This window comes from Atractosteus spatula, chromosome 25 (assembly GCF_055471065.1).
Source record: "Atractosteus spatula isolate fAtrSpa1 chromosome 25, fAtrSpa1.hap1, whole genome shotgun sequence".
NCBI classification, from domain to species: domain Eukaryota; kingdom Metazoa; phylum Chordata; class Actinopteri; order Semionotiformes; family Lepisosteidae; genus Atractosteus; species Atractosteus spatula.
In genome coordinates this window covers 2,797,710-2,919,605 of record NC_142730.1, presented here as the reverse complement: position 1 = coordinate 2,919,605, position 121,896 = coordinate 2,797,710, and the positions used below count along the sequence as shown (strand labels likewise).

The window sequence follows — 121,896 nt, the reverse complement described above, 5'->3', positions numbered from 1 at the left end:
AAGAAGGTGCTCTGGTCAGATGAAACCAAAATCGAACTTTTTGACCACAATGCAAAACGATATGTTTGGCGTAAAAGCAACACAGCTCATCACCCTCAACACACCATCCCCACTGTCCAACATGGTGGTGGCAGCATCATGGTTTGGGCCTGCTTTTCTTCAGCAGGGACAGGGAAGATGGTTAAAATTGAGGGGAAGATGGATGCAGCCAAATACAGGACCATTCTGGATGAAAACCTGTTGGAGTCTGCAAAAGACCTGAGACTGGGACGGAGATTTATCTTCCAACAAGACAATGATCCCAAACATACAGCAAAATCTACAAAGGAAAGGTTCACAAATAAATGTATCCAGGTGTTTGAATGGCCAAGTCAAAGTCCAGACCTGAATCCAATCGAGAATCTGTGGAAAGAGCTGAAAACTGCTGTTCACAAACGCTCTCCATCCAACCTCACTGAGCTCGAGCTGTTTTGCAAGGAAGAATGGGCAAGAATTTCAGTCTCTCGATGTGCAAAACTGATAGAGACATACCCCAAGCGACTTGCAGCTGTAATCGCAGCAAAAGGTGGCTCTACAAAGTATTAACGCAAGGGGGCCGAATAATTTTGCACGCCCCACTTTTCATTTTTTTATTAGTTAAAAAAGTTTCAAAAATCCAATAGATTTCGTTCCACTTCACAATTGTGTCCCACTTGTTGGTGATTCTTCACATAAAATAAAAAAATTATATCTTTATGTTTGAAGCCTGAAATGTGGCAAAAGGTTGAAAAGTTCAAGGGGGCCGAATACTTTCGCAAGGCACTGTATTTTGTGAATAACCTGTGTTATTGCTTCTGTGTTGTTAATCAATCTGTGATTTGATTAATTTCCTTGGGTGAACTATGAAAACGACTGGTTCTTAATGAGCCTTTAATGGCTGCTCAGGCTAAAATTATAGAACAATATCTCATCATCCATCAGTTTCCAGTTCTAAACTCGTGACTGAATGCTGGCTTTGTATCACCAGGATCTGTCTAGTGTCTGCTCAGTGGAAAACCACACACAGGAACAGGGCTGGTTTTGGAAAGTCTGGGTGTACTAGCATTTTCTTTTTATCCAGAAAAGCAAAACTCCAGCTTTCCTGAGCAAAGAGTCTCTAATACCAATTTAAGAGACATGGTACAGACTGAGTAAATGCTGGGCCTTGCACAGACTGAAAAATAAATGGATTGTATTTTTATAATACCTGCAAAATAAGCAAAGATATACAGTAACTATTTGTTTTGCCTGTGACCACATGTGCTCTCTCAAAGTTTAAGGCTGGTTCATCTGAAGAGCAGAGGGATAGAATTATCGAAACTGAGGTAGGTTTTAATACAATTATGTTTTTAAAATACATTTCAGACTTTTGACCATGTTGTTAGAAGTAATGCATGAAGAGATTCTATATAAAAATCCAGCAGGCTTCATATTACTTTCATAAAACATTCAAGCTCCCTTAATTGTTAGGTATGTTTTAAAAATATGGTACAATTTACTTGAGGGACTCCACAACAGAGAGCAAACTGTGTTTGTCCCACTGAGATATTTTTAGCACGGTAAGGGAGTTTCCATTATAATTCTGAACAGCATGTTTGTCTTCTGTACAATGTCCTGGACTATGCAGATCTTGAAAGAGTTGATTTTATTGTGATCTCATGCATAAGATTTAAAAAACAGTTTGCATGGATCTCCATTAAAAGCTGAATATTAGATTTTGTAAGGAAAAGAAAACTCTGGACTTTAGGAACTGTTACTTTTTAACTTAGAAAAATGCCATAGAATCAGAAATACACTTTATGAGTTTGGAATAAGGCCTTTTTGTTTACATTAGAGTATGTTTTTATGATGTACTGAGGGGAAAATGGTTTGTATTCAGCATGAAAGTGACATTTGACAAGGGAACTGCACATTCTTGTGACCTTCAGACTGAGTTCTAAAACAGTGTGAATCAGTCCAGGCTGAGTGGGCTTTCCTTCTGAATCAAGGTCTGTCCAGACAATATATATGACAATGTATTGCAACCAGACACAGAAGACAGAGGGAAGGGCAGGAGCACTTTGTCAGAAGAGGATTACGTCAGCTACTCTGTAATTCACTTCCCGAACAACAAGACAACAAGGCAAGTTTAAAACATCCCTCATGTCATCATTGTTCTCATGACAATTAGTTATTACCTTCCAGCTTGCTCTCATTAGATCTCAGAAGCTAAGCAGGGCTGGCCGTGGTCACTACTGGGATAGGAGACTTATTAAGACATCTAGGTTGTTGGCACACCAGTAGGTGGCACTCTTTCCTGGACTAGAATTTCCAAACAAAATAAAGTTCCAGTGTTGTGACTGGTGAAACTACGTTGTGGTTGGTCCCATCATGAAGAGAAGCTGTTATACAGAGGTCCATAACACTTGATGATTAAAGATCCCTTGGCTTTCAGTAGAGGAGGGCTGGTATTCCCAGATTCCTAGATAACATCCATTCATGGCTTCTGCAGTCTGGCCTATTGAAAGTTAATGCATAATGCAATAGTGAATTAATTTCTCACTTCACAGCCTGATCTCGTGTTTAGTGAAACATAATACCATACATGACCCAAGTGGGTTCTGTGCTTCAGTACTGAATGGCCTCCTTCCTATACTGTATATAAAACACATTGGGTTCCTTTGGATTGAAAAGTGCTACAGTATACTGTAATGGCAAACAATTATTACTGAAACTGAGCTGTCTCAACTTTCCATTCAACATTGATTCCTACACCTTGCCTAGTTGGCACCCATGTGTCTGCAGTGTGTAATGTGTCACTTATCCAATCAACACTGGCTTTCCTGTCACCACTACTGAGTATTTCTGTCATAAGACATCAGATACAACAGATGGGCATGTTTGAACAGCATCACATTTTGTTTGTAATAAAATAGCTGGATTTTACTTTCAATCACAGCCTAACAGTATTGAATGTAAGGAAATCATTGTAAATGTTTACAGCACTGTGTTAAAAAATACGTAAAAATTGAAAAATGAAGTACTTTAAAAATTCAGACAAAAAAATAGATTTTAGACTCTCTGTTTCTCTCTCTCAATCGATATATGCCTTTATTATCTGTTGATTCAAGTTTCTCTGATTTGAACGTCTTTGGATATTCTATCAAGATGAAGCTAGACTGTAGTTGTCTATTGTTGCCCAATTGCAGATTCTAAATCTATGAACAAGTTACTGTAGCAGTAGACACAATATACTGTAACGCATACAGCCGACATTACAGGTTGTGCAAGCCAGTTGCCAGCACGGTGATGTGACTGCCCTTCCCTGTGAATAGCAGGGATCTCAGCTGCCAGGTTGAGGGGAGATCTCCCCTTAGCTCAGCTGGCTGCTTCCTTATTAAGTGACACCAGAGGCCTGAGTGCGAGCCCCACCGGTGGAGGGCGCATATCCACGTGAACCTGAAAGTGCTACATTGGTGTCAGGAGTGAGATGGGATAGCTCTTCACCAAGGATGGTGAATTAAGCGGGGGAGAGTGTAACGCATACGGCCGACATTACAAGTGAACCCGAAAGCGCTACAATACAGATACTAACCTCACTGTCATGGTGATCTCTATTCTGAATCTGTACTAATGCACTGCACAATCCTACCTCACACTGAAAGAATCATGCTAGTTTGGGCACAATATTTATTCCCAGGATTGTTTATGGTTACATAATTTACTTGAAATATCTCATTGCCTATTGTTCTTATATGCTCTGTCTTTAGAACCTGTGCTTAGATCCACAGAAATTCCACTTTGTGCTGCTATTTCACTGTGCTAAAACGTCTCACTATTCACACTTTTTGACTGGCGCTATCAGCAGCAGATACATTTGGATACAAATGGATACATTTACATTGACAGAACATTCAAAAGCAACAGTGTCCTATTATTTAGGAGAGCCAAGACATTATTTCTGGAACAAGTACAGTTATTACATATGTCGTAGTAGTTCAGGTGGGTAGCTGCGTCAGCATGCGTAGGCTGCAAAGGAGCAAGTAATAGGTTTATTCCATGCTGAAAAAAAGAAAAGAGAAAACACAATGTACACAAATTACATACGTCTTCCAATGTATTATGGACAAGTATCATAGATTTACTGAAACATGCACATGCTCAGATGTGATCCCCAGGTGCTGAAAGCTCTACTTTCTATCATGCCATGATAATCAATTAAAATGAAAAAATTCATTAAGAATAACCCAAAGGGCTGTTTCTGACGTTTCACTTGCAATTGTCTTATTAGGCTGAATGGTTCATGACAAACATTGACAATCATGTTTTGAAAACCCCACAGATGCATCTTTCATTGTTAGGAGATATTAAGAAATGTGGTGAGACTCTTACTACTGTATGTACAGTATTATTAATAGAATCACCCTCCAAAAACATATCTTCATGAGGAATGTGTTTTCAAAATCAAGGGACTCAATTTACATGACAGCTGACCCTTAGAGTCCACAATTGAGTCTGGAAACAAAGAGGCAGTGTTCTGTCCTGTGATCCCCTTAGCCATCTTCTAGAGGACTGAGGTCAGAGTATGTCTGTAGACATACTAGGGGTCGGTTCATTGTTGAGATCACTGTTTCGCAGTGAATCTGACCTTTGTATGTGGATCTGTTGTAGTTTTCTGCTGTGTGTAGTGAACCACATGACCACAGGGTGGCAACAATGCATCTTGTCTGTTTGATCAGGGAAGATTCCCCCATGTTAGATACAGCAGTCCTCACATCAACAATCTGATTGAATAATAAGGGATAGTACATTTTGTTTATCACATTATGGGAAACAAATTTCTGCACAGGGATCAGTTCAAAGAAGGGCAGTAAGTTTAATGACGTATTTAAAGGAATGTTGTACACAGACTGATTTAAAGGTACTGAACCTTCTTAATCTGAACCAGAACAAACGACCTCAGATCATGACAGAAGCATTGCATATCCTTAAAAGTATTAGAATAACTTTCCTGGAGGACTATGTCTGTCTCAGAATCATCAAAGTAAAAGGACCCCGGGATACAAATAGGAATAAAGAGAATGAACTAACACTCAGGACTGTGAATGCATTCAGCATTCAAGACTCTTATTCATAACCTTTGGTGACCTTAATGGAGTCACCGTACTAGAATCCATGGTAGAGTGTAAAGCAAGGGTCCCTGCAGAACTGTTGCCAATGATTGCCTGAAACTGAAGCAACCAAAAGTTCACCACAGCCTCCTCTGACTCCTAGACTTTTATGTCCTTAATGGAGTCGCCATACTGGAATCAATGGTAGGTACAGCAGTCAACGCTCTTTCCTGGATACGTCTTCATTATCAACACGTCCGCACTCACATTCTGGGCAAAGGGGCTCGGGGGATGCATTTCCTGTCATTTACCACACATGCTTCATTAATCTCGTTGCGATGTTGCAACCCACTTTATCTGTTCATGGTCAAGTCCTTCCTGTGGAGCTTTTTTTTTCCAAAACAAGGAAGTTCATTTAAACAGTCTTCACAGCTGAGTAGCTAAAGTTACATACACAACTAATTACCCCAGCTTCTCCATTGATCAGGCGCATGTTTGTATGCAAGGAGCTCTCCTCACCTGGTCCTGAGAGACCCACCAGACATCCAAAATGTGAGTTGCATACATAGATCTGTACTGGGGATATTTGTATTTTTGTTCTGTTTTATCGAGGAGAGTGCGAGGGTGCAACGATTAAAAATGTTTCAATTTATATTCTACACTGCTTCATTGACATGTGGGAAGTAGAAATGTATTTGCCATATGTCAGCAGCTTTTGCAGGTACCTTTAACTTACCAAGTCTTTGATCCCATCTATCAATGATACAGTATGTAGCATATTTGTAGGAGTGAAGATTAATTCTCAAGTAACCAGCGTATTCTATAAAATCAAAGAACTTCTATAATCTAACAATAATAAATAAAGCAGTTGTAGTTAATATATGAAATATAAAGGATACAATTTATTTATTTAATTAACGGTGAGGTTTGCACGTTTCTCTTAACAGTATAGTGCTGCAATAGTGGCATTAAAGACAATTTTGCTTTCAAATTGGCATATCTGTGTGTCTGTGGTGTATGTGAGAGTGTAGTGTGAGTGTAATTTGATTATTTTTTTATTGGCAGAGATCAGGAGGAATGAAGTGAAATTGCAGCTATGGGTGTTGAAGACTCCCTCTCCTTGTGGGGAATGACTCTGTTAATCCTGTCAGGTAAGACTGACTTTATGTTGTTCAACAGGCACTCACTAGAGAACATCACTGCATCGGATGGGTACCGTAAGGACTTACAGTATGGCAATGCTCAACCTAAAAAAAGCCTAACAACAAAATTTGTTATTTATTATTTACAGTGTATATAGACTTACATAGCCTTTTCTAAGTGTTTAAATAACACTGAAAATAAGCATTGTGAGTAAAGAAACAGCTGAAATTCAAGAACACAAATAAATGACTACATACATTTCACAATACAGAGTCTTTTTGTCTTGTGCCCATCTTGTGCCCATCTTGTGCCCATTGCTTGCTGGCATTGGATCCAGCTCCCCTGAAGTCCAGGTTGCCTTGAATTGATTCAGAGTTTGCCTGTTTTTCATTTGCAGATATTATCTTGGGGGCCAAATTTGGTTTAACCCATGCTTCACCGTTATCTGAGGAGCTGCTTCTGTTAAATGCAATGCAAGTAACAGGGCATTTGCCAGTCAAATGTTGTATATTTACTCAGTATATTTCTTTCTACTGAGCAAAGTTCTTTGAAGTTTTAAAAGTCGGTACTCTTCATTTTTTCAGTATTTTATTCATGTTAGGTTTTCATTGTGCTGAGTGGTGCTATAGTTTTTAATGGGACTGTAATGATGTCTGAAATTGTTATTGCAGGTGTCTATGGTAGTGATTGGGCTGTGTGGTATCCAAGAAGAACCATTTGCACTGTGAGAGGCTCCTCTGTGATCATTCATTGTTCATATAACTATCCTAAGGAATTTACTGAGCATTCTCAAAGTGTTCAACACAAAGTGACAACTGTGATGTGGTGTAAGACTTATAGGACCTGTAATGAGAACATATCTATTTATCACAGTGACAATAAGCCCTTCAGGCAAAAAATAGTGTATCTGGGAAATAAACAGAAGAACTGCACTTTAATGATAAACGATGTGGAAGAAATTGACAATGGAAGGTATAAATTCAGATTTCAAACCAATAATCCTGGAGGTCAATGGACTGGTAATCCTGGAGTGACTCTTACTGTATCTGGTAAGGTTGTGTTATTCTCTCAATTCAACACAAGTGTGGAATCATAAATTTGGTCACAATAAAAACCCAATACCAAATATAATCACATTAAAAAGCAATATGTAGTAATTATACTGTTAGTATGGTTAAAATGCATTGACATTTTACAATCTGTAATTCCCTCATTTATATTCAGTCATATAAATTTAAAACACATTCAACAAGAATACAACTACCTCATCAGTTTTTTAGGGAAGAGATGCTTTTGAAATTGGAAATCCTTTAATTTAATGATCCTAGTAAATGCTCATCGCTGTTTACAGTTTTTCACACAATTACAGTATTGCTTTGTATAAAAAAGTCCATATCTGTTTTCTGTTTTGTATTTCACCATTGATTCTGAAGTAGTTTAACCCTTTGTGGGTTTGAGGTTCCCTAGTTGTCTTGTCTATTAAAGACCTTTAAATCTGTCAGCACAGGATATTCCATGAAGCCTTGGTCTATACTGTATTCCAGAGCAGCAATATCCCTTTTGTGACCTTGTTACCAAAATTGTAACATTCTAAATAACATCTTCCTAGTATGGCTCCACTGTGCAATAGTTACAGTAAAAATACAGTAAAATGTGATATTTTAATGTAACTTCCCTTTATTTAAATGTTGTGCTTCTACAGTAGCTGTATAACGTGCTGTTTGCCTTTTTTACTGCTTTCCACATTTTCTGGAAGATGAAGATGTCAGCAAATGCAGTCAAGTCTTTCTCACAGATCGCTTCCTCATCTGCTGTATATCTATAGTTCATATTTGCATGAACGACTTTGCACTCGACTGCAGTAGATGTGAGAAACCAAATGTCACCTCAGTCTTGAATTTTGTTGGAGTCTTAAATTGTGTTTGCCATTTCTGCAGTGGTTGATAATCCTCCTGTTTTGATATACTATAATACGAAAACCTAAATAGTTGTCTAACAATGTGTAGATCATTGATATAGAGGAAGAAGTGCAGTGTATGTAATACAAATCCCTGGTACTCTTTAGCAAGATGCAAGATGACACTCCTCTGATCAGAGCACAAATTGAGCATTTACCCCTTATCTGTACTCTCTGGTTTCTATCCATTAACCAGTTATCAGTCCAGTGAGCAGTAACTGACTGCTACCTGAAATTTAAAGTATTCATGAAGAACAATATCAATGGCTTACTGGATTTTTAAATGTGTCATATTCAATCTTTTATTAAAAAGAATTGTGACGTGTTAATTAAGCAAGACCTACCTCTTCTAAACCCATCCACAAGCCTATCCACAACAACCCTATTGTCATGCAAATCATGCTTGCTTGGTTTGAATTATCATTCCCATAGCCTTACATTGAATAGAATTCATTCTTTTTTAAAATATACTGTATATATAATTACTTGGTTCGGGTTTGTTGGCCTTTTTACAAGTGCAACATTTACCATTTTCATATTACCGCCTGTTTACATGTGTTGAAATTAGAAGAGTTTTCTAAACAAGGAAGGAATAACAGAGAATAATCTCTTGTTTCCTGAATTCCAATTTGTGTCATTCGATCAGTCCCAGGCGATTTGTTTATCTTAAATGTTTCTGTTAACTCTAATTAGCTTATTAGTTGTACTTTATGTATACAAAAGACAGAACACATGCTCCTTTAGATTATTTTTTTTCCAAAAAGAGGAGTGTGATAATATTCTGCTGTTGTTAAAGTCAATGCTACTTTGCATGGAACAATATCATTGCATATACACTTCAACGCAATATACAGTATTAATAACATTGTTCCCAACTTAACTATTGTGTTTAAACGGACTACTTTTCTTGTATAAACGAGATGCTTTTCATGTATTAACGAGATACTTTTCTAGTATAAATGCAATAATTGTCTCGTATAAATTAGGTACTTTTTTTCGGATAAACAAAATACTATATGCTATAAATGAGTTCATGTTTTTCTCTGTCGCACGAATAAGCTTCCATATTTATCATAGTTTATGAAGCAAAACTTTTTTTACACTGATTTGTTGCAGCAACACCCTGGAAGGTTAAAGCAAATTCAACAAGAAAAAAAGACACCTTCAAAGAAGGAGACAGTGTGACTCTGATGTGTCACACAGGGAGCTGCTTTCCTACAATGACAGAGCTCACCTGGTTTAAGAACGGTCAGCCCATCTCAAACAGGCAAACAACAGCAAACACACTGCACTTTAATAGTGTTTCCTATGAAGACTATGGAAACTACTCCTGTGCTTCAAAAGCTAACACAAGTATATCATCTCCACAGTTCTCTCTTGATGTTAAATGTGAGTATAATCATTTAAAGCCAACATGGATGGCATATGTTAATAATGAAACAAGTAAAGGTTTATTCCATGTATTTCATGCTGGAACAGATGGAATTTTGTATTGCTTTTTTTCTCTTATCAGCATGGAATAAACCTTTACTTGTTCCTTTGCAGCCTACGCATGATGATGCAGCTAAAGAACCTACTGTCCTTGATATGTTGATAATGATATGTTGTTGCACGGAAAAAAAAATCTAAACTTGACTTAAAATAGATAAAAAGGAAAGAAATTATGAATATTTAAGTTATCAGTGATTTCAGTGGTGACAAACCCAAATGATATTACATAGATATTAGAGAACTAAATGACTGATTTTTCTTTCAGATTCTCCAAAGAGCACCTCTGTATCAGTCAGTCCCTCTGGTCAAATACTGGAAGGCAGTTCTGTCACTCTGACCTGCAGGAGCAATGCAAACCCACCAGTGAAAAATTACATCTGGTTCAAGATGAGGAGCGCTGGTGTCCAGGAAACAGGACAAGGGCAGAATTTAACCCTTGCTGAGGTTAGCTCTGGAGACAGTGGACATTACTTCTGTGGAGCACAAAACAAGCATGGTGCTGAAAATTCTACAGCTGTAGTTCTTGCTGTTGCAGGTACAATATCTGTCATATTTATCAAGATAATGAAGTAAACCTTCTTAGAACTGCGAAAAGAAGATGGTTTGATGCAATCTTAACAGCTTTCTACAGACGATTAAAATCAAAACCTGGTTAAAACCTAACAGTAATCATCCTGAAGCTTAAGCTGGCTTAAGAAAAAATAGTTTTATTTTGCACTCAGTAAAAATGCATAAATGGAAGTAATTGTTTATGATTAAAATGCAATGATATGTTTATTACTTACATGTATTTTCATGTCTGTGTTTTATAGCCAAACAAAACCCAGCAGTGCTTCCAGTTGTGTTGGTAGTCATGTTACTGAGCATTTCTGCTCTTTTGAGTTACATATGTTTGAAAAGGTGAGTTTTCTTGGGGTTAACATCATTTTCATAAGGACGTAAGAAACGTCAGTTAAGAAGTCGGTTGGTAATTAGAAGCTGAACTCGCTTGCTTCCCAGTGCTTCCACCTGGATTTCATCTACCAGTTTCCAGAATCCCAGAGCACCTTGTGCAAACACGTGCTTTTCTGCTCTCTGTTTTGAAAGCATTTCCCTGTAGTTTAGATTGTGTCTTCTGGTTTGAGCCCAGTTCTCAAAAAGATTCTTTCCAGTGCCGTCCACTAAAGGGTTTGGTAAAGTGTTCTGAAGACAATAATGGAAAACTGTTTATAGATTGAATAAAAAATGGCTGAATTAAAATGTAATTCAGTTCATTACCAAGAAAGAAAATGACAATATGCCTCATGCTGACTAGAACAAATCTCTGTTTTAAACACCATTAGCATAGAAGAGGCAGAACAGTTAAAAGAAATAAAGCATGATTTTTTATAGACAAAACAGGTCTGTGGTTTCAATGCACCTTGACTGGATAATTGATGCACATTGTATTCTTGCTGTTCTGTTTGCAGGTAATATAGGTGAGCACTGACTTTAAAGAATTTGAAGTGGTCTCCACAGACCAGCAATCAATTCCTAATGTATCATTTAATGGTGGCTATGTATGACAACACAAGTATGATAATGTGCCAGTGGGGTTCAAGGTTTAATTGATTTTAAGATAATTTTGTTTAGGTGTGTATTCTATTCTTTCCAGCCAAATTCCTTTAATGCCAGCTACTGCCCGTCAACTCCTGTTACACCAAGAGCAATCTGACAGGCTTGCATGGGTGGGAGTAGACAGAGACATTGCCCACATTGTAAAATAATTTGTTCTAATCTTTCCTTCTTTGTACATTCGTCAAAGAAAAAGGGTTGATCCTTCTGAAGAGGAGAGCAACAGGAACACAGACACTGAGGTAAAGTGTTGGATGCATATTCTTTAACATGATAACAATATTTTTACATTTTTTAATGGATTTTTTACTGTAAGAAGAAATAATACATCAGCACCTGTACTAATTGCAGGGGTACTCAAAAAACAAGACATTACAATCCATTGCAGTGTGTGATTGATGTGCAAATTGATGTCCTTGATTGGTTATTTTTATTAAAGTCTAATGATTAAATCCATCTGTATTACCGATTCAATGACAGAATCAGCGGGTACTAATGAAAAGTTCCTTGGTAAATTCAGTCTATCAAAGTCTCTACTGTGTAGTTCAATAGTAAGATCAACAACAGAGGGGTGAATGGATTAGAGTTTTTGTGAGCCTGACAGTAAGAATGAAGCTGACCAAACCCTTCCTCCCTCTCCTCACTTTTGTAAGTAATGAGCTAGGGAGCTGCTACAAGGGTCGGATGTGGTAGAAGGAGGGATGAGGGTGGAGATTTCACAAAAGGAAGTCAAGAAGACAGGATCTATATCAAGCGGAGGGCAGCAGTAGTCAAGATTAGGATCTAACTTTCGTTCTGAACGTCGGTTAGAAATACCACACAGTGAAAGAAATGCCTAAATGCAAGAAATCACATTGCTTTAAGAGTCTATCAAAGGCAGCAAAAGTGGTATTAAATCACTGAGAGTTTTTAAATCCTAGAACAAAACCAAGAATCAAAGAACTGATGGTTTAACCTCTATGGTGTATGTAATAAATGAACTCTATAAGTAAGCGTATAAAATCACAGATTTCTATGGGAATATGACAGGATAAATTAGTTCCATACTAATGTTGTAGAGTCACAGCTCCGAAAAATAGATGAGCAGGGGCTCCAAACCCTTCTGTTTGTGCTTGAATCAAGGAAACTAAAGACCACACATACGGCAATATGGTAACATCGCACAACCCAAAGAGAACACAGGAGCAGAGTGTGAATGAAGAGGATGATGTCAATTACTCAACAGTCCACTTTCTGTCGAAGACAACACCCAGGCAAGTGTTCGAATATTTCACTGGTGCTCAGGCTGCCAGTATGTTTATCTTAGGGAGAACAATTACAAATAAAAAATCTGTCCGTCTGTCATCTGTAATGAAAAACCTAACAGTTAACCTGAAGTTTATGGCTTGGTTCAATTAAGTACAATATAACATTTTTCTAGACTATATCATATTGTAAAATTAAATGATTCAAATAGATTATTTTATTTAGAAAAAAAATGAAACTGTCCTTCAGCATATAGGATTTGTAAATCAAAATATACTGAGCAACCCACTTCAACAAAGTGTTGGGGGATTATTCAAACAAGCCTGAAAAAGCAAAAACATAGTGAAGGTGATGTTCCAGGGTGTTTTCTCAATTTGCTTATTTATTCAGAAACGAACTCCCTTTCGAAGAGACGGAAGATGCCTCAGTTCTGTACAGTATAGTGCGGACGTGAAGGAGACACTCAGGAGAAACCGTTTACAGCGACTTCCTACGGAGACTGAAAGCTACGTCACGCCCACTCGGTCACATGACCCATCTGCTGGCTCGACGGGTTGATTCGCCATCCTGAGGCCCAGGTGGGGTAGACGATGTTCCACAACACCAACTAAACTGAGGAGATACTTGTTATAATAGGATTCAGCTTCATTCAGTCTCCTTTTCCTGGAGCTTAACCGTTTCGCCTTCCAACAAAAAGGCATACAACTGTTGTGAACCTTGTAGCTGAAGGAGGAGGATGGGAATTTATAAGGATGCAAAGAAAAAGGAGAGTTAAAACCGGGATACCCACAATAAGGTGGAAACATTCACAACTGTAGCGGTCTGCATAAATTAACTTAAATTTTCAGTTATTTTTCTACTTAAAGGCTTCTTTAGATTAATGTGCTGCAGAACTTTTTTTTTACACTAATGTCATAAATTAGGAATAAAAATGTCTCAGTTAAAAACGTATATGAAAACGTAGTTTGAAAAGTTAAAGCAATCCACCCATTTCTGTACAAAACATAACAGGAATATGAGATTTCTCCAAATGATTTCCCCTTATTTAGGGTTAAGTGTTCAACTTGAGGGACAATGTTTCATTTGTTTTAAACATTTTTAGTGCATTGTTTAGCTGCTCTATTGTTGCATTTTTGATGGATGTAATAGATGGATTTTTCCCATCGTTCAAATGATTTTTAAATAAAACTCAGTTGGTAAATACCCAGTAGATACTCGCATCAGTTTGGATTAATTTTATTTATCACTTTAAAATGTCAAGGGAAAGTAAGATGGTGTTCATGGATAAAGATGATTGGCTGAGAAAAGACATTTTGCCCCATATGGATGTATGAGTCTACATAGCAAATACCACTGTAAAAGTGAAACTGGAAGACACCTCAGCAAATGTTTTTTGCAGCACCGAGGAATCCGATATAACCTCGACATAGGGATGCCACAGGCATACTTGAGCTGTGCTTTGTCTCCCTCGTGTGGCCAGATGGGTAACTACACAGCAGGACGTCTGCAGTTTCTTCCATTAGCTAGCCCTTAGTGAAACCAGTTACAGTTGGTTCAGCCTGACAACTCTATTTACTTCTAATACAGCTGCCTGTGGATCATAGGGCTGCATGTCAGGGAATCACAGGGCACAGGATTATTAAAACATGAGGAACGTCCTGTAGTTGTATAATCTAGTAGTAATAAAGTATAAACAAACTTCTATTTTTATACCAGGCTTGTCAAACTTACATAGACATAGGTCTCTTAAGATCTCCAGCTTCTTAAGAAAAAAGGAAATGTTCTCACTTGTCCAAGTATGCAAATAATAAGTTCTTTTTGCTAATTAAGAGCTCAGCTGGGAGGAAATCTATAAACCTTCTGTCCCTAATGGTGTTGTGCACCTCATGTCTAGAAAATGGACAATAAATGAATCATGCAAATTCACCCTAGCAATTTAACAAAATCTCTTTCACCGCGCCCAGAAGCTCTTGTACGAAGGAAGATTCTAAACTATTACTGTGCTTAAATGGTCATTTGTATTATGGTATGAGAGGGTGTTCAAACAGGGTGGAGAATCTTGCCTAGACTGCATTGCACTGGACTTGCCTGGATCGGCCCGCTGTCCTCAGTCATTTCATTAAACAGAAACAGAGTGTTACAGTTCCGGCCTCCAGTCACCAGAGGGCCCCCTCGCGCTCTCTGCGTTTTCCATCCACTCTGGGGAGACGTGGGTTAAACAGACCTCGTTAAACCATAACCACGCCTCCCAACATCTCTATTTAAACTCACCTGTCGGCTTCTGTCTTTGCTTAGTATTGAGTTGAACTTCATGAGAAGCATTTTAGAGCTTTTGCAAGTTTTTCTGGACTTCGGTTTTTGGATCTTGTATTCGGCTTGGTCTTGTGCGTAAACTCACACACACACACATACATAAAATAGCACTGAGCTCTTAGGTAATTTGTATCGTACCGCCTTGTAGCCGTTTTCTGATGCTTGCTAGCACTAGCAGCGCTGTCTGTGTCGGGTTCAGCAGCAGAGCTAGTTTCGGTGGCCAGTAGGTTTACCATATATCCTGAAAATAGAGACCATATCCTCTATTTTGATCCTTATATCTCCGTCCGAGGAAAGTTTTCAAATATCCATAAATGTCTGGGATTTAGACCACTTTATTTTCACCATGAAAAATAGTTAAAAGATTTAAAGATAGTAGATGAGGAGGTTAGAAAGAGAGCAAGAGAATTTATTAACTTCCCTAGTTCGCTTTGCAACCTACTGAACGTTGTAGTTCAATTTTGGTCCTGTACATGTATGATTATGTCATGAAAGAGCAAAATCGGGCGCCAATATCAACATCTTTACTCAGTCTTTGCAGTGCAGAAGCATTCCCTCGAAAGGCTCCCTATTTTGTTTCTCGTTTTCCTGCCCTCAAACACAATGCCAAAGCAAAAGTGTAAATAAGTTATAAATCTGCTTTAAAAAAACAGAATAATTGACTGTTCAATATGCATTCTAGATTAAATTAAAAAATGGAACTGTGAAATGACAAAAACTGTAATACATTCCAATGGCATATTTGGGAATTAAATTTTAATACATTTTTTTATACATCCATATAAAAATGAAGTAATTAAGCATTTAATGTGCTTTACAAATTAAATACAAAATCCTAGAGTTTTAATCTTGTGTTCATATCCTATTATACAGTTCGGAACATGTCATTTTATTGATTTTTAACTGATATCACCTTCTATATAAAGAGCAATATTTCTTTCTTTTTCTTTGTTTTCTCAATCTATCTCTGTTGGGGTTTTATTAGAGGACAGTGTAGTGGCATGCAGGTTAGCATCACTGCCTTGTAGCGCTGAGGTCCTTGGTTGAATTCTAGACCTGGGGTGCCATCTACCAGGAGCTTGTACTGTATGTTCTCACTTGTAGTGTGGGTTTCCTCTGGGTGCTCTGGTTTCCTCCCACAGTCCAAAGACTAGAAGGTTAAGGTGGCCAGAAAATGGATGCATGAATGTTCCTTCATCTCTTTAAAGTGCTGTAGAGAACTGAGGAGTCAATGGTCTCTTGACTGGTTGGCCATGAAAAAGGAAAAACAGGTTTTAGAAGGTAAGTAACAAGAGTCGGGGTCATTTATTTTTGTTCATCATTCAGACCTACTGAGAATTCTCCAAGTTTATCCTGCAGAACCTCGGTTTTATGTCAACTTTTTACAATGTAGTGTCCCCATGACTTTACTGGGGCATTAGGACCCACACAGATTGCAGGGTGAGCACCCTCTGCTGGCCCCATTAAACTGTTCCACCAGCAACCTTAGTTTTTCCCAGGAGGTCTCCCATCCAGGTACTGACCAGGCTCACAGCTGCTGAGCTCCAGTGGACTACTAGTTGTGAGCTGCAGGGTAATATGGATTATGATGCATTTCTGTTTCACAATGGGAGCTCTGCAGACTGGCAGGTTAGGTCTGTAGTGCACAGCGGTAATTTAAGCAAGTAAGAAATTTTGGGGGGGGAGGAATGGGAGGAAGAAGCAGCGACAGTGCTTGAGCTGTTTTTCGACAGATGGCTGAAACTGAGTTTGGGGGGAAAAATCCTTCCTGTTTCACTGCATGAGCACATGAATGATGTGGGGGAAAAATAAATAAAACTTGCCATGATGCTGTCTTGCGTGGAAAGGAAACTGCTGAATAACAGACTTCATCTTCTTCAGATGGAGTTCCCTGCATGTGCTCTGACTCCGGGATGTTAAGTTGTAGTACTTCATCATAAATGTTGTTTGGAACCTCCTTTGCAAAGAAGGAAACATTAGCCATTTCTGACCTCTCTATCTCTGAAGTCTGTGATTGTGCTGCAGTCTTACTGGAATCCAGGCTTCTTTATGTTTGTACAGTGATTTTACCAGTTTTTTATACAACTATAAATGTGATTCCACCAAAAGGTTGTTACAGAAGTACTGTACAGACCTGTACGTTTCCAGCATGTGGTTATGGAAATACTAATATAGTATGTAACATAGTTCTACCTTGATATAAGAAGGTGAAGTTCTATATTTCAGTTTGCAAGCATTCTACAATGCTTTAACAGAGCATGCTAAACATGAGTTTGACAGAGTCATCTCATCTGATTAACAAATTGATTTATATTTATTAATTATGCCCCATAACCCACGACCAGCAGTTCATCTGAGAAAAGTGTTCAAGATTTTTATTAGTCTACAGGGGATTCTATCAATGCATTGCAAACATCTGCTTCACAAATACTGTTTCCATTGTAGACCTTGTCTATGTAACCAAAGTAACACTCCGAATAAAAATCAATTACTATAAATTGGCGGAAATTAAATTGCAATGTTTAAGGTGACAAATGTTGAAGCCTTTGTTGGATTAGGCAAGGAACAGTACTGTTATTCACAAATCAACAACTGCTGTCTTTTATATCATTTTGCACCTAAACCACTAGTTTGCATTATATACTGTACCTAAACACTTACCCTAGCCTTCATGTTTCTGCTATTCTCCCCTTTAAGTTGACCAGCCTTCTTCCTTTAGAGAACAAAAAGGAGGAAAGGTAAAAACCCAGTTATGTCCACCTGTGACTGTTTTATTGGCTATCAGGCTATTTTTATTGCATAGTTTTATATTGCTTGTGTACTGCATCTGTGTCAGATAGTGGCAGTTTATGTCATTTGCTAACATAGGAGGTGTTTTTTGAGGGCTTACAGTATGTGTTGGTCCACCACCTCTTACAGTCTTGTCTTGACTATTTCAGTTCCTTATATGTCTGAAAATAGACTCCAGCCACTGCCATGTTATTGACTTGCACCCTCAATGTCCATATCACCCTTGCGCTAGGGTCGTTGCATAGGCTTCCAGTGAATTTTTTAACTGATTTTATGATGGAAGCAAGTACATATTGAAACCCTCCATGAGTCAGGTATCTCTTACCTTCAGCAGCTACTCATTCATTTAGTATCTAATCTCAGATTGGAGATCTGGGAGATCAAAGGATCCAGTTTCCCACCGTCACTTCGCTAGATTCAGAGCTTTCAGCTGCTAATTGTTAAAAGGAGTTGCTAAACTGCAGAAATTTTAAACCCGAGATAAATTGAACTCACTCACCTTTTGATACAAATATAAATCACTAGAGTGGCTATGCCGACTAGTAGCACAAGTCCCAATATAGCTGCAATCATTAATGTATTGAATTCAGCTGTGAAGCAAAGGAAAATGGGGTTATATCATTTTACAAAGGCTGTGAATTAGACACAAATATGTATCTCGATATACAAAACTCCTACACAACATAACTGATATATTTTATTGCCACTTACAATTTTTTTTATTGAAATAAAAGGTTTTCTAATCTTATACTGTAAAAACAACATATTGCATCAATACATGAGGCCATTAAATGCACATTGAAATATATTGGACAAGAAATCTTTCACAAGATCCTGATTGTGTAATCCTCTTTAGTTTCATTATGAATTCACACTTTTTTAAATAAAAACAAAAGAGGAGCACAAAAATGTAAAGATGATGTTTTTACTGCATATACAGCAGTACATTTTAACGGTGAGGAAGGTTCTTGTGAGACTTTTCTTAAATGAGATACCTACCATCTGCCCTCATTTCTTTTGATCTGAAGTGGTCAATGAAAGCTCAGAGCCCTGTCTTATGCACTAAACTCATTTTTCACTTTAAAAGACATTTCAACACAAATGCCACCTCACTCATGTCTGACTTGCTTTTTTTGCAATTTTGACAGCAATCAAACAGAAACTGGAAATGCATTTGAAATCATACTCACATCTAACATCCAAAGCGAACATTAGAGATTCTGTTTTGGCATTGCCTTTCAAAGCACAGGAGTAGGTGCCAGCGTGTTCCAAGGACACAGGATTAAAGCGAAGTGTGTTTTCTGTGGCCTGTGTGCCTGAGAGGGGCTGTCCGTTCTTAAACCAGGTAAACTCGGTCTGTGTTAGTGAGCATCCCTCTGGAACACAGCTCAAGGACAAGTTATCTCCTTCTCTGACTTCCTCCAACTTTCCTGTTGGGCTCATCTGAATCTTTAATTCTGCAGGAAGGTAAAAGCCGCAGTTGGTGTTATTTCCCAAAAGGTTTCTCAGAAACTGAATACCGTATATCAACAAAAAATGATTTCTACATGTGTGGAGACAATAGTGTAATATTTGGATGAAATCAAAATATTTAACACTGGAATTGTGTTTTCCCCATCATGTACAAAGGCTGTGCAGACATTATTAACCACTTTGCACATCAAACTCACCCAAAATACTTAAACATGTGCCCAGTATATGCATGAAAATCAACATAGGGACTTTTTAATGTCAGAACCATTAAAACCATTAAAAGACTTGGAATTTTTATATTTTACAACTTTCCAAATGTTATAGGTGAAATTAAAGGAGTTTTTTTTCTTGCTTTGATTTCAAGTGCGACATTTCTACAGTAACTGCATTATGCAGGTTTGAGTTGCTATTTTTTGTGAGTAGTCTCTTACACTGCAAATAGGAGATGTCTCCTGAACAGTAAAATAATTAGGCACTCTTACCAGTAACTGAAAGTGTCACTCCTGGTTGACCAACCCAGCGTCCTTGATGGTAATTTGTTTCAAATCGGAATCTATATGTCTCCTGGTCTGATATTCCTATATCTGTTATCTTTAAAGTGCAGTTATCCATTTTATTACCTAGGTACATAATTCTTTGACTAAACTTCAACCTGTTATTTGGTGTTTGAGAGCGATAAACATAATGTTTTGTTTCAGAATCTGCAATACAGTCAGTATCATTAACACACCACATCACAGTGTTCACTTTCAGTCTATCCTTAGAAGGATAATTATATGAACAGGGAATAACCACAGTACTGCCTCGGACAGCACAGATAGAGGTCTGTGGATACCATACAGACCAATCGCCATAGAGACCACCTGCAAAAAGACAATTTCAGCCATCAGTACTGACTCTTGAGAAGTAAGTCAAGCAGTGAAAATTATTGGGTAAAATATTATCAAACATGGACGTGCACATGTACAGTAAAACTCACATAAACTAAAAATGTTTTAGATATTGATTGATATTGTATTTTACACAGCTGAGTGTTACTAACAAAAAATGTTTTTTGTGTCTAGTTAAATAAGTAAAATCACATTAAGTATCACAAAGAACTGGGACAATTAAAAGCAAGCTTTAAAATGTGCAGTCACAGTACAAGGTATTTAATGAGTAAATATAATGACTTAATTCTAATACCAATTATTAAATAATATCTTGATGGATAATGGTTTCCCAAAATATTGGAAAAATGCATAGATTGGTTTTAACTAAAAAACGTGTTTTTATAAGCTATTCCACATGAGTTGAAACACTTGTTGATATGATCCGCCAGGGAATTTGAACATATATTTCCTGATGTTCTTTAAGCAATATTTTTAAGTTGGAAACTACAAACCCTGATTTTTAAAACTCCCATCAGTCTCTTTTGGCTAAAGACCAACAATGTTCAGTGAAGCAAGAGGTGGTCACATGGTAGATTTGTATTTATATTTTGAGATTCATTTATTAAAGTCCTTAAATTAGCCAGTTAAGGTTGTGCTCTCTACTGGGGAACTGGTGGACATGCAATTTACTGCAAACTAAAGTCAACTCAGTCTTACCAGGCAGGATTAACAGAGCTGCTGCCCACAAGCAGAGAGAATCTGGAACTCTCATGGCTGCAGTTTCTCTGCTGTCCTCCTAATCTCCGTCAGCAATGAGAAGCCAGACCTCTGTTGCACAGCAGATCACTGCAGACAAAAGGGGAGGAAAGTCCCTGCTCACGGCTGTTCATCACAAAGATGAACTGCCAGAACATCATATGTTCACTACATTTCACATTCAAAAGGTTATGTAGACAAGGAATGCCACACAAATGAAACAACAGAGGTGTCAAGTGGGTTTTTGAACTTACTTTACTCAGTCAACTGAAGACAGAGCTCCCAAAGGCCGCGGTCTCAGTTTCAGGCTGTACTTCTTGTTCACCTATGACTGTACAGTCACTTACAGCAGCAAGCGCAGTATTAAGTTTGCAGATGGCACCACAGTTATCGGGCTGATCTTACAAGATGGCGCATTAACAACAGTCTGGCCCTGAATGTCAACAGGACAAAAGAATTACAGGTGACCCAGAGGGTGTCATGACTCAATCAGCATCAATGGCACAGTGGTGGAAACTGTCACCTGCTTCGGTCTTCGGTCTCGGTCTGCAGATCTTCAGTGACTTGGCTTGGACTCACAACACTGTAGCCAGCCTGAGAAAGGCACAACAGCCTGCACTTCCTGCGAGTGCTTAAAGAAATTAATATGGGGAAGCAGTTCCTCATGACCGTACCTTACTTTCTTACTTACGTTAATTACCTTACTTATGATACTAACTCACTTAAGATACAATGCCCCACTACATTGACAATATCAATCAGTTACATATTCAAAAGAAAACAAAGGATGCACAACAGTGGTTACACCTTCTGTATTTTTCATAAAAAATCAATGTGAAATGTATTCACTTGTGCGGTCAGTCCAAATAGTGTAAAACCTTTTTCAGAATCACATAAAATATGAATGTACTCACCAAATGTTACCACAATCCAAATGTGCAGAAAAACAAGGTGGCCAGATAATTATGCCAGCGTGTCTAAGGTCCAGTGAAATACTGTGAGTAAAGTACACACAGGCACAGCCCTCTGCAATTCTTAATACCCGGTGCTAAAACGATTGCAAGATATTCCTTTTTAAAGATCATATAACTTCTTGTTTTGAAACACTCCTTTCCAAAGGAAGTAGTTAGAAAGGCGTAATCAGAAAAAGTGTGAAGTGAACCTGACACAAAATCTGACATTGCAGGCAACAGGAAATTACTGTTCAACACTGTTAGAATCCTCATGACAGGATGGCTATGACTCTGGAGTGGAGTGTGCAGGCGTCTGCTGAACAGAGACACTAGCATGACAGCTCCACCACGATTCCAGAAAAGCGCACAAGATCAAACCAAAGGTAAAGAAAAGAAAAGTAACAAATAAACACAGATCCTGAAGTTTTGTTGATTTATGAAACTATGCACCAAAAACAGTGTTTAGCCATTTTTAAAAATGAATTTATAAAAAAACAAATTGTTCAGCCTAGTTTATCAGTATAAATATGCACGTGTGCAATGCTTAGTTGTGATGGAGCCAGCTGAGGCCTGGCCTAATTGGTTAACTAGTAGCCTGTGAAATGAATGTGACTGGCGCATTGGATAATTGAACATGCCACAGGATCAAGGATCAGTCCAGCGCAACCCATAAGTAGCTGAGGCAGAGAGAGAGTTCATGTATTACAGGAGTAGATGTTTTATTCCTGATTTTCAACACCAGCAGCCACCATGCAGTCATAATTTCCAGATATAGATTAAGAGCATTAATGGACGACACTTGCAAGTATCTTGTTATGGATGCATTTAGCTAAGGAATGATGGATCCAGTGTGACTTCAGCATTTTTCCCCACTGAGAGCTGGTGTGTAGTGAGCAGAATGGTGCACTATGGCTGCCGTCACATCATCCAGGTGGGGCTGTACACTGGTGGTGGAGGGGAGTCCCCATTGCCTATAAACTGCTTTGAGTGGAGTGTCCAGAAAAATGCTATATAAGTGTAAGTTGCCATTATTATGGTTATTATTACATCTAGAGCAACTTTCATTGTTCTTTAATACAACTGGGTGTTCAAAGAGATGTAACCGTTTGTTTGAACTACTCTGGTCAGCACAACAACAGATGTGTTCCCATCTGGGATTTGAACGCATAACTGTAAATTCCATCTATGAGATTTGAGCCCCTAACCACTGCTCTTGCCAAAACAAGGGATCAGGGGGAGTCTGGATGATAAATCTGTAGGCACTCCACTCAGTTTTGGCTTTGTAACCTTGGACCATGTTAGATCGAGATTGATCTTGATCCCAAATATCTACATGTATAATAGAATCAGAGATCTTCACTGCCTTTTCTAACATATCAGCTTACATGCAGCTGGCAAGCAGCGTGAAACAGGCTTCTTAAGCCAGTTTCTTTTTTTCGTTATTATAAATGAGGAGTCAACAACTTAGTGTATATCCCTGTTAGTGAGCTCAGCTTACCGAAAACATCTCTGTTCTGATCCGCCCAGGAAGTCAACCCAGACAGTGCTATATCAGTCATGTGCTGTTAGTTTCTTACAATGTACTTCCTTCTCGCTTAAAAACAGTTTAGAAAGGAATACTAAAGGTGAAACCATACAGTGGAATTTACATATGTCAACGTTTCCATATTGTACAACGGGAACTGTTGACTAGTCACAGATGTTACAACATGTGCTCATTTGAGTAGACGGTGTTTTGCAGACTTCCCTAAAAACAAATTAGTTTTTTCCAACAGAAAAGGAAAAAATGTCTCTGTCTTCTTTACAAAATCAGCGAAAGTCACTGTTCTACAATAATAAGTTCTACAGGACCTCATCTGTGGTGTGTGAGTGCAGTGGTGATCGGGGGACAAAGCTTTCCTTTTAATGCTCTTTATAAAGTTTATCACCTTTATAATGCACTAGTACAAAATGTGATGCACTTACCTTTATTAAAAATGAAATCCTTAGGAAAAAAAAAAGTTTTTGTTAGTGGCATGACTGTGTGAGTTTCTTCCTGCAGAACATATTGAAATATGACTTTTGCTGATTTTCCACATAATACCTATGAAGAAAAAACGGTTTTGTACAGGCTCGCTAGTGACAACAGTACAAGCCCCTGCAGTGTTTCTTGTGTTAAGCCTGGGTTCTCAAAGGCTTTAACCCATTTTTTATATGCAAAACTTTAATGTAATTTGTTACAATAATATATATGCTATACCATTTAAAACTTTAATTCCTAACATTCCTAACACTGACAAACTACAAAGAATGGCTCGAACAGATTTAATTAAATTCTGTCCAGTAATTTGAGGATCACTGTCCTCGATTGGCAAAATTCTTCAAAACAGGCCAAAAGGTTAGCAAAATGACGGTTCTAGTCATCGCAAATTGTCTCCACTTGCGACGTTTGCCCCACATTTTTCTGATTTATGTTGCTTGCTCCCAAGGCCACCAGGGGGCCCCCTAAATGTACAACACAACAGACGTTTTTTTTAACCTGCACATACAAATATGAGTCAAAAACGTCCTTCAGTGGCTCTTTCTGTTGCTGCTGTGCTGGACTGGGCTGTTAAGGTTTGTGAGTTATAAATGATCATGTTAGTTGTGAAAGTAAGTGTAGTGGATTATTTCACTGTCAGTGGAGTAGATGATTCTCATCTTCGATGTAAAATGACAATGTCGGCGTGCCTTCAGTTGCTGCTACACTGAATGCGCTTCGTTTCATTTCGGAAAGTGGTGAATGTTGAGATTTATTTTATTATTACGCCCCCCTCTTCTTCTAGTGTGAATGAACAAGAAACGAGCCGATACTGGAAAGGATAGCACTCTCGGTAAGATAAGTTTGTTTGTTGTTTTTTTTACTGAAAGAAGAGAAAGGGGAACTTTCCGCATTTTTATAGAGAGCAAGGCAGGAAGGGGAGAGCCTTGAGGGGGGGAAAGACAAAAAGGGCAGAGAAACGGACAAGGAACATGAAATATCACATCATAGCACCTGTGTAAAAGCAAGATGTCATGTAAATATCCAAAAAAAAAATGCCGTGCTTTCGCCAAATCCTCAAAATAGACTTCTTTGCAACAGTGCAACGTGCTCAAAAAGCTTGATAGTGTTTCTAAAGAGAAATCAGTGACTTATCTCTGAACCATTCACGGGACTGGGGGAGAAGAGTGTTGATTTGTTAAAGGCTCAGTACTCAGTTTACCTGTTTATTTAGTTCACTTTCACTGCAGCAGTTGAAACATCTGCCCTTAAGGACCAGGTCTGGGAAATCCTGCTGAACAGGTTACCTTTAGGTATTTGACACATAAACTAATTTTATTAAAATAGAAAAATGAAAACCCGTCCCAAATTTTCAGTGCACACAACACATTTCCAGGGTCGTCTGTACCACAGTTTGAGAACCACGGCGTTAGCCAAATAAGGAAGCACTAATGATAAAGTTAGAATTAATTAGCACGCAACCTAACAAGCTAGGTGGGCAAAATAACCTCACCTTGGTAAGGACTAATGAACTTTGTTATTAGGGAGGAAATGACAGCAGTCTCTTTGAAAGCTCCATTGATGTGACTCTGGGAGCTGGGAGGCAGAGGAGCTGAGAAAATTCTTACATCCGATGAGGAAGTTGCTCATTTTGTATTCTAAAGCTAGTTCATTAAAATAGCTAGTTACATTCAGAAAGCTAAAATGTACAGCAGCAGAGACAAAACTCTCCACCCACAAAAATTGCATCAGTGTGGCCACTTGACCACCTCAGTACACACCTTCATGATGACTGGGCTATTTCAGCAGGACCCTGTGGCTGTGGGTGGTCTCGCTATGACCTTCTATGCATTTGAACCATCCTGATTTGTTGGGTTTTTTTTACTTTTGGTGTAGTACTTCAAAGGCAAAGGGTACAGCAAAATGAAATGAAATTCAGAAAAGCAAAATATCCCTAGTAGCAGTGGGTATTATGGAAGATCTACTAGAAATGTCATTTCACCATTGAGGAAGGATGTCTCTCGAAACGATGAGAAAAATACGGAAGTTGTTCTGTAGCTTTTTTGAAAGACAGCTTAACTCCAGGCAATGGAGAGAATTGCGGCCAGTAGTATTGCCTTCAAATCTAGAAACTTAGACTTTTAAATGTAAAAATCTAAAAGTGACTACTGGGCTGGAGCCTCTATAACTACAGAATGCACGTTTTCAGCAGCTTACATAGTTTACAAGTAAAGTTACATTTCTCAGGTTAGGTTAGGGGATGAGGCACATACTGTATTTAGTCATTTTCCAGCTTCTCTGACTTTGGTTTTCTTGCTAACGTTTTGATACCCAAAAACACTTACTACTACAGTATTACTATATTCGTTTTCACAAGTCTTTAATTTGTACCACATTTTGCAGTTTAACCCTTTGACTTCTGTACCTTCCTGAAATCCTTCATTGCTCCCTAGAAGAACAGACAAAACAGCAGTGTTTTTTTTAAATTTTATTTTATGTAATCAAAAAACATTTCTTGATGTTTGTACGTTATATGTGTTTAATAGATTAGTAATGGACAGATCCAGCACTTTGGCTTTCATTGCACCCCAAGTAATTTCCTAATTGAACTAAATATTTGGATAAGGAGTCCAATCACCTGCATTTTTGTAGGTTTTGATCATTTGCTAATGAAATTATATGACAGTAAAGCCTGCAGGAATCCTGCCCTCAGAGACAGGAGCTTATCTAATTCTGCCACAAACACAGAGAGGAATTAATTGCTGTGATCAATAACACAACACTGCAGACCTCTAAGGGGGTGATACAATTCTTTCCAATCAGGGGAAAAAAATCCAACTCATGAAGGTCATTTTTCATATGCAGACACGCACAACAAAATGTAAGTCATACTGCAAAGAGATTGATAAACATTCTTCATTAGGCATCTATACGACTTGTTTCAACATTCCTTCTTTCCAGAAGGAGGCATGTGGGTGTTGTCAGCTCTCAGTAGAAGAGCTTGATGAAAGCAAGAGGCACCAGCAGAAGAAATACACTCTGCCCTGTGCGCATGGCGTTGTTGCACAGGTTTCCAGAACAGCACGTGGTAATGAATCTCTGGCCTAATACCTGTGACAGATCTGCTATAGTTGCCGTACAGAAGTTGCTACTGGCACATCCCTTGACAGTCTGGTTACTAGAATCTGAAAAAACCAAAATCAAATTAATCCTTCAGCCTGTAGGTAGAGAAATAGAATAATTGGGTTCCATTCTTTTTCAAGGAAACATCACGTTCTTATAATTATAATACAATTCAAATCAACTGTTTCAATAAAAACTGGCACTGCTCCTTTCTTCTTGTCTATAAGATTACATGCTGTATATAGGTTATCATTAAATTACAAAAGCCACAAAATGCAAGTGATTCCTTTGAAGGTAGCTATTCTTAATTCTTTTATCATCATCTCTTATGTCTGTGTAGTGACTTCTGAAAGCTTCCTTGTTGGAATATTGTAATGCTTTCGTATGGGTTTTGCTTCACTGTGAAGACAAGTTTCCCCTCTGCCATTTTCATGTTCCACTCTGTGTCATTTGACTATGCAGAAAGCCATATTTCTAATTACACTTGAGAATGTCTCAGCAGGGCAAGCAAACAATAAACATATCCGTGGCTGGACGTGTAAATGCTGAACAGCCCTAACTTACCAGAAGCCGTGAAACAGCGATTTTCAACCCCTTGACAAGTCAGAGTCTTATTGCAGACAGTTCCGTCACAGTAATAACACTTCAGACCACTGGGGGTAGCGTCTGTATAAGCAGCTGTAAAACACAACAAACATGTCAGAAAGCACTACAAGTGGCCTAAATTAATAATGATGCCTTATTTTAATTCTAGTGTTTCTAGAGAGGGACCCTGTGATTGTAGTACCCTTTGCTCTTTTTCCAAACACATGTGGTACTTGTTTATACAGCAGCAGTCTCACCCCACTGCTTTAAACTCCAAACTGCTACTGAGGACTGCTTGTGTGTAGGAGGAGATCAAGACTTTTATCTGATGAAATGTGAAGTTGTTCTGCCTTGGTTTAAATTGTTTTACTTCTGGTTACAGATCACATACCTAGCTTTGTCTTATGTTACGGCTTTGCATGATCTCTAACTTGAACTTACCATACGTTCAAGAAAGCATTTGCTACCTTTTGAATCATCCCTATGCGGGATTTTGAACCTGAATTTCCAGAAATGGAAAAATTAGAGAATGGAGTTTGCATTGCTGTGTTGAAATCCTTAATGTTTTGCATTTTCCAACTCTTTAAATGTTTGTTTTTACTTATTTATGCTGTAAAAAATATGGGAAACATACCTTTTTGGCTTCATTGATACATAGAAATACATGGAGCATTTAACTTGAACTGTTGTGACCCGATTTTTGGAGATTCAATGATCAATAGGGATATGAAACTATTAAATGACATGCTTGTTATCTTCCCACACAAAATAAGCAGTACAAAACTTGATACTTGCTGATCGTAAAATACGCTAGTGTAGATTATGAGCAAATTTCTGATGCTCCTAACATATTTAGTCATTCAGGAATGTTTAAAACATATGGCTTGGTTTGATTAGTTGGATGTATTCTTTTATTACCAGGAGCAGTAGTGTTGGTGTTGCAGTTGTCTGTGGCACAGCAGCTTAAATTTTCGGTCACTCTTACTGATCCAAGATTAATAGACAAAGCACCTCCTGTGCAGATGTTAGATGTTGTGCAGTTTTTCACCGATGTAAAATATCCTGAAACAAATGATTCAATATGGGGAAAAACAATGAGAATTTACCTGTTTTTAAGGAACTGAAAGAAACAGTAATCACTTTGTATGAATCTCTAGAAACATATTGTGTATATATATATTATGTATATAGGTTTAAAGACCGTGTTGCATAAGCATATGTAATGAACAGCTCTAAGCTTTAAAAAGACAGTTTTCTTTTAGATTGAATTATTTATTCAATTTATTATTATTTATTCAATTATTTATTCAAAGTTATTTCTGAATCCTAAATGCTCCTCCTCAGCTCTGTTTCCCAATTCATTTTGCAGGGTTATCTTTTAGGGACTGTTACAAAAACCACATTCTAAATTGAAAATGAATTCAAAATGAATATTGAATATCCATATGATAATTTGGCTACTGTCCTCAATACAAAAACCTGCTTTTTGCAACGTCTTGAAATATCATTTTCTTTATAGTCTTCTAATGTAATCCTAGCATTTCCATAACATTACCAGTTAAAGCCTAATTAGTCTAGTCTAGTTCTATTACATGTACAGTAAGCTTATAGAAACTGCAACTACTTGAGAGGCAGAGAATCGCATACACCTGTATATGGATTCAGAGTTATTTGAACTAGCAACAGCAGTAATGAACACACTCTGGGTATATAAAATGTATGGTCTGTATAAATTTTCAGAATTATAATTATAAAGATTCTCAAATTACAGGCAGTAGTCGTTTGACAAAATGTGTGTGCCCTTGAACTGATCAGTGGTTAGCAGAAATCAGAGTACATTCAGTATAAGGGATACATGCTCCAATCAGGACAATGAAACTAGTGGAAGGCCACAGAGATCCAAATTAGTACAACTGCTCTCCTAATTCATATCAAATCAATACAGTAAAGGTTTCACTCATGTTGAAGGGTTAAAAACAAGAAAACATTTCAGTTACGATATCTCAATATGAGTCCACAGTGCAGAAACACTGCATTTTGTACTCTTTTTTACTTTTCACTGTGGAATTGACCCTTGCTTGTCCTTATACTGTACATATCATCTTTATACTCCATATTCAAACTCAAACAATGAACATATTTCTCTTACCTCCAAATGATATGTTCCCTGTAAAGCACTGTGTGAATGCAGAAGGACATGTGACCTGTGTACAAGCGTCTGTCCCTGCACATGCACTACAGCTGAGACTGGTGGCTACAGAACAAGTGAAGAAAACAATTAGACACTTTAAATCGATATTAAACATCCAGTGCAATGGTCTGTGCTATGAAACAGTGGGAATAGCCACACAGCACTGACAGCTTGGTTTAGTGCATTCAGTTCCAAACATAGTATATTTGCTTCCTCACAAAAAACATCTACTTGAGGCATACTCTTAAACTTGTTTTCAGATCTTAAAACATTAAATTGTATTTATTGTTGGCATCATTCTCGTGTCAATTTCGGAATTTCGGAATTTCTATCTTTTGGGTGTGTTCCCTGGAATGTAACCTGTTCTGTTGAAGCCAAAGGAAAATAGCTTCCGTGTTTTGTCTGACACATGTGAAGAGCTGTTCTGACTGCGATAAGGGACCGAGCTCTTAAAAAACAAGTTCAGCTCTGCATTCTGAAGGTGTTGAAACAGGATGCCTAATCGAGTGTATTTTTGTAATCAGGGACTTGTATCAGAATAGGGTACAAAAAGTCTCAGACTTTCTATTAGAAATGAGATGAATGAAAATCAAATTGCATCAATGATTAATAGTCTATATGGGAAACAAATAAGACCAGAACTGGGAACTACTGATTTAGAATGTTGTATCTTCACATGAAGCAAAGAATGACACGGAGGCGGGTGTGCAACAATGAACTATATTAAAGTTAAGTTTGTACATAACATCAGACTACCGATCCGACATTTTTCTCTCACGCTAGCTCTCTTCAACTGTTCCCCAGCTCCTCAGTCCTTCCCGGATTTCTCCTTTGCTTTCTGGCTACAAAACTATAACAGCTGGGTGACTCGTACAACTTCGGAAAATGGGGTAGAGCCATCTCATGGACTATTACTTGTAATTCCAAATCATACATTTATTTATATATATATATCACTTTACTACATAGAATACCTTAATGCTGTTATTTGCAGTTGCGATTTCTGTATTTTGTTCAAAATGCGATCTTACTTTTGCTCCATTTTGTAGAATTAACTTGAATCAATGTTAGATTTTAAGCGTTTTCTATGAAATGGTCGGAATGAAAAACAAATTAACGATTTAATTCTAGAAAGACTTAGAAGATAAAGGTATGAATGTCGGGGAAAATACAGACGAAAGCTTGTCCTACCCAGGGGAAAGAGCGCACAGGTCAGAGCGAGAATCGCCAGCATCTTCATCTTGTCCCGGCAGGTGTGGTCAAATGAAGTTCCCTAGCGCCAACGACATTATTTATAGACTGTACGTGCCAAAAAAATGCTGTCCCACCGGGAACGTCAGGGAGTTTAACGTCATTTCTGAAGAATGGAAATTTGTTGAAAAATGCGTGACCCACATTCCCCACATAACACAAAAATCGGAAGAGTCGTCGTAATGTGTATATATGATGCGTTTTCTCATATGTTAGAAGTGGTGCGTTATATATATATATATTAAAGTGCTCTGGTACTTTTTCTACATTTGAGCGTTTATCGTAGTTACAATTTGTGTATTTAAGTTTCAATAATTAATAAATAATTATATAATTATATATATTTTTTAAATTGTTAAAGTCTAAAAAAGCGTACACAATTCTCATTACAATTTTAAGTTCTACATAGAAATCGTTTTGCCACATGGGTCGGTAGTACGTGTCTGCAAATGTAGTCCTTCGTTCGCCTTCTACAAAACCTGCTAGCTCACCCTCACCCCAACATTCCTAATTCCTGAACAAGAAACGATTTTAACGTCATTAACTTGTTAATCATACCTTAATGAGTGTAATTTATTTAATGCACTCTTGTTTTAAAATTCTCGAGGTTTATCTGGCCTTATTTCCCACTGTGATTTGTATGTTTAGGTTGTGACACTTTATCCTTGCCAAATACCGGTGTTAATTACGAGAAAACGATATGGGTACATGGTTTTGTAGTCTCAGTGCTGTAACCACGTTTTAGATCATTCATTTGAAAGTATTATTTGGTTTCTGAATATTTTGTCTATTCAATATAAACTGACTTCAAACATTTAATTTTTTTTTACTGAAAAAGTGAAGTGGCATCCTTAGTTGTCAGTTTAAAACAGGTACATATTGTCTGTATACAAATCCAAATACCTGACGTTTACCTTTGCATATACAATGTGAAAAAGTAAATTATGCTACCCATTTACTCATTACGAAATTAAATGTCATGTGTTGAAAATAGCATATTGCTCTATGATAGTGTGATATAAACTGCTTTTCAAAAAGTGTCTAAAATATATTTTATATTCCATTTCTTAAATTATTATTATGTCTGTCTTCTACATCTCAATATGCGCACCAGTTATCAGTTTTAGAAATACAACAGAGTGGAAGTTTTTCCTCAAATTAAAAAAAAAACTCATTATAATCCACTGACATTTTAATAAATAAATCCAAAAGATCACTGTTCAGACCTCATCACACCTGGGACCACACACTCAAGCACAACTCAATTAAGCCAGTTATATAGTTGAACATGGGTCCAAACACACGCTGGCACCCGGCGAAAATAATCATAATCATTTGTGTCTTTCAACCTAAACAAAAAAAATCTGTTTTCCCATGTTTTCACTGGCATCCTGCCCAGCAGGTTTAAAACCGGTGATGTCGCGATGCTAGATAACAACACGAATGCTTTAAAGTGTTTGACTTGAGTAAAATGCAGTAACACCCCAGAAACCACTTGAAACCTTGTCAGATACCCCGTTTTTCAAGTGAAAACATGCAACAAGGCAGTCACTTTATATACAGTTTACATACGAGATGACACATTTACAGTAGCTTCGTTTTTTGAACATGGGGCACCCTTCATACAGAAGAATCAGAGTTAATGAAGGCGACAAGATCCATACAAAGCCAGCAAATAATCAATGAGAAAGTTCAGGATCTGATCGTGCTGTGATCTTTCCCGTCGTCTGCCTACAGTCTGCTCCTGCAGTGTTACAACACCGTGTTCGTGACACTTCAACTGTCATATGAAACATCTAAACCACTCACTTTTTAGAACATCTTCCCCATAATTAAGAAAAGGCCTCTTTCACCAAACGTGAGATTTCAGCTTCCTTGTTTTGTTAGGGTTGGTGTGTTTTTTTTTTCTTTTGGGTCTGTTTCCTTTTTCATGTTCTCCCAGTCTTCCTAGCACAAACACTGTGGCAGGTGATGCCCATCAATTACCACGCAGCCCGGGGTGACACATCACATTATAAAGGGCTGCTGAACAGGCGAAACCAGTCCTGAACTGAGAGGAAGGACAGAGGACAAAGGAAGAAGGGACAGTACACTGTGACATCTGGCTATCTGCACGCAGACAGCCCCCACATGTTTGTCTGCTTACCCCCAGCATTCATCTGGGCTTCGTTCAAGTCCTGGAGGTCTGCTCATATACAGTGTATATACACCTCAACCAGTGGAGACCAGGTGTTCAAGTTAATAAGAAGAATAAATCATCATAATAATTGCGAGGAGAGCAGAGTGATAAAGCCAGTTCAGAGAGGGGGATTATTAGGAGGCCATGACTGATAAAGCCCAGGGGGAAATTTGGCCAGGACACCAGGGTAACATCCCTACTCTTTGCTCTGGGATTTTTAGTGACAACAGAGAGTCAGGACCTCGGTTTCACGTCCCATCCAAAGAAGGGCACCTTTTTACAGTATAGAGTCCCCGGCATTAGGACCCACATAGACAACTGGGTGAGCGCCCCACTAACACCTCTTCTAGTAGCAATGTTAGTTATTTTCTCCCATCCAGGTACTGACCAGGCTCACACTTGCTGAGCTCCAGTTGGCTGCCAGCTGTAAGTTGCAGTATAATATGGCTGATGGCTAAAGTTCTCTCATCTTCACCTGGCCTGCATTTGTTAAATACAGCAGCGTAGGGGGAGTGTAAGAGGTCAAATTGTTTGGTACTATTGTTTGGTGCTGCACAGATGCACAGACTCTCTTTTCTGTCTGTAGTGAGGGAAGGGTGTCAGAAAGAGCTGATTCACAAGAGTGTCGCTGTTTTCATTCATTGTCACACGGCCCATAGATACACAGTTAGTGAGTGACAGGACTGTGTGGCCCTGTGGATTGCTCCTTGGGATCAGGGACCTCAATGTTTATTTTGTTGTGTTTGTGTGTTCTATTTTTGGAAGTATCTTATACTGTTGGCTACAGGAACAAAAACTGCAGTGTTGGTTTTAGATGCTGGTGCTGGTGGTTTTGCAGGATCCAAGAAGGGAGAAAGGTTCTAGCTCTGATTAAGGGTTCTGGAGTAGTCGGCCACAGGACCTGCTAGTGGTCACTACTGTTGTCGACACAGAAGTCCCACGCGATAACCTGTAACCAAAGCTCCTGCAAATGGGCTGTGTCTGCCTTGCCCTCACGTTTGATCTCTGCTTGTGACATGACTGTGCAGTGAATCTGTTTTTGAGTAAGAAAATGCAGCATTGCCTAATAGTGTAATAGCATTGCCTAATAGTGTAAAAAGTGTGAAACTCCCCACTCATGCAACTACGTTTTTTTTCCCAGAGGAGTGCTGTCATAAATGTCAGCCTTGACAGCTCATTGTTTTCACAGAATAATAAGACCAGTGTCGTATCCAGTACATGTACAACTCAATAAACCCCGAAAATCTGCGTCCCCTCCTATATACATTGATTTGGATGCTACACAAGTGGTAAGACTGTTTTCTTTCATTGGAAAAAAAGCTCTTAGGATTGTGTAGTTGTTTTTTGTACTGTATGTCTTCTGTTGGAATGCATGAGATTCTATGAGTTTGCTATGGGAGTGTGAGATTAACCCCTGTGCGTGAATCACAAGCTTGATGCGTGAGACTTTAGCTCCCTGCATTACATTTATATTAAATCATGTTGGAGAGAACATTTGGAGTATAGGAACGTCTTAAACAACAACAGAATGCATGTTCTGCTATCCAGCTACCTGAAAACCGTCACACCCAGAGTCAACTAACAGGTGTGTCTGCATTCCTGACAAGGTGAAATATTGCACATGTAATTACAGTATTTGCTTTACTTTCCATTTTTATCAAATCATGTCCAGGATGGGTTCAGGGTATCGATGCAGTGTATAAAAAATGTATGCCTGATGTGGAGGTTTATAGACCTCCATTTCAAAACAGGACTATAAAGGCACTAGTGTTGTGGAGATAAAAACACTCCTTCACTAAATCTTGTTTTTCATGTATTTCTTCCTGTAGTGCATAGGCAACTGCTTCTAGCATTATCTTTCTTTGTAATAATGCTAGTTCTTGAAATGCCGGTAACCCTGCTTAGGAGTATTTGCCTCACATGTACGTGTACAGACATCTGAAATATTAAGGTGTTCCACCTGTTCCCTGCATGATGTTTTTTTCTAAAAGCAAAAGACAAATCTGCAGTACTTATACGAAAATTAACAGCTGGTTTGCAGTCTGTCTACATAGTTTAACTTTGCAACAGGCTAAAGTGTGATTGGAGTAGTTTTCTAAAGCAGAGTAAAATATTTAATCTGTTTGGTCTTCATTAATTCTTTTATCTCATGTTTCTTTAGATTTTTTTGTGTTTTATAGACTAGTGATGGGCAGCTCCATTGCTTTGGTTTTCATTCCGCCCCTTTCTTCCACAGAAATGAACAAAATATTTAAATAAGGGATTTGTAGTGTTATCTAACGCAGCGTATTTAATGAAAATCATACAGATGTAGAAGCAGTACAAGCAAACATATGCAACAAATATTGGATTGGAGTCCAATCACCTGCATTTTTGTAGGTCTTAATTAGTTGCTAATAAAATAAAAATAACAGTAAAGCCGTAATCAACAACACAATATGCAGACATTTAAGGCGTACCACAATTCTTTGCAATCAAGGAAAAATAAGTTCAAGTTCATGAAGCTCTTCGTTCTTTATGTGATATACACACAATGAAATACGGTACAATGAACATACGGTACAAACTCAACAGAGGGCTGTGAGCGCCCTCTACTGGCCCCTCTAATACCTCTTCCAGCAGCTGCATTAGCTTCAGTGGGTTGGCAGATGTGAGTTACAGTGTGATATAGCTGCCGGCAAAAAAAAAAAATCTGTTTATGTAGAATCCAGTTAGATATAGTTATTTTATGTTAAGACTACCAACAGCACAACTGAAATTCATATCCAGCAGTGACAAGCTCTTATTTACCTCACTAGAAAGAGTGTGCAATATGCTTTGACAGCTAGAAATAGGAGTTTACTTTCTGTGTTTTGGGATTTAAATGGGTTACTGTGGCCTGTTGTATTCTGTGCTGTATGTGTTCTTGTCTTAATTGCAGAGGTCTGAGTCACAGCAGGTTAATTTCCGGTCACCCTCAATGATCCAATATTTGCAGACAAGGGAGCTGGGCAGAGGTCAGGTATCATGCAAGCCCGGGCAGTTATTTGATTATTCACACTCCCCGAAAACAATTGATCACCAGTGTACAGCATCCACCTGGGTGATGCAACAGCAGCCATATAGCCCCCAGACCACTCACCACACACCAGCTCTCAGGGGTGGAGAACAGAGTGATGAAGCCTATTCATAGATGGGGACTATTAGGTGGCCATGATTCACAGATCTATCTGGAAGGAGGGAGAAAACCAGGAAGGAAACAAACTGCTATGAATGCTGACAGGAGCGTTAGGCAGCAATCTGGTGTACCAGATAGTTCTTGTGGTCTTGTTCCTATTTTGGATAAATAAGCTGTTAGCTCGTATTAATATCCGAGATAGCATCTACATATGTAAGCATATATCCTCTGTTATTGTAATTTTTGTTTTATTCAGCTTCGCAGGTTAAAACATTTTTTAGTGACATAGAATTCTCTGTTTTAGTTTGTAGATAGGTTTAGGTTTATGTTCATAAACCTTTCTTTGTTTTCTGGTTGGCTACAGGATAACGTGACTGCACTTTCTGCTCTCGGCAGAAATAAAATGTTGGTCCATCGGTCTGCAATGACCTGAAAGCGAGCGTTCTCTGTAGTAAGACCTTATGATCTTGAATTTTATTTGATCTCATTCAAGAAATGTTCCTTGACATGTTCCTATTTGTTTTGTGTTTTATAGTTTTTTCCAGTACTTAGGTTTTCATTCCACCTCAAGTAATTACTTTATTGAACGAAATATTCAGATGAGTAAAATCTCCTGTTTTTGTCAATCTTAATCAGTTGTGCATTAAATAAAAATAACAGTAAAGCCTGCAGAAATCTGGCCCCCAGGGACTGGAGTTCTATACAATACAAATACAAACACAGAGTGGAATTACCTGCTGTGATCAACAACACAACATTGCAGACCTTTAAGGAGGTAATAAAAGTCTTTCCAATCAAGAAAAAACTAAGTTCAGATTCATGAAGGTTGTCATTCTTTACTTCATTTACAATCACACACAACAAAATATAAGGCATAAAAAGACAGTTATCACTCCTTTTCAATGTTACTTTTTTCCACAAGAGGACAGACAGCTGTTGTCAGCTCTCAGTTGAAGAGCTTGATGAAAGCAAGAGGCACCAGCAGGAGAAATACACTCTGCCTTGTGCGCTTGGCGTTGTTGCACAGGTTTCCGGAGCAGCATGTCATATTGGAACTGATTACCAGGCCCATTATGTTTGGTGGATTTGTTGTAAATGCCTTACAAAAAATGTCACTGGCACATCCCTTCTGTATCTGGGTCTGACCATTAAAAGTACCTAAAAAACAAAAGGCAGAGGAATCATTCAATCATCCGTCTACTGTATACATATTCCAGTACAGGGTTGGAGTGGACCCAGAGCCAATTCCAGCATCAATGGGCGCAATGCGAGGTACACCCTGGATGGGACACCAGTCCGTTGTAGGGCAGAGACACAAACACCCTCGCACATGTACACAAGAGCCAATTGTTCAAGAAGCCAATTAATCTACACGTATGTTATAGGACTGTGCAAGGAAGCCCACACAAACAGGGGAAGAACCTCACGACACATCACTTTTGTTGTATCAATGGTTGTATCAAAAATCAAAAACAGTTTCAACAAAAACTAACACTGCTCCTTTGTCCTTATTTATCAGATTAATTTGATAAGATACCATTAAATTATAACAGCCACAAAATGCAAGTGAATCTCCATCAGGTTAGTTATTCTTATATGTGTGTAGTGACTTCTGACAGCTTCTTTGTTGGAATATTGTAGTGTTTTTTGTTTGGGTTTTGTTTCACTGTGCAGACAAGTTTCCTCTCTGCCATGTTACACTCTGTGCCATTTGCATATGCAGAAAGCTCTAATCCTAATCCTGTTTATAAGAAAGTCTCAGCAGGGCAAGCAAAAAACAAACATGTCTGTGGCTGGAAATGTAAATGCTAATGAACAGCCCTAACTTACCAAACGCTGTGTAACAGTGATTTTGATCCCCTTGACAATTCACAGTGTTATTGCAGACAGTTCCTTGGCAGACATAACACTTCAGACCATTGTCGGTAGTGTTTGTGCAAGCAGCTGTAAAAGGCATCATGTCAGAGATTATGCACTACGGCACTACCAATTTCCTCCATACAGTAAACACCAATGCTACATTTTAACTACAATTCAAATTTTCCAATAATTAATAAATTTTGCTAATATATTTTTCTTTTCATGCTGTGATTACATGTGTGAATACATTTTGGTACTTGCTTATACTGCAGCAGTCTCTACCCTGTTTGATTGTCCAGTTAAGGTTACATTTTACACTACCTAGTTTTATTGTCTTGCATTACAAATTTACTGTAGTTCTAGTTTGGAGTCCATTTCAACACTTTTAAGAAAGCATTTGCTAAGTTTTTAAACAGACCAATAAGGCATTTTGAAACAATTTCAAACACAGGTAAAAGGACTGATTTGGGGGAAATGAAAAAGCAAGAATGGATTGTGCACTGTTGTGCTACAGTTCTTAATGGAACAAGTAATAGGTTTATTCCATGCTGAAAAAAAGAAGAAAGAGAACACAACGTTTCGGCCGTGGAGCCTTCTTCAGGTGACACCTGAAGAAGGCTCCACAGCCGAAACGTCACCTGAAGAAGGCTCCACGGCCGAAACGTTGTGTTCTCTTTCTTCTTTTTTTCAGCATGAAATAAACCTATTACTTGTTCCTTTACAGCCTACGCATGCTGACGCAGCTACCCACCTCAACTACTACAGTTCTTAATGTTTTGCATTTTCATACTATGTTTAAATGAGTGTTTTTAATTATTTATGCAGGAAATGCTAATATTCTCCTGAAAATATAGCCATTTTGTTTTAAGCTAAGAGTTTATACTACGGGAGCTACTGTATATTTTGAAACATGAAAGTAGCCTTTGAGCTTTTCTTACAGCTCTTAAAGCATTAAATTGTATTCATAACTGGCACATCCTTTAACTGTGCCAGTTTCTGAATTTCAGAATTTCCCTCATTCAGCTGTGTTCCCTGGAATGTAATTGGTTCTGGTACAGTAAAGTTTGGAAAGAAAACAGCTCATTGTGGCTTTGTCTCTTATAAGTCATTTCCTTTTGTTCCTGCTCATTATAAATTGATTACCTACTATATTAAGAGCTGTTTAGACTGAAATAAAATTTGAACAGTATGCCAAAAATAGAGGGTATTTTTTAAACCAAGGCCTGAGAGCACAGCCAGTTAAACGATAGTATCAATTAACAACCATATCAATAAAAGTCATCAATAAGTATAGGAATTAAGTTTTATCAATTAAAGACTAACCGTGCCTCTGGAAAAGGCCAGGTTAATCCAGAGGTCTCCCAGGAGCAGGGTTGGGAACAATTAATTTAGATTATTTCAATATGGTTAATGTATTTGCAGTTGTATTTTCCTGTATCATGTTCAAAATTAGATCATAATTAGCTCTGTACTGTATTGTATATGTCTGTACTCATAACCCATAGAAGTGTTTGAATTTAACTGTGTTCTAAACTTAGGTGTAAGTTTCAAAAATCGTTATTTGTAGCCTTCTGTATCCAAGAAGAAATGCAGTTGTAAACATTTTTTAATTTAAAAGAATTCAAATTTCGACAAGCATGATTAAAGTGTTTGGCAGGAATAAAAATAGAGTACTGTTTTAATTATACAAAGGTTTGTAAAATACTTGTAAGATTTTTGTTATTTAAGAAAAATACAGACAAAAGCTTGTCCTACCCAGGGGAAAGAGCGCACAGGTCAGAGCGAGAATCGCCAGCATCTTCATCTTGTCCCAGCAGGTGTGGTCAAATGAAGTTCTCTAGCGCCAACGACATTATTTATAGGCTGTACGTGCGAAAAAAAAATCTGACCCACCAGGAACTTCAGAGATTTTCATGTTTGAAAATTTTCGAGAGCAGGGGTGACTCTTATCCCACACAAAAAACAAAGGAGTTTGCATGATATATACATATGATGTATTTCCTTATATGTAAAAATTGGTGCATTATCTACATTATAAAGTCCTGATACTGTTCCTACATTGGAGCGTTTCTCGACGTTATACTGTGTTGTGAAATAAGTGAATACATTTTTTTGAAAATGGTTAATAGTTTTTGTTTTGTGAACAGTATCGGTATTAGAGAAGTGGTTCAAAATCTACATTAGCAGAGCATAATTCAAATTAAAAATCCAAGTTATGTAAATATAAACCAATTTCTCTGTCGAATTTGTCTGTCACATCGGATCAGTAGGGCCAGTGCAGTCATTTGAGAGTCTGCAACACTTAGTTGTATGAGGCTTGACTAGCATTCATCCCTTTAATAAATTAATGCCTTTTTACATCTTTTTTTCTTTTGCAAGATGTCGTCTGGATGTAAGGACTTTTAGAATACATGAAAAGATATCTTGATGCATGCCAGCATTGCATGAGCATAGGAAAAGGGCATACAATAGGTTACCTTGTTCTTTCTTATACAATACATTTACTCTCACAAGAGATATCTGTATACCAGAATGTGCATTTTTCACAATTTCTCACTCTTCCCACTGTACAGTGTACTCAGTGTTTGTGTCAAAACAGGGATAGCGATTTCCATATCCCAGACATGCAGGCTCAGAGCTCACGTTACTTTCCCTTCTGTCATAATTTAGAGAAAGGTCGGGACTATCCCATGTGGACTTGACACAGGTTCATCACAGTGATTAAGCAAAGTAGCTGACTGAGGTGCTCTAGTAACAGGTACACAACAGCAGGGTCTGCAGTGGAGACTTGAACCCCAAGCCCACCTGTTCTGACTCAAGAGCCTCAATACTACACTACAGTGTGCCCAGATTTACAAGACCTCTGTAGTTACATATAAGGCATTTTCAACATTCAAGTTTCTTAAAATATAATAATGTATTAAAATATAATACATTAACGATATGCTGTAAGCTTTTAAATGTAGTGTCAGCCATTGTAAATTGGGTCCACATATATTACAAAGGCTTATTTTTTCATTAACTTTTGCCATGATGTGAGACCTGTAGCAGTATCACAGAGTGGTGAAGTGCTGTAGGGGTTTAACAAATTCAAATGAAAAGCATACTTTAATTAACCTGTGTCAGTAGGGTTGCTGAAAAGCCACTTTTAATCACAGTTTAGCAGCTGCCAGAAAAACAATAGGAAAAAAATGTTTTTATTGTTACAGGACAGATGCATACAGTGATTGAATATTAGCTTCACATTTAGTGCTGTTGTTTTACAACTCTTGGTTCCTCTATGCGTTCGTCTTAATGTGCTTTCTGTGTGGAGTTTGCGTGTTTCCCCTGAGTCAGCCTGGGTTTTGTTCCATTTTCCATAGGCATGGAGGCTTGCTTATCCAGTGTCTAGTGGTCTCTGTCTGCATGTCTGGGTCCTATGATGGACTTGTGTCCTGCCCAGCCTGTGGTCTAACTTTGCCTAGTTGACTGTCAGGACAGCTCCTGAGTTGCCGTGACCCTGACCGAGACTTAGCGTCTTTCTCATAACCATTGGCTGTTTTTAGCTGTTGGCGGATGTAGATTTGCCAAGCTGTGCATCTTGTTACACAAGCCCAAAAAAGAGCACAAGCTATCTGTTATTTCACATATAAGACATTTACATCTCATAGATGTCTTAATACCAGAATTTGCATTTTTTTTGTTTTCAATGTTTGAGGAGGAGCTGAAGACATGTAAAACATGCAAAATCATACTGTCAAAACAGGGATAGCGATTTCCATATCCCAGACATGCAGGCTCAGAGCTCACGTTACTTTCCCTTCTGTTATAATTTAGAAAAAGGTCGGGACTATCCCATGTGGACTTGACACAGGTTCATCACAGTGATTAAGCAAAGTAGCTGACTGAGGTGCTCTAGTAACAGGTACACAACAGCAGGGTCTGCAGTGGAGACTTGAACCCCAAGCCCACCTGTTCTGACTCTAGAGCCTCACTCTAATTATCACAGTTTATCACAATTTAAAAACAAGGGTTTAGAACGCTGAAGAAGATGCAAGGAGCAGACACAGAACTGCCTAATTAAAAAAGCCTATCTATAGAAGAAGACCTTCCGATAACCTAGTGAATAGAAATCCATAGCTTGGGGCATAACGAGAGAATGCCCTGTCACCCATAGAATGTAGTAGTAGTAATAATAATTATTATTAATAATTGCTTACACTTATATAGCCTCTCAAAGCTCTTTACTGGTAATGGGGACTCCCCTCCACCACCACCAGAGTGTAGCCCCACCGGGATGATGCGACTGCAGCCATAGTGCGCCAGAACGCTCACCACACACCAGCTCTCAGTGGGGAGGAGAACAGAGTGATGGAGCCAGTTCAGAGAGGGGGATTATTACGAGGCCATGATTGGTAAGGGCCAATGGGAAATTTGGCCAGGACGCCTGGGTTACACCCCTACTCTTTTCGAGAAATGCCCTTGGTTTTTTAATGACCACAGAGAGTCGGGACCTCGGTTTTACATCTCATCTGAAGGACGGTGGACTAGCTTGGGGGACAAACCAGAGACAGTTCTTTGGTCCTCAATCCAATTCCATCAAAATGCTCTTTCTGTGAGGAGTTTCATATTTTACCTGTGTCAGCTTGGGTTTTCTTCCATTTTCCTGTAGCAATGGGACAGGCTGGCTTATTTGTGGTCTAAGTGGTCTCATTCTGCATCTGCCTGAGCCTTATGGTGGACTTGTGTGCTGCCCAGTCTGTGGTCAGAACTTTGCCTAGTTGAGTATTGGGAAAGGTCCTTAGTTGCTGCTACCATGACCAAGAAGTTGCATCTTTCTGATAATTGATGGATGTTCTTACATGTTGTTTGAGAGTTGTCAAGCCTTGAATATCCTAGTTTACAGTTTGGTGCAAATAATAATTTGTAAATTGATCAATTGAGCTATATTCTGCAGAAACATTCCTGCGTGAGGGTGCAATCAAGTTCTAAAAACATTTGCACATTAATTTTTAGTTATCCACAAGATAATAAGAACACGAGATCACAGTACAGTTTTACATTCAAGAAGGATGTGATCCTGTGCTCTGAACAGCAGGGGGTTTGTCATAAAAAGGGAAACAGAAAAGTTTTAGGGAAAGAAAGCATGGTGTTAATCCACACATTTGCATTTCATCTTGCAAACTCCTCTCCACTTTCCTTTACATATTTAAAACCAAAAGAACGTTTTCCATCTCAACCATTTCTATTCAGAACAGTTCTTATAGACATGTCAACTTTTACCCGCTCAAATTTAAATACTTGTATGTATATGAACATATTTATCTTATGCAGTATGTGTGTTACATGAGGTAGCATATGTAATCCGCTATCTGTTAAATACTGGATTTTGGCTCGTTTAGTAAACAGCATTCCTAATTCCTGAACAAGAAAATCTTGTTAAAGGGTGTTACCTTTTAATTTATGTGTTAATTAAATCTTAAATAAACGAAAATTGAACAGTTAAATTAACGTTAGTATAATTTATATACTCCGGCGTATTGTTTTCTTTAATCTTGTTCCCCACTGTAAATCTATAAATTGAGCACATTTAAGTACAGTATTTCTAATAACAATAGCTCTCAGCCAGTAACAAATATGAAAAGACCCTCGTAAATGTCACAGTATTGATCACAGAAGAGTGTCTTGTTCCATTGTCTACTTTTACTGAATTACACGTGTCTGTGTCTAAAAGTGCGGCGAATATTAATTTCAGTTCGAACATAAATATAAACTAGAATATCCGGACTCTGCAACCGTCGAAACTAACGCTCGAAACTAACGTCTACGATCAAGCATTTTGTTGCCAAAAAGCGCTACTTCTTGATCAGGGTCGCGGGAACTCAGGACTTGTCTTGATAAGCTGCTAAGTGCGCAAAGTTGGACTCCCGGTGCACGAATGTCTCCAGACACACGCAGACCACTTAGACGCCAGTTACGCCAGTCTCCGTGTCTTCGGTCGAACAAAACCCAAGCTAACAAGGAAAACATCAAACATCGTGACGCCGGCATTCAATCCCTGTGTGCAACTGCCCCCTATCAACAAAAACAAGATTTTTCGTATTGTTTTATTAGCAAACGAGAAACTACGATTAAAAGTGTCCAGACGGCAACCCTAATAATACAGATGAATTAAAATATACTTTTCACTTCATTATTTTTTTAAATCACTCCACGACTTCGTGATTTTGCTACAGTCTCCATTGCTCACTTTTATTCAGTGACATCTTTCTGTCTACGACTGCAGTGAGTCCTGTCGTTATTTCAATTTGCTCAAAATTTCTGTAGAGGAAAAATATGCAATTGCTTCTTAGAAGTGGAATTCCAATGTGAACTATAACTGCGACATCCTGTGTGTCAATGTAATATGCATGTATTAATTAAAAAATTAAGCGATATGCATTTATATACTGCGTGATGGGCTACAGGTCTCTGTCCTGTGTAAAAGTCTCGCTGCTTGTGGAGAATAGAAAGTTGATTCCTGAACTTTGACAACCAATCAGTTTCCCTCTTGTTTGCGTCACTGGGTCACGTGACCATGAATTCAGCACCATGACTGCGGACAGCGACCACGTAGCAGACAGCGCGACTTAAGTGAATTGTGTAGAAACGTACAGTATAGTGAAGAAGGTGCTCTTCTTCAGGCTCACACCTGAAGAAGGCCTTCGCTGCCGAAACATTGTGTTTTCTCTCTTCTCTTTTCAGCATGGAATAAACCTATTACTTGTTCCATGGCAAACTGCGCATGCTGACGCAGCTACCCACCTAAACTACTTCAACTTACAGTATGGCACTACTTTAGCGTGCCCATTCTGTTGTGACTTCTGACGCCTTGTTGGAAAAAATACGCGAATCTTTCACGACAGAATTATTATTAATTATAATTATAATAAAATGTTTCAAATACAGCAGGGATGGGTGTTACAGAGGTGTGCATGCAATCAAAATGTGAAGATCTTGAAGATCAACTTCGAGAGGAAATTTGACATCCTGGTTCACATTTACTAGATTTGTTATCAGACACCTAGTCTCTTAACATCTGATGTATTGCTTTTGAAAGTTCTCAGAGAGAACATTTAGAAAAGCTGTTCCCCATTTATATAACTGGGTGGACTCAAGCAACTGAGGGAAAGGCATCTTGATTAAGATACAACATCAAACTCACAGCCCAGCAGTTGAGCCCACAGACTTACCCACATTCTACACTACCCTTAGTGTTGTGAAGGATCTTTTATTTTAACAGAAGCGGGTCCCCCTCTTTCTCCTGCAGAGTATTTGTGCCCCAGTTACAGGGTTGAGTCCTGATTCCTTATCCAGAAGAAGGCAGGGCTCTGAGCCTCACAGTATTTGCAAATACCTGTACATAACAGGTGAGCAGTGTGAGTTTGTCTTTAAAGTTTGCGGTTTGTGTCACAAAACAAAGATAATGGGAAGTACAAGTATTTATGGGTTTTTTTTATTTTTCACATTTTTAAGGTTTACAAAAGTAGTTATTAGTTAGCTTTGTTCCTGGAACATTTATATGGTGTTGGCCAGCTTCTGCGTCTACAAAAAGAGAACAGAAACAGGAAGGTATTCAATTCAATCAAATTCAATTAGATGTAGTTTAATTTAAAGTGTATGCTAGTTTAGACCTTGGATAGTCATATACCAGACATTGCTGTCCAATCTTTTTAAGTAGAAATATATAACAGATACTTGTTCTAGAAGGAACTGTCTAGACTCTGCAGGGAGCTGAAAGCGTCTCTGAGTATTTCACCTTTTTCAGACAGTTTGTGTTATAGAGACAATAATATTTCACAATACAATTATATCTTTGCAGTGCTGCTGAACACAACACAAAAATAACAAGAATAACAAACTCAAACATACGTGCATCCTTTAACTCATCACTATTAGGAGAGACATCCCCACACAAGCACTCACTGCTGCTATAAGGCCTGACAAAGATAGAGAAAGAGGGTTAAAACATTGTTTGCACAACAATAAAAATTGGCTACCTCTTTTTAAAGCTGCAATTAAGGTACAGAACTATGCAGTATCCAATTCAAATAAATAAATGTGTGGTGAGGTTAATCAGATATACATGTGAAAGGGTCCTTTTAAAAATGCCACCAGTCCAGCAAAAACTAATGAAACAGATAGCTTTCTCAACATCTTCTGAAACTCATCTTGTAGCTTAAAGGTTCATTAGAATATTGTTGGGAATCAAGTCCGCTGAGAGTTCCTGAGAAGCTAAACAGGTTGGAAAACATTGAAATTGTATTCAGTTGAAACTGTAGACATATTGTATGGTACACATACATTTATGACACTTATAGTATTTCACTTCCACAAACTTACCAAGGCATAAATTTTGGCAATTTATGGTATAATAGAGAAATAAAACATATGGTAGAATTCCTTTGATTGGTGTTTTTTGTTTTTTTTGCTAGAGGTGTCACAGTTTTGCCATGGTATGAAGGAACCTTCGCATAGAGATAATCATTTGCAAAGGCTGCATGTTAATTTTTGATGTTCTCAACGATCATTAATGTTTCTGGATTGACTTGATCCAAGATCGGATGCTTCTCCTCATCCAATAAATGGAAACCAGAGAGGATACTTACTGTAGGTGGGTCTGCTGGCAGAATTCACAGGCTTTTCGGAGGCTGGGTTTAAAACAGAAACGTTAACTCAAAAAACAATAAAATGAAAGTATTTGATAGGCGCACTAGACTGTACCAACTGATACAAAAAACTGAATCACGTTGGGTCTTCATGTCTTCATGTTATTCATGCCTATACCTTGCAACTGAGGGTGATTGTTAAAAGCAGTATGAGCTTCACACACACTTGGACAATTAAGAGTTACTCTTGTGAGGATTAAGGTTATCCGAAAACCTGGATAACCAGATTAGTGTCTTCACTAAAAGACACTACTATATTTGCAAAAAAAAAAGGACAAGGGGTTTATTTTCACAAAAATAAACCAAGCAGTTCAGGAAAAAAATCATCTCACAGGAAATCCTCCTAGCTCCAGGAAGCAACTGAACTTTCCTCACCCCTTAAACAGCTCACCCTCTCCCAGAAGGCCATTCTCCCTTAAAGGAGCCTGTCGCATTAACACAACATGCTCAAACAAAACGTCAACATATACTAATACAGACTAGAAATCTGTTTAATCCTCTCGATTCACAATTCAAAATATTAATGAAACTTTAAAGCAATGAAACTGACAAAGTAAAATACGAATTGGATCAGTTATATATGACCTACGAGTAACCTTTCCCCCCCTCCAAGGTCAGCAGCCATTTTACCCCTGCTGTTGTGGCACTGAAAACTCTGTTCATTGGCAGCCATCTTAGATTCTTCAGTCAGACTTCGAGACTGCCTCACATGTATCCCATACACACACTCAGAACAAGAAGATAGAGACAGGCTACTCCGCTGCAGTTAGAAAGACCCTACCTAGAGTGTTGTCACCCAAATGATATATTAAAAGAACACAATAAAAGAGCATACATGCACAAGACGCTCACCTCCAGCAGTGACAGGAGGAGCTGTAGCTGAAGTACCTATGTAAAAATACAAACAGGATGTTAGGATGCATTTCAAAGCATGAATGGACAACAGATCCGATCGGATTATTCCCAACCCTTGATGGCACCAACAAATTCAACCCAGTCATGTTTTTGAAGATGATACCCTGACTTTCTTCAAGAAACAGCTGCTTGAGATCCACCAATTAATTCGTTTCCCTCTGCCAAATGAGATACATGTTCTTATATTCTAGAAATGCAAATGGAGTTCACCCTTTACAGTGCATTGCCAGACAGCAGTGGCCTGGATAATTACTGTATATAACCTGATCCATGCTGAGTATATGCGAGCTGTTCTCATTGCAACTGTATTTGTGAACATGAAGAACAATCCCCTTCACAGTAATGCTGTACAAGAGTATTCTTTTAAGAAAATATTATGATATTTTTTCCTTTATATAGCAACCTTCATCCCAAAGGATCCCAAAGTGATATGATCAAAGAAGAAGACTCAATCTGTCCACTGCCAAAGTGCAGTGCCCACGAGGGTAGGGTACAACCACCCTACTACACAGCAGATGAGGTGGAGAAGCAGGGAATTGCTTCACTAATTGAATCAAGGAGCAAGGTTAGCTTTAGCCCAAGTGCTGGAGTTAACACTGTTGCTCCTGAGAGCATCTGGCATTCTTTAAAGACCAAGCAGTCAGGATCTTGAATTGATGATTAATGTGTCTTCAGAAGGATGGAACTTCCTACTGTACATCATAGAGTCTCCTGTCACCATGCTGGGACGCTGATGTGAAACTATTCCAGAGGGAATAGTTGTCACACCCTGTACTCTAGAGGACGCTCCACTTCTGTCCTGTTCCTAGTTCCCTGTGATTATTCATGTCTTTTCACTGTGTCTTGTTGTGTAGCCTATTTACTTCCTGTGTCTACTCTGCTCCTGGCTGAGCATTGAGTGTACGGATGTCCTGAGACCCGCCTAGCACCAGGTCGCCCACGTCCATGGCCTGAGGGAATAGGTTTCTATATCGACTATACCACCTGAGCCTGGGCTATCCTCCGTGTTGCCCCTTTTACTGCTACGCACTGGGGCTCTACTGCTCATTCCACGGCATGCCCTTTCCGACATCCGTGATAATAGTGCCATCTACTGGCCCACCAGCAATTATTATATCATCAACCTGATTTTACTTCCTCATCGAAGCCAGGACACACCTAGTTTCTGAGATCTCTCAAGATTAGGCTACAAATTAACTGAGTCTGAGTTATACTTAAGTGAGTAACTAGCACTGAATCGTCTTCTCAAATCACTTTTAAAATGCACCTGCAATAATACAAAGAATACTAGACGTTTTGTTTTAGTGCATACATATTTTGTTTTAACTATGTCCCAAAACTGAACAGGTCCATACGAATTCACGAACACATTTACGAAGGATGGTGATTTAATTTAATTCTGATTTGCCTCTCAAATAACCAAAAAAACTCAGCCAAAATAAAAAGGCAGTTCAAAAAACATCTGCAAAAATCGATTCAAGCACAAGTCTTCTAGAATTATGTGAAAACGTACAGGTGTTTTAATTTAGAGAGATGTCCCTTGTTTTTTTAACATAAGAATACAATGTGATGTAATACAATACAATGTTAACATAAGAATACAATGTTACGACAAAAAAAATGTTAGGAAAAAAATCCAAGTTTGCTGCTGTAAGTACGGCTGAAAAGCCACAAGGTGGCGCTCTTTCCTCTGGAACAACACCTTTCTAATTCCAATATACCCCTGCGTGGTGACAGGTGGTACGGTCCTTTGAAAAGGTGATTGCTTTTGACTGTTTGAGCATTAAAGTTACCTTTGCCTTGCAATGATGATAACCCGGTTTTCCTAGTTAAATTCCATTTCATGCTGCTTCTGGCTGGTCAACCTACAAACCCCCTTAATTTAACTGGTGAAGTAATGTCTCACTTCCCCAACTGACCTGCTGTGTGAAGAGGGCTGTTTTTGCAAAATGGCTGCTGTGAGTCACCCAGATGGGTCCCTGTGGTGAATCTACTTTGCTTTGCAGAGTAAAGTGCTTTAAGATCCCTTGGGGATGAAAAGTGACACGCAAATACAGTAATAAGAAAATGATGCAATGCGGTACTATGACTTAAGCTTTATTTCATGATTAATTTAGCTGCTGTTGCTTCTTTAATACAATAAACTAACAGAATGGGGAGCCATTTCATAAAAATGTTAGTGACCTTAGTTTCATGTTGTTCTCAATATGGAATCAATCCTTTTTTTTTCCCACTTTGCAGATAACTGACTCTCTTTGAATCCAGTTCCTATCGATTGACCTCTTCCTGATTATTTTCAGAAATTCAGTTCCAGCTTGGAAGCTCCAGCAGGGTAAGACAACGATCCAGAAACCAAAGAAACCAGACAAAGTCCAGTACATCACTGCCAGGTACAGTACATGCTGTGACATCCCTGATAATTACCTTTTGCAATTCCAGTTCGGTCCTGGCATTCTGAAATAAAAAAAAAGATGTAAACACACTGTAAAGTAGGCAAATGTTTAAAGACCCTCTCAAAATCTAATTTTCTTTATGCAAAATATTTTTACTGCAGAATATAGCTTTCTTTCTGTTATTTTTGGCTGATTATTACAACTCCATTGTCTTCTGAAGGGTTATGGTTAGAGTTTTGGCTTTCCACTGGGGGTGGTCATCATATCGTCTTTCCTGAACTGAGAGCTCAGATGTCACAAGCCATACTGGCCTTGGATGATGGTGCTGGTCTCGCTAGTGATGGCCAACTGCCTCCCATACTGAACGGGAGGTGGGTTATCTGGGGGTTGCATCCGAGGAAACAGTCAGCGGATAATTACCTTGGATATCCAGTCTCTTGCTGTCTTTTCCATATTCACTTTCCAGAGCAATTTCCATCTGGTTATAGTCCATTGTAGCTTGTGCGATGGTGAACTGCAAAAAAGTGTTGGTTTGGCACAGGAAGGTGCCAGATCGCTCACACACAAACCTGGAATCCTTAGTGATTGAGCAAGGTGGTATCTGACTGGGATGAGCTTGACAAAGTGCTTTGAAGGGGTAGTTCTTGTCATCAACCAGAGTCACTGGCACTGTCAGTTTCCCTGGAATGGTGAAGTTCACTACTGCAGCCTTCCCTACACAAACTGTAACTGAAAAATAATAGACAAAGATCAATTTTGCATTCAATGAGTCTAGACTTTGAAGTCGTGAACTGTAAGACTGCATGTACCGCATTTACACTTTTTCAGCTTGCTGGCAGTTAAAAAAACCATGCTAACGCCGAGTACAACACGAAGTGGTGACTAAAATTTCCTAGCGAGTTATGCCTTTGGCCTTTCTTCATGAAATTCGGGTTCCGGGCTTCATTTATTATACAGGGGTTAATCTGGAATCCCCATGACAGGAAGTCTGGAGGACTCTGCCTTTCAGCCTCACAATCTGCAAGCTTCTGAACAGCCGTGTCTGACTCGAGGGAAGACCGCTGTTGCTTCTACTCTGTCTAATGTTCGCAGTCCGTAAAATGAAGCTGGGTTTCTTAAAGCATTTAACATATAAAATTAGTCCAAATCGATTTCCATTATAGCTTTGCAAGGGGGAAATAAGGGTCATTTACGTTTCTTCTGGTTAAACTCACCATTTCTTTCATACTGTACCATTAACGGACAAAAAAAAAAGTATACTGTCACTAAAGGTGTTAGGCGGCGTGCAAAACTTGCAATGAAATGTTTCTAAAGCTTTATTTCAAATATTGGCGAGTAGAAGATGATGGCTAATAATAATAATAATAATAATAATAATAATAATTCACTCATCGTAATGAAAATAAGAGTTAAAAGCCTACTCACCAGTCTCTGATTTTTTCACCAGTAGCAGAATTAACACTACCCGATGTGCTGAAAAACAAAAATCGAGAAATAACCACAAACAATCGTTTAACCTAACACTTCTTTTAGTTTTCATATTTAAAATAGAGCTGTAATATCTTTCCATTGATTACATGTTTTGAATAAAGGCATTACACCCAATTAAAACAATATTTTTAAACAAAATGTATTTCAGAATGTTAGCTTAATCCAACAATTATATTTTCTATTTATAGACGTGGGTATCACACCTTTTCTGTAAATTCCGATGATGATTTTGTTACACCCAAAGAACGGGCAGCCATAAAGATATTCGTAACTACAGAGGAAGTTACAGTATATGTACTATTGGGGCTAAGGTTGTTCTTGATTTTTCATGGGTTTCCGAACGATAACTTGTTAATAGTAACAATTAGTAGTACACTACGTGTGTAGTTGTTCATAGTGATCTCAAAGAAGATTAAGAACAGAAATAACCAACGAAAACTATTTGGTTTTTTCTCAATTTGCGGGTCATTATTATGTTAATTAAAACGAGTGTTTGTGTATTAGTTAGATCACAAGAACGTCAAAATCTGCAGACCGATTTTTATTTAAAAGTCTTAAAAAAAGGAATTAAAAAGTTAAAGGAATTCCATGACGATTTTATCTTCCCCTATGAAGAAAGATAGAGCAAGCAATAAACATTCGAACATAAAAATATTTTTATTTTTGGTCGATTAAAACAACGAATTTATACTGTTAAGAACGAGTCTTTGCGCTGTTCGAATAATAAACCTGGTTATGGAATCTAAAACTGCAACTGCAACGTGCAGGCCTGCGACAAAAAATGGCTGTGCTCTCATTGTTGAGACAATCATGAATCTAAAAGAAGAACTTACCGTAAGAAATCGACATTTTCCTCATAACTCTTTAAGCCAAATGACACAATTAAAAAAAAAAAAGTTTCACCTTAAAGCTACCGATGCTGCTAAAAAAAAAAACAACTGGTGAGAGAGGTTTTTTTTTCAGAACTCCGCCAGGAGGGGCTGGGCAGTAGTAGGGAACTTTTTACTAGCGAATGGCAAAAGTGAAGTAACTGTTGCCACTTCACTCTATGCTTTGTAGCCTCATTCTCAACCTTGAAAATGTTTTTTTTTAATGATTTCACAGGAACGCGTGACACTGCTGCCTCTGCATTTTGGTCTCGTTTTTGTGATTGAACGTGAGCTCTCCTCCCCCCTCCCCCCCCAACTAATGGAGTTGACCCCCCCCCAAATTCCGCCCAAAAACCTCATCTCTAAGCCGCTTATGGCGGTTCAGGCTGGTCTACCCACATTCCCACGTGTGAAGGCGATTGGTGTGTGTGTATATGTTCGGTGCATCATACAGTCCATCATATACATTATACAGCAAATACTGTTTGAAGCTCACTGTGTCCTACACGGATATAGCTCCGGTACTGATGTGCGTGGTCGAGTGCGCGCATTTGTAATTCAGCTATTATTTTATCCTCGAAGACATCTGGTCTTCGCATTCCGTAAGAGACACGCGGCTTTAAAGTCCTGTCAGTTAAGAACTGGAGCTGAGTAAAAACGCATTGAGTGTAACGTACGATAGCTTGACGGGACGTGACAAGCTGGTGGGACTGACAAAAGAGGTTCTCTTTCCTCCAGCGCATCCTGTCAGGTCGTATACCGGCTGTCTCAAAGACGCAGCACTTCACGTTTACCAGGAAGTACGATGTTATTGGTCCATCGCATCTCCGGGAGTATGTTCATAGGCTGGTTGATATTAACTGATCTTTTTTAAAACAATGGGCTCATCGGCGCCAGCTTGCAAAAAAATCTATGCGTTCGATCGTTTTGGAATAAATGAAACAGGTGCACCCCGTCCAGCATGACCCGCTGCAGAAGCTACCAGCGTGTCTTCCGCCGAGCTCGATAGCTGTATTTTGAGGTGACTGTGTGTATTTGTGTGACCTGGGATTCAATGTCGGGTTTTTTCCCCCCTCACTCTGACTTTGAATACAGTTGCTGAGTGGCAAATGGAAATCTTTGGAAAGCAGATTTGACAAGGTAAGAGATGTTATACAGTACGGCCATTACATACTAATAATATTGTAATGCACTGTAATACGTAAACAGTATATACTTTGCGGGCGCATGAAATCGCAGTTCACTAAATCTGAATGGGACTCGTTTAATTATGAGTCTTACGGTCTTTCAATATTAGTCTATCATCTCGAAAATAAAGAATACGACTTGGTTTCAGGTCGAGGCTTTAGAACTTAGTCATTGATATGTGATCGACTACATCAGTAACGTTTAGAGACATCAGATGCGATCCGGAGAGTGTTATATAAATCTTCACCGTGACCTGTCTTCTCTGTTAACGGCTAAGGGGCGACCAGTCGTATTCAGTATTAGGAGACACGTTATTTTCAAGAAGAAGAAAATAAAACAGTACAATAACGCACATTTCTTGCACAACCTAACGTTGAAATCTGACAGCTTCCCTATCCAGTAGAAACGAAACTTAACTGTAGCTGACAAACCTACTGCGACTGTATTTATGCAGGCAGATGACTTGAGTCAATTCAGCTGCTGTGGCTACAGTGCTGCTCAAGTCTGGGCATGCCTCGGTAGTGAATAACTGACGCAGAAAATATCAAGATTATAGCCCTCAGATTACAGACTTGTTATTTAGTTTCCAATTGTTAAGGTCTTTAATTTTCTTTTTAGTGAACGATGTTTAACTATAGTTAACGAAAAAGGCCTATAAACGCACGGACACTTTATAAAAACAAAATGTGCATGTATTAAAGAACTTAAAGAAAACCCCCAACGAATAATCCCCGCTTCTGAAATTAGGGCCGTTCAGAAGGGAGGATTTTTGAAAAGGGAAGGACAGTACAGGGAGGAGAAAACAGGAGTTCTCGAATTCATCCAGTTAATTCGAGTTGTTACATCGGATTTATTGATTCGGCTGTTTTTCGAAAAGTGGTACTTCGAAATCACCCAGAGACGTGTCTCTTTTTTTCCCTCAGAACCAACAGACACAAATGGTAACTTTGTGGAAGAATATGTAAAAAAAGAACAAGATGTATTACTTTACACGAAGGTGTGCGGGAGTATGGAACTAACTTACCTAGAAATGGAGTTTAGGCTGATGGTCTGGCTGCTTTCAAGAAATGGCTGGATGTTTACGTTTAACATTTCAGTTCAGCATAAGAGCATATTTTTGACTCTTTGTGTTGTCGCTAAAGGACCTGTCTTGCGGAAACGGTGCGTTACATGGGGACATCTAATCTGGAATGCGGTAATTAAGCTGTTGTGAGATGAACACATTGCTCATAGTCCGGAAGGTCAAATAAATACATTTAAACAAGAATGGGGCCCGATCCAGACGTATCTCAGTGGCACTAAGACAGAAATTTGTAAATATTCGGAGTTGTCTAAGACGGAGTGAAAGGAAATTAAAATATTTAGTCAGTAAAGGAAGGAAAAGAGATGTATAAAGGAAATAAAAAGCTGGGGGAAAATGTATTAAAAATAAAGATGTCCTCTAATGTTAGGGGATGATGGAGGAGAAAAAAATAACTGGTTGGATTAGATTGTGAGATCAATCAGGAACGAATGTTCAAATGACACAGGTGGGCTGAATACCTTCTTTGTCCGTCCTAATGTTGCCATTTCTTTCTGTTATTTCACATTTGCTTTTTCTGATATACACAACATTTGTGCACTAGGGGGTTTTCTGTAGAGACTGTGCTAGCTCTCCTGCGTGTTAGGGTTATTTTTCTGAAGGTACTCCGGTTTTCGGCTATTGATAACCCACCTCGTTAGTAAGCACAGTTCGAGGGCTTGTGACGCGTGTCCGCCGTACACTCAGGTTCGAATGCGGATGATGAAACAGCACAGCAGAGGTAATAGTGTTGATTACACAGGCCCATACATTAACTAAACACCAGAGTCTGGGCCTTAAAATTGTGTTTTAAAAATGGCAGAATAAAAGACAACAAAGCAGACAGATGACACTGCCCCCCCCCCCCCCCCCCCCCATAATAGACACACATTTCTCGAAAAATATAGGTAAAATTTCAAAGTGCTTTTTGTTTTCTACTGCAAAGTCAGTCTATTGATGTGTAGGCCGTAAATAGACACAGAAAGTTCAAATCCGAAAGTGCGGTTGTTTTACTAATATTATTATTGTCTAGCTATTTCGTAAGTACTGGTATTGTTTGTACAGAACTTTGATGAGTTAAAGGTCTCAAATGTTACTGGTCTTCTACGGCTTGTTTAATACGAAAGGCAGTGGAAAATCTGATGATCAGTGCTCGGAATCGCCGCTACAGCGTGTAATGTCTATTCAGTTAATATTATTAACATAATGTGGTGCATAACCATCGACACATTAAAACTACAAACGACGCGTTGGAGGTTGTTATTGTTCTGTATTAATCATTCACTCCAGCATATTGTGTACGCTGATAATATCCTTCAATAGTGTCCTATTGGTTACGAATGCTTTCACAATAACGCATTAATGACAATGCAAATGCATATTGTACAATACATACGTTACGCAGGTAAAACTTTTTTTTAACATGAAAAAAAAATACATTTGCACATGAATTCGTTTTCTATATCCTAACTCTAACTCCTAAATAATTATTGGCGTCCTTCGCATCATTTACTTCACCTACAATTGAATGAGTGCCGAAAACTGTAAGTAAAATGTGGACTAGTACGGTTGGGCAGATATAAGATGTTATAAATGCCTTCCCCATGCTGCTCAGAATAAAAGAGCAGAAAAGGTATCCTGGTCCTTTCGTGGCGAGAGAGAAGGTTCCATTGCTTTTGCACAGAACTCCTCATGCCCGACCCCCGTACCCACAGAAATCCAACATTAGGGAAAATGAGGCTCTGAGTACAGAGAGGACCTAGTTTCTGCTTTGTCTCCCATGTGAGGGTGGGTAAGCCCGACCTACCGTAGTCATGATTGGTCTTTTCAAGACCTGCCTCCCATAACGTGTAACGGTCGAATTTCAGCACAAAAACTCTTCCTTCTGGACATCTAACACGTTGAAAAACCCACACAAAAAATATAAGACACAAAATCTAATACATTAGAACGTATTTAAGTGTTTTTTTTTAAATCAGGCAATGATACATTTCATGAATCTATGTAGAAGTGTCTTAAAATGATTTTTTTAAGTTAACAAGTTATTTTTAAGTTATTTCTTCTTCTCCAGATTAGATAATTAACTTAAAAGCAGGTGGGAACCATCTGAAATAAAATCCTTTAACTAAAAAGATTTTTAAAAAAAGTAAAATACACTGGAAAAAAATGCAGATGTTTAGTCGAATTTACGAAATGTTCTTAAAACTTATTTATTTTAAATAAATCCCAAAATAGTTAATAATTTAACGTTTAGAAGATTCAAGGCTTGAAGACGTACTGTAGACTGATTCATCATAAATATCGTAAAACGAAAGTGCTATTAACGTACTGTAAGCCTGTCAGCAATAAGGGATTTAGGTTGACTAAGTCTCAACGCGAATTGTGAGTGAAAATAGCATTATATGGGAAGGTGTATTTACAAAGTGTAATGGAAATACTGTACTTGATTTGCCCCTTGTCTTAAGCAACATTTGAAGTAAAAATGTTGCATTTCAAATTTATTTTTTTCTCCTGTAAGCTGTATTTATCCATTTAAGTAATATTTATATATTTACTTCCACAAGCGTTACCTAAAACAAAACAATTTCGATTATTTGAAAGCATTCATTGTTGCAAGTGTAAATACTTGAAAACGTGGGAATTTAATTACCAATGAAATAGCATAAATCACTAAGGATTAAAATATAAAATCTCTCTCATACATGTAAATGTAAGTATATCTAGCCTATTAAAGGCAAATGTCCCTGAACTCAAAGCGGGTGGGATAACCTTATACGTTAAATTAGTCAACAAGTATATTTACTGTCATCATCTGAATAGGCAACATTCAGAAGTAAGGTGAGTGAAACAAACTTTAAAAAGAACAATAATGAACTTAACAAAGTTAAACTATTTTAGAAAACCGTGGGGTATAAATTCAAGATATTATTGAGTATTTAATTTTAAGTATTTCAGTACTTAAAATTTAGCACTTGTTTATTACTACTACTTTATTAATTTGTAACACGTTTTTATTTTTACTCATCTAAAATATAGCATTTGCAAATACTACGTTTTGTGAAATATCATTGCATTATTTTTTAAAATATTTACTTTGCCACAAATTGAGAACCCGTCGTGTTTATATTCTGCAACGATTTAAATAGCTCAATGCTCGGAAAGTGTTGATATTCACAAATTAAAGGTCAAGCGTTACTGTATTTCTTCAAGGTTTTGTTGTCATACTACGGTTTTTAATATTTGCTGCGTAATACCGTTTCCAGTGAAAAATGCGGGGATGTTATTTCGTGTACATATTGCTTTGATCACCACTGTGATGTATTCTCTGTATCTGTATTTTCAGAGACAGAAACGGGAGTCGAGACAGAAATGAGTGTAAACACATCCGATATATACCGGAGTTTCTCAATTTAACTCCTTCGAACCTTGACAACCTTATTTTAATTCTATTACGGTAATACTATCAAATAACAGCGTTAATGCATCTACTGTCAGGAGATTGTTTTTACTTCAATATGGAGACCGCAGATGAATTACGCTTTCTTCCAAAATGAAACTGCGTAAGAGAATACTGCCCTAATTACACAATAACGTCTAAAATCATGCAGGTGCTCCCCTAAGTACCTCTTATTGACTTAAACGTCATATTGTGTTTTCTCTGTGTTTGTGTGGCTTTTGTCCGTGTGACACTGTTTAACCTTTTAACTCGTCCTCAAGGACGAGTTGTGAATATCTTATACAGTATAAGTGTACTGTATATCTGTGAACAGATCTTTCTTAGAATGTATTAATAATTAATAATAAGTTAATATTCCTTACACTTATACAGCGCTTTTCTGGACACTCCACTCAAAGTGCTTTACAGGTCATGGGGATCCCCTCAACCACCACCAGAGTGTACCCCCACCTCGATGATGCGCCAGTCCGCTCCCCACACACCAGCTCTCAGTGGGGAGGAGAACAGAGTGATGAAGCCAGTTCAGAGATGGGGGTTATTAGGAGGCCATGGCTGGTAAAGGCCAGGGGGAAATGTGGCCAGGACATTGGGGTAACACCCCTATACTGTACTTTTCAAGAAATGCCCTGGGATTTTTAATGACCACTGAGAGTTAGGCCCTCCATTTTTACGTCTCATCCAGCAACCTTAGTCTCCCATCCAGGGCTCCACCTTTTGAGCTCCAGTGGGCTGCCAGCTGTGAGTTACAGGGTGCTATAGTACAATGAGCGTCCTTATTGAAAACATCTGTGGAGATGTCAGCCAACTTATTATGCTGGGAAGGGACTTTTCTTCCATTGAATTTCTTAGCAGGCCTGCTACAACATGTTCAGAATTGGCAGGTCAGTAAGGCTGTTTCCCTTTAGTGCAGTCATTAGAAATTGTCATGCATTCATAAAGAGTCATCTGTTCATTATTATCACAGCAGCAGTTTATTAAAATTTGAATAACAGTGCAAATTGTGCTTGCAATTACATTTAAAAAGCTGTAGACATTAATATGCCTATTAAGCAGTACAAAAGACAACTTATCTCCTATATATAAATTAATTGCAACTGCAAACAATTAGCTGCCTTAAGGGAGGTAGGTACAGTTGGTGAATACTTAAAACCATCACATTTAATTTGTTTTCTTTTTAATTTGTTTTTTTCTTTTCTTTTTACTTTTCACATTAACTCATTACATAAGCTGTTATGTTGTTTATAGCTGACTCACTGAAATCTTTCTGCAATCATTGGTGTGAAATTCTAGGTAGAAAAAAAACTAAACCTAAACACAAACCAAGCCAGAAGAGATGAGTGTGATCCTCTCTAGTCATTTTCAGCACCTTCTTATGTCCATGCTGTTTAAACTCCATAATCCCAGCTAACGCTAATTCTGTTTTTGGGTGGGGCCGACAGTATTTCCACTGAAAGAGGACATAAGTCTTTCTTTAATACACTCTGGAATACTATTTGTCCTAACGTATTGTGTATCATTGCAAGCTTGGCTCTGATTCTTGTTCCTAGTGGCACCAAGCTGCAGCCTGAATGTACTGTAAATTACGAGCTGCGCCAGACAAGAAATTCGATTAATTTGACATCTGATGCCCAATAGAGCAGTCAGGAACATAAAGTGGAGCTGGCAAGGTTAGCAGAATGTCTTCTAAAAATTTAGGTGCTGTTGGGACATATTTTTAGGGTTAAAATTTGGTAGAATTTTTTATCAGTACAGTGATAACAATTTCTCATTACATCAAATTTCTTGTCAACAAATTAAGGTTTAAGCATTATGAATGGATTTTTGCAAATGTATAAAAATCTCAACAAAGTGAAAAAATATTGAAAAGGGATTCAATAAAACAAATAAACCGGTATGTAAGTAATGTTGTTTACCATATATTAATTTTTGCAGTAGTTTGGTTAAAAATAGGAAATGTTAGATGTCTTATTCCGTGTTAATGCTAAGTCTCTAAGAAGCATGTACATAAGCTTGACTTTTTTTCCTCAGATACGGTGGGGTTTTTTGTATCTCTGTCAGGCTGGCTCCGATTCAATAGTGCTACTCCTGGAGTCACACTACAATGAAGTGATATTACTTTTGCAGCAAAATGAAACAATTGTGTAGGTATCCATGATTATTCTCTCTAGAGCCTTAGCGAGCAATAAAACTGGAATTTAGTGTACGATAGGAACTACTAGAAAATTGTTACTTACTGAAATTCCCCACATTTACCTTGATCCCACTCTAAATTTCACACTATGTAATGATTGTTTCTGGAGTCTGCTTCAGAAACACAACAGCTTCTGACAAGCTTATAGTGTAAATATTCAAAGGAATGTGTTTCTTTCTATTTTTAAATCAAATTTAGACATACTTTCTAATATGTAATAATCACAGTGATTTGCAGCTTTTCATTGTCTTACTACCATGAAAAAGCTCAGCTTATTCATTACAGTAATTATATATATTTTGCATGTCTATAAAAGCACTTGCATAAAAATAATAAAGTATGTTACTGCATACTATACAATGCATAGATCAAGGTCACCTAGCATGAAGGAATCTAATCATCATGTTAATTTCTAAATAAAGCAGCCATTGCTGTAATAAGACACTGATGATTAGGTCCCACGCTGGTGATGATAGCAGCAGATAATACCTGTGAAGAAATCAGAGGGAGTCTGCTTAGGTTACAGCATGTCATGTATTTCTTGGAAAGTAAAAAGACAAAGCTTCAATTTGCTGTCATATAAGCCACTGATATGTCCATAGTTCATAGAACATAAGAAAGGTTTGGTTAAAAATATCAAATGTTAGATGTCTTATTCCATGTTAATGCTATGGTGCTATGCAGGAACGGATTTGCTCTGCCCTATTAAACTGGTCATGGCCAGAAACGTTTTTTTTCGTTTTCTCACGCATATGAAGAGAAAACGTGGTTGCAGGGAGATGTGCGTTGTTCCTGATCTAAGATACGAGAAGCTGACCCTGATCTCAGCTAGGTACGTTCTTTGTTCCAGTCTCTATTAAGTAAGCTTACTTAATAAGTTACCTTACAAATTACCCTGATAGATAAAATATATATATATAAACAGCTGTTAATGACTTGGGATCTTCAAAAGGCTAGTAGCATTTTGGCTCTGCATTTGACAAGCCAAAATGGTGCCATGTTTGTATGAATAAGCTGGAAAAACCTGTTGATGTCACTTGTGTACAAGCTGGTGCTTGCAATGACTACTCCCAGTGAAAAGTAGAAATGTTTCATTTCTGGGCATGATCTGCGTCCTTCAGCTGCAAAGCATACGATGATTCAGCTTCATACAGAAGCCACATAACAACTCTTTCCCAGTCAGACGACAAGCAATGCAAGTTCATTTTCAAACACTTCCAGCTGGGAGACACCTTCTTTTGGAGGAAACTCTCTCTGTAAGGAGATGCGTTTTGCAATGATTCTGAAGTTCTGGTGAGAGCTGGATTACAACAGTCTTTGAGTAGGGAAACCCACCGATTCATCCTACCCACACCAGTCCCCGGCTGCTCTCTCCAAAACAGCGGTGTCCAGTGGATAGTAGCACAAAACACCTCCAGCATCTTCACCACAAGAGTTTCCCCTGACGTGATCCTCAGCCATAACCCTCATCCTAATATGACTCATTACAACCTGATTTGGGGTCAGGTGGAGAGTCTTTATAAACCTACCTGGTCTGAAAAATATTATCATACTTGTTCCGGCCATGAAATACACCACAAAGCAAATAATTAAAATACTCCCAGATTCCCAGTTTTATGCAATCACATGCATGAAATAGTAGTCTATCCTTTACTGTGTTATAGATCCAAATCGGTACTCATGGCCATGTGTGCTGTACCATCTAGTAGACGTTAAGTACTGACAGTGGTCAGCAGCAGAACTGCTGCTGTCAATGTAGTAATAGTGTATTTGGAAAAGCATCCAAGTCCAATCTAGATATTTTTATTCGAATGCATCAGGGAGTTCCATACCATCAATATGACAGTTCTTTTCATATTACTGCTGACCATTTATACATACATACATGCATTTACCATTTATATGATCCAGCACTTTACTGCTATGATGAACCCCACACCCAGCAGACCACCAATCACAATCGCAGCTGAGGGACCTCGGGTCGCCAAGCCATTATGAGTAGGAGGAACTTGATCAGCTAAAAGATGAAAAGTTCACCGTTACACGACACAGTGAAGTGCAGCACAGCACAGTGGGCTACATTGCAGTTAAGAGCAAAACAGCAGAGTGCAAAGCAATTGGGAACAAAGAAAACAAGCAGAGTAAGTAATATAGTATTGAACAGTTCAGTACTGTACAGTACAAACTGGTCTGACCAAGCACATCTGTGATGCTCACACACTGGGTTGACTAAACAGAAGTATTGCCAATTGTGGATCACTGCTTTGAGAAATCAGCCACAGCTGCTTAATGCACAGGCAGCTGCTTGACTTTAGATGGTTCAACCCGCCATCTAAATAAGCCCTCCTAGCCAAACATTTGTGCAATTACTAATGTACTGACAAATATACTCCGCTTCAAAACAGACCTACCGCCTCATAGCCTGATCTCGTCAGGGGTGGGCAAGGCTGCATCTGGCCAGTACTGGGATGGGAGACCTCTGGGGAAAACCTGGACTCTGAAGTCAGAGGGGCTGGGCTGAACCGGGAAATGGCACTCTAGTCTAAGGAGCAAAAATTCCAAACCAGTGCCCCAGTAGGGTGATTGAGAACACTGTACCTTTGGAAAAGCTGTTCTTTAGATGAGACATTAAGACAAGGACCTTAAAATTGTTCTTGTGCTTTCACTGCATTATTTGTAAGTATACTGGCATCAAGTGCAGCATTGTGTTTAAATTTCACTTTGGAATGTACAGAAATCCCCCTCTAAATATAATTAGCGCAGCGGTTTCTCAGTCCACCACTAAATCTGCTGTGCAGTGAGGCTGCATGGCTCCCAGCTGTGAGGGGGATGAGAAGATTCCCTTCTGAGATGTAAAAGTACTTTGAAATCCCCTGGGGGTAAAGAGCACCAGTTAAATGTATTGAAAAGATTTTGTACAGTAAGCTGCAATTTCAGAAAGAGAAATGTTTCCACAGAAAGTGGTAAGCAGCACGAGACATAGAAAAAGCAAGACGAATAGAAAAAGTCCAACGTGAAAATGGATGTGTTCGACATAAAAAGTATGTATGCAAAAAGCACAGATAAGGCAGACTATACCTCTGAAAACCGTACTCACTCGTCATGAAAGTAGATGGCTCAGAAGACATACCTGGATACAAATACAAAAAGGCTCCTGGTTTGTTGCAAGGAAGAATGGGTTGTTGGAATGCAGTTCTAGAAATGTGGGAAATGTTTATGTCTTTTGAGAAACAAACTTTATCTAATGAAATAACAGCAGAGATGGGGCCTAGCCAGCTCATATATGTGTGTGTGTGTGTGTTAGGAAAGAAATCCAACAATCACATCCAGCTGTTGTATGAATGAAGAGATGGCATCCACCAGAAAAAAATGGCAGGGTAGCTTTTTCCAGAAAGCCACACATTTAATTATTTCATGCTGTCTTCATCCTGTCAATTGTGGTGACCAAAACTGAATACAGAAGTCTAAATAAGGTCATACTATTTCATTGTACAGTATTAACATGACACCCTCCTCGTTTAACTGTATGTCCTAACATTTTGCCTTTTTATGGCTTCACAATATTGTGTAGAGGAAGGGAATGTGTCAACATACACATATTAAAAACAAAAATCTTTCTTTTCTTTAAGTTTAGCTGGTATCCTGCCATCGATACAGAATCTCCTTAACCTTTCACTTAACTGTCTTTACTCCCTTGTATGTTTGAAAGTATCTGGAAATGCAAAGATGTACTTCTATTTTTAATCATCTGTGTGTATTGTACCTTAGAGCTCTCCCTGTTCTCAGAGTGAAATCCTTTACTAACTGGGTCACTTGGGGGCCTCAACAGTTACTTTTCATCACCAGCAGGTGGGGGTGTTTTCTATCACTTTAGGCTGTGCCCTTCAAATAAAATACATGGAAGATGATGATACAGCCAATTTCTTTTGTTTATGCCACGGATATTCGTTTACTCCTTCTGATACTTAAAAGCATGTTTAGAATTGAAATTGCAAACCACACAATTTAGTTGCACACTGTCTGCCTGCTCTTTCAGGGGACAGGATAAACACCAAAGCTTCTCTGTGCGATTCTGATGGCAAAACTCTTTAGGCAAGCAGGTGACTCATTCCCATAGCTCTAACAAAGGAGGGTTGATGTCTAGACCATAGTTTAAAGGCAGATTCTAATTTCTATTTCAAAGCAGGTAATACTGATGTGGGCTTACCGTTAGATTTCTGGACTTCACATTCTGCAATAGACAAATGGAAAGACAGGTTATTGTCTTATTAGAGAAATCAGTATTATTTCACAGCGGCATGCCACACTGTCACTTCAGTGCTGACATGATGGACCACAGCAAATTCGGTGACTGTTCTGTGAGATGACTAGGTCAAGAGCACTAAGAACAACTGGCTTTATGTACTGATGAGCAAATGATTCATAAACCCAATTCGGAAATGTTATTACAGTATAAAACAAGCTGACTTGCTTTTTTCGTTTGTGCATTGCGTGAGCCCAAATGCTCTTTCATGTTTCATTTTAATTCAGTCGGAGAAGTTTACCAGTGCCGACACGCCGGTTTCTATTCTGCTGTGCTTTGTTTTTCTTCCATAGTGAAGTGCTAGCTCTCGGGGCAAAACGACCACGTCGGCGTGAACCGTGCTTAATCATTAATCAGCAATGACGCTAGCCTCATTACTGACGCCTTATTGCGACCAGGTACTGTACTGTTCCACGTGTAAGCGAAGGACTCCACAGGTGCTGGCTGTCAGTGGAAGAAAGGGGAAAAGAGACGCAAAATAGATTAACTCACCCAGGACCTCCAGCTTCTTTATAACCATCCCATGTTCACTTTCCAGGGCCACGTTCATCTTGTCGTAGTCCGTCGTGGTCTTGGCGATGATAAAATGGATGGACGTGCCCGTTTGACAGAGAAAGGTGCCCTCCGTCTCGCACACAAAACCCAGATTCCCCTGCTCCGAGCAGGGTGGGATTTGCTCCGGCGGGGCGTGACACAGTTTCTGATTTGTGCGATCGTCCACGATGGTCACGGGCATACGTAGAGGGCCGGAAACGTTGTATTCAACAACATCCAATTGTCCGCGGCAAACTGAAAAAGCCCGCAAGAATAAAAGCCTCTGCATTCAAGGGTCTACGTATTCCTGAGCTGCACGCAGGATAATTTAGCTTTTCAGCCGCGAATTCTAAATGAGACAAGCAGAATTACAAAACGTACACTTCGTGACTTTAGTATCCGGACTACAGCACAATAGTAATAAAGCATTGATGAGCCAATACTTGCTAACATCGTCTATCACAATATGCCGGCGCGTATAGGTTATATCAGGCCTATATACCGTACCTAAAGTCACTGAATTGCAAAAAATCATTCCTAATTTCAATAACGATGATGCGTGAGATTTTAAGGCTGAGTCTCTCGCGAAAATTATGTATATTTTAAAAAATAGACTGTAATATTGCGAATCGGCTTACAGGTACTGTACACTGTAGCGCTAATAAATAAGATGTATGTTAAATATCTGTGTACAATTTACTTATATCTACTATTTTAGTAGGCTAAAACATCGTATATAACGTAGACTCCATTAAACAAACTAGTGCAAAACGTTCGTCAGAACAACATTTTCTAGTAAACCGTTAGAAGCGATGGCAGGTTTCTGTCCAGACCACAGAGACCTTCTTGTGGCTGAAACAATTTATATTTACAAAAAAAATATTGTTGATGGCGTCACTTTGTATATTATGATCGATGACACGTCTTTACAATTTCTACAATTCCGGCGTTTGTGCGATTTAAACCAGGCAACTCCGTCGGTAACGGAGTTTATTCAATTTCCCTGAACACGTCGTTAAGTCCGTTCTCACTTCATTGCTGACAGCTTTATAACAGGATGTATAACTGTCAGTACTCCTCCGTTTTATATACTGTACTGCAATTATGGTCGTTTTTGTTTCAAAAATAGAACGAACCTGGGCAGTTGTGTGTATTACACGGACGTAGTTGGCAAGCGTGTTCGTGCGCCCTAACTATTAAAATAATATCATCTTGTGGAGCCCTGTTGGTAAATATTTATGTCCATGGCTCTGTGAGTATTTGCAGGGAAATGCTGTTTTACATTGGAAATTTTGTCAGATATTTCCCGCAACATAATATTGGTTTAGTGGGGGGGAACGTTTTGTGTGAGCACTCCCAAACTTTCCCAATAGCAAAAAAATAAAAATAAAATGGTTCTCCAGTTACACACCCCTGCCAGTAAAGCTCACCTCGTATGGCAAACACCATTTAACACGAATAGGAAACAATCGATTCATACATTTGATCATTTATTTTAAATTCAACTAAATTTAATAAAAATGTTAAAGATTATTTTTATGGCTGGGATGATTTAAAAACAAAATCAGCATATTAGATCAATAAAACATCTGAATTTTATAGATAGAAGTATTATCTATCTATCTAATTTGTCTAGTTGTTTTTTTTTTTTACTTTCAACGGCCTGTGGTCACGCCAGAAATGTTCACCTTCCTGGATGTCTGAGCAGTCTGCAGCACATTGCTTAAGCCCTCCCTTTTCTATTTACTTACAGGTCTCACAGAAGAAATTAGAACACATCCTCTAGAACGCAAAGGTTTGCAATGATTTCCTTCTTTAGCATTCACATGGGCTAGACCCTATCGTTTAACAACAGCACTCGAAAGAAAATCTGCTCACGGCCTACAGTAGGTATTAAGGGTATTACTTAGTGCAAAGAGCGATATTCCATGGTGTAAACGTATAAAAACAATAACCAAAGAAGAGTAAAAATGTGGAAAGTGTGTCAATGCCCTATTGCTAGAGTGAGCCATTAACGTTTTTGATTTAGCTGTTGAAAATGAATGAAGTGTTTCCGATTTGTGATGCCAAGAGTCTGTTAAAACCTCATTCAAGTAAGAGAGGGTTCATCCTCATACACAGCAAGCCATAGGGTAGCTAAATGTAACGAGGTCTAGGCTAGGTCTGGAAGCACTACATTTTGTCTGCCGTTTCACAGAAGGCCCAGTGAAACAATAGTGCTAAACACTCCGTGAAGATGGGCCATCTTTCTTACTAGTGTGCTACTGTAGAACACCACCCTTTTTATCTGTACAGTTTTCTCGGTATGATTACCACAGGCCTGACGCCTGCGTCAGTCTGGGAGGCACGAAACGTATCGCCTCCCAGGCAGTGAATCATTTGAAAAGTTGGTTACTGTAAAAATGCTTTCCACAACTAAACTATATGGATAAAAATAAGGACAGGTTAAAAATACCATTTAGGCACAAGTAATCCCGTAAATACTATATATAAACCGTAATCTACGTTTTCCCAGCAAAGCACAAAGGTTTCTTTAGGAAGCAAAAAGACATTAATATTGTATGGCTTTATTACTTAATAGAAAGTGTTACCAGTGTTTATACAAGATGTTTTACTGTGTCTAGACAAATGTTGTCCAGACCAAATATTGTAATAAAGCAAATCAAGAATGAAGCGCATGCAGAATCTCACATTATATGTATTAATATTTAATTTTACATACATAGATGTTATAGACCCTAAAAATAATGCTGTTGGTAAGAAATTACCATCACATCAGTAGTAATAAAATGTCCGTAAAATATATTTTCAAGCTTTGATGAATATGCGAGCAAAAAACGTATTCAGTCTAATTATTGTTGGCTTAGTTGGCGAAATAAACAGAAGCGCTTCCAACTGCTGTCCAAAACACCTTGGTTGCAAAAAAAATAAAACGTACTGTATCTACCACTGCCTCAGCTAAACTACAGATATGAATGTTTTCAATCTGCCGCGTTTGTTGCTCAAATACAGCGCGTTTCACTACACGACACAGTCTTTTAGACATCGAAATTAGGCCTATATATGCATATGTGTCTATCATATGTGAATCTGTATCTAGCATTAGAAAGTTGTATTATGTTGAGAATGCTTTTATGTTCCTCACCAGTTATCGACACGTCAACGAATGAAAGGCGGACCGAGTCAGATTTCTGTCCACAAATTTCCATCTTCCAATATCCAACCACCTACAGTATGCCCTTCAAATGCGGTCACTTTAAAAGCCTTCTTCTCGACTGTATTGGATCCCTTGCGTTTCGGTGACATATGTATTCGCCCAATAATCGTCAGGGTTAGACAGATACAGATTTTATTGCAAGTTATCAGTCACACGGGGTAGACGGACCATACGGCCCTCTATAATTTTGAACATTTCTTAAGTTCTTGTGTACTTTTTTCTACAGTCACTAACGGTTTTCTACAATTTGTCGATCTTTAAGTTTAATTTGCTGTGCGCAATACTACTAATGTGAGTATTGCAAAGGAACAAGTGAAGGTTTATTCCATTTCAGGTGGAGCCTTCTTCATTTGTGCTAATATTACTAATAATATTTGTTGCTACCACTATCATATGTTCCGAATACTCCGTTGCCAGATCTGAGATTACACTGGGATCCGAGGTGGGATGCGGTAGCACATCGTTCACCCTATTCCGCCTCAAAACAAGCTATACGAAGCCACGATGGCACGGGTTGGACAAAATAAATGTATTTTTCTGTGTCTGTGGTTTTGTCATTGTTTAGGATTAAAAAACAAAAACAAACGTGGACCTACGTTGTTTCCGAGAATTTGTTGTTGTCGTTCCTGAAGCAATGAACATCATGGTCAGCAGCGAAGACAACAATGTCCCCCATACTACTGAGAAAAAAAAGAAAACAGAATTGTCAAACAATACCTACAGTATTCAATTAGGAACAGTTAAAATATCAGGATAAAGTATGGAGTGGGTGGGTAAAAACTTGGATTGCAGGACTAGTCTCATTTTCAGTAAATGGGGAAAAAGGCGCAGTTTATTAAAAACAAAACATATCACCTCACTCAAAATATTTAAAATCCCCACTCAGAAATCACTTTCAATCCACACATTCAGTTCAAGCGCTGTTTAAAAACGATCTCCACCACCGAACCGCTTTATTAATCACTGTTGCGCCTACTTCAAAACTCACTCGCTCATCGTTTACAATCCACATTTGTGTACATACAAATCTACATGGAAATAAAATGATATTATATTATTCACTTTGTACCTGATTTTACAAAATAAAAAAAAATCTCTGAGCCCACGAATTATTTTTTTCAACCTTTCATTTGGAGAGCAAATTTGATTTTCGTGCATTATATATACAATTCTGCTTCTAGAAAAACATTCTGGAATTAAGAGCATTGTGCAAGTGAAAAAAAGACACGACCTTATTTACTCTTTTTCAAGACCAATTTCTATCTCAAAATGTCCGCTCAGATGGCAATCTTAATGCCTTCGATGGGTTCGACATAAATTCCATTGTTGTGAAGGTGTTGTTCCCCTCAGTATTCATGTGTTAGCTCATTCGATTCATTTAAATCTTTTCTCGTAGCTAGAATGACGAGATTAATCATCTCCGCATTTTATAGTTCAAAGAACATGAGTATGAAAACATCAAAACACTTTTTCGAAAAAGCCCCTTACTGCATTTAATCAGCGCTACGCTTCCAACCGCGAAAAAAAACTTTGGCGCAATCGGGTACAAGTTGAATAATATATATAAAACAACATAGATATAAAGTGTTCTACTTTTTTCTGTTATTTATGCCCGTCATGAAAACTCCGATGCAACGACAAATAAAAGCATGACCTCGGTTGCTTTGAAGTCGAGAGTCGGAGTGGTTGCAAAGACCGTTTTATCTGATTAAACAGATGGTACAAGAAAGAATATACGTTAAAATGTACTATTTATATTACATTTCCCCCAGCCTTAAGAACATACGAGCTAAAATATAAAAAGTATACGACTTTTTTTTCTTTCCAAAAGAAAAAAATGTACAGGTCTTCTAATATTTTTCAATTAGAAAACGATACTGCGATACTGAAAAGAAAAAAAACACGTAAATGCGATTCTATTAGTTTCAGGGCGTTTATTTGCAGGTAAAAAATAGCTTTCCCACCATAACTAAAAACGCAATATGAAAGACAGGATATATGCTCTGTGTCCGGCACGCATGAACTATTATTTCATCATGTGGTGTGATACAACATATAAAACGAAACCTTACCTTTTGAAATAGTCATCTCAATATATTTTACTTGTAATATGCGTGGTTAAAAACGGGGCTGTCACTTTAGATATCTCCCACGAGAAGAAACGCTGCAGAAATACTGTCTCGCTGGTCTATGGGAGATCGACGTGCAACATTGAAAAGCATCGCGCTGATTGGCTGTTCCGATTGGAACCACGTGCATCATTTCTAAACAGTTAACTGCAGCAAGAGAGCTCATGCTCCATGATTTCAAAATGACAAATTATATAGCCGTTTTTATAGCTGTTTATAGACGATTCCATTTGAAATCATTGAAACTGTAATTGTCTGTCAAGAAGTGGTGCCTCAAAGTTGCCTTTATGAAGGGAATCTGGATGAAATAGTAAAGAGCATTGTGCGTTTATTTCTATGAATAGGTTGTCCTGCATGTAGTTGGTTATGTAGCATGTTTTAAATTATATTACCGTTTCCACGGTTACGCCTACGTTTGTGGTTTTCTTTCTCACTGGTGTGAGCTGGCTAAGGGGGGGGGGAAAGCTAGGCTGAGCTGGGTAGAAGACTTTGTTAAAAAAACGCCGCATTATTTTCTTGACTTGTGTAGTCTATCTGATTTCAGTGTTTTACTGTGAATCGCAGACATCTCTTGAAGAAGAAATAATGACTGTAATCGCTAAAATGTTGCACAACGTCACGAGGAGTAGAGTGATCATAAGAATCGTCGATTTGTTCTTGTTTAATTGATCTAATTTCTTTAAATTAGGGAAGATTTTTAAGTGAATGCCTTCCTGCTTTTTTGAAGTCGACAACAATGTATGCCTTTGTCTTGCACACCGATCGCATGGGTACTATAGAGCAAGAATTTCCTTTTCTGATCCTTTACTGACACTAGTCTCTCTCTTTCTCACTGTCTGATGTACCTGACGATGTGTAGCGTTTTGAAAACCACGCACCTTTGTCTAAGATTTTAGCATTTTCTTGCTTTTTTTTAAGCTTTCATTTTGTATTTAATGGCGAGGTAGGGCCGTTTGATCTGTGGCGGTTCCAGTTTTTCAGGAAACGTGCTAATACGCTGACAAGACGCGTTTAAAAATAAACAAACTCACTTGTAGAAGAGACGAGGTCGCCGATCCGGCGCACAGTGTGAGAGACCGCCTGAACATGTGGAGTTTTTTCAAATGTTCTTTTTTTTTTCTTTTGCTCTCTGGATACGAAACCGGATTTCAGAATGGCTCTCAGTCGGCAGAATCTTCATGGCAAATCCAAAAGGTAATCCAAAAAGAAAAAGAACACCCAAATATTAAAGAAGACATTCAAAAGCCTGCACTGTTCTTGTAAAATCCCTGAAATAGTGCATCTCAAACAGGGGTCCGCCTCTCGCTTAAGAGATGATTACCACAACAGGCAGAACAACATTAACGAGCTACTTGTTTTTGAAAAACTGCGAACCGACTAAAAAGGTCGGAAATTTACAGTAGGTCTTCTGTGGTAATAAGGAATCTTCAGGCATTGTGTTATTAGCTATATTAAGCTATATCAAGATGTCTCCGCTCGGTGAAAAAGCTACCAAAATGACTGCAGTTAGAGCAAAACACAGCAAGCTTCACACACAATGCAAATTGTCACGAGTAGGAAGAAGTGAATCATTCTCGTTTAGTTCTGACTTACAGTGGACGATTCCACTGTCTTATGATGTAGCAGCCGCTTTGTATGTGCTGTTATGTCTTTAATTGCTGTTTAGTGCCATAACCAAGCTAGCATGGAAAGTTTAACGGGAAATTTTAATTTAAGCACACCCCCTCACGGTTGTATTTGTATGTCTTTCTTCCTAGCCTGACCTATTAAATAAATACTGTACATCTGCAGCGTTAGACACTCATTCCAAGCTCTGATTAAAAACCTTATGAAACTGAATGAACACCAGAGATTTAAAGAAACGGGAGTTTGCTCAGATCAAGAGTCATATCAATCATTTTGTATTAGAAAGTAATACTGTACTTGTTAATTGAAACTGCATGCAACATCTCTGCCTGAATTATATATATATATAGCTTAGCTTATTCATGTGCAAATGTCCACCTTTTGATTTGGGCGTTAAAAATATGTTGATATGCTATTTATAATTCCACTTTAGTGCTGTTAAATATGTATTCATATTCTGCCATTGTCTACACCATAATTTAGTAATAAATGCAAACCAGAATGTAGACTGGAACATATTTTTTATTATTTGAAAGAGGAAGCGATCGAACGATATGAACAGGTTATTCCAGACTCACATAACCCTGTGTGTCCAAGTTCATTATTATTTATTTATTGTTTACAGATGGCACTTTTGTTGTTAGTAATATCAGCAGCCTGATTTTACTACAGCAAGTAGTAATAGGCCTTATCAATGACGATAATTTCATTTCGGTTTAAAAAATGTTGTTTTATAAAGAACGGAAAACAAAACCATCAGATTGACAAATTCTGAAACTAGACATTTGAAAACGTAATAGCCTGGGATATTGTTTAGGTCTGGGTGTCATTTGAAATGCAGCAGTTTACTGCATTAATTTACATGCCAAAGACGATGACGAAAACAACACCTATTATCTTTATCACCATCATCTTGCCTTACTTTTATTAAACTGTAAAGGATTCAATACATTTATCGTGAATTTCGACGACTCCACGAGACCAGCACTTAATAAAATTAATTAACCATACAGTACCTGATCATTGTTGAGGAATGGACAGAAATTTCAAATAAAAACCGTCCTACACATATATGCTAAATTCAGGGGAAAAAAATTAAAAACGCGATTAAGCTAATGTTAAGAAATCGTTGTTTTATAACAAAGAGGTTTTTCTTGTAAGCAAAACACTCTATTATTTTAATTTTCCTTAAACTAGGAGTGGGCTGACCCTCAACAATTTGCGCAGCTAAAAGAGATTTTCACATGTTCCTCATGTTACTCTCTCAATGTGTTTCATTGTATTAATTTTGTGTAACGGCCCTGTTTTTTTTTTATTTCGCAACAGTATTTTTTAAACAAAATCAATCTGTTTAAACCCGATACAATTAAGGACAAAAAAAAAACTTCCCAAAGCGTATAACGTCCATCTGTAATATATATTAAACACTACAGAGGTGGTGAAAGTAGATTGGCCCTACTAGAATATTCAAAATACTTAGGCTGTATTTTTTTTTTATTCACAACTGAGGACATTTGTCGTTTACTGTATTTTTTACTGTGACAATTTTTTAGTTGTAGCCTGTTTGTGCTTTTTTATCAAAATAAAATCTCCATCCTATTGTATATAGCAGCTGTGTTTTAAAACATAGTTTGAATTCTGGCTGATCTTAAAAATGTGTTGTTTTCTGACGAAACTGATTGAAAGCAGCTTTAGTGACTTGAGAATGTGTGTCACAAGAAAAGGAATTTGAAGTGCTTCAACAACATGGCTACTTTAGGAACTGGAATCCACAGTCATTTGCTACTTTGCATTTCCTGTGCTGAGAACTGTAGCAGAGGATATGAAAGATGTATTGTATGATATCTAATATACTGTGAACATATGGATCACTACTTTATCTAGTACTTGTGAAGCTGGGAAAGCAAGGTATACATTTTGTACTGGAAATGCATTCGTGTCTCAGACACTTGAAGGCCTACATGCATGGAGTATACACAAAGTAATGACATATTACACCCTGCCTAAAATATAATCAATAATCAAGGTGACTTACTTAGTGCTGCCCATGCATCAAGTATCATTATTATGTCAGAACCTTTTCCCCCCATATTTATTGTCAGTGCTTTTCGTGCTATTGCACTAAAACAACCATGAATATAAACATGAGAAATTGACTGAGGGAGTAGTGATGTAGGTCATACAGTTTTCATTCAGGCCTGTACACCATTCACTTGCCTGTGGTGTAGCATATGGTATATCATGTGGGTAGCTGTGTCAGCATGCGATGGCTGCAAAGGAACAAGTAACAGGTTTATTCCATGCTGAAAAGAGAGGAGAGTAAACACAACGTTTCGGCCGTGGAGCCTTCTTCAGGTATTCCATGCCTTTTCGGCCTGGAATAAACCTATTACTTGTTCCTTTGCATATAGTAAATGCCAGACACTTTGTACCAATAGTCTTGCACACATTATATGAAATCAGATTACCATAACCATTATAATATTATACCCCAATACCAAAAGAAAAAAAAATCAAAACTTCATTTCAGTACTAAACACATTCACTTTCCAACTTCACACAGTGCTCAAGAATTTTCACTTACAGAAACTGAGAACCATGAAGAAACCAGTAGTAATAGTCATACTACAAGTGAAATAATACCAACATTTATCTGTACTACCTCCAAACTCTAATTTAATCTTTGAAATGTACTGATAACACATACAAACTCACCCTTTTCCTGGCTGCTGGCTGTCTTTATGTCGTCTGCACTGAAATGTATGTGATGTAAGGTTTAATAAAAGATCAATTCTTGTTTTCTGTGGGTTTGTTATGGTGCCACAGAGCCAGATTACGACACAAATAATCATTTCATGGTATTAATCCCCGTAACTGATGACAAAAAAGGGTGTGGGAAACATATTAGTAAGCTATGTTTAAAAAGCACCTTCCACAGTGAATAACAATTGAAAACTGAATTTGTAGTCTTTCAAATTTATGGTTAGTGACTTTCACAGTGTTTCTTTTGAGTATAGTTCCTTTTCTCTAGTTTTACGTCACCACCTGCATGATGACCTCTCTGAGATATTTATCAGAACAAAATTAACTCCTGTTGATCTGAGCTTTTGAATGCTCGCCTTGAAAATGTGCTCTTGGAGACATCTGTAATTAAAGATGCAAGAGTATAATTAAAGTAGGGACTGCTTTCGGAATGATTCACTATTGCAACATGCCCATCTCCATTTAACCCCTGTGTGTGCGCATGCTGGCTGCTCTTATAGAAAATGAAATTGAATACATTATAGAAAACTACACTTTAAACTTAACAGTTGAGCTAAGGAAAGGATATGAATTGGCTGAGGGAAAGCAGAATCATGTGGTAGCAACAGGCATACCACTCTAGAAAGTAACAGAATCAGACTGGGAGAATAATGTAGCCACTAAATAATGCTTCATGTCAAGCCTTTTGTAATCCCATCAGGCAGTTAGACTTTACAGGGAGATCATATGATTATTTACCTACACCTTTAATTTAATAGACTAAGCAGGTAAAAATCTGGAAACATCTTGTGGGTTACTGTGAGGGTACTGTTTATATCCTGAGTGATCCAGGTTCCTTCTGTACTTTTACTAAAGCTTTGAAGTGTAACGTATAACCTTCCCTCCTCTCATTTCCTGTGTAGTCTGACGTTGACTGTAAAATAAAATGAAGAATCCTTTGCTGCATGATTAACTAATAGGACATTAATGATTAACTGATAGGACGATAGGACACATTATTAAATTACAGAGTAGTAAACAGAAAACATAAAAGAATGGTTCCACAGCTGAAACTGTTTTTTTTTTCACTTTCCAGCAAGGAATTAACTTCTCCCTAAATTACTAATTGTATAATAGAAAATATTCAAAACAACATGTATTTTAAAACACAGCAAATCCAGTGCTAAATTAGTCATAATTTAGATTTGCATTTATTAAATACTTATGACACAAATACATAATGACACAAAATTTGAAACACTTCACTGTGATAAAGAACACCTTTTATTTTTCAGAAGCAAACAACTTAGGTAAGTACAACACAATCAGGTGTTCAAAGAATATTGTAGTAAACACAATAACATAACATATTTTCTAGTAGTGTGTTGTTTGGGCCTATAGTGACGATAAGGACATATAATTGTGCTTTCTGTTCTACACATTTTTCTTTATTTTTGACTAAGAAATCTAGCCATCAGCATTGTGACCACTAGGCACTATAGACGTAAAATGCTCAGATTGGCGCGTATAGCGAATGCAAAGGTGAGTTTAATTATAGCACAGCTGACAGAACTTCGCGAAGTGGTAAAAGTCGGTTATCAATCTCGTTTGTTAGCAAAGCCATTACACAAGTTAATATAAACTCCCTGCACGCGTTTCTAATTTACTAAATGAATAACAACATGCGGCGATTGATGCACTAAGACTAAGGAAACCGAACGACTATTCGTTTTGTGCGGTAAGCGAAGAAATAAAAAAAATGTAATATTAATAATTCCTTACACTTATGTAGCGCTTTTCTGGACACTCCACTCAAAGTGCTTTGCAGGTAATGGGGACTCCTCTCCACCACCACCACCAGTGTGTAGCCCCACCGGGATAACGCAGAACCTTCGCTTTTAGGAGTAATTTGTTGTTGTTCTCGATTGTCTGATTATCCCCAAGTTCTGTTCGGATCTTCTTTTGAAACGCTTAATGGGATCAATCTGAGCTTGAGGACGGCAAAACAAAGTCCGCTAAGACTTCAAACGAACTCCTGAGACAGAAGGGATCAAGTCCATCAATTTGGTCTGTTTACTGGGTTATAAGAGTGTTTGAAAACTATAAATTTTGTAGACTTAAGTTAGGAGGTAGCAAATATGTCATTTGAATGTCTATATTAATAAAGAAGCTGTCGTTTTTTCCTGAAGGCTAAAAAAAAGTTCATAAAGAATTATTTACGGGGAAATTAATTAGTCCTTAAATAATTCTTTACAAGCTAATTAATACATGCACAGCACCTACCGAATACACCAAATGCGAATTAATACATATTAGATAAAATTAATTTTATTCCTTTTCAGGAATGGTTGGTAATATTTTTTTTTCTAGGCCTTCAGAAAATACAGGCCTCAATTTATAATAAATCTCTGGAGTTTGAGCTGAAAGTCCAGCTCTTCTTAATTCCCCTGAAGGTTATACAAACAGATAAGACACACAAAACATTTATAATGACATTCTGAATTGTACTGTATGTTAGAAATAGCTTAAGGAATTTCATTGAGATAGCACAAGTACAACAAAAGCTAAGTGTGTGTACATATAATTAATAGGAAAAAACAGGAATCAGACCGTAAGTGCTAAAGCGTATAAGTAAGTGTTTTAAGTTTGACTTAAGAGAGCTAGGAGTGTTGTTGCATCCTAGAGTTTTGGAAGAAGAATTTAAAAATCCAGCTTGTCTACCCTTTCGCTTTGCGAGAAGATTTTTTCCAGGATAGTTTTGAAGCCAGCTCCACCCTCTAATACTTTAAAACGGCAGTAGGTTGTAAGGGTGATCTTTGATTTAATTAAGACTAAAACCCACAGGAATAGGCGATAAAAATCACCTTTCGTGCTTCAGCTGGTGCAGCTTGTAACTAAAGAACTCCATGTATCTACCTTTGTTGAAAATGCGCACTCTTACCCGTATGAGAGATGCAATCCAAATTGTGTATTTGCACAATGAACAACAACGCGTACGTCGGCGCCGTAGCGGAACAGTTTGTACAAAAAGGAGTAAAAGAGTTACAGACTGGCAATGCTGCAAAAGGCAAACATTAAGAAATTTTGGAATCGGAATACAAGCATTTTATGCTTATAAAAACAGCCTCTGTCTGGAACTCGATTTAAAAATAGACACTCACCGGAAGCTGATACTAGAAAAAAAGTTTATCATGGAATTTTAGTTCAGGCCGCTGAACTGAAGATATTGCAACATGTTCAGGTAATTTCCTAAACCACCGTCTAGTTGAGACTGGATCTGTTGTGACAATGCCGAAGCGAAGAATACGTTTTTTTTTTCCTGCAACTGTCTGGGAAAATCAAGTACAAAAGAGCGACCATGAGAAATGTTGAAAAACAAAGTTTTTTATTTTCAGTTTCAATAGTATCAACAACTAGGAAAGAGAACAATAACAGCAGAATAAAACACATAAGATATGTAAAACAAACTATAGCGTTGAGTGTACACAATCGACTAAATTCACTTGGAAAAGCGAAGTAACGGTTCTAAGGAAAACGATACAACACTATGAAGCAGAAGATATACATTTAATAGGCAGAAGCTCGTAATTATTTTTTAGATTTGCTTATACATAACAAAGCACGAGCAGACGGGGTTAGAGGCAGCAGCTGTATCACCCTGCAGCTCTCAACTGGCTGCCCACTGAAGTTCAGCAGGGTTGAGGCTGGTCAGTTTGAGACCTCCTGGGAAGCTGTAGTTGCTGTTGGAAGTGGTGTTAGTGGGACCAGTGGGACCTGCAGTCTGTGTGGGTCCTAATGCCCCAGTATAATGGCGGGGACACTCTACTGTAGTGGGCACCATCTTTGGGATGAGATGTTAAACCAAGGTCCTGACTCTCAGCGGTCATTAATGATCGCCAGGCATTTCTCGAGAAGAGTAGGGAGTTATCCCGGTGTCCGGGCATAAGGAAGGGTACACCCTGGATGGGGGACCAGTCCATGGCAGGGCAGAAGCCAATTCACTTCCCAGGATGTTTCTGGACCAGAGCACCAGGAGAAAACCTACAGTACATGCTCCATAGCAGCCCTGGAATTACAAACAGTGCACCCACACAGTGAGGTAGCCATGCCACCACACTGCCTCGTGACATTGTAAAAAGCACTTTACAGACTCCCGGGCCTGAGCTCCCAGTGAGCAAGCCGAAGGCGACAGTGGCCAGGAAAAACTCCCTCACATTACAGTAGGAAGAAACCTTGCGAGGAACCAAGGTTCAAAAGGAGGAGCTTATCCTCCTCTTACTGGCACCGGGTTAATTAAAATGTACAGACATGAAAGTTGTCTATTTTACACGGTGTGAAAAGCAGACTGGTATTTATTTTACAGTCCTTACTAATATTAGAATTCAGTATAATTAATCATTTAACCAATTCAGGAACAGCATGGTGGAGGCCAGGCCTAGCTAGGCAAACCTGGAGCTACAGCTCATTCCAAAGATTGGCTTCCTGTTGTCTGAGTTACAGCATCCACTGCTGAAGAATCAGTCAGATTTCAGTTTAACATCTGATTCATCGCTTGCCTGCAGGAAGGAAGAATGGCATGAGTATTCATGATGTAAGGGAGTACGCGATAAATCAGATGAGCCATAAAGTTGGGTATGTGTTTCATAGTCAAGCTGTTTTTTTGTAATGCTATGCAAGTTTTAATTTACATTTCCATGCTAAAGTGCATTTTTCATTTTTCCTAGCCTTAGTCATGGATCTACACACTGCATTATTTTGAAACTAATTATAACAACAGAATGCAAGGGAACCCAATCAAATATTTTTCAGGCTTAGCAGATACAGTGACAAAAATATCTGCATGAACCTGATCTCATGGAAGTTCAGGCAAATGCGCACAAGCACTGAGAAAATTAACGTACTCAAGCTTTATGACTGAATGTCCGAGAGCACTTATTGTATAGCGAGCTAATAGAAGATTAACAAATCCTTTCAGTTCTTCTTATCCTTTCAACTATAAAAGAGCTGTGTGTATCTGTCAAGTGTAGTGTTAAGTTTTCTTTCAAGTCAAAATGTAATTTTATCTTAAATTTCTGCATACTAGGCTTTTGGAAACATGTTTTGTTTAAATTAATGTGAATAGGTGAAGACAGAAGATTAATTACCCATCCTGTGTGGCTTCCTCTTGTGAGGCACTATTGTGTGAATAACACAACACTGTGTTGCATCCATCTGACATTTTCTTCCTAGAAAGATCAAAAGAGAATGAGGTTAAGCACCCCAAAACACACTGCACAATTCTGTTCACCACCATCCACACTGGCTTGGCATGATTGTACTGTATTGTCCTGCATGTTAGCCATAATTTTCTAACTAATCAGTTTTCAACTTCCATTCTGGAATTACTGTACGATATGTTTTCTGTCACCGGGGAAGTTCTTTATTGCTTTCTGTCAACAGGAAATTCAATTTCTGTCTTCCAAACCACAATGTGGACTTACAGTACAGCTCTCTCACATGAAATAGACTACAGCTGACTGAGAAAATCCATATACCTTACCTGTTCTGAGTCAAAATAAAAAAAACTTGTTTCTCTGAACCGTCCTCTGAAATCACCTGTGATTTCTCCAGGTTAGACACTAGAGGGCAGTATCGAACGATTTATTCTAGCCTTAATTGTGTATTCACGTTCCTCACACTTCAGGTGATGCTGGATTTCTTGATTTGTTTCAGACTTGATGGGACATTCTCCACATTCCCCACACCCTGATCACGAATCTGAATCGACAGACCAGGATGGATGCTTGAGCTCGCTAATGGAAAACTTCGCTTTTCTGAATCCTATGTGTAAGTCCAGTCTTCTCATATGCCTCGGTATACTACATAATATACTGTAAATTCTTGGTCTGGCTTCTGAAATAGCAGAATCCCATACAACATCAACACAATCAGAAAACAGATTCAGTCACACTTACTTCTTACAGCCGTGTCTTAAAATCAGCCCCACAATCAAGAATCCAAGAAGGGCAAAAGCCACTGTAATGAAGACAGGTGTAGCTGCCCCTAGATGAGAACAAAAAGCAACAAGATTTCTAATTAATATATCTACTATCAATGAGAACGTTGTTAAAGCCAATACCATACTTTCTTCCAAGAAATGCATGCATATGAACCTGGGAATAATTAACTCCTTACGTTTCTTATGTTCTTAAGCAGTAAAAGCACAAATGTACCTTAGATTTACAGAATAAATCTCTCAAAAGTCCCCAAGTGAGAGTTATGAAAGAGATGACACATGAAGCTGTTATTTCACTAGGAACAGTTCTTATGAATGGGCTGCTCACAGCCAAATCAATATAACTCGCATCACACTTGTGAGTCATTGAGAGAATAAAAGTTTGCATGAGACAAAGTCAGCAATAGTGCGAAGGAAACCACATCGGTTACAATCTTTTGTTAAAGCAGTTAATTGTGGAACTTACAGTCAGTCTTAAGGGGAGATGGAGTAGAGGTAGGTGGCGCTGTGTGGAAAAGAAGAAAAACCAGTAATGGGATCTCACTTGATCTGCTGTTCATTGGCAATCAGAGTTTGCAGGCCACTCTAACAACCCCCCAACATAACCGCTGAGGTCTGTGTAGACTGTTTAATTATCTACAAAAGGAGTATTTTTTTTTAAACTGTGCCAAATTGAATTGTGATCTGCACTTTCAGCTCTGTAGACAGTACAGCTATGGAGCCACATATTAGGCAAGACACTATTTTCCAATATGGGTAAAATACAGGAAGATCTAGACTTGGCAGTACAAGATCTACAAACCAGGTTTTTTCTTAATTCAGGAAGATTTATCAGGCTAAACTGGAATTGCTGCACACTATTCCAGTAATTCTGAGTGGAATAGAGTGGAATAAAATATTTATTTTTCTCTCATCTCTGCTGCTTTAAACCACAAGAGAGTATCTCCTGTCTATAAATGGAACAGGTGAGGAAGCTGAAAAAAAAACACTTACTGGGTGTGGGATGCTTGTCATTGGAACAATCTAAAATGAAACAAACAAAAAAATTCTGAACACCAGCCACTACAGTATAACTCATTTTAAACTTCTCAGCTTCCTGCCTTTCTAAATAATAACAGCAACATCCTTATGCACCACAACAGATGCTGTTGGCAACACCAGCTCCTCCTAATGAAGTCAGACAACATGATTCTAAAAGTCTTTTTAAAACAAAATAAAACTCTGGACAAATGTTCAACCATCTGTGTGCCATGTAGTAGAGGGGCAGTTAGCACAGCTGGATCCGATTCTGACTTGTGGTGCCTGTCTATGAGAAGTTTGCTTGTCTCCCCACAGACTAGGGCTAGATTATATTACCCGTGTGCAATAGAATCTTAATTCAATTCAATTCAATGTATTTTTATATAACGCCTTTCACAACAAGGTTGCCCCAAGGCACTTAACAATGCAAGTGACCACGCATGTTGTGAACACAGAACAGAAGACCAGAAGACAACGGAGGAGAGGAACCAAAAAAGGAGAAAAAAAACCTCTAGGGGTCCAAGGTCAGCTGGCTGTCCAACCCCTTTGGGCATGCTAACATTATACAATTAAAAAAAGGAATAAATGAATAAGGGTATTAATCCATCCATCATGTCTTCTGTATGTCAGTGCAACATGCAGGTCTCTGTAGACCAGCACAATCCTCCTAAACGATAAGAGGTTAACTATATAACCGTTTTTTTGTGTCTTTTCAAAGAAAATAATTTAGTTGCCTATATCATAAGGTTCTCACAAGATTGTGCTTATTGAACTGGACCTTGAATTAAGACGTAATTAAAAGTTTATTACATTCAAATAAATTAAACAATAGTGTGGTGTATGATGATAATAACCATATACAGTATGCACTTGAGAGTACAATTGCTGAAAGCTAATTTGTTAGTTGAGTATATTTGCCAAGTTAATTATGCAAAATATTCTTCTTTAACAAAGTACAGTTCTCATACTTCTGTATTTAACTAGCTACAACTTTCACCTTTTTGCACAGATTTCACTACATTCAACTTACTTTTCAAGGACAGAGAGAGATGCATGGTTACAGGAGCTCCTTCTTCAGTCTCATACTCCAGGATGTATTTGATTGCAGTGGACTTTGATGCGATCCTGGTCAGGTAGAGAGTTTTGCCATCCTCGGACAAGCATGGTTCAAATTTTTCTAACACCTCTGGGCGACACGTATTGGGCTGATGTTGATTGTAGTAAAAGTAGATGTTGTTGGAAGTGCTGTTAATAAGCGCAACATGTCCTTTCAAATGACCAGTGAGGTTGAAATGTAGTTTCACAACATCTCCGGGGCAAGCCAGTACACCTGAGAAGAAAGACAGACATTGATATTCACCTAAGGGTTATGCAATTTCTCCATCCTATTTTCATCAGGACATCACTGTTAATTCAGTTACATAAAGAAACCTCTGAATACATTTCAACCAGCCATTAATATACACTGTATCACAAATCCGCAAATGCTCAGTCTGCCTCTAAATGCTGAAAGCCTTTGCAATATTCCTCCACTGATTTCTCTCTCTGGCTGTGCTCTTCCATCTTGGCCCTGAAAAACCTACTGATCTCACCTGGATTCCTTCTTCATTGGTCTCTTGTGTCCCAGCAAATGATCTGTTCTTGCTGTGTTTCCAGCCCAATGCTATTTTCCTGATGTTTTTCAATGTCCCAGGCTGAGCAGGCAAATGCATGGTTCCCACTTAGCCCATTTACCCCAGCCTATTTACTGCTTCTTCACACTCTCCCCTGTGCTCAGTTTTGGGGTCTTTTCTGGCTAGAGCTACTTCCATTTTCGATATGACTTACTACTTGGTTTTTGGCTTCCTAACCCCGGTTTGTTATCGGACTACGTCTCCTGGTTTTGGTACTTAGGTTATCGTTCTGGTTTAGACTCTCGGCTTCCTCACGGCTGACGGCTATGCTTCTGGTTTTGTACTTTTACCTGTGGCTTTCGGACCTCGTATGTTATATCAACGACGCCTCTGGAGATCACCCTGGTTTTCTGCATAGCGTCCTCTCTGCTATTCCGTAACAATCACTATCTCTGGCAGTTAACTATTTCCAAAGTTTATAAAAACTTCAGGTTCAGAATAATCGACATTATTAGTAAAGTATCATGATGCACAATAAATGGCTGAGTGGCAACTTACTTGGTTGGTACATATAACCAACTATAAATAACAAAAACTCCAGACAGACTCACCACAGCCAGCGGTTCTCAGCAATGATAAGAGAAATATGCATGTGATAAGACAACCTGAAACACAGAAAAAGTGTCTGATTAATAGTTTTAAAGACTACATAATTTCTCATTTCAGAACGTTTTGCAGGAATGGAGAGTCGCCAATCTGCAAAACTGTTATCACAGTTAATTCACATATATTTTATATAAATATATTCAGGTATCCCAATTTGATCATTAATAAGATCTATATTTCATACTAACTTGAAATTATAGTGGAATTGTAATGGATTACTCTGTAACTAAATGAGTTGCCCTAAAATTAACTGTGGAGTAAATATCAACATTCTGTGTGGCTGTTTGCATCAAACTCAGCAAGATGCACAAAGCCCAGCAACCAGCTAACATTGTTTGTGTATATGTCTCAGCAAGTGTCTAGTGGCTTCCCTCCAAGATCACAATTAACATCACCCTATCTCCTTAGCTGTATTCTCATATGAGCCTATTGCTGACATAATTCCCCCGGATGCCTGCCTGCAAACCTATTCTCACCAAGTATTCCCAGCATTTCCAAAGTATCTCATTCTTAGCTGCTGTTGTCCCCGCTGAACTTTCACTTCAGCGTTGACAACACTGTGTGAGGGAAATTCTGACTGCATTTACACCAAACGGTTGGATGGAACTCAGATTCCACAGTGGTTTGTCAGTTGCATTTGCATTCTGCCAGAACCCTCGCTGTGATTATGGTGGTGGTATGGTTGCTCACATGAACCGTGTTTTGGGAAAGAAAACCGTCTTCGGAAACTCATGCCGTCGATGACAGATGACAGGATTTTTAACATCAAGTTGTACGTACGGGCTTTTCCTGTCCGTGGCCTCCCTGGTCGTTTCAGGACCTTGCCTCTTGATTTTGAGGCACTTTCTTTCCAGCAGGTCTTCACGATCTTCAGAGAGATCGGCAGCAGGACAGAGACCAAGTATTGAGCCATTTTTTCCCCGAGTTGCGAAGCGTTTTCTGAGCGACCCCTCTTCCCTTTCTTCCTTCTCGCCTTCTCCGATTTTTCTTTCCCGCCGGATTTCTTTCCGGGACGATCAGGCTTGGCTTCCTTTGCAGCTTTCACCCTCGCTTCCACATCTCCTCCTGAGAGGCAACGCTTGGCCAGATCAGGATTTGGGAGCGGCTTCGGCTTATCGGGATCTGGAAATCTCTGATCATACTCTTCCTCTGCGCTTTCCTGCTTATCCGTGTCTGAAGCTAGGAGCTTCTGCTCCGGCCCTTGGGATTTCATAGTATCCTGCGATCCAGTGCGAACAGATCCCAAAGTCCCAAATGAACTGTTGGGACTCTTAGAGTCCTTCACTGCAGTGTCCTCCAGACCCGAGTCCTGAAATACTTGCATTCTTTCAGGAACAGTGTCTTGATCTGTCATTCCGGTGGTGTTCAAATCATTAACAATGAAGAAATCAGGGATGGCAGAGGACCTCTTTAAAATGCTGTCATGTTCCATGCCCAGATCTTGAGTCGGCATCTTCAACACCTCCAAGTTTCCAGCTCCTGTGCCCCCGGCCCCTGCTGGCATCTCAGCCCTGACTCCCATTTCCATCACTCCTCCATCTTCTCGAAAGGGCTCACAGGAAGAAGTGGCACCCGACGTTTGTTCATCATCACTTCCCCTGTAAAACAAAGGTCATTCTTTAGCTGTTTCAGAAGCCCAACTCTTCATTTCTAAGAAGGAGCAATAGAAACAGAGTAATGTGGCTTTTGACAACGAACCTAAAACAAATTTTATGTATGGGTGATGTATCTGAACATTTGTGACACGCGCAGTTGGTTTCCTGTGCTATAGGCACCAAACATTTAAAATCTCTCTAATCTCTTTCCTGCATGTGCAGAGAAACTCCCCCTCCAGTATATTTGATATCACTTCTCCATTTGAGCTTTCTGTGCTGCTTTCTGAGAGAGGTGCTTCATATCCTGTGGTCAGGAGGAAAACTTGTGCAAAGTAGAATGTTAGGCTGTTAAAATAACCAACTCCAACAAAAAGCACGACATTTAATCAATTTGGAAAAGTACTGCTTTACACTGTAACTTTTTTTAAAAAAAGCTTTCTGAGCTACTGCGATTATTACTAGGACTACCGTCTTGCAGCTGATTTGGACGAGAGGCGCGTCCCTTCCCCGTCAGCCGAGAGGTGGCCGCAGGGGGCGCAGTTTCCCTAAGGATGCCTCGCCCTAACTTTCTGCAGCGCTGCCTTGGGCCTCTGCCAGGGGGGGGATCTCGCTCGCGGTCAGCTAGTGTCCTGACGCGGGTTTGAACCTGTAACACTGTTTTTCCCCCCCACAGTAATCCTGAGGCCCCCGCGTTCCTTCTTTTATTAAACGTTTCCGACAACAATTCCTTTCCAAACCCATCCCGTGTGTTCCTCCACCTGCGTTTGCGCGTCTTTTACTACCCATTAAAAAAAAAAAACGAGCAGAAAAACATATTTTAATAAGATGCAGTTTTGTTTTAGCTATTCGGGGTCATCACAACGTCATTACGAAAACGAAAGGATGCAAACCGGCAATATGCGGGTTTTGAAAATAAGAGTTCACATTTTAAAAATCCCCCCTCATACAAAACTCTAACTCAGTTTTGACTGTCAAAACGTAATTTTATTTGGAGATCAAAAGATGGAGCGTGACGTTTTGAAATCCATCGTTCAAATGTATAGTTTTAAAAACCAGTTTTAAAAGTTCCGAAAAAGCAGCACTAGTTATATTCCATTGCTCACTTCCTGGCATTAACCTTTGAAGGCCATTTGAGATGCTAGTTGTATCCGAACGAGCAGACGTGTTAACGGAGACAGAGCTTGGAAGGTGTAGTTAATGCAATTGCTATCATGACAGCGTGCGCAGTATTTAAAATTACTTCTGTGATTGTTCGATTTTGACAAAATACACCCCGGTTTTTAAATATTTTTCCATTTTGGAAAGAACCACAAAAAAACTCATGTTCTGCGTGTGCTATCAGGCTAAGCGGTTGCGGTTTTCTGTAAACTGTTGCGGTTTTCTGTAAAAAAAATACTAGGCTATGGTGCTAGTATTACATGGATATCTGTGTCATGTTCTTCAGAGTGAGAATAATCAGCTGCAATATGGTCATGCCAGGAAACGTTAGGCATATGTACTTCATAATATATCAAAGTTAGCAGGTTCAGCTATCCAACACTGATAATGCATTTGGGTGAACAGCTGCTGTATCTATGCCTGCTTTGTTAATTAAACTTAGGAACTAGATAATATTTACATACCCTGCAATGTATAAATATAGTGGATTATGTCACTAACATATGTACTACAGCAGAACAGAGTATTACGTTAATAAGAATTCCTAAGAAATTCTAGGACTGTTACCCAACCAGTCCCTTACGTGCAATAGGTGCAGATTCTAAAAACCAGTGTTTAGCATTGCCTTTACAATCTCACACTCGGGGTGGACACATCGGCTTGCAGAAATGACGCATGTGAACCTACATCTCCAAATGTGTTTGAGAGAACACAGGGTACTCAGAGGCTCCGTTCAGCAATAACGCCTCCAGGACACTGTTAGGGGTTTTCCAAGAGAAACAATGAGGAGGGTGTGTGTGTTGTGGGGGGGGGGGTGGGTGTTTCCTCAAATCTTGCCAGTCACAAACCTGTTTTTTTTTCCTTTTTCTCTCAGCCCTGATTTCTCAGATGAGCTGTTTACGAGATTCGAACATCCATGACGCCTTCTTATCATCAGAGAAACTCTATTCGGGGCTGAGTGAAGTAAGAAAAGGTATGTTCCACTCCTACTCTTTTCGAGAAACGCCCTGGGATTTTTAATGACCACAGAGAGCCAGGACCTCGGTTTTACATCTCATCTGAAGGACGGCGCCTGTTCCCGTCACTATACTGGGGCATTAGAACCCACCCAGACCGCAGGGTGAGCGCTCCCTCTGGCCCCACTAACACCTCTACCAGCAGCAACCTTAGTTTTCCCAGGAGGTCTCCCATCCAGGTACTGACCAGGCTCACACCTGCTGAGCTCCAGTGGGCGACCGAGCTGTGAGTTGCAGGGTAATATGGCTGCTGGCTTAAGTGTAATAGTTATTATGATTAGTAGTAGTATTTTCATATCACCTTTAAAAATAACCTCTAAAAGTGCTTTACAGTAAGAGAAAATATTTAGCAAGGAGAAGAGGATGCAAAATTAGCACGATTAACAACAAGAGTTTAGAATGCAGAAAACGATGAAAGGGGGCAAATAGGACCGATTAAGTAAAACTAGCCTTCCTGATGCGACGTGTATTTACACAACAAATATTCACGCAACATTTGTTGTGTTACACTTACCAGTTGTGGCATTATAAATAAATTAGGGCATGGAAAAATAAGAATATTAATCCATTCCCGTTGCACTACAGAATGGTCTCTGCTATCTGTGTTGGCACGGAATTAAAAGCTCACCTTTTGGGGCTCGATTTATTCGTTTTTTCTAAATCGGAGTGTTCCTGGGTATCTGAAAAAGATAAATGTTTGACAATTAATTGAAATGATATTAGTTACGCGAAATGCATGAGATCATATGCAGACAATGAAATGCAGTACCAGCCTGTGTTTCGGGGGTTATCGACAGAACGTACTGTAAAGCTCTGTAAAAGGACGCATTCAAGACATTGTTTAAAAGCTTCCACCATAACAGTTTCTATACGCATTTCGAAAGAGGAAGTTGAGTCTTTGACAACAGACAGAAATAAGCACGTAAACGTATCGCACTGAAATAAGGACGACGATGGCAATAATTCCCAATGAAACCGCTTTAAAGTGACGGAAAGGAAGCGCGAGGGGTGGACATCTAAAAGCCAAGTGCGGAACAAAAAAAACAAAATTTACGTTTTAAAAGCATGTGCACACATACTAGATGCTCAAGTGTGAGGTACTATTTTTTTTAAACTTATGATTATACTGTATTATTAGACTTCCCTCTCCACCAGCGCAGTATATTGAAACATGCACGGAAAAGTCATAAATGTTACGGATTTTCCCCGCAAAACCTAAGAATGCAGCAAATTAAAAGCTCTCTCTTTACAATTCATTAGGTCTACATTTCCTATGCCCTTTTCGCAGTACGGCTAGTGTTGTGAATATTCCGGCCTGTTCTGATCTGGGAAAAAGCTCGATGTTTTCCTACGTTAAGATTGAAGTTTGCACGGCAGCCTGTGGTACTCGATTAAAATAAAACAGACGGCTGAATAATGAATAATCTGTGCCTAATGCTCTCAAAACAGATTAATCACACCACAGCTGATACATCACCCATGATTACGGTTTTCACTTTTTTCTAAGAATGAATATACTGTTGGCAACAATGGACGCGTGAAAATGTATCAGAATATTTCACGGGCGTAGGCTAGGTACTCTTGAGTCTACAGGACAGGGGAGTTTAACTACTACTATTATTCTAATTGAGCTTTAGCATTGGAGGGCGAGCTTTAAACAAATTGAACGTTCAATAAAAATACAAATGTTATATTAGAAGTAACATTAAAAACGCAGTAGACGTGCTGAAAACGCTACAGTACCTGTTGAATTTAAAATTTAAATTTAAACATATGACAGTACAATGTGTAATCTATGTTATCTGCTTTTCGTTCCTCTAAATATTGGTTTTGAGGCGATTTTATTAAGATTTGTGTTCTAATTGATGATTTCAAGATAAAATGGCCTCCTGTTAAATATGGCTTTTTCCATGTTGAGCGATTTACCAGCAGAAACACCACAAAACACTACGAGTGCTGATTCGGAAAAAATTCAAAGTCCGAAAACATTCTAGTTTTGTTTTTTTATAATTGTTGCAAGATGAATAGAGGTAAGGGAACGGCTTTGATTTAGAACGGTTTACTGTATGCGGTCTGTTAAAATTGAATGTTGTTTGATTTCTCCATTTATTTTAAAGTGGTTTTTAAGATGATAAAACCAGTACTTTCGAGAATTAAACCATACACGTTAATTACGTAATGCATAAAAATAAACCATAAATAATATATAATCTAAAATAGTACGCACTTTAGTTATACTGTATATTAAATACCACCGTTCCTAGCACGTACATATCACGCGTTGCAACACAAAGTTATTTGACTGGCTATAAAAGCTTATCAAAGCTAAAAAAAAAGTTAAAAAAAATTCAAAGGAATTAAAACTGTTTTACCTATTTTATACCTGTCTATTATCCAATGTAAGGTTTAACAGTGTTAACCTGTTTTCACATAAACTACATTGTCACCCACTCGCAATTAATCTTCACCAAACTCGGATCACATTTGACTTCACATGTCACGTTTGACTTCTTGCATGCAATATCTTTTGTTCTTTTTTAAATAAAAATCATTTCAAATTGTACAGTCGGTGAAGATATAATGTTTGAGCCTCTATGTCTGGGCCTATGTCATCTTCACACGTCCACCTCATATACAGTATGCGCCCTTGCAGTATCTTGCAGTATCTGCCCAATACTAACCACAAACTTTTCCAGCTTAAATTCATAACGGGTTCGCGGGATCTACAGTAAAGGCTAATATCTTTTTGGGAATCACAGACGATAAAAAGCCCATCAACATTTCCAATAATTCCCGCAGTGTTTTGCAAGCAGCAATTTTTGTAGCCAATTCGATAATCGCGCAGATTAATTTTACAGGCCTTCTGTCAGAAGTGCCCTTCTGTAATTTAATTAAAAACTATCAGACTTATTTTAATATTTGTAAGTATTAACAAATAGCCTACTAAACTTTGTCCATTGTCCATTTTTGGTACTGTGAAAAAAAACACGTACTTTCTGGTAGTTTTATTCAAGAACTCGCTAAACGTCCTCGATGATATGATATTTGATATTTATTTGGATTTCGTTTTGTATTTAGTTTATTTTTCTCACTGTTAGCAGGTTTGAAAAGGTAACGAAGAGCCCGATGCTGTATCACTCTCTGAAAAACAACTTCCTCTAACATCTACGGCATATCTGCAAAGTAACTATTCTAATAAAGGTCTTTGAGAGGAAAAGATGGGGAGGGACTTATTTATGGTTTCGACAAGTGAGAGCATTTTTTATCTTCGGAAGCAATTCCAATCGTTGTTTGCACACGATTTATCATGGTTTATCGTTTTCCGCATTGTACATAAACATATCCTTCAGGCTTGTACAAATGCCATTACACACGGGTTAGGGTTAGGTTTACACGGAAAACACGAGCCTGTGAGCCTAGCTTTTATTAATTCACCAAGCGGTCATAAATCTGTATGTGCACATATCACTAGTCAGCCTTTTCTTTCACATAAACGATCAGGCGTAATATACTGTGCTTAGGTAGGTTTATAATCCACCGCTAATATAACATAGTAAAGGTAATAATAATACTTTATGTGACGGTTGCTTTGCCCACATGAATTATTAATGTTTTCGTTAACGTATTGATGTTTCTGAGAAACACTTCTAATAAATACTTATTGCTTATCAGTACATCACTGAAACTAAGTTGTTATTAAACCGAACATGCATATCTGGACGTACATAAATTATGTATAATAAATAGTTTTAAAAAATACTTACCGTTGCTCGTTACGGCCATTTCAAACTCGATCGACAATTTTCAAGGTAGCAGCCGAATTTTTTTTTTCTTGATTTGTCTGCGAATTTACAGAGATCAGTTATTGGTCTCGATCTGTATGAGAGATGAGGAAGGGTTTAAACCGATCAAAAGTTAGAAAGTTCTTGCTGCTGTAGGTTTACAGAGGCGCACACCAGCCTACAGAAATATCTGCAACGCGAACACTGCGCCCAATTGGTTAACTCCGCTGTGGGCTCCTCCCAATGAGACGGAAGAGGTTGTTTCGCAATCAACTTTTCTCTCTCTCTAGATTTCTCAAGCACACGTACGAAAAGTCTGTGGTGTTCTAACCCCTGAGAGGAAGTGGAGTGTGTTTTTGAATTGGAGGTATTTGTATGATGCATTGATGTACTGTATACTTTGATTAAATTACGTGATAACGCGTTATAATCTTTCAGCGGGTCTTGCTTTAAAGAGGCGCCCTTTTATTAGATAATTGACTGTTTTTCCACGTTGGCATGATATCAGTAAGAACAAATACATTCACAGCAAATGCTGTGCAAACAACCTACACTGAGAGGGTTTTTTCTGCCTAAACAAAGGTTGTTTTTTTTAAGAAATGTGCGGTTTCATCTCTGTGGTTTTCCTCGTTTACATACAGTAAATTATTGTTGGTTGTTGGTCGTAAATTATTTCTGACTGAAGGCTGTAGGAAACTCTGCATGAAGGCTATATTAGAGATTCAACAACCGCCCGCTATTCTCGTCCAGCCTGCAGCTGAAACCGTTGATTTTGTCCTGCGTGTGTGTGTGATTTGGCATTCTCTTACTCATGTACAGGATCTCAGGAATCTCCCAGCCAAAAGTTAGAAAGCAGTTTGCAGACTTCAGAAAAGGCTCTCCAGATCTGTTCCTGGTGGGCCAGTGTGTCTACAGGTTTTCAGTCCAGCCGAGAACGTAATGACCCGAATTCGCTCATGAATGTCTTAACTGCACTAGTTGAACAGTTTCTCTCAGCTCTCCAGATGCTTCAAGGAGAACTGGAAGAACCTGTCCAGGAATTCCCTACTGCAAAGGGTTACATCACTGTAACAAGCTCACACTAAATAAATTCTGTGTCACGATCGTAATCCCTCCTCTTAAGGGCGCTCCGGCCCTTTGGTATTTTAGTTGATTTTCATGCACCTGCCCCGTTTGTCCGTCTTTATTTATTTTATTTTTTACAAAATATACATTTCCATACTACATCTCAAAAAAAGGAAACATTCTCACAAATAATAAACATAGCATGCAATAAAAAAAAACCTTTCGAGCGGCGGTGATTGTCCGCTATCAATCTGTGCAAGTGGATGACGGGGCCAGATTTGCGCAATTAAAGAGTGCTGCTTGGAATCTATCGCTGAAAAAAGTCATCCCTTAGGGAAAAATCCTGTAAGTGATGATTATTTCCGTTATTTGTTAAGTATTACATTTGGAACAACCATCAAAAGACACCACTCCTTCTGTGAATTTGGTTGCAGATCAAACCTTTGGACCTGGTTATGATTGTAAATCACATTTTTCAACTGATTTATCTGGTGAAATAAAGAATTACTATGGAAGGTTTCAATACGTACAGTACACTATAACAGTTTAGGCATAAGGGTGACATCATTCTCAATTGGATTTCCTTAATAGACTCCGTGGGCTTTCAGGGACTTGATGCTCACTTCCTTTTTACAGCGTGTGTGAAGATTTGCTGGCTGAGAGTTCCTGTGGTTTTGTCTTTATACAAGCTGTTGCGAAGGCTGAAGGTTAAAACACCTTTTCTAACCATTCTACTGTGCCTAAGAGGTGGCAGTCTTTGCTCTTTTCCTTAAGGAATTCAGAGTCCCCAAGTTATTTTAAAGCACGTGGTGAAAGACTTTATTTATCTTCAGCAGTTAATTAGGCCTTTTCAATTTAAATTTGCCTTTCTATCTTGTTTTTAATGCTTTCTGTGCTAATCTTATACACTTCATGTACACATCAAGTCAAGATGTACAGTACTGTAGCAGATGTTTTGAAATTCATCCGTCTCTGTCATCTATGAGCACATGAGCTTAATGTGGTGACAATGCAAGATGCACTAGTCAGAAAGGGTTGGTACTGTAATATTACAAATTCAAGGTGGCACGGTGACATAGTGGTTAGCATTGCTGCCTCACAGCGCTGAGGCACTGGAATTTGTGTATTCTCCCAGTGTCTGTGTGGGTCTCTTCCAGGTTTCAGTTTCCTCCCACAGTCCAAAGACTTGCAGGTAGATGAATTGGCCCTGCTGTGGATGTGTGTGTGTGTGGCTGTGTGTGCTCGGTGATGGGCTGGCGTCTCCTGTTCAGAGTGTATACTGCTTTGTAGGTTAGTCTCCGAAAGAGACAATTAGAAAATGGATAATACAAAGACAGTGAACCAATCTAGCCCAGTTCTTATTTAAATCCCTTAACAGATTAAAATGAGATGCCCAGTCCCATCATCAAGTTGTAAAAGCAGTTGCTTTGATCAATTTTCTATACATTTACAGTGCCCGTCTTATAAATTTCAGCTCCCTAAACAAATGTGTGTACTGTATATACTCATGGGTTTTCTTTCACAGCTACAGATAAACACACCTCTTTTAAAAGTCTCATCTCCTTGAAACACAGTTTAATTTTGAATGTTTCTTTCTTTTGTTGAAAGCTGTATTAGGAGAGCTTTAAAAATACACTGCTGCTGTGTCTTAACAGACTGCGATGTTTGTGCAGTAGCTCTGATTAAAAGGGCACATGTGCCACCTCCCCTCCTTCCAGGAATTAGACAGCCATGCAGAGCACTGGTAGACATGACTCAGAATGTGATCGAAATCTGGCTTTTAATATCTCCACATTACTGTGACAAATTCTTAGCTTTCACAGTGGGAAGTGGGAGTTCTGAAAAAGTGCTGGAGATGACATTAATCACTACATGGACAATTAATTACTTTATGGCAACATATTGAGTATAAGTGATTAATATTTTCTTTTACATAAAACATATACGTGCATTAAGCAAAAACAGCAGAATTCTAAACTCACATCTAGATTTTCAGTTCCTCTTTCCTTAATACATTTATAACAGGGTTTTCTATATTTGTAATTGTATTGAAAATAACTTTGTGAAAAAAGGAAATGACCTTACTGGTATTTCTATATTTTCCCATTTAAACTGAAAGGTGTATTTAGTGTTCTAGCTTTAGGTAGTAGGAACTACATTAGTAATTGTGAGCGTCTTAATTAAAAACTTGAACTCAATAACAGGGAACAGCAAGGTTTGGAAGATCCCAGACTAGCAAACCACTGGAGCTCAGCAGGTGTGAGCCTGCAAGGTACCTGGAGGGGAGACTCCTGGGAAAGCTAAGGCTGCTGAAAGAGGTGTCAGTGGGGCCAGTAGGGGGCGCTCACCCTGCGGTCTGTGTGGGTCCTAATACCCCAGTATAGTGTTGGGGACACTATACAGTAAAAAGGTGCCCTCCTTCAGAAGAGATATAAAACCTTACAAGTTCTGTAACAATAACAGAATACTGCAGGTTAGAATCTTATTGCTTCAATACCACAGAGACCCCAACGTCAATACTAGGCTTGTAATTTGTGGTATGTCTTAGTGTGGTTTGGTCTAGAATATGTATGAATATATTATTAGATTAACACAATATCTTTTAAATTAAACTTTGATACCATGCTAACAATGCATTTAATGTTCGGTCAAATATACTGCAATATACAAAAACAACAAATGTACATATATGTTTTTGAAGATATAGCACAATATCTTCAAATATCTTACAGCATATTATAAAATTACAAAACAGTATATTTTGGAAAATATATTGCAATATACAAAAAGCAATTTACATATTTTACAGTGTATCTTGTATACTACAAGATATTGGAATACATTTCTTTCATAAATGACAGTATAGCATTTTAAAATATATTCCTAATTTGTAGAAATATATTTTAAAAATATTTCATTTCTGTAAAGGTACATACAGTGTATAAGAATCATAAGAAAAATACATGGAAAAATATTAAAAGTGAAAAAGAAGTAGTATCATAGTTATGCTTGTTGTTAATTCAACACATCAATAATACATCATAAGCAGTCTAATTAGTATAGTTCAGCATATTGAAAGCACTACCACACAGAATCATCAGAATTACCAACAAAGGGACACAAGGAAGCGCATTTTAAAACTACCAGAATACCAAAGAAACATTTTTTACACTAAGGGTTGTGGGAGTGTGGAACAAGCCACCAGGCTATATTGGCGAAGCAAGATATTTATCTCAGAAACTGGACAGATTCTTGCCTCAAATCAGTAGATCAGTACTGTACATACCAGCAACCAAATAAAGGTTCATATACAGTCATCAGATGGCTTTTTTTCCCCCATAGTCTTTCGTTGAAATGGATCACAAAGCTCAGTTGATGAATTCCTCGAGATTGTTTTAAAATGGAAGAATACAAAACCACTCACGACGGCTGCTTCCTTCTTTTTCCAGGAGCAGGTCTTCCTGCTTTACAACCCCTCCTCAAGATTCTGTCATCAAGTGATAACTACAGGGCTGCTCTGTGTACCGCTATCAGACACGCTTTGGAATTTCACCATCGCAGTCCTCCTGCGCGACAGAAATTAATTGGACATTACAGCTCACGGGGAGGACTTCTCTCATTGGAGTCAGCTTCTGGGTCCCAGTGAGAGGGATGGAGTTGAATCCATATGTTTGTATGCGAGTAACAGAACATGAGAAACTCGCATCCCCTTTCACAAGCCAACCTGCAGAGCAGGGTGGTGCAGTTCTATCATGTATCTGCAGGCTAAGTATTTGTTGCCTCTTGAATTTCAGAGGCCACAAAATTCATCAGTCCTGATATTATTCATCTCTGATACTCTGTGCCACCCTCCCAAAGATAGATTAAGAGACATTTTGGGCAGGAGCAGCTAAAACTAATGCTAACATCCCAGCCGTAATGCAGCTGACTAACACTATACTTGAACAAACCTCAGACAAGTGTCACATACAGTAACACTGCAGGCATTCCCTGAGTGAAGTTCATTGGGGGTGGTCTTTCCGTGCTTGGTAAACTACAAAACAGGCTGCCATTGTCTTCACCTTTCAAGTTCCCTTCCATGAATCAGATCAGGCTGCACTCTTAGAAAGTGACTTTTCACATTTGTCCAGATGTGTGTCATTAAACAAACAAAAAAAACACACAGGTCACACAGAGGGCCCTGGGAATCATCAGTTTATCAATTTCCCCACTGTCTCTTACTCTTTGACTGTCCAAACTCAAAACCCACCTTATTACCAGGGCCTGTGTCTGCTGGCCCTATAATCTACCTCCACTGTCTAGACTAGATTATGCTTTTGTTCATCTTTTTTCTTTTACTTGACATTGTACTATTTTTGTCTTCTTCTTTATCACTATGTACAGTGTCCTTGGATTTAAAAAGAAGTTTGTTATTATTACTGCATAAACACTAGCCTTATGCTGTGATGTTTGTGCCTGTCCTTACATGATGTACAAGGTGTAACTACACTAGATCTTTCTTTTTGCTCTAACTGTTGCCTTGGAGTTATATTCTTGATGCCTTTGAACATGAAATTAAACATCCATGTACTGTTATTGCAAATAAAAATTGTCCTTACTTGTGTGGCTTCTGTGAATTTCTTCTGACTATCAATCTACTGCAAAGGAAAAATAAAAGACAACGGTCAAAAACCACAGTGTTTTCCACACACAGTGTGATTCAGCTCAATCTGTTGTTTCTTGAATTTGTGCCCAAATTGCCACAACCAGAATCTATGTCACATATTAAAATTAATCTGTTCTCTATCATGAACTTTCCCAGCCTGTAGTAAAGAATAAAGAACACAGTGTAATTCAGCAAGGATATGATAAGCCACATGTTTAAAGATTCCTGTAACAACACAATGTGACAAAAACATTTGCTCACAATTTATCATATATAACCAAATTCTAATCCATTAGGGAGGGTTAGAAATTCAGTAACATAACTTTTATCATTATAGCTGTTGCTGAGAATCTGATTCGTTTTTACATTGACTATTTGTAAAAGAGAGACAGGACTGGGTACCAACATTTACTGAAAACATGGTGTTTTATTAAATGTTTATTGTGCAGGAGTCAATTCACCATGTCAGGGAGGACCGTGTTAAATAATCTAATATCTGTTATCGTGCTTTTGAATCGGTCGTCTTGCTTTCAAGAAACTCTGGGAGGAGGAAAAAAAAAGATCCACAAGGAATCTGAAACACAACAGTGGAGCCATCAATGATCTAAATATCGAAAGCTTGGAAGTGGAGCTTGCAGGATATGTTCGACTCAGGCCTCCAGAAAGACACATGAATAGAAAAGGGTCAGGCTTACACGAACGCAGAGATTCCAAATACAGCACATACACCAAGTGTAACAGCTACGGCCACACCTGGATTAAGAGAACGAAAAGTTATCATTTCAAAATTCAAAACTGCGTCTTCTGCTCATAAGAGCATAACAAAAGTCCTAAGATTAGAACAGGTCTTTTAGACATTTTATCCATACACTAAGAATTTATCACACCATCAGTGCACATGTTTAACAGCTCAGAGCCTGTTAGTCAACTAGTTGAGATCTAGTTCACATAGGATTAACTTGTTTACATAAGAACTAGTTTACATGAGGATAAATCTCTGCATGTTTCTCTATACCCCCCTACAACCATGCAAATTGTCTCCAAATTGATTCTTGCCCTGTTACACAACCCATAAACCTGGCAAAGCCATTAAAGCAAAGAAGTTTTCAATATCATCATTGGGAAAAAAAACAGAACTAAAAGCTGTTTTTAGCATGAAACCTCAAGATCAATTAAGCTACTACAAAGGATTGTATTTATGTAACCATTACATATAGCAACTTCTTAATGGCAAAATATTTTCTGCTCGTAAGGGATAGCTGTGATGAAAAAAAGGGACAGCTTTAACTCCCTCTTCCTATTTTAGCAGAGCTTACCATATTCATTTCCTTGGGGAGGTAGATGGGGGTAAGTTGTAGCTGTAAGAAGAACAGAAACCATCAAATAGTCAAATAAAACAGCTTGTTTGGGCAGCAATCACATGACAGCAGTCAGACGTAGCAAGCCCTACAAGATCTTTGAATCTAATTTAATTCTAATTTTTTAGTCATTCTGATAGTATGTGTCCACAACAACAAAGTCTGTTTTCTGTCTCTAATTGTTGTGCAAGGGCTGAATATGGCGAAAAACATTTGCAGAGCACTGACTTACCTGGAAGAGTGGTGGTCCTTTGTGAGGTACAATCTGAAACAAAATAGATGTGGGATTAGACGTAAAAGAGTTCCAAGATCTATAACTGGTTCAAGAGCAAAACCACAGCAGGGCTCAGCTGCCCCGCACAGAGCAAAAATGGAAACTGAGCAGTGAGATAAATATTTGTCTGTCAACAGAAGAAGGACAAAACTTGATCATTAAAAGAACTCAAAGAAGGAATACAGAACACATTAGCCAAAAACAATTACCAGTGACTGGGTTAGGGGCCTTTCCCTAAACTGGTAAGCGTGGTAATTATCATAAAATAATTGACAAAGATAATAAAATAATTAAGTTGCTCCTTTAAAAATAATTAAGTTGAAGTGAGATAAGCAGTCAAGCACCAGAACCTACTGTTCAGCACACTCAGTTTATTGGTGGAACTCTGTCCTCTCCTGTCCAGGGTGTCATATTCCAGATCATATCGGCCTCGGTCGCCCTCCGAGACATTCGATCTGTAAAAAAGCAAGGTCCTGCCAAACGAAGACCAGCACAACAATTTGCTTTCCAGCATTTTTGCAGGGCATTCCTGGGGCATCGATTTGTTAGAATACACTGGTAACTTTTCAGTGTCATGGTAAATACTGATGAGTCCCTCCACAGGGCCAGAGACATTAAACTCTAATGCCGCAGGTCTCCCGGAACAAACGTCAAAACCTGCAAGGAAAATAGACCACATTAGGAGGATTATTCCAATAAATTGTACATGAAGGTGAAATAGATCGAATTCTGTTATACTGTTACTGGCTTGGGGTACCACTGAGACAAGGCAGAGATGGTACACACTGGTACCAAACCTGGCAGGTAATAAAACAGAATTTAATTGCATTAAAAGAGCACTGTTTGAATTCAATTTGGGCAAAAGCATCACCTCCTAACATCAGCCAAACAAATGTAGCCATGAAACGTATTGCAGACAACTGCAAGGGTTTGCATGAAGGTAGCAGAGCTAGCAAAATAAACCTGAAATCCAAAACAGGACACTAATGACCTTCTAAACAATGTGTACACAACATCTGTTTTAACAACATCTTTGGAAAGGGGTGCATACTTATGTAAGCCACAGGGTAGTGAAGTGCAAATTGTTAGTCGGTCTAAAGAAGGCTGCCCTCCTCAAATACAAATAGAAACTTGACCTAAAAAATGAAGTCATACGCCTTTTTTCAAATCCTGGAATTGGAACCAATGAACAAGAAAGATCTGAAAGTAACTCACCAAAACAGAGGTTCCCAAACAGTGTGAGGAAGACCACAACGTTCAGAAGGCGACCTGAAACAACACAAAAACAACCAGGCGATTGGTTGGTCTGAAAATTCCCCTGAAGTTCAATCCCGTGTCAGGGATTGCATTGATTTTGACCCTGAGCGTCAGCAAACAGCCATTTTAGAAGGTCTTTCCTGTGGTGTGAGCTGTGACAGGGCCAGGGATTATTAGATTATCCCATATCGTTGGCTTTGTCAATAAATACTGATACCACTAGCTCGCATCAGTTCAGAACAGGGGTTCACAGGGACATCTGTGACTGCTGTTTTTTGTTTCAGCTGGGCTCTTTATTACCAGTGTTAATTGCTGTTGCTTGGTTTAGGGTTTTGTTTCCAGCTTCCAGGCCTTGATTTAAAAATGACCCTAGTTACAGAGAAGTATCTACAACACATTCAACACAGAACTTTCCGTGGTCTCTCCTCATCTTGCTAATCAAGACCTACATCTGTCCCAGCAGACACTGGGGTACCACAGGGACAGAACCACTGGTTATGAACAATGTCATCTTCTATGAAGGCTCTGAAATAAACTACTGGTGGTCTATTGAGTTCTGCAACACCCCAGGCCTAAGACAGTGGAAGTGTCGGATTTGGTAAATATTCTTCCATGTGATCATCTAAACCAGGCCCTGTACAATGAGCAAAGTCAAGCAATCACACTGAAGAAAACTCAAGGTCAAAGGTGCTTTGCAACGGCTTTGCACAGCAGGCCAAGCAAAGTGGAAATTTTAATTTCCAGGCCCTTTCAGTCACAGTAGTGCTATCACACTGTGTGGCAATGTCGGGGCCCTGTCCACCCACGACAGTGTCTGCACTATCATGACACATGGTCCAGTGGTGGAGCTCTGTGCTGCCAAGATGTTTACTTTACAGCTGTCTGAGTTAAATCAGAAAAGGTTTAAGCAATGCAAACACTATAATTTCAGGGTAATGTGTAGATCAAGTCAGCTCTTAAGTCAAACAGAACAAAGTAACCCCTTACTGAGTTCATTTTGAATGACAAGATCAGATATTAACTGATCTGTTTTAACAAATCAAAACATACTGTTTTATTAATACATATTTAAAAACTGATTGAACCATACAATGCCTCACCATTAAACCACACACTTGGTTTAGGTGCATAGCAGTTTGCATTGCATTGCTCCATGTTTAAGAGACAGATCTTCAGTGTCTTCTGCATGTCTGTGTTTTAGTTAGCATTGTCTCTGTTTGATCTGCCTCTGCTTTTTTCTTAAAGTATCCCTTAAAAAACGTAAAAATTCACACTAGGAACTTGCATAAGTCAGTCGATCAATTGGGTGAGAAAATAATAAAATAAGACCTTCTTTGCAAAAAAACCCAAACATTGACAATATCAGTTCAACGCCTCTGGACTAGGGTAGGGAATGTTATCTTTGGACTTGTCCTTGTTCTCCTCCTTTGTCTTGGCCTGTGATATTTCTTCCTGTCACTGGATTTCTTCCCAAGATCATAGGACCTCCTCCTGAAGGTCTTCATCATCAGGACCAGGAGAAATTTTCTGTCCCAATCTGAGATGATGATGGATCAGTTAATGGCCAAGAGCTCATTGATTGGCCAGACTGACCACCTGGATCTCTCACTCCTGGGTTTTCAAAGATAGAAAGTTAGAGGAGCAGATCTTTGACTTGCTGGCCAGTTTCTCCTTGAAGACTTGGAGCCAAGCCTGCGGGCTGTCCCCAGGGGGAGATGTGACAACGGTGGATTTTTCATTCCCTTCAAACCTCCTGGTCACTACTGTGACCTTCGTCATGCCCCTCATCTTCATCCTCACCGTGAACACCCTCTTCATTCTCAGAAAAGCCTAAGCTGGTGCGTGCTGTGACCTCAGGGAGTGTTTCGCCTGTGGCCAAGGTTTATGCTTTAGTGAGACTCTGTAAACCATCTCTGTTCTTACCGCCCATGTTAGCAGAAGGTCCCGCCACCAAAGACTCCTCCCAGTCAAAGTGAGTGAACTGCCTGAGGATCCCTCTTCTAGGATGGCAAGAAAAGACAAATTGCACTAGTGACATGGCTCAAAGCAGGACATTACCAGGACTGTGATTTAATTTATGAACCCTCTTCTAGTTTTTCTGACTTTTTCACACAATGCCACACTTGCTCATTTAAAACACCACAATATGTGTGAGGCTTCCTGTTTCCATCTAACAAATACAGCTAAACCACAGAGCAACAGCCTTGTTGGGTGCTTTTATAATGTCCACTCTATTTTTCTTCTTTTTGGTGACTTCGCTCTTCTGTCTCCTAATTCTAGCTAGTACAGAATTCAGCTGCACACGGGACTAGGACTGTGAGAGCACGTTACCCTTGCACTTGAAATAACGTGCAACAGCTCACCACCACCATCACAATCACGAATTCCTCCGTTATCATTATTAACAATAACATATACTTCTCACAGTCATATATAGAAAATATAAACAGCAACGTGTGGGTTGGACATTAAATTAAAAGATTTCAGGCATATCCTGACTATGAACCCAAGGTAGATGTTTAATCTCAGTTCTATTTCACCAAAAACAGCATGAGCATTTATGAGGTAAACAGTAGGAAAATAAAACGCTTTTCTCACTTACTATTGTTGATGTTATGAGAAATCCAAAAGATAAAAACAGTTTCTAAACACCTGACAAGAAAACACTATTAAAAAAATCAAACTTAAATACAACATATAACACGATTAGGTTCCCAGAGGGGGGAAATTAAAATGAAGTAATTCTGCAATAATACAAAAGTGACTCAAACTCACCAATACTGAAGCAGCAATGACCGTTATCCAACGGAATAGTTTACAGTTCCAACCATGAATATTAACCAAGTCCCTACGGGTCAAAAAAGCTCTAAAATAATGATGAAGGTCAAAAACTAACTCATTGATGAGCCTGTATTGTTTAAAACCATAGCCTCCACAGTCATAGCAGACAACGTGCTGCATGAGCAGTGGTGTTTCAGTCTCTACTGAGACAAGAGTGATGCCGACAAAAGTTTTCCACCACCTTGAGTGGTTTTCATTTCTTTCTTTCTAAATGTTGAAACCTCTCGAGAATGTGTTGCTGATGTCACGTTGGCCAGTTTCCAGGAATGCTATGACTAAACCCGCCTTCGTGCACTGTACCATCATAAAGGGGGTCAATCCAAAACAAGCACTGAAAGTCTGACCTGTTTACATTAGTGTTGCTGTATTTCTGTCTTTTTGTTTTCTGTTCCAGAGCACCAGATGTTTCAAAACTATTCATCTCTCTCTTGGTGCTAATAAAAGGCTGTCTTCCGTTTACCCACAATTAAAGACAATTAGTCTTCCGTCTTCCATTTACCCACAATTCAATTAACAAGTTAAACTTTACGCTCGTTTTTGTTCACAGGATGGGGATCCCTAACATCTCAGCAAACATCCCCTCTGCTTTGAATTTAAAAATGTTTACTCTGCCAGATGTCACATACTCTATTTAAATACAATCTAACATAAATAGTAATAATGCCTGCTGGTAAAGAACAAACAGCAAATGGTTATATCTCATGTGTTCTTATATCACAAGTAGAGAAAGGCTACCATGAGGTCACCAGGAATTCCCCTCGAGCTGTTGTGCGGTCACACTCAATTCACTGCCTGGAAAGGCTAGAGAAGAAGTGGCACCTTCTGAAATTGAGTGACATCTCTTGGCAGTAACACATCTGATTGAAACACCCAAGGCAGACACAATCTGTACTCTAAAAAATCCTTCAAAATGACAAACCATAGACAGTATGTCAATTAAGGGGGGGGGGGGACAGAAGAGTGACTACTAGCTGATTTCATTGGTAAGAGTTCTTGTATGGTGCGCTGGTCCTGGCTCAGGCTGTGGAAGGACAGCATCCTGATAAGTACCATTAACATTAACCATGTAGTACCATTAACTGAGATAGGAATGCCATGCCACACACACATGGACAGGGCATACACACAGCTCAGACAAATGAACCTGGCCTCTAAGCCTTTGGAAACTGCACATAAACCACAGTGCCTGACAAAAACTTGCAAGGTGAACATGCAAACTCCACACGGAAGGTACCCCAGACCAGAACTGATCTCGGGACCCAAATGCAGTGGCACAGCAGCAGCACTTGTGCCACACTGCATACATGTACTGAATGGAGAAAACTTTAAAAAAGTGGACAACATTTTGTATAACCATATTTTCCACTGAATATCGGCTGTTTCAGCTCCTTCCTGCTTAACTGGTATGGAAAATGTATAATAGTATATAATATACAACGGTATCACTACTACACTGAAAACAAAAAAAAATATTGAGAGCTTTTGCTCTTAGAAGCAATTATATTTCATGGAAATTGACTCAATAGTTTCAGCACAGGAGTCAAAGATGGAGATGCTGGGGTCTCCTCTGATTACCTCGTAATAAGCAGAAAGTGAAATGCAGCCTCACCTGACTTCAGTAGACAGCTCAGCTAGATTCTCACTAACAGAGGGCTCCCATTCTGCAATAAAGCACACTTCAGTTTAAACTTAATTTCAAGGTAACTCACACAACCCTGTTACCCCATTTAGGGAAACTGCTCAATTCTTCTCTGAGAGATTTTTTCTCGATTTAACATTACCATTATTATTAACATTAATGCTTTTTAATGTTACACCCAGTGTGAAGCACGACACAATTCACACCCTATGCGGGCATCATATGCAGAGAAGATGACACCCACCTGTCTCACGGAGTAGCTGTCAGGCCCTGCACTCATTTCCAATCTGCAACCCTGCTACACAAGCAGTGGGACGGTGAAGCTCAACTAAGAATATCAGACCTGATATTCCCACACACAAAAAACTTATAAAAGCACAAGGGAGATGTGGAGCAGTGAGGCCAAGCCAACCTTCTCAACACTGACAAAATTTGGGAAATTATGTTCCCAGAAACACTCATTTCAAACAGGGTGTCACAGCATGGAAGTGTATCTTCAGACAGTAAAGGGTGTCCTCAGAATTCTCAAAAAAAAAAGCATGCTGGAGGAGAAATGAAAACATTAAATGGAAGGATAATGACAAGTCATTCTCACACAGCTGGTAACAATCACCATTACAGACATTAGCACTATATATCAAACACAAGCATCTCCCTTCACATTCATCTGAAGCTTTCCTCCTCCACCCTATCTCCACTTGCAATCTCCCGTTGGTCCACTTTGTCTTTTTTAAAAAAAAATTATTAAACGTATAAATAATTTACAAATACAAATACAACCAGTGGATGGTCCACTTTGTCACGCATTCCGCACGCACTCCATTCAATTCAATTTATTTTTATATAGCGCCTTTCACAACAAGGTTGCCCCAAGGCGCTTAACAATGCAAGTTGTGAACACAGAACAGAAGACCAGAAGACAACGGAGGAGAGGAACCAAAAACTCCTTAGTAAGGGGGAAAAAAAAAACCTCTAGGGGTCCAAGGTCAACTGGCTGCACTCACAAACTGCGCGCTCGCATAAACGCCTTCACGTTCCCACGCACGGCCACTCAAACAGACGCTCACGCCACAACTAATCTTCCTATGGCCTTTCACTCCCGACACTACTTTAACCCTCCTCTTTTCCCTGCCCATCGCTCACGATTTCGGATTCTCCCTGGAGCGCCCTAGTGCGCATACCAACCCCCCTTCGAAAGCCTGTTCTATCCCTTACTTCGCGACTCTAGCTCGATTCTGACCACGTCTCTGCCTTTGCGTTTTTGGATTGGTTGCCTCGCTGTATTGTCTCTACCCGGTCTTGACTAGCGCCTGCCCTTCGGATTTCGGATATTAGGACTGGTTTCTTTTTCTGTTTCGACTTCCTACTACTGCTCGGGGAATAAGTCTATCTGAGCCCTGCACAGGGTCCTTATTTTTCAGCATTCATAATTGCTGACGCACTTACTCTGAAAGGGGTTTGAGTCTCCTTGTCCTGTGGTTGGCAGGCTGCCTATTAACCACGATAAACCAAGCAGGTTAAGCCAAACCAGTCGCACCGCCATGAGAAGTTCAGGCAGGGACTTGAAGAGCTGAGGCTTTTGCGTTGGTTTTTGGCTGTGGTGTTTTGATTTTCACTGCACAGTAACGTACACGGGTGCTTTCAACCTTAGAGCTGTGTGTTTGGTGTGTTGGTGGACCCACCGAAGATACCGTTATGACACAACCAAGGGATATGCCGGCATTCACAGAAGTCAGATTAAAGCAGTCTTTTGTTCTTCAGCTGATGTATTTTTAGGCATTTCAAAAATAGCTCACTACCAAGATATTCAGAATTTTCCAGCAGAAGCTCATTAACGAAAGTTCAACAGTATGTCACAAGCGGCACTCTTCCACAGAGAAACGTGACTTACCCAAATGAGCAGATGGCCGAATAGTCTCCTGTCATTTTTAAAATGTCTTAATAGTCCCGAAGACTCAACAGTAGTGATTTTACTGCACTGACATCTTGTTCTAGTGCAACTGCATGTATGATATACACCCAGTGACCAAAATATTAGCTCCCACCCAGCCCCTCTCATTCCAATGACTTAGACTCAGGAGTGTGATGAACTAGAGAAGCACAGAAGAGATTTCCTTCCTCACTTGACCAGTGAAAACACCAGATATCAATTCTTTCGGGAACTGCCAGGCTGGTGGAGAGGAACCACACCATTGAAGCAGATGCTGGAAGATAGAAAAAAGACTGGGCAGACAATATTTGAAACCTCTGTGGGTTACATGCCCAGTCTTGTTCAAGCAGACGCGGATGGAAACAGCGCCAACCAGCATTCATAATTATGGACAATTATGGTGAAGTTTCTTTTGTGGTAGATGTCTGTGGGTACCCTCTCAATGGTGGGCTCTTGGCTGTATAGTTTTGTGGACCTCCCTAGTCAGGAGACGGCACAGGACCTGAAAAAATTGAAACTGAGAGAATGTGCAAATGGAACAGTAGGACCATTGTTCATTTTCTCCAGTCCGCCATGATAAAATCAAATCTCTTTCTCATATTTGCCCTTATCACTAAGCATGCCTTTATCTTATCTTGAACAAGTTCTCCTCTCTCAAATAAGCCATTTTGTGTGCTACATACTAACAGTATAACAGTATTTATAAAGATAGAGATAACAGTATTTATCTGTCAAGACACGAGATGCGGTTTGAGAGTCTAAGAAGACTTTAGGAAGAAAGAGAGCCTTATCAGAGGTGAAACTATAAAAAGAGAGTAGGACAGAACTACAAATAACGAAAGAGGAGATTTACATAAGAACACATGATCTAGAAAGCAATGCCCAAAGAATAATTCATTATCGCAGCAAATGAGAAAAATGATATACTGTACTAATGAACTAAAGTACTCGATGTGCATAAGCCTTTTATCCAAATAATTCAGTGATAAAATTTGTGGTAAACCACAGACATGCCTTCTAAATTCTATCCTACCATTCTCTACACTAAATTACTCTAAAATCTATCATCTTCTAATTCTCTGATTGTTGTATTCAGCATAAAATTTCAGAACAAATGTTGTCACGTAATAAAATTAGACGATATTGTGTAAGTAATCTAAAAGTGTTTTGTGTAGCCTGACTCTGCAAGGCTTTTATTGATGGTTTTTTTTTTTTGTCTGTTGTAATTCTTCTAAACTCCCAGTCAAAGAATTCAATGCCCAACTCCCCGCAGACATAAACTTTCATTTATAAGGCTCCCACACATTGATATTGACTCATAATCTGGCAGTGCTTTACGGTCCATAAAATATGTTAATCACATTTTAATGTGTACAGCACAAATAAACTCTCCTTCACAAGCATGAAATAAAAAAAAACATTCTGAAACATTTTTGGAAGGAGTCAATGCAGAACATTGTATTTAGTTGTACTTGCTACATCCCATACTCAGAGATGAAAACTGGTATTTGTAGATACGACTGTTTTTGCCATCTTCATCCTTATCTACTACTGCATAGTTAAAAACTCACAGCTGAGAGACTTCCACACACAAAAAAAAGCAATATGACCACATACACTTCACTTTATTACAAATCTGGATGGTCTGTGATGTAGCATGCTTCAACTTTCTTGCATAATGAGTCACACAACAAATTCTGAGAACTTATTCATATATACACACACACAAGTATACAGTATGTGTATATATAAGTAATATATACAGTATGTCCTGTCCTATTGAAGAAACATCTCCGTTTGAGTCAGACCAGCTGTACCGTTACAAATCACATTCAGAAAAATACCAGTGTAGTTTATAGGTTAAAGCGCCAAGATTTAATATTGTGATATTTTCACATGTAATATTTGCACGTAAAACAGTGTGATTAGACATCTCAGGTAAACCCATAAGCAAGGCCAAATCCACGTTTTTATTAACCTTCACATCTCGCTTTGAGTTGACTTGATCAAGCGCAAGGTATTCTTTTAATCCAGTACAGTAATTAAGTACAAGCTTTCTTCCTGGCTGTAGTCTCGTGTTTTGGCAGAGAAAGATCTGTTTATGCAAATATGGAGAATGTGGGATAACCGCACGTGATATTGCTTTCTCTACATGAAAGGTGTGTGGAAAACCTCGTCTTTGCCTAACATTTATAGTACAGTTTCGCGCCATTACACGTGTGCGTCTGCGGCCGTGTTGGGGCGGAACTGCGAATCCATTTCCTCGAGCTTTACTGCTTAGCTCGATACAATATCGCGTCGAGATAAAATCTGCATCGTTTGCGAATACGGACACAACGCTGTCCTGTGTTTTGCTTTTCTTCTGAAAACCCCTCTTCTGTTTGCGAACACGAGCACCGTGCATCGCTTGCTCTTGTATCCGAAATGACGACCGAGAATCGCTGCTTTCCTCGATTTCCAAAGTTTAAAAAAATCAAATTTACTCAAAGGTGTATTCAATGTTGAATTCGCATTAAATAAAAACATATGTGGTGGTGAGGGAGACTCATATCAAATGAATGAGGAGTAGTTTCCATTTTCAATTTCGTTCGTTCGGTTTCAGTCATTGGAGTATCTCGTGTTGATAAAGTACCCTCGATTTACTACCTCGATTTTTGTCGAACTTACTCTTCGCCTGTTTTATAACTGCATGCGAAATCATCAGCCTGTTTTTACCGCACTTTTTTTTTAACCAGTTTCATATTATATTATCGGTCGTGCATAGCTAGGTTTTATTTAATCCTAACCCTAAATCCGTAAAATATCTCCTCCGCTGTGAGACTGATTTGAGTTTCTGATCCTTTTAGGGTTTTTTTTTTCAGGGAAAGAAGCCGACCGCTGAGTAAAATATGTTAAGCTCGGCCGAGTACCACAAGAAAGATATGATTCACAAAATGACTGCAATTGACACTTTGACTTAAATTTACTGCTTTCTATAGACATAGTGCTTTCACATCAGAATAAATCTTAAAGAACAAGACCTCACATTTGATTAAGACATATTACCCTTGTCTATCTCCACACACACACACACAAATAATGGATAAAGACAAATCGCACTGCTTAAAAAACACGATCTATTATATATAACCACGAATCTATAATTAACAATAAAGAATAAAGACGATTACCTCGTCATGCGGCCATGAGACTTGGAGTGAAATAAGAAAATCCTTATAAAAAAAACTCAGCAAACGCTAACTGTACTTCATTATGTCATAATGTCATAATGTCACAGACCTTCAGTGAGACTACAGTTTCCTCTCACATTTTTCATCAAGGTACGTAAGCCTATTAGCTGCTTAAATGGAAAAAAAAATCTCCGTGGCTTCCGTTTTAGAGTACAATTCGTGCTGGTCTTGACACCACTTTAATTCAAATTAAGATCTTTAAGAGCTACAATTAAGATGTCGTCCCTGTCAGTTATAAAAAGAGCACGCCTTCTGAGCACAATTAGCAAGTTCGCATAAACAAAGCATTTTTGGAGATAAAGTAACCCCTTCTACGGGAGGAAAGAAACAATGTTAGGTGAACCTCTTTTGTTGATTTTTTTTTTATTCTACGGGGAAGTGATATTTAACACATTCTTTATGCAAATAAAGGTTCATAGAGATTCGTGTGCAGAAATTTGCACTCAGAAGGTTATCTCCGTGGCTTAGTTTTGGGAAGGGTTATTTTAAACGTTTTAAATATTAAACAGTGTGCTAGCAGCTATATCACCCTGCAACTTACTGTACAAGGGGCTTACTGAAGCTCAGCAGGTGTGAGCCTGCTCAGTACCTGGATGGGGAGACTCCTGGGAAAGCTAAGGTTGCTGCTGGAAGACATATGAGTGGGACCAGTAGGGGGCGCTCACCCTGTGGTCTGTTTGGGTCCTAATGCCCCAGTGTAGTGAGGGGGGTCACTTTACCCTACAAAAGGCATCTCATCTTTTATACTAGATGTAAAACCAAGGTCCTGACTCTGCGTGGTTTGTGGAAAATAAGAAAAGTGATTCTCATTTGATTCAGTTGTTTTTATTTTTAAGCACCAAAAACTTCAAAACGGTCAAAATAGTCTTAATGTAGTGTGACAGGGACACTAAAATGTGTAATACAGTACCAAACACTTCATATAAAGGTTCCAGGGCCTCAATGGTGTTTTTGAACTCAAATGTTGAATCCTTTGAAACCTTTTTTATCAGTTTTCATAGATATCCAGGATATTATTCTGGAATTATTACTTTATTTACATTTTGTCCAGTGTTATTTGTCATCAATTTAAAAATCTCTCCCACTGTATGTGTTTTTCTGTGTAATTCTCTGACAAGAATCCTAAAAAAGGGGGCATTTGACCCATAAGAACCCATACACTTTATGCTATTAATAACATTTGATAACATGGTGCTGTTGTGGCACTTTGACTTAAATAAATAAAAATGTCAGGTTAGTCCAATGCTCGATTTATACAGTAGTTTCTTTCAGTCCTGGGACACCTGTCCTATTTCAAGGTATCAAACTACAAAGCCAGGAGATGGTATACCTCCAACTGGTACACCTAAAGCCCCACCACTCAAAAACAACTGGTGGAAATGTATTTTCCCGAAACAGATGTATAAATGTGAATCTCCCATGTTTGTATCTGCAAGCTGGTGTTTAAAAACAGAACAGAGATGCTACCATGGATTTAAGACTGAGTGTGGCAACTAGCATATTATACAAGTTTGCAATGTTATTTCTAAGGGAGTGCAGAGAGTTGTTTAATTTTGGCTTCCTATTCTCCTCTTTGGAACTGTCCGTATACTGTTAAAAATGTATTTGGACACTCCACTCAAAGCACTTCACGGGTAATGGGGACTCCCTTCCTCCCCCCACCTGGGTGATGCGCCAGTACACTCCCCACACACCAGCTCTCAGTGGGGAGGAGAGCCAGAGTGATGAAGCCAGTTCAGAGAGGGGGATTATTAGGAGGCCATTATCAGTAAAGGTGTTTTAAGCTTTCTTCTCCCTTAGTCATTTTAAATTGCCATTACCCTGCTTTTGTTGACATTGATGTCACCCAACAGCGGTTTCTTCTTCCTCATTCCACTAAACTCTCAGCAGTCATTAAACAGGATATTAAATAAACATGATCCTGCCACAGAAAAAGGAGCACAAAATCTAATGTCACCAAACAGTATTATCGGCATTCTTTTTATCAGTTGCTTCACAACCGTATGTTATGCTACATTTACAATATCATCTGGTTCTCCTTGCCTGTGATCTAAGGTCACATAACAGCTGTGCTCAAACCATCTGACAGAAACTTACAGCCATGATGTCATAACTGTTAATGTCAAAAATAATTAGTCTCATATGTTATGATGATGTGGTAGCGGTCATGATAACCACATTTCCTCTATTACAGATGATATAAATGGTTAAATGTGGCCATACTTTGTGATATGCTTCTCCTCAATGTTAATACTTCTCTTTCCCTTGCTGATTTAGAACACTTTCTTTTTCTTAATGCTTTTTTGAATCAACTTTGTTTTGTTGTTATAAACCACAATTTATGTGTGTGGGGGTGGGTGTACAAACTCCGTGGCCTACAGCTGCAGACCATACAACCCCATGCAGACAGACTTCACCAACCCACCCACATTTGAGCTGCTCATCTTTCAGCATTTTCCTAACACAGGCAGCGCAATTACTGAAGCCAGTCCAGTCTGGATGGTGCTTAGGCAGTTGTGCGCTACCAGAAAAAAAAGGGAAAATATTCCTTTTTTCGCTGGACTCTCTGTATGAAAGGACAAGGCTGTAAGACATCCTTACAAGCTAAGGATTGTCAGAAGTAATCAAGGTAAGAGCTACAGAAACTATATCACCCCTCCTGTTGAAATTAGAGCACTTGTAGGTAATATGGTTCCCAGCCTGAAAAACAGCTAATGGCTCTGACAAGCACAACATGCAAAGAGAATCCAAAAGATCTTTATTGCATGATCTTTACGATCTTAAATGGCTTAGACCGTAGGAAGTGATCTGCTCATTTAAAAAGATCCAAACAATCTGAGTTACATTAGGAACCCTAAAATAATTGTCCAAGTTAATTCCCAAGGAGAAGGAGTTCTACCTTTTAAAACATTTTTGAAAACTGGGAGACACTTTTGTTTTGAAAACTTGATATGTATGGCGGCGTCCCCATGGCCACTATGGGCTTGTTCAAACATTGGTCAATTTACCAGCCGACTGTGACAAGGACTCTCTAATATGTGCCACCCTTGCCAGAGCTCTGTTCAGGTAAAGCTGGGACAAGCTGTCCTTGTCAAGACCTCACTTGGCCTTTTGTTAAACAACAGTTCTGGGAAACCTGCAGGGCACCTGCAGTGATGTCACTGCGGGACACACTGTTCGACCAATCAGAGCAGCCTCTCCTGTCAGGCACTGCGGAAGTCATGCGTCAGGACAGATGATGTGTGGCAAAACTGGAGACAATAGATTGCATGTCTCATTTTCTAACAAACATATAAAGGTAGTCGGTGCTCTAGAGACAAAGAAAAAAGCAGTTGGTGGTTCCAAAATAAACCAACAATGGCTGTACGAGATCTTTAAGGAATGTCAACTATAAACTTGCCCAGAAAAATATTGCTTGAAATGATATATTCATGCTTAGCATTTAAAATAGGTGGGCTAACTGTAAATTAATAACTCTTTGTTCTTTGTTCTTTGTTGCAGTATGATGCGACACAAAGGAAGTGTATAGCATGTGATAATTACAGTAAATTGTTTTTTTAGCATTCAAACACCTAAAATGGGCAGTACTTACAGAAATGCTGCTAGTGTGAGCCTGACAAGGGTATACCAGGAAAATAAAAAAATGTGACATCTAGTGTATGTACCATTTCCTTTTTGTTTTCTTCCAAAAAAAAGCATGTGATTAATTGAAAATTCCCCTTCAGTTTGAGGAGACACAAGATTTCTCTGACGGAAAGTGTCTTACTTCAGCACTCCGATACTCTGGTGGCCCCTGGGACCGATTCACAGTTGCACAGCAGCAAACGAGAGTCCTCATATATTCCCTTCAGCAGCCCACGTGAGGACAGAACCCCAGCTGATATCTCAGGTTAGGGTCTCAGGACCCACCAAGGTCAGGACAGCAGGCGTACCATAAATACACTGCTCATCGGAGGGAACATTTAAAAGATATTTGTGTGATGCAGCTTGAAACTGAGAGCGGCCCACTTTGGTCCACACATGCTATGTCTCTTGTGCTCCTTTCCATTTTATATACCCAAAGCTTCCTCTCACCCTCCCCACCCTTGATCAAGGCTCAAAAGCTGAAATCTTTTTCTTTCTACCTTTCTTCTTACTTTTTGAATTGCTTTTTCTGCCAAATTATAACCATATAATTATATATAAATTATAAATACATATCTTCCTGACGGTCTTCGTCATTTTGGAAAACTGCAACGGAGCACTGAAGTGCTATAACCAACTGGAGCTGAGCAGGTGTGAGTCTGGTCAGTACCTGGATGGGAGACCTCCTGGGAAAGCTAAGGTTGCTGTTGGAAGAGGTGTTAGAGGGGCCAGTAGGGAGTGCTCGCCCTGCATTATGTGTGGGTCCTAAAGCCCCACCATAGTAATGGACACACTACACTGTAAATAGGTGCCGTTCTTCCGATAAGATGTAAAACCGAGGTCCTGACTCTCCATGGTCATTAAAAATTTCTCTAAAAGAGTAGGAGTGTTACTCCAGTGTCCTGGCCAAATTTCCCCCTGGCCTTTACCAGTCGTGGCCTCCTAATAATGCTGGTGTGTGGAGAGCGGACTGGCACTCTCTGGCTGCTGTCGCATCATCAAGGTGAGGCTACACACTGGTGGTGGTGGAGGGGAGTCCCCATTACCTGTAAAGATCCTGAAACGGAGTGTCCAGAAAAGAGCTATAAAAGTGTGAGGAGTTATTGCTATTGTCATTGTTATCACTTGGAGAATGTACCATTGAAAATGGAAAAGACTCTTTTTCTACACTTTGACTGCGCTACACTGCACTAAACTGGTAGGATGCACTAACATTCCAAAGGGCTGCGAGATTCTGGTTGTAGGAATATAGCGTGTGGTAAATCACAGTGCAGCCATATCCAGTTGCGAAATGCAATGGAAAGCCAACTGCAGCAATTTACAGTGAAAGCAAGGTCCAGTCGGTTGAGCAACACAAAACGTCTCTTTAGGGGCCTTCGCACCGAGAGAAGAAAAAAAACACTTTGAAAGATGTAAATTTGTGCTCTTATCTCCTATGGTGACGAGTTCTAGGGTGTTGCCCATAAAAGGAAAATATATTCATTTTCTGCTGAGTAAGGAGTTACTACAGTCCTTTCTTTGAAAGGTGATGGGAAATCACATGATAACTACAAGGCTGGGAACCCCCTATATCTGTTTTATTTCTCTGTAAGTGCTATACAACAGAAGAAGCACCTGAGCACCACATGGTTGAGGCAGACAATTACAGAAAGCAGGCAGGAAATAAAAACAACTTTGCTTTTACCATAAATTTCACCCAGACTTCCCAAAAATAGCTTGATTGCTAAAACCGAGCAGAACGTGGCTTTTTAGGCACGTGACCATTATGAGCAAGTCTAATGTTTGTTCATTGGTTCAGCATTAAGATGAACATTTAGTCGGAAAGCTATCAGAAGGGATGAAAAATTATCAGTAAAAAGTCACACAAAATAGCCTCGTAGATTGTGAGCAAAAATGAGATCACAATGTGCAATGATAATGTTATTTGGAACTCTGTTGCAGATGCACAAAAATCTAGATCCCAAAAGACATTTTGGAGCTCATGTTGCACAGGTCTTTGGTACTAGAGTGAGTGCTCTTTTGTAAGAGCAAGCTTTTAGCCCTTTATTTTTGGTTTCACGCCTCCAGAATTTGGAATCGGCAGGGTGTGTCATGGTGGGCATGGTGCCAATCTACTATAATACCCAGCTGTGGAGTCACACATAGCCGAACTGTACCGCCGGCCTCACATTCAAAATAGGTTGTTGTCATAGTCACTCAAAGAGGAAGCTACCGTTCTATATAATTGTTTTGAACCTTGTAACTGAGAATTGCCAGAGTGGATTAACTAGGAAAACCAGATCTGAAGAATCCTTTATGCTGAAATCAGCCTAATACAATTTTCCGAGGAGCAGGGTGGGGTGCAAGTTTTAAAACACAAAACATCTTAGTGCATTTCCACATCTTTCTAAGAAGTGTTAGCTGCAGCCTAATCACCTGATCCTCTGTTGCTTCAATTACATGGACACTCAGAATTGAACACACCCTTCTTCACAGCATTTCTGTATGATCTTTGTCAAAGCGTGCACTTGTACAATTTACATATGCTTATATGCTTATTGTGTTCATTCATCGACTCAAACAATGACCTCACGCAGGTGGAGAAGGAGCAGATTTCTCCCCTGAACAAAAGTTGTTGACATAATCATGGCAAAATATGCCATTCATCTCAGGGAAATACAGAGCCGAACCACACGGGACAGAGCCACATCTGTGAGCCTTTCAATCGACAATTGACAGCGTCCTAAAAAGAAACCAGCTGTAGGAGGTACATTTCGAAAGGAAAAGCAAGAGGGTGAAGGAGGAGAGATGTCAATACGCACACACAATGTCAAACCCGACTTCAAAATTGTCCTGTTCTTTACAGTGTGTGAACAGATCAGAAAGTGGCATGCTTTCCTCCAGGTAAGTTTCCAAATGTCTGTCTGGTGTATGGTGACAGGTGACAATGCACTGTAGCAGGTGCTTTCCTTCATGTCAGATGATAAGCTAAGGTCTTCACTGCCCGGGCAGGCAAGATACTGGTATAGTACGTAAGAGTAGGAGTGTTAGCTGTTATGTTGCAGCCGCTGCTGCACAGAGCTGCACTGGGCTGACAGGTCAAGACGTCAGGGAACCCTGGGGAATCCCAGAGAGACGGGCAGGAGGAGAAGTGGTGAGCAGGCAGGCTCAGCTAGGTGAACGAAGGCTGCGGAGGCCTTCTTCGGGATATAACAGGCAGCTGAACAGGCTAGTTCTGTTGTGGATCCGGGGGAGGAACGGGATCCCAAGGTACCAGTTAGCGGAATTCAAGATGAAGGAGAGTCCCTGCTGGATCGCTGCTCGGAGGGTTAGCTGGAGCACGTTAGCAGTAGCTTAACATGCTTAGCTCTAATGTCAGAGTACTGGCCCAGCAGAGAGTCCAGCCTTTACTAGCCTGCCTGGTGCGATGATTGCTCGTTGGATCAACTTCCTGATTGAAAGGTAACGGGCCTAATTGCTAAGGGTCTTGACCTAGTTCGCACACAGCTGGCGGAGGGGTGACTCCCCGTGCGAATGTGCCCCTAGGAACACAGGTACACGAGCCACCCCCAGCCCGGATGTGACATCAACCTTGGGGTCCTGGCTAAATCCTACTTTGGGTTTGCACAATTTGGCCTCCCTGAATTCCCCTTTAATTCAAAACGGTCAAGTAATTTCTCAGTCCTGCACCTGATCTGCTGCGCAGGGGAGCTGCTGGCACAGAATGATGGCTGTGCTCCAACATGAATGCCTTCTTATTTGCAAAGTGCTTTGGGATGCTTTGAAAGGAAAAGCACTACACCAATGCAATTCGGCACTGTTGTTACTGCTCTAACTACAACTTCCTGATAACCATTCTAAATCACGTTTTACAAAGGCTCTCAGGCACAACAGATTCAAGGCAACGGGAAGGGTGAGCATTCATTTCTGCAATTTGACTGACTCATACAGTAGGTCTGAGAAACACTTTCCTGAATTTGGCAAGTGCTTGTGTTTGCTTTAATCATCTCCATAGAGACAATGTGTTTTGACCTTTCTAAAGCACAGATCTCTGCGATAATGAAAAGGAGAACAGATAAACCACCCAGCCCCCATTTCACACATAAACTATAATTTGTGGCTTAGCATTTTTTTTATTATTCAAGGATGCCTTCTGAATAGGTATAGTCCATTCTGCTTATTTCAATTAATTTTAATGTTGTATGTTTTAGTCTGCTTATTTTAAGCAATCCGGTACTTCACTTGATAAAACTGACAAGCTGTGCTGTTCTATTTTTAGGGAAGCTCGAATGAAAGTGTTACTACTAAAAGACTTCACAAAGCCAGAAAGGAAAGCCAGAAAGAATTTTCCGCTACAGGGAAAGGGAGTTTTCAAGTCATCGTGTATGTATGTACCTCCCCCCTGATTATTTGCATCACAGATAATCAGGACGAATGCCCTTTTGCTGGGCCACAAACAGCCTTAAGAAACATAATTACTTGCCTAACTGATCGATAACTTCCAAAGGATTCCCTGTGTTGAAAACGAGGTACTTTAGTGCTGTCTGTAATACTTGGCAGATTGGGGCTCTCCAGGATGTGGTATGGACAGCCTTGAGGGTTTGTAGTGTTCTGAGCGACAGCGACCCCTTGTGTACTTTCAGTGCAGTGCATTTGCCGAGAACTACAGTACCTCAGTTCTCACAATGGGCACTAACGTCCCTGCGTACGCTAGCCAGAAGATAAGATCGCTTTGTTAGCCATATACAATTTCTTGCATTAGAAAGTTGTCTTTACGCATACCCCAGCTTGCTCTCCATGAGACACACAGAGTCAGTACTGCGGGTGTGCTGTGTGCTTAAGCAACCCCAGAATTTTGTTTTTGTTCAAGTGGGGGGTGGTTAATGCATTTAACCGCATTTAATGATGATTAAGCCCCTGTCGGAGGTCTCGGTCACCTTTTCGGACTGTTAATTATGAGTCTGTTTTTTTTTACCGACTTACCAGCGACTAATAAGCAACTGACCCCTAACTTACGCTTTTGATTTGGGTTGGAAAAGGTCTGTAGTGGACGGCCGCTACCAACATACCGATCTAATGTGACCCACTTATTTCAGAAATTGATCATGACTGGTTAAAAACCTTACCCAACACAAAACCCGAACGCCCACGCATCTGCAGTAAATTTTACTTCCGACAGTGATAGAACGCGACCTTTCGGTGAATTAATTAAGACGACAGAGCCGGTCGGTTCTGACTGATTAATTTCTTCAATTTCGAGCCGAGAAGCGTGGGTAGGCAGGAAGGAAGTTCACTGTCGAGATGAGTTTCGCTAAAACATACTTCCGTAGAGAAACGCACTGAATGAAACGAAATCATGAATGAAGCAGTCAGCTGTTGACTGAACACCAATGTAAGAGTTCAAACGTCATGATATGCGCTGATCTGTATCTGAGGTAAATGAGTTTTCTGATTCAAAGATGTACTGGCCTAACACAAACAGGGAACATGTCTGAGCATCAGGAAACTTAACATGCCTGCAAACAGGGCTCGGGTTCGTTCACAACAAGAGAAATGTTCAATTAAAACATTTCCTTAATTTGCAAAGTGACCGACACGCATCTTCGGCACAGAACTGGGACTTGGTAAAAGACCTGTGATGCGCTAGCGTTTTTAAAACGATCTTTTAAGCGGCTTAATAAGGAAGAACAGAATAAAAGTCAAACACATTTAAATATATATATACGCATTCCAGTGCAATTAAAATATCTTAAAAGCCTAATGTCGTTTTGTGGTCAGAAATAAGAAACTGCAGCGAAATAAATCAAACCTGTTTGTACGGGGGTTTGCTCCAAAGGAACAGAGCAGACGAGACCATTCGAAGCGACAGCATTGATGTTATAGCCTCACATAGCCACTGGAGGTCGCTGTTTCACAGAGAAATAGCTGGTCTAAACCAGGGATGATCATCCTCGGTATTAGAGGAACACTTCAGTAAACCTGTTTGCCCGGATCGTGGTCACTGGTGACACCCCAGATGACAATTTTTATTTTTAAGATAAACAACGTTTTTTGTAAAACCGCTGCACAAATTCTCACATGCACGTATTCTCCAATATCATCACAACAAAACCATAAAGTTTGTTTCCACAGATATGACACTATTATGCAATAAACCAATAAATTAATGAACTAGCAGAATCCCAATAAAAACACCCGGCCACCCGGCCAGCACAGCATGTCAATATCATACATTTTTACCAACAAAACCGCAAAAGCAAAAACCAGCAAATATATATATCCCATGTTTTTACCTTATTCTGAAGCATGATATATATCCAAAATAACCCAGACTAATATTATCTCCAGACCTGGAGAATTGAACGTTATTGACTTCATAGTAAATGTTTGAAGAACGACCGCTAGAAATAAGGCGATCTGATTGGTAAAAACCGCTGTCATTCATTGTATTTTCAGCCATTCAGAGGCCTTAGGGGGTAAGACTTCCTCTAGAAGCCTCATGCTGCATTCCACCTGCATTTAGCCGTCAATAATTGACTCAGAAGGAGTAATCAGTTTTTTATCAGTTTCTTATCAGTGCTCCTTTTTTTCACACCAGAAGGCAACTCTGAGGTTTTTTTTCATTGCATAACAGCAGATAAAGGCTCTCTAGCAGTGTCTAAAGGTTTTTATAGCAATTGCAATGGTTATTTTTCTAATTTTCAATATTTTTATGATTTTTTATTATAGGCGTGAAATTTCATTAAAGGTTCAGTCTTCACAAAACATGATGTAGATTTTTTTCTAATTGATCAATTTGTCCCAGATTTTTATCCAAGCTAGTAGTCACCTAACAAGGTTTTCAAATCATCTCAGGCCCTTGACATGCATATAGTTGAAAAAACTGACCTCTGAAGACCAAAAAAACATTTTTGCCTGCTGTTTTTTTTTTCATGTTTGTCTGCTGAGTGGACACATTAAGACATATAAGAAATTTGACTGTTCACACTCAAAGCCAAGGGGGTTAGCTTCAATTTAAGACCTGAACCAGGCTCCTGCAATGTTCTGCTGCAGAGATATAACAAATGTTTAAGGAGGAGGAAATTCCAGGCGGAAATTGGCTAAAATGTTAATAACAGGTTAAGTTTCGTTAGTTCAATGTAATTCAAAACCTACTTATTTAGACTTATAGTTACCATCTTTCTGCATTCAGTGCCGAGTTTTTTAAAAAAAACAACTTTAAGGGTAATGTTTCCAACTATTTCAGCTACAGTATTTCACTATTTCGTCTCCTATGCCATTAAAGACTACTTTCATTAGGGTATGAGCCTTATGTGATGAAGATCAACAGCAAAACTCTTAAAAAGTTATAGGATTTTTCCATTTGTACATTTTGTTAGTATCTGAAATGTAAATTTAGTGGCTTTGCAGCTTTTTGATATCACTTATTCAAAAAGTAAAAGGCACAGGAACCAAAAGATTATTTGTTATTCCTTAATTTGACCTCAGAGCATCTATTTCAAAACTTTGCATGACATACAGTACAGAGCCACAATCCACCCAGAATTTGAACCCACAAGCCTCTGGGCTGGAATCCACTGATTTATTGATGAACTGATTGATTGACAAAGCTAAGAAGCATCAGTCCTTATTATGGAAGACGTGCATTCGGTGAAGGTTTTACATATTAAATCTTACATCAGTATGATTTAATAAGGCTTTGAGAAATGATCAAAATAATCAAGTTAAAAACACTTGGATAGCGCCTAACATGGTTGTCATTCTGAGGGAACAGAGTCAGATGTCTACTGCCTAAAGTACTACTAACATAAGTGGAACTGATGACTAAATTATCCTTTGAAGGAGTTAGTGGAATGGGACAGATAACACATAAGAGCAAGGCTCTGCGCTTGAACCTGCCAGCTGTGAAAAGGGAATTGGTTCATTATCATGCTCATCAAGGTAATGTGGAGGGAGTGATTAAGGGTCAACAACGTTCTTGAACACATCTTGTCTGTGTGGCTGGAGGTGAGCTCCAGGATAGTGACTGACTGAGCAAAAGTGATCACCTCCGCATTCTTGTGCAGGTGAGCAGAGCAGCTGTGAGGAAGGAGATGGAGGCTTTCTATCACCGAAGAACCACATTCCGAGCTTGCTTTGGCCTGCTCTTTCATTCCATCTAAACCAGCTCTTTCTAGGGAACTGTAACACACACATTCTCCCCTTTCCACCCAAACTCTGAAATAAAACCTGAATCAGCTGGTTGTAGCTGTCCTCTTTTTTTTTTTGGCGTTTTGATGATTATTTCTGGCAACATAATTAAGAATTACCAGCTTTCTTCGAAAAGCATGCCAGTCAGGCAAGCAAGTGGGTACAATGGATACTCTCT

At 39.0% G+C, this 121,896-nt stretch overlaps 6 protein-coding genes and 1 long non-coding RNA gene across 8 annotated transcripts; 1 reads left to right on the top strand and 6 right to left on the bottom strand.

Moving 5' to 3' along the window:
- The first annotated feature begins 6,204 nt into the window (after positions 1 to 6,204).
- LOC148815066 (B-cell receptor CD22-like) lies at positions 6,205 to 13,308 on the top strand. Its single transcript, XM_088905885.1, has 8 exons — positions 6,205 to 6,259; positions 6,923 to 7,300; positions 9,325 to 9,597; positions 9,965 to 10,234; positions 10,512 to 10,599; positions 11,483 to 11,534; positions 12,415 to 12,545; positions 12,928 to 13,308. The coding sequence occupies exons 1-8, from the start codon at positions 6,205 to 6,207 to the stop codon at positions 12,989 to 12,991; spliced, it is 1,311 nt and encodes a 436-aa protein (XP_088762011.1). The 3' UTR covers positions 12,992 to 13,308.
- A 2,302-nt stretch (positions 13,309 to 15,610) lies between these two features.
- LOC148815065 (B-cell receptor CD22-like) lies at positions 15,611 to 21,872 on the bottom strand. Of its 2 annotated transcripts, XM_088905876.1 has the most exons (9): positions 21,656 to 21,872; positions 20,996 to 21,174; positions 20,703 to 20,831; positions 19,596 to 19,976; positions 18,831 to 19,097; positions 18,140 to 18,230; positions 17,512 to 17,563; positions 16,674 to 16,807; positions 15,611 to 16,093 (listed from the first exon to the last, which is right to left on the bottom strand). In XM_088905876.1, the coding sequence occupies exons 3-9, from the start codon at positions 20,755 to 20,757 to the stop codon at positions 16,045 to 16,047; spliced, it is 1,029 nt and encodes a 342-aa protein (XP_088762002.1). In that variant the 5' UTR covers positions 20,758 to 20,831; positions 20,996 to 21,174; positions 21,656 to 21,872; the 3' UTR covers positions 15,611 to 16,044. The 2 variants fall into 2 exon arrangements, with proteins under 2 accessions (XP_088762002.1, XP_088762003.1); XM_088905877.1 differs by lacking the exon at positions 21,656 to 21,872 and having other exon boundaries at positions 20,996 to 21,373.
- Positions 21,873 to 26,164: 4,292 nt separating this feature from the next.
- Positions 26,165 to 30,870, bottom strand: LOC148815064 (uncharacterized). The gene is made up of 5 exons (XM_088905836.1): positions 30,784 to 30,870; positions 29,551 to 29,655; positions 28,320 to 28,463; positions 27,381 to 27,494; positions 26,165 to 26,878 (listed from the first exon to the last, which is right to left on the bottom strand). The coding sequence occupies exons 1-5, from the start codon at positions 30,830 to 30,832 to the stop codon at positions 26,682 to 26,684; spliced, it is 609 nt and encodes a 202-aa protein (XP_088761962.1). The 5' UTR covers positions 30,833 to 30,870; the 3' UTR covers positions 26,165 to 26,681.
- Positions 30,871 to 36,852: 5,982 nt separating this feature from the next.
- LOC148815063 (uncharacterized) lies at positions 36,853 to 39,998 on the bottom strand. The gene is made up of 3 exons (XR_016086081.1): positions 39,795 to 39,998; positions 38,010 to 38,123; positions 36,853 to 37,337 (listed from the first exon to the last, which is right to left on the bottom strand). It is a non-coding gene; the product is annotated as an uncharacterized LOC148815063 (long non-coding RNA).
- A 20,695-nt stretch (positions 39,999 to 60,693) lies between these two features.
- LOC148815062 (uncharacterized) lies at positions 60,694 to 70,503 on the bottom strand. Its single transcript, XM_088905857.1, has 7 exons — positions 70,417 to 70,503; positions 68,941 to 69,021; positions 65,086 to 65,382; positions 64,498 to 64,521; positions 63,388 to 63,420; positions 62,186 to 62,307; positions 60,694 to 60,779 (listed from the first exon to the last, which is right to left on the bottom strand). The coding sequence occupies exons 1-6, from the start codon at positions 70,430 to 70,432 to the stop codon at positions 62,189 to 62,191; spliced, it is 570 nt and encodes a 189-aa protein (XP_088761983.1). The 5' UTR covers positions 70,433 to 70,503; the 3' UTR covers positions 60,694 to 60,779; positions 62,186 to 62,188.
- A 7,705-nt stretch (positions 70,504 to 78,208) lies between these two features.
- Positions 78,209 to 88,579, bottom strand: LOC148815061 (uncharacterized). The gene is made up of 9 exons (XM_088905856.1): positions 88,533 to 88,579; positions 84,916 to 85,733; positions 84,081 to 84,134; positions 82,887 to 83,186; positions 81,830 to 81,859; positions 81,303 to 81,341; positions 80,796 to 80,883; positions 79,986 to 80,066; positions 78,209 to 79,397 (listed from the first exon to the last, which is right to left on the bottom strand). The coding sequence occupies exons 2-9, from the start codon at positions 85,661 to 85,663 to the stop codon at positions 79,370 to 79,372; spliced, it is 1,368 nt and encodes a 455-aa protein (XP_088761982.1). The 5' UTR covers positions 85,664 to 85,733; positions 88,533 to 88,579; the 3' UTR covers positions 78,209 to 79,369.
- Positions 88,580 to 94,515: 5,936 nt separating this feature from the next.
- On the bottom strand, positions 94,516 to 102,684 carry LOC148815060 (uncharacterized). The gene is made up of 9 exons (XM_088905814.1): positions 102,617 to 102,684; positions 102,209 to 102,285; positions 100,244 to 100,297; positions 99,383 to 99,685; positions 98,987 to 99,019; positions 98,713 to 98,754; positions 98,092 to 98,149; positions 97,350 to 97,388; positions 94,516 to 96,317 (listed from the first exon to the last, which is right to left on the bottom strand). Exons 1-9 carry the CDS (start codon positions 102,682 to 102,684, stop codon positions 96,245 to 96,247), a joined length of 747 nt encoding a protein of 248 aa, XP_088761940.1. The 3' UTR covers positions 94,516 to 96,244.
- Positions 102,685 to 121,896: the final 19,212 nt, after the last annotated feature.

Coding starts and splice junctions, on each gene's coding strand:
- LOC148815060 (XM_088905814.1), bottom strand. CDS start 102,684: ATGATAACGGAGGAATTCGTGATTGTGATGGTGGTGGTGAGCTGTTGC. Junction 99,686..100,243: donor GTTTGGGAACCTCTGTTTTG/GTGAGTTACTTT, acceptor TTTTCCTTGCAG/GTTTTGACGTTTGTTCCGGG. Junction 99,020..99,382: donor TAAACTGAGTGTGCTGAACA/GTAGGTTCTGGT, acceptor ATTTTGTTTCAG/ATTGTACCTCACAAAGGACC.
- LOC148815066 (XM_088905885.1), top strand. CDS start 6,205: ATGGGTGTTGAAGACTCCCTCTCCTTGTGGGGAATGACTCTGTTAATC. Junction 7,301..9,324: donor AGTGACTCTTACTGTATCTG/GTAAGGTTGTGT, acceptor GATTTGTTGCAG/CAACACCCTGGAAGGTTAAA. Junction 11,535..12,414: donor ACAGGAACACAGACACTGAG/GTAAAGTGTTGG, acceptor GCTTGAATCAAG/GAAACTAAAGACCACACATA.
- LOC148815064 (XM_088905836.1), bottom strand. CDS start 30,832: ATGAAGATGCTGGCGATTCTCGCTCTGACCTGTGCGCTCTTTCCCCTG. Junction 27,495..28,319: donor CACCAACACTACTGCTCCTG/GTAATAAAAGAA, acceptor TGTGTTTTACAG/CTGCTTATACAGACGCTACC. Junction 26,879..27,380: donor TCGCTGTTTCACGGCTTCTG/GTAAGTTAGGGC, acceptor TGGTTTTTTCAG/ATTCTAGTAACCAGACTGTC.
- LOC148815062 (XM_088905857.1), bottom strand. Junction 63,421..64,497: donor TGAAGTCCAGAAATCTAACG/GTAAGCCCACAT, acceptor ATTTGTATCCAG/GTATGTCTTCTGAGCCATCT. Junction 62,308..63,387: donor GCCATCTACTTTCATGACGA/GTGAGTACGGTT, acceptor TTCATCTTTTAG/CTGATCAAGTTCCTCCTACT.
- LOC148815065 (XM_088905876.1), bottom strand. CDS start 20,757: ATGAGAGTTCCAGATTCTCTCTGCTTGTGGGCAGCAGCTCTGTTAATC. Junction 18,231..18,830: donor GTTCGCTTTGGATGTTAGAT/GTGAGTATGATT, acceptor TTTGCTTCACAG/CTGAATTCAATACATTAATG. Junction 16,808..17,511: donor GCAGAAACATGAAGGCTAGG/GTAAGTGTTTAG, acceptor TTCTTTGCAAAG/GAGGTTCCAAACAACATTTA.
- LOC148815061 (XM_088905856.1), bottom strand. CDS start 85,663: ATGGAAATGGGAGTCAGGGCTGAGATGCCAGCAGGGGCCGGGGGCACA. Junction 84,135..84,915: donor GCCACGGACAGGAAAAGCCC/GTACGTACAACT, acceptor TCTGTGTTTCAG/GTTGTCTTATCACATGCATA. Junction 80,067..80,795: donor TTAAGACACGGCTGTAAGAA/GTAAGTGTGACT, acceptor TGATCTTTCTAG/GAAGAAAATGTCAGATGGAT.